Source organism: Schistocerca gregaria, unplaced genomic scaffold (assembly GCF_023897955.1).
Source record: "Schistocerca gregaria isolate iqSchGreg1 unplaced genomic scaffold, iqSchGreg1.2 ptg000455l, whole genome shotgun sequence".
Classification (NCBI taxonomy): Eukaryota; Metazoa; Arthropoda; class Insecta; order Orthoptera; family Acrididae; genus Schistocerca; species Schistocerca gregaria.
This window is the reverse complement of record NW_026061874.1, coordinates 1,040,522-1,184,700: the sequence shown is the minus strand read 5'-3', so window position 1 is coordinate 1,184,700 and position 144,179 is coordinate 1,040,522.

Sequence of the window (144,179 nt, the reverse complement as noted above, 5' to 3'; positions counted from 1 at the left end):
CCAATATGTCCTGTAATGTTACAACGTGTAATGGATTTTTTTTCTTGTTTTGGTGGACAGCCCCACCTCTCGAAATATTCGACACTTTGCACTACAGGTTGAAAGAAGAGTGACGAACATAAGATGCCTTCAATATTTATTAACGTTGTGGGTGGTTCTCTTGATTTATGCTAACTTTTTTCCACCCTACGTGTAGATCTGGTTTTGTTCCCTGCATATAAAATTATATGCAAGCGTTTCTATCGCACCAGAAAGGTTGGAGGAGGTTTGATGTAAGATCTATTCGTGGTTTCTCCCTTATCGAAATCGTTTCCCAAAAGAATACAAGCTACATCGTTAGCCTCGTGGCTATTGAGGTTGATCCTCAAAAAAACGTAGTACTAATAGTTCAACCCAGAACGGTTTAGGTAGCCTTTACGGTAGTTGGGTGTAGCTGTGTGGTTGGTATCCGAACAGACATCCGAAGTAGTGTGGCGGTAATGCTTGAATCTGTCCGAAGAACAGTTCCAGCTTTATAAATGTAGCCAGAAGTGTATCGTGACTAATGGAGTTGATCATTAAGACCGATTAAAGTATTTTCCTAATATATTTTGTTGCCCTTATTTTATAAAATCATTCGGTGGCTTTCTAAGAGGTACTTTGTGTTAGGAGTACGAAACGTAAATAAAATTACATTTTCACACGTTTTACTTGAGGCAGAATTAGGTAATAAAGCCAGTCGATACCTTTCGTATAGTGGAACGACGTAGTTGCTTACTGGGTGAGTATTTTTCAAGAGATCCTCTCACACAGACTGGTAATTTACACTGTTTTTAAGAGACACTCCGAGTGCGCCGTATCAGTCACTCTTTAACCTGTTACGTAAGGCGATTCGTTCCTGCTGTTATCTTTTGCGTTAATTCAGTCCCGCAACCAATAACCGTGCATTCGGGCGGTAATCAGTTATCGGTGCGTTATTGTAGTCTAAAAACTGAATCCGTTATAGTAACTCTTTTGTTTACTCACTCGGGGTCCCACCGTTTTGTACACAACTGAGGTGAGAAGTAGTTGTGACGTTCTCTACGGCGACATCAAAAACCCATTCTGAGGTGGTGTCGTCGAAAGCGTAAACCGAAGCAATCCGCCTGGATTCGAATACATCTTTCGAAAGCGAGTACAAAAGAATATTATCACAGGACTTTACAAACAGGTTTTTCAGAAATTCCTACCAGTTCACTTACTTAAATTATTTAATATTGCAACGCGTTTCGAGCTATCACCTCTTTATCAGGCAAAATATGACAAAACAAAAAACATTCAAACAGAATGGGCATAGACCTTAATGCAATTATTTTTTTAGTCTTGTCGTTGTTGTGGCTTTCCTGCAGAGAAAGTCAAATACAAGCCGTATGAGAGCGCGTTTACTTCGTTTTCTTGTCTGTAGATGAATACTGGAGCACTCCGTTCATCAGAAAAGGCTGCCGTCTTGTGGCCACTGTGGCTTTAAATTGTAAGCACACCACGTAGCTCACCCGGAAAACATGAATAACTGATCTGGCTACTTCAGTATTATGGGCTTAATTTGTATTATTAGTTCACTTTTCTCGGACATGAGCAGACATCCACCAGTAGCAAATAATGTGACCGTGGCTTCCAAGTTAAGGTTCTTCGGTTAATCACAAGGCGTCTACTTCGGTAATAATCTTGCTGGCATTTCGATGATCTTTCTTGGGATTTCTTCATGATTCATTACATTCTTGCACGTGCTACCTTTTTATAGTTTTATGCACAGTGAGATATAATATTTAGCGATTTTAAAAAGCGAGTAAATCAAGTTGCGTCGGATAGAGGTGGAGGGGAAAGCTTCAGTTACGTTTGACGCGAAATAGCATTTAGTCATAATGGAGCGTACACTGTCAAAGCATTTTATCAAAACGGTAGTTCGTACCAGCTAGCACGTCGTGCAATCCGCAACCACTTCAGCGTTAATCGAAATCGGCCGGTGCACCTGCCTGGGCGATTAAAAAGTGGCTGGGGAACATTGAGGAGACGGCGCCAACGGGGAAACCAAAAACTGTGCACTCGCCTGAAAAACATCGAACGTGTACGCCAAATGAAACGCGTATAGCACGTGTGCCTTGACACGACACTACAGCGCGACACGCACGTGCCGCACGAGTCGCGCGGCTGCAGTGCATATTGCGACACGTACACCGTACTTAGCACGCGCCGACTGGCGACGCTCTGCAATGACAGAACCGAAGCGCGCGCACCTTCTTATCTTTCTCTAATAATTTACAGAAACTATTCACTGAAAATATTTGATTTTTTTCCGTACTTGTAGCTTTATGTGTGAACGTCTTGGCCAAGTGCCCATCATCTCGCTAATTGTCATGCTTACTGGGATCTACACATTTTAGTAAGTCACTACGCAAAACTCAAAAAGTTTGCAATGAAAAATAGGGGGCGCTATGATTTAGCGTTTGGTGCGTATTACACCATATGTTTATGAGTATGAAATTCAGCTAACATATTAAATTTTTGTTTAGACTTAGGAGGAGGTCTCCATCTGTCTTCGATTTCGAGAAAATGGATCCCATGTAGAGCATTCACTCCCAATCTTACGCCACGGGAATGAAATATTCCTTCATCACTGGTATTTCCTAAACCGCTCGAGACATGGAAACAAGATTTTGGTTAATAATGATACAAGGAAGAGAGTACTTTGCCACGCCGGCCGGTGTGGCCAAGTGGTTCTAGGCGCTTCAGTCTGGAACCGCGCGGCCGCTACGATCGCAGGTTCGAATCCTGCCTCGGGCATGGATGTGTGTCATGCCCCTAGGTTAGTTAGGTTTAAGTAGTTCTAAGTTCTATGGGACTGATGACCTCAGATTTTAAGTCCCATAGTGTTCAGAGCCATTTGAACCATACTTTGCCACGTCGTAAACACACTGAGCTTTCTTATCTATCACGGTATATCAGTAGTTACACTTCCCTATTTATTTATTTTTTTTCATTCCACTGTCTAATTTTTTTAGAGTTATCGACAGCTAGTGAGACAAGAGTGTCCTAATATGAAAGTAAACATGAAATTTCTTCTCTTATGTTGCCACAAACCGTCACAATGAGTTTTTTGATAAGATATTCGGCTCTCTGGTCGCCAGTTACTTGTTTAATGAGACAGATTTCTAAAACAGTGTGTCACAATAACTGCTGCAAAAATGAGTTTATGCAAATCATATTGTGTTTTGGCAAAAGAAGTGCTCTCAAACCCTTCAACAAGAGAAGTGTGGCCGTTACTCGCAAATGGTATTGCATCTTCGAATGAGACGAGGTTAACAACTCACACGAAAATAAATCGCTAATTCTGTTGGAATTTTTGTTGAATCTCACAACCCATTTTATTTTTAACACCGAGCGACTGAAATGGAAACTTACCAAAGAGTTTTATTCCTTTCCTTCATCTGAGCAATAGCAAAGTAATGAAGAGCGTGGTCTTCAGGCGGGATACCACGCACACTACTGATGGCGGTTCCTCACCAACGCCTTGCCAAACTGACAGTCCGTGGTTCGCGAATAAAATAGTTGTTACTGAGAAAAGTAAACAACTGATACGTGGCACAACACAATGGCCAGTGTATCGTCAGCAGCTGGGAATAAATCGCGCGACAGGAATGCGGAAGCCAGAAAGTATGCTTTGTGAGAGGAAGAGTTCACATCGTTCCGAAAACATTGTCACCATTACATTTCTACATATCACCACACTCTTTCAGGATATTCCTACTTTTATAATAGTACCGACCACTAATTCCTTTGTGTAGCCTGTTGTGTAATTAGTTTATTAATGCTGATAGCGTGTATGCAACCACTGAAATACTTTTCCTCGTCACGACGAGCCGATTAAAACATCGTTATTTACGAGGGCTTCTCGACTATTTCGGGCTTGCAATGGAAATGTCACGTCCACATGTACGAAGTATAACGTCTCTTATTAGACCCATATCCACATGATGATATGAACTACTTAAGTTTTACTATCTCGGACGCTTTTTACCAGGAGCGCAAAGGGGTCATACCTGTGGAAATTATGCCTTCCCGACTTTTTGTAATGGATCGCAGAGATACTTCAGCATAAGAGGCAGCAAGTAGGTAACCTTGTTTTACTTTCCTGTCTTGCTTCTAGATGACACGATTTTATAATATTCCTTACTTCCTTATTCACTACCCTCACGGTAAATCGTCTGTCCCTTCTTACGTTATGAAAAAATTGTGGAGGCAGACGATATACTTTCAGTGGCTAATGGCTCACCGGTTATTGAACTGTGCATTGGGTTTTTTGACAAAGAATAAACAAAACAAAAGAACTGTACATATGTATGTAAATGAAAACTATTACGTGCTAACGAAAATGGACGGAGCGCTTAAACAGCGAAAAAAAGAACACTGCTCAGTGATAGAAAACTTCAGTTTACATTACAGGCCGTACTCTTCGGATGGACAATACTTCCACTGCCCGTATGCGCCATGCCGAAGTGAGTATATGGCAGAACTGCCCTCCCGCTCCCCGCCTCACACATCCGTCAGTACCCGCGTGACGCGCGGCGCGAGAAACTGCGCCGCTACCACAAAGCCGCGCGACCTGGCGCAGGCGCGTGTCGCGTCCCAGTCGCGTCGCGTCGCAGTTTCCGCGGTCCCATTTGAACCTGTGAAGTTGCAAAAACGCGCGCTAAACTTGGGATTTCAAAGAGAACGGTAGGAAGGATTTAACCCCAGGATTTGCACTTTCACCCCTACAAAATCTAAACGGTACAGGTCCTTAAGGGAATAGATTATGTGATCCGCAGCCGCTTCTGATTAAAAGTTTTGGTCATGATTATTCGGGACCAGGACATTGTAAACCGTTTGTGGATGAGGGATGAAGCTCACTTCCGTCTCTCCAGTTATGTGAACAAGCAGAACTTTCGATTTTGCAGTGACGTTAATACTAGAGAACTGCATCAGCAACCACTGCACTGGGCAAAAGTTACTGTGTGGTTCGTAATGTCTTCAATTAGGGATCATAAGGCCAAACTATTTTTAAGTTGTAACAGTGACTTCGCAGAGATACGCTAGTAAGCATGAATATAGTCAGTCGTTTGTTTCCAAAGATATGGCCTCCCGAAATGGGTACATTGCATGGCCCTCTCGTTCACTGGACGACACATGTTTGTGACTTTTTCTTTGGGGTTATCTGAAGCGGAAAGTTTAGCAAGATAACCCACCTCGAACAACTGAAGCCCTGAAAGAGTGGATGCGACAGGAAGTGTGATGAGCCAGTACAAGGTCTGGCTGGAGGAATGCGTGCTTCTAAGCGGACGCCATAATAAGACAGTTTTCTTGAAAAAGTAACTGAGGAGGAGGAGGAGGACATTAGTGTTTAACGTCCCGTCGACAACGAGGTCATTAGAGACGGAGCGCCAGCTCGGGTGAGGGAAGGATGGAGAAGGAAATCGGCCGTGCCCTTCAAAGGAACCATCCCGACATTTGCCTGAAGCGATTTAGGGAAATCACGGAAAACCTAAATCTGGACGGCCGGAGACGGGATTGAACCGTCGTCCTCCCGAATGCGAGTCCAGTGTGCTAACCACTGCGCCACCTCGCTCGGTGAAAAAGTAACTGACGTTTTACTGTTACAGAAAATAATTTTTCGTATATTTTAAGATTATGAAATAGAAAAAGTGTCTTTATTTAACAGCTTTTCAAAAATCGCTCTTTATTATGCCTCACCCTGTAGTTGAAACTCTCTTCTTCATTTAGCTCATGAGGCCCTCAGCTTTAAAAGAATTTATTGTGTCGTAAACACAGTACTATTTCTATATGCTATACGAGCTTATTTTAGGAAAGACACACGGGAAATATGTAGTGGTAAATGCGAAAAACAAATACAGAACTAGTTCTCTCATAACTGTTATGACTACTCTTATTTTTTATTTGGGGGACTTACGAAATCTGAATATTTTCGTAGTCTCCATGAAATAGCTGTGTTAATCTTAGATAACGGTAGGTGTGATTAACGTCTCTGACTGGTGGTGTGGAACTGTCTCAAGTGAAGGACAGAAGGAATTGGGTTATTCAGATACACACAGTAGACGATTGTAACTGCACTGTTTACGTGGAAAGAACCCACACATATTACAAAAAATTGATGTATGTACATATGTGGCACATCTCCCCCTAGACCACTGGACTGATATGGACCAAAGTTTGTGCACATACCACTTACTGACAGGTAACAATCATAATTCAGGAGGTGCGGCATCATAAACGATGAGATGCATGAAAATCAGCCGCACCATGCCTGATGTTGAAATTTGCTTCTGTACTACTAACTCTATTCGTAACAAATTTCGCAGACATTCGCAGCGAAAGGCACATACAAAACTATATCATGATGCCACACATGATTCGGGAGATCCGACGTCATGAACACCAAGATGTGTGAAGAACTGCCGGAGTGTGCCTAATGTTTATATTTATCCTTGCTGCTCACTCTGTTAGCAACATATTTTGCTGACGGTATCGACATACGCCGCTGAATGCGCCTACATGAATGCATCGTTGTAGGACTCTTTACTGCCGAGCCACTCGTGCAGTCGAGTGAAGTGACTCCAGGCAGCGCTTTTGGCAGCTTTCAACTATGAGGCGCAAACGGTTGTAGGCCTCGCCACAGAGGCGTGCAGATACTCGAAGCAGCTGTGCCAAGCGCATCATCCCACGCCGAGCCTACTGGCAGGTGTGCGTGCAAGGTTCCTCGTTGTGGAAAACTAGCAAAGTGAACACCCCGACCGACAGTGCCGGCTGTCAGCTAGTGTACAATAAAAACATTATGACAGGTGACAGACTTACGTCATTCAACAGTCTCTGGTCAATGAATTAGTTCTTTCTTATGATCTTAATGAATTATTGTCAATGTAAACAACGAGACACCAACAGAGATAGTGATAAATGGTTCAAATGGCTCTGAGTACTATGGGACTTAACATCTGAGGTCATCAGTCCCATAGACCTAGGGTAGTTAGGTTTAAGTAGTTCTAAGGTCAGCACACACATCCATGCCCGAGACAGGATTCGAACCTGCGACCGTAGCAGCAGCGCGGTTCCGGACTGAAGCGCCTAGAAACGATCGGCCACAACGGCCGGCGAAAGCGATAAATGAGGTAGTAGTGAAAGATACTGGCTTATTAACATGGCTTGCTTCAAATTTTCAAAAAATGTAACTGATTCGAATATTTGACTAACGTAAAGCCTACCAAAATCGTCTGTATAGTTACGTTCATAGTCTGCACATAACTTTGCGGTGCACGGCCGTAGCCCCTGATAACAAAGTGCGAGTGCACCGCCCTCGTGGATAACATTGCGCCCCCTAGAGTGTGCAGCTGGAACACTGATAGAGGCAGAACATTCCCATTCGTCTGGTGCGCTCTCAAGTGTCATTGATACCTTCTCTGATAATGATCTCTTACCTTCGCCATCAAAATGGCCTACCTCACTGGGAACGCATTTCCGGCCATATGTCCGCATGACCTTTTTTGCTCCTTTTGCTGCGGAAGCTGTGATCTCTGTATCTTGAAACAATACAAACCAAGGGAAAATCGAAATTACTATCTCTCGCCAATAAATAAACGATCTCTATAATCATACAAGACGAGCGAATTGTGTTAAGTAACTGATCGTTCATTTTGGCCGCTGTGCACAACGAAAATACCGTCTCCTTGCGATGAACAGCTTACGAATAGAAGAGGTTATAGTTATTATTTGCGGGTCGTCTTGCTTCTCAAAAACTGGAGGGCAGTAAGTGATCTTGAAATTCGGCGACGTTCCTGGGTGCATTACGTGCTCCCACTTCTGGCCATATGAGGATACGATGAGAATTCTCCATATAATCGTTCCGATGCTCACATGTTATGTTTTGGAGAGGCATACCGTTGGTTGGGCAAATTGATCATGGTACACTCGCAGGTCAGCGGCATTGTGACACTGCATTCGTTTCCCATGCGTATCTTTTAAGGCTGTATGCGACCCTCACTGTACTTTTAAGGACGACAATGCGTGATCGCATCGAAAGCACTGGTGTAGGAGGTCTTTGAATGAGTGGATGTTCGGCAAACTTAAACCCCGTGGGCCACGTCGTTATGCATTGGGGATGCATACCGCAGCTCGCCTACATGTTCCACCTACCATCCAGAGTTCTCAGTCAAACTTGTTGAGGAATGGAACGCTCTACCACATTTCCTTACCAACCTCGTGCCCAGCTTGGGAGCTGGTTACAGAGCACGCATAGCTGTGTTTGGTGATCAGATGCTTTATGGAGAACACGTTCTGCCTTTTGCAATGTGACTACTGTCTTTGAACAAAAACGTCAGTTATGTTCGTATCATTGCATGTTTCTTTGTTACCATCTGTACCATGCAGCAACAATTATTTCTATTTTGCTTGACAGTGACACAACATGTGAAAGTTACTCTGGCCCGGAGTTTCGCAAAGCACTATAATCGAAAACGAAAAAGGTCTGACGGGGTCTATTGGGGTGAAGTGAGACCACGGGAGCTGATTCCATACCACTGTGGCGGCTCCTTTATTGTATGAAGGACTGAATTTAGTTGAAAGTACTTGATCTTCATTTGTCGAGTATATGCTGAAGATTAAATTTAATCGCATGTGAACCGGTACTTTCAGAGACTAAAATTAAGAGCTCCTGAAAACGCTGTTTACTATTCCAAAGAAATGTGATTGGGATCCTATAATACGAAACTGACTACAACTGTATGTAAGCAATATCGGTTTCTGCTGCTCCGGCTATGACAATATGAGAATAAGGGGGGGGGGGGGGGGGGGGGGCATAGGATAGTGTACCTACAAGCACATCTTCTTTCTTGGTCGGTGTTTCAGTTAGTCACCGATTTTAGAACTATATGAAGCAACGCGTACTAGAGGACGCGGTAAGTAGTTCCTGGCATTTTCGACTGCTGCTGTTGTGGGGCCTGAGGTTTTGTTTTCTGCAGGGTTTGCAAATATAACGAGTTATACATATTTAGTGTTGTGTAATATATTAAAGATATTTGGAGGATACTGTCTGTTCTATGGTTAAAGAATTTTGTGGTGAATAAAATATTGTTAAATTTTGACTAGTTACATAACGTGTGGATGAATAAGTTATAGTTCGTGAGTCACAAACCATCTCGTACCTTCAAACGGAAGACCTTGCACCATGGAGTATATGAGATTTGCAAAAGAAGTAAGTTTATGTAATGTATTAACGAAGTTACCTGTCTCGAAAAGGGAAATTTGTGATAGCTGCAACAGCTTCTATTTCAGATCGTTGTTAACTTCTAACTGGTTTTTGATAAACGATTGATTTCGCTTGCTGATTATTCTTGTGTAGTAGAGTAATAACGTAAGACATTTCTCATAGAGAAATAGACTACTGACAAAATTTTTTCTCGATTGCAGCGATTTGAACTGATATTTGTACATAGGAACATGACCATGTTGTATCTTGGAACAGTCTCTCATTTGTCAAAAATCTTACTTTTCCGGAGTAATTGTAATTTCAGAAAGAAAGTGCACCACTCCTAAAGTGAATGCTGTCATTTCAAAATAGAATAACAAAATGGAGTAAAGGTCTTTTAAAGTGTGAAAGTCTGAAGTGTGTTCCACGGTAAAACACTTTTCGCTAATAATTGTCAAAACTAAGAACAGACACAAAACGCTGTCCAAGCATATAAACGATCGATAGTCGAACAAAAAATCTGAATGCCAGGTGTTCGGACAGACTTCTAGGACTTGTAGAAGGGAGACAGGAAAGAATATTTTGAGTACAAACCCATGCCCAGGAATGTACCGTTTCAGTTCTACAATGGTTTCAACTTCGATTTTTAACTCATCCACTTCTGTTTGAGGGATTAAATTACGCATAAGGCAATACAAAACAATTCGAAATGAAACATAACGGAACACCTGTTTATCACTTAAGCACATTTGTTTGTGTTAAGACTCCTCGCCCTGTCCATCTGTCACCATATCGTTTGTTCAGATGTCTGCGAACTGCACGATACAAGCGAGTTGGTGCATCATCATGCTTAAACCACATTTCCTGATGGGCAATCAGTGGCACAACTTTCAAGAACGGCCCCAATATCTTTTGTAGAAACATAAGATATGCAAGACCAGTTAGAGTGGAAGGAGGTACGGCCCAGTTACACGACAGTCTGGAATGCCTGCCAACAAACAAATATCCAACAGGCACCGAAGCCTCGGAATGTGCTTAGCATGAGGGTTTTTGGCTGCCAGACATGGCTGTTTAGCGAATTCAGAACACAGTCCCTCCCCAGTGAACTCACATTTATCTGTGAACAGGAGTAGTTGGGTAAGGAAAGGATCAGCACATTTTGTTAGCGCAGGTTGCCTACATCAGGAGCAAGCATACATTCAGTGGAAAACCTATTGGTCTCTTTTGATTGACAAGTCCTTAACTTACTATTTTGCTAAGTGGATTATGACCATCTGAGGATAATCCGTCATTCCAAGAAACCCTCCACACTCCTCCCTTCCCTCTCCTTCTCCCCACTTCTCCTCCTTTTCCACCACCCCTCTGGAAATTGTCTCGCAATGCAAGCACACTTATGATATGGACCCATTTGACTAATTAATTAAATCGACCAATTAATTAACCTCTCCCTATTTGGGACACCCCCAGCAGTTCCCCTCCCCTCCCCTCCCCCTCCAGGAATTTGTCTAGAAAAAGACCCAATTGATTGGCTAGCAGGTGGAAAATTGATTGCAGTGTATGGAATATTGTTTAACCCTTTATTTGGCAGTGTTGCTTTCAAGCAACATCACATTTACCTTGGCCTTATGGGACAACAAACTCTTCCCAGTGCATTTTACTGGCATTACTGCCTCCAGGCAACATTCCTTTACACACTGCCAACGCCAGTTTTTGTAATAGCTTAAGGTTTTCCACACGAGATAGCAGTTTGTGCAGTGGTGTTACAGAGATCTCCTCGTGTGAGCAACAGAGGTGTCTTATTTTGGTTCTAAAAGAGTGGATTTAAATAGATTGAAGAAAAACTGCTAAGATTACTGGCAAGATATACCCAGAGGTAAGTTTACAGCAGAAATATTTCAATCTTTGTTTGGAAATACGTAAGTAGTATAAAACTTTTATGTTGCCTGTGAGCAACATTGCCTATAGTTGGGACATGTGCCATTAGTATATTACACATGTTTACGGTGTGACAGAGAAGATATTTTTATTTTTAGGGGCTTTTTAGCAATGGATCCCAGAATATTTTATGGAATCGAAAAAGCGAGAGGAATAGTAGTTCCACTAGAAAACCCGGCTTTGTCTGATCTAAGTGAATCTGATGACACTGAACACGAAGCTTTGGCAGGCTGTAGTGATTCCAGAGCGTCAATCTCAGTTCCATAACCAAGTTATACCAGACACTGATTCTGATTTAGGAAGTGAAATCTCAGAAGCTGAACATGTGCAAGGACCTTCTGCAGTGAATCCTTCTAGTGCAAGTGGCAGTCAAGTGAAAAAGTAAATTACAAAAGCAGTCACTTACATGTGGGTGAAGGAAGATACAACTGCTAGGGCAGAAAGTCTCTCTCCTGTGTTTTCTGATGAAGGCAATACACCACTGGGTTATTTCAGAAGATTCTTTGATTCAGAACTAATTGACAAAATTGTGCATGAAACGAACTTAAACTCTGACCAACGAACTACACGTCAGTAAACAGCAATATAAATTAAATAGAACAATTTTTCGGTGTTCTGATATACATGGGTCTTGTTTCTATGTCTTAGTAGACTGACTATTGGTCTCAGTCAATGAACTGTGAAAAATTCACCAGCATTTTCAGTTTGAAGCGCTTTCAGAAACTCCGCCGATACATGCATTTTACGAGCAATGAGAATGCTGTGAACTGTTCTGAAAGACTTTTGAAAATAAGACCTGTTCTTGAGTCAATTGTATAGAACTGCCGTGAGCAGAAACAAGAGTTGGCATTTTCTACAGATGAGAAGATGGTTGCATATAAAGGTACAAGAGCAGGTAATTTGCGCCAATATATTCAAATAAGCCACACAAGTGGCGTTTTAAGATTTTTGTTCGTGCTGGTGTGTCTAGAGTTGTCTATGATTTTCTTCCCTATACTGGCAAGGGGATGATAACTGATCTTGCTGATGACGTGAAAATAATGGAATTGGAATACTTTTATTTTGACAATTTATTTTGCAGCCTTGAACTTAAAACATACTTAAAAAACATCAAAACATTGAGTCCATGGGCATCATAAGGAAGAACTGAATAAAGAACTGTCCTCTACATGACGAGAAGCGGTTACTGAATGACGAGTCAGCTATGACTACAGGAAGGACAGTCACTCCGACCTCATTTTAGTAAGGTGGGCAGGCTATAAAATCGTGACACTTGCAAGCTCGTTTTTTGGTGTCCAACCACTCTCAAAAGGAAAACGATGGGACAGCAATCAAAAAAGAATTGATGTGCCCTGTCCCAGTAATGTACGTCAGTACAACAAGCACATGGGAGGAGTTGATCTTGCTGGTATGCTGATAGAGCTCTACAGAGTACCAATGAAAACTAGGCGATGGTACATGAGATGGTTTAGATTTATTCTAGATCTGAGTGTTTTAAATGCTTGCCTGCATTTTTCGAAGAGAATCTCTGGACAAAAAGACCTCATCAAAGTCATTTAGGGCAGATACTGCCAATGGTTTGATATTTTCAGGTAAAAGTAAAGTAGGAAGACCTTCAACAGACAAACCACCACCATAAAAGAAGAGGAGGAAGGCAACAGCTCCGACTGTTACACAAGATGTCCGATTTGATAATATGGAGCATTGGCCTGTATACGGTCCCAAAGGTCGTTGTCGTTATTGTCCGTCTGAATATTCTACAGTCATGTGTTCCAATTGCAATCTAGTATTGTACTTCGATCCAAAGAGGAACTGTTTCCAAAAATTCCATTGCAAGAAGAACAAGAAGGGAAAATGAAACAGTTCCATTACACAGCAGGAATGCATAAATGTGTTTATAAATTAAATTATTCACGTACGGCAAACATTTTGCTTCAGGTTATCGGCAAACTCCTTTTTCCTATAATATGTATAAGTGTGATCTACTGCTGGCAATGTTGCTTGTAAGCAACGTTTCATAATTTTCATAATTTTTGTCAAAAATTTCTAAGACTGACTGAATTGTATTTCTTTAAGTATAATAAATAGATATAAGCACTTAATTTCTTTTTATTTTCACCATTTGCCAAATAAAGAGTTAAAAAGTTTCTCATACACAAGACAATGTGTGAAAGATTCTTTATTTAAACAATTAAAGGGATACAAGGCAGTGTATATCATATAGTTCATTTATTTACTTTAAATATTTAAATACACAAAATTCCATTCCCTACAAATTCTTTGAGGGTGAGAAGATACTTGGTATATTAAACAACTTCGAAATTTTTTTTTTTAGCCCACACTCCCAAACACTTCACTGGGCTTGTCATTCCACGTATTACTATATGTGGAGGCCACGCTACCCCTGCTCAGGTCCGTGACTGGCCACTATGAGAGCAGACGTTGCAGTAATCCCCAAACAAAAGAGCTTCTGATGGTGGCTGTCCTTTATTATTTGATTGCTGAGAAATTCCTGTTCAAGCACATGCGCTCTCTCTCTTTCCCCTATCACCCTATCTCTCCCTCCACCCCCCCCTCCTCACAACCGGTCATGTCCTGTAGTGTAACCCTGCTAGGACTGCATTCACCATTGGCCATGGTCGGATCGAATCACACACAAAGCAGCATTTACCTAGTAAACCCCACCTGTGCATTTCTTAGAGTGAGGTAATATCTCCATCAGATTGATTGTCTAATTAATTAAATCGATGCCCTTCGTGTGGGACAGTTTTCCGTTGCTTTCTATTGGTGGATTACTAGGATTATAATATTTGATGGGATTCGATCCTACAGCTTCCCAATTTCCGAACCCTACTGTTATTTATTCCCGTTGCCTCCTATTGGTGTATACTGATACAGTTAAGTCATTTATAGAAAGTCCATTAAGCTGGAGGTAGCTGAAAATTTCAAATTTCAGCTCAGCTGCATGCTGTGTCCATAGAAAATCTGTGGAGATTTCGGACTGGTATGTGTGCTCGCAATAAAGCAACAACAATAAATTGATTAAACGGGGATTGGATATTGCGATTGGATTTTTAAACCTTTATAGAATTCCTAAATTGGTTCTCTCCACTACATTCGGAAGGAGGAGGAGGAGGAGGAGGAGGAGGAGGAGGAGAAAGGGTGTGTTAGGGGATAGGACAAAGACACAGAAAATACCACAATCCAGGCCGTAGCAGTAGTTGTCATGGCCAGATGTTGGATATCGCTGAAATACATCCTGAATGCACATGCCCAGTGTCCACACGTCACTCGCCAATCTCCTCATGAGCAACCAGCGCCAACGCTCAGAGGTCGGACGGCCGTAGCCAGTTTGGTGGACGCGTGTGTCCGCCAGAGTGCACCACCCTGACGTGGAGGGCGTCTGGAAGTGATTGGAGTGGTAGGAATTAGGATGTTATCAACACGTTCATTGCCAACACTTGGCAGTTATCGATATTGAATGACTCAATTTTCCAAGGGGAATACATGCAACACATGCGATCACAGAGACAGCCCAATGCACACTGTGTATTAGTTTGCTGTTTAGCTATCGAAAGGGCACTGTGGCTGGGACTTACTCCTGTAGCTGTGTGCAATAACCGACTAGCTGGCCTACTGGAACTTCTCGTTGTAACCACCGATTGCCAGAAAAGCCCATTTGTTCTGGCCACATGCCTCCTCTGGCACACGCCTCACATTCGAAACCGCGTCGTCCTAGGAAACCAGCAAAATTTATTTATCGCTGTAATTAGAATTAAATATTACACTTGCAGCCCTAATCTCATAACATTGGACACCGACTCTGGAAATATCCCCCTTATAATTGGGTACAGTTTAACACATAAAATGCTTCATCCTCCTTGGGGGTATTGGTGCATTAGTACAATGGACATCCAGCTCACAAAATAGTTTGATTGGGGTGATCATGTGCCATCACTGTGGATTTTTAGAGTATAAAAGGAGGTGTGATAGGAGCAATCGTACACCTTGCATGTTTATTATTACTGGAGAATCTAGACAATATTGGTTGTTGTTTTGGTCTTCAGTCCTGAGACTGGTCTGATGCAGCTCTCCATGCTACTCTATCCTGTGCAAGCTTCATCATCTGCCGGTACCTACTGCAACCTACATCCTTCTGAATCTGCTTAGTGTATTCATCTCTTGGTCTCCCTCGCCGTTTTTTACCCTCAAAGCTGCCCTCCGATACTAAATTGGTGATCCCTCGGTGTCTCAGAACATGTCCTACCAACCGATCCCTTCTTCTAGTCAAGTTGTGCCACAAGCTCCTCTTCTCCCCAATTCTATTCAATACCTCCTCATTAAGTATGTGATCTACCCATCTAATCTTCAGCACTCTTCTGTAGAACGACATTTCGAAAGCTTCTATTCTCTTCTTGTCTAAGCTATTTATCGTCCATGTTTCACTTCCATACATGGCTACACTCCAATACAAATATTTTCAGAAACCACTTCCTGACATTTAAATCTATACTCGATGTTAACAAAATTTTCTTTTTCACAAACGCTTTCCTTGCCATTGCCATCCTATATTTTATATCCTCTCTACTTCGGCCATCATCAGTTATTTTGCTCCCCAAATAGCAAAACTCCTTTACAACTTTAAGTGTCTCATTTCCTAAACAAAAATCCCTCAGCATCAGCCTCGTTTTGCTTTTGTTGATGTTCATCTTATACCCTCCTTTCAAGACACTGTCCATTTTGTTCAACTGCTATTCCAAGTCCTTTGCTGTCTCTGACGTTCGCCGATGACATTGTAATTCTGTCAGAGTTTTTATTTCTTCTCCATGGATTTTAATACCTACTCCGAACTTTTCTTTTGTTTCCTTCATTGCTTGCTCAATATACAGATTGAATAACAACGGGGACAGGCTACAACCTTGTCTCACTCCCTTCCCAACCACTGCATGCCTTTCATACCCCCCGACTCTTATAACTGCCATCTGCTTTCTGTACAGATTGTAAATAGCCTTTCGCTCCCTGTATTTTACCCCTGCCACCTTCAGAAATTGAAAGATAGTATTACAACCAACATTGTCAAAAGCTTTCTCTAAGTCTACAAATGCTAGAATCGTAGATTTGCCTTTCCTTAATCTTTCTTCTAAGATACGTCTTAGGGTAGGTATTGCCTCACGTGTTCCAACATTACTATGGAATCCAAGGTGATCTTCCCCGAGGTCGGCTTCTATAAGTTTTTCCATTCGTCTGTAAAGAATGCACTTTAGTATTTTACAGCTGTGACTTATTAAACTGATAGGTAATTTTCACATCTGTCCACGCCTGCTTTCTTTGTGATTGGAATTATTATATTCTTCTTGAAGTATGAGGGTATTTCACCTGTCTCATACCAAATGGTAGAATTTTGTCAGAACTGACTCTCCCAAGGCTGTCAGTAGTTCTAATGGAATCTTGTCTACTCCCGGGGCCTTGTTTCGACTCAGGTCTTTCAGTGCTCTGTCAATCTCTACACGCAGTATCATATCTCCTATTTCATCTTCACCTACATCCTCTTCGATTTCGATAATATTATATATATATAATAATATCACCTACATCACATTAAACTGATAGAGCTACCCATTCTTCTTCTGCTGTGTTTCTTTCCCCCATTAATGCCAATTGTTCCCTTATGCTCTCCTTCAAACTCGGTACAACCTCTGGTTCTTTCAGCTTATCCAGATCCCATGTCCTTAAATTCCCACCTTTTTGCAGTTTCTTCAGTATTAATCTACAGGTCATAACCAATAGATTATGGCCAGTGTCCACATCTGCCCCTGGAAATCCACTACAATTAAAAACTTGATTCCTTAATCTCTGTCTTACCATTAAATAATCTATCTGATACCTTTTAGTATCTCCAGGATTCTTCCATGTATACAACCTTCTTTTATGATTCTTCAACCAAGTGTTAGCTATGATTAAGTTATGCTCTGTGCAAAATTCTACCAGACGGCTTCCTCTTTCATTTCTTAGCCCCAATCCATATTCACCCACTATGTTTCCTTCTCTCCCTTTTCCTACTGACGAATTCCAGTCACCAATGACTATTACATTTTCGTCTCCCTTCACTACCTGAGTAATTTCTTTTATCTCATCATACATTTCATCAATTTCTTCATCATCTGCAAAGCTAGTTGGCATATAAATTATACTACTCTAGTAGGCATGGGCTTTCTGTCTATCTTGGCCACAATAATGCGTTCACTATGCTGGTTGTAGTAGCTTACCCGCACTCCTATTTTTTTATTCATTATTAAACCTACTCCTGCATTACCGCTATTTGATTTTGTATTTATAGCCCTATATTCACCTGACCAAAAATCTTGTTCCTCCTGCACAGAACTTCACTAATTCCCACTATATCTAACTTTAACCTATCCATTTCCCTTTTTAAATTTTTTAACCTACCTTCCCGATTAAAGGATCTAACATTCCACGCTCCGATCCGTAGAACGCCAGTTTTCTTTCTCCTAATAATGACGTCCTCCTGAGTAGTCCCCGCCTGGAGATACAAATGGCGGACTATTTTACCTCCAGAATATTTTACCCAAGAGGACGCCATTATCATTTAATCATACAGTAAAGCTGCATGTCCTCAGGAAAAATTACGGCTGTAGTTTCCCCTTGCTTTCAGCCTTTCCCAGTACCAGCACAACAAGGCCGTTTTGGTTAATGTTGCAAGGCCAGATCAATCAATCATCCAGACTGTTGCCCCTGCAACTACTGAAAAGGCTGCTGCCCCTCTTCAGGAACCACATGTTTGTCTGGCCTCTCAACAGATACCCCTCCGTTCTATCTACAAACCTTGCCACAGCGACCCCATTCCAGTAATCCAGCAAGATCTCCAGTCACTACTCAAATCCTTATGCCCACCTCAGAGCCTCTCCCTGGAGTCCATGCCTCTGCTCAACTCTCTCACTCCACTAATAAATCCTACCTTCTACATGATTCCTAAAGTCCATAAACCTAATCACCCAAGACGCCCCATTGTGGCCGGTTACTGAGAGAATTGCTGCTCTCATAGACCAACCCCTACAATCTATTACCCCTAACATACCTTCCTATTTAAAAGGCACCAACGATTTCCTCCAGCCACCCAGAGTGGCCGAGCGGTTCTAAGCACTACAGTCTGAAACCGCGCGACCGCTATGGTTGAAGGTCCGAATCTTGCATCGGGCATGGATATGTGTGATGTCCTTAGGTTAGTTAGGTTTAAGTAGTTCTAAATTCTGGGGGACTTATGACCTCAGAAGTTAAGTCCCGTAGTGCTCAGAGGCATTTGAACAATTTCCTTCACTGACTCTCCACAGTTCCTGACTCTTTACCACAAAGTGCCATGCTTCTCACTATTGGTGCCACCTCGCTGTACACTAATGTTCCTAATGCCCATAGCCTTCCTGCTATTGAACACTCCCTTTCCCAAAGATTGACAGATTCCAAACCAACAACCTATTCACCATGACAAGTTTATCCTCACACACAATTTCTTCTGCTTTGAAGGCATTACCCACAAACAAATCCAGGGTATGGCTATGGGCACCCTCATAGCACCATCTAATGCCAACCTATTCATGGGCCATATAAACGAACCCTTCCTAAAAACAGAGAATCCTAAACCCCACTCCTGGTTCAGATTCAGTGATTACATCTTTGCTATCTGGAGTGAGGATAAGGATACCCAATCCACATTCCTCCAGAACTACAACTACTTCTCCCCCATTTGCTTCACAAGGTCCTACCCAACCCAACAATCTACCTTCCTAGATGTTGACCTCCACCTCAAATGTGGTTACATCAGTACCTCCGTCCATATCAAACCTACTAACCACCAGCAATACCTCCACTTCAACAATTGCCATCCATTCCATACCAAGAAGTCCCTTCCGTATAGCCTATCCCCACTTGGTCACCGCATCTGCAGTGATGAGCAGCCCCAATCTAACTACCTCACTGAAGCCTTCACTGACCATAATTATCCTCCCAACCTTGTATAATAACAAATCTTGCATGCCTTATCTATTCAGTCTCCCATCACCTCCCAAAATCCCACTGTCTGACCACAGACAACCATGCCCCTCATAACTCAGCATCACCCAGGACTGGAGAAACTGAATTACACTCTATGCCAGGGTTTTGATTACCTCTTGTCGTGGCCTGAAATGAGATGTATCCAGACCACTATCCTTCCCATGCCTCACATGGTATTCTGTCATCCACCGAACCTACATAATGTACCCATCCTTACACAACCCCTGCTCCCAATCCCTTACCTCATGGTTCATACCTCTGTAACACACCTACATCCATACATTCTCCTGCCACCACCTACTCCAGGTCAGGCACCATCACCACTAATCCCATCAAAGGCAGGCCTACCTGTGAAACTAGTCATGTGCTTTACAAGCTAAGTTGCTACCACTGTGCTGCATTCTATGTAGGAATGAGAACCAACAAGCTGTCTGTCCACACAAATGGTCACCAACAAACTGCAACCAAGAAACAAGTGGACCACCCTGTTGCTGAACATGCTGCCAAACATGATATATCAATGACTGCTTCACAGTGTGTGCTATATAGATCCTTCCCACCAACACCAGCTTTTCTGAATTGTGCAGGTGGGAACTTTCCCTGCAATACATCCGATATTCCCATAACCCTCCTGGTCTCAACCTTCATTAGTCACTGTTCTCATCCATCCCACACATTCCCTGCACCCGTTCCAGCACTATGCAGCCATTATTCCACCACCACACCCAGTCTTTTTATTTCCCTCCGTTTCTGCTACTTCTGCCACCCTCCCCACCTCTCCCCTGCCTGTGGTCTAACCTGCAGCACTTTACTCTAAATCACTTCCCCCCTCCCTCCCTGCCCCAGTATCCTCCATACCCCCACCCAGTTGCCACTCCCATCATGCAATGTTGCTGTGTGTGTGTGTGGGTGTGTGTGTGTGTGTGTGTGTGTGTGTGTGTGTGTGTGTGTGTGTGTGTGAATTGTGAGAGTCGTTGTTGTGTGTATCAGCGACACAGCATCTCCACTAGATAGTGAGTAGCAGCTTTCTTTCTCGTAATATTGTTAATTCTATCCAGGATTTTCCATTATTTGAATATATATTATACTAATTCATGAACGAGATAGATGAGCACTTAAAATAAAGGGCCAAAGGGCCAAAATGAACTCCCTTGGCCTCTTTCAAAACAGAAAGAGCATATATTATTCAAAAAATTTCATGTAGAATGCCCAAGTACAAGTAGACCCTAATATAAGTAAATCTATATTTTTATTTGAATTCTCCTGACAAAGTACCTGATCTGACTATTGTTGTAAGCATACCTGTATTCATTCCATCTATGCTGCGATCAAATGGTTAATTTTCCATACTTGTGTGTGAAGTGTAAATATTCCATTGTACAATTTCCCTGTATAAAACTGATGTGCTCAATACTATGTGGAAAATGATTCAAAATCAGTAGCCAATAATTAATTAAATAAAAAAAGTCCATTTGCAGTGTATATGTACAAATTGAGAAAGCTCATTTTTCTTAGTAAAGCCACAAAGACAAGTTTTATGAAATTACACAAGTTTTTTTGTACTCAAGTTGATCAGATACACTAATTACATACAGCAGCAGCGTTTTTTCATCATAATGGTCCAGCTAGGCATTGGGGATATGGTATTCTTTGAGAAGGTACTCCACTATTTTCCATTTTTAGACCACCTACAATGCTCAAATATTTCAATATGTGTAAAGCCCTAAAAACCATTAACAATACCCTTTAACATAACCGAAGGCCAGATAGAAGGTCAACTGTTTCAGGAATTACAAGAAATGGAAAGAATAGAATCCCATTAGTTGTCAACTGCTGGACACTGGGGGTTCTAGATAGTTATTTCCATAGCGGTACAAAAATATTTTGCTCACTCCAGTAACTATTCTCTCCGGAAATGTCACTGGGTTACCTGTAGTGGTAGCGTGTTAAGTGTCAGAGAATGAAACTTAAAGAGAATAATAACAGCTAGAGAAAAATAGCAACCTCTGACAGTTATTTCCATTGTCACTCCAATTGCTTTATTTGTACTAACTGCCCAAACTAATGACGCAAGGGAACTCTAGTACATGTACAATGCCTTTAAGTTTGCTCCTATCAGCAACCACTCTGACATTAACTTTATTTAGTTTTTGTGCTGAAAGTAGCGAGAGCGCACAAAATAACACATAGTTGTATTAATAGATGGCGCATAGTCTCTGTTATTTCCATGACATGTAGAACCTCTTCCAGTTGACATATCCCTCTCTATCATAGCCAGATCTCAGATTAATTGACGTGAAAGCATAGTATGATCTTCTGTAAACAGGTGGCGCAAAGCACTGTTATTTAAGTAACTGCTAGTATCAGATGAGCCCTTATCACAGTAACTGCTACTTCTCAATAACCAGTTATTTCTATCAGTTACGTTATTTTCTTGTCACCTCTAATGTACACCATTACGCCAGGAGATACTGATTTACTGAATACTGGGGAAAACATCTGCAGTAAAATTCATTTTTACAGCCTTATATACACTCCTGGAAATGGAAAAAAGAACACATTGACACCGATGTGTCAGACCAACCATACTTGCTCCGGACACGCCCCAACATCGTCCATCGTGCCTCCAGTGGTGTCGCGACAGGCGTGAATGGTGGGACGAATGGAGACGTGTCGTCTTCAGCGATGAGAGTCGCTTTTGCCTTGGTGTCAATGATGGTCGTATGCGTGTTTGGCGCCGTGCAGGTGAGCGCCACAATCAGGACTGCATACGACCGAGGCACACAGGGCCAACACCCGGCATCATGGTGTGGGGAGCGATCTCTTACACTGGCTGTACACCTCTGATGATCGTCGAGGGGACACTGAATAGTGCACGGTACATCCAAACCGTCAGCGAACCCATCGTTCTACCATTCATAGACCGGCAAGGGAACTTGCTGTTCCAACAGGACAAAGCACGTCCGCATGTATCCCGTGCCACCCAATGTACTCTAGAAGGTGTAAGTCAACTACCCTGGCCAGCAAGATCTCCGGATCTGTCCCCCATTGAGCATGTTTGGGACTGGATGAAGCGTCGTCTCACGCGGTTGCACGTCCAGCACGAACGCTGGTCCAACTGAGGTGCCAGATGGAAATGGCATGGCAAGCCGTTCCACAGGACTACATCCAGCATCTCTACGATTGTCTCCATGGGAGAATAGCAGCCTGCATTGATGTGAAAGGTGGATATACACTGTACTAGTGCCGACATTGTGCATGCTCTGTTGCCTGTGTCTATGTGCCTGTTTTTCTGTCAGTGTGATCATGTGATGTATCTGACCCCAGGAATGAGTCAATAAAGTTTCCCCTTCCTGGGACAATGAATTCATGGTGTTCTTATTTCAATTTCCAGGAGTGTATATATCAAGATAGACGACAAACAATGTCATATAGTTATTAGCCATATCAAGCGAGAACAAATTCCCTCTCGGTCATACCACTACACTTCATAACTGTATCAAGAAGAAGATTCCGTAAGCTAAACGGCAGCAGATGTCCAGGGCTGTTAAAATGACAATTTTTGCTGGACCCAGGTTGTATAATCTGAGTTGACAAGTAGCATAAATAATAGTTGAAGGAGACCAAAAGAGTGTTACAATACAGTACAAACATGGACAAAGACCACAGTATGGAGATAGCTACACATTGTATAAAAGTCTCATTCACAGTGATTATTAATTTTATAAAAATCGTTCATGCACTTGCAGCTTGTTTCATATTTCACTGTACACATATGGACCAAAAATTCACACAATTCAGAGCAATGATCAGTTAATGACTTCAGATTTCTAAAGTCAAGGCTATGTTTTTTACTTGTGGTGGCAGGCTGTTCTGTATCTTGGTTAAATGGTGCCATTGTTCATTGTTTGGACATGGAGTTTCCTATCTAATACAAAGTGTGTTGAAATGACGATAATGTAATAATAATCCTTTGAGTTATTTTCTCTTTGCCTTTTTATGTGTTTTTTCTGTGTTTCTTCGCTCTGTTTATATTTTGTCTTCATTGTTGTCCCATGGTTGTAATTGTAAATTGTGTGAAGTAACGAGTTGAAATTACTTATCCTAAATAACTGTTATTTTCTTAGCAACTGGTCATGGACCCAGGTGCCAGGTGTTGCAGTACAACAAATAAAGGTGGAAAAAATTAATCCAGTACCTAATTTAGAGTCATGGCTCAAGAAGAAGAGGAATACAAGGTACTGTTGTTTAATGGGAAGAACTTTAGCAACTGAAAATTTAGGACTGAAATACTTCTATATGAGCTGGAAGTGAGTTTTGTGTGAAAGAGATACATGGACATGGCTGAGACAGCTGAATAGTGTGCATGGAAGAAAACTCTTCTGGGAGAGATTGGCAAAACCGATAAGAAGTGTAAGTCTCAAGTAATCCAAAGAATTTCACAAAGTTGCTTGGAGTAGGCCTACACCAAAAATAAGAAATACATTAATTCAAACATTTGAGCTGAAAGGTTATGGCTTTTATTAAGAACGACCTTTAAAGATTAATGCAAATGACAATAACTCTTGAAATTAATTTTTTGGAGTTTCGTAAGTTAATGGGTAATTTGAAGGATCGGATGATAATATTGGAGGAACTGATATAGTATGAGGTTTCTTACAAACAATTCCACCAGAATCCGAAGTAGTTGTTACTGCTCTGAATACCTTCTCAAGTGAGGAATTGGAACCGAATTTCTTAAAGGGTAGATTACTAGACAAAGAAGCAAAACTTAGTAAATCTAAAGGTAACAACTGGACAGTAAATGAATTGCCATCGTCGACAGCATCTGACAGCAAGGTAAAAGGATGTATTCAGAGACAACCAAGTCTCAAGCTATGTATGATGCAGTTAAAGCTTTGTCTAAAAATAAGATTTTAGTTGATATTGTGGATGCTAGGAGTTGTCATTTTTTACTTTGTAATTCACTGTTGCTATATGGGTTCACATATTGTCATTTTGTTATATAGAGATAATGAGTGGAGGTTCGGACACTAGAAAATGGAGTGCCTAGTGGAGAAATCTATACATTTCTTATGTATTCTTCTATTACAGTTCAATAGGAATGACAGCTACGGAGGCAGTCAGAAACATTCACGCCACATGTGGGAGGGGGATAATTCCATGAGACAGATCATGGCAAGAATGCAGTTTTCTTGTTTTAAGAAGGATCATTTTGACATTAGTGATTCAGCACATTCAGGAAGACAGTCAAAGTTTCATAAAGATTGTTTAAACACATTAACCCACAATAATCAATGTCAGTAAACTCGAGAACTGGCAAATGTTATTAACTGTGATCATTCTACCATTGTGCGACATTTGCATGCAATGGAGAAGGTTGCAAAAAGGTACCACATGCTCTAAGCCGAAAACACATAAATCAGCAGGTGGATGTATGTGCTTTTCTCATTGTTAGTGATCAGTTTGCTTGAAAGCAACGTTGACCATTCCTAACTTGTACCGTTATAGCCTTATAGGTGACAAGAAATGGTGTCTTTATCCTAAGATCATAAGGAAAAGAAAAGAATGGTTGCCCCCAAACAAAGCGGCAACTCCCCATATAAAAGCCTGCATGCATCCATAATATTATGCATCTAGTTGAACAGTGATGGTGTGGTGTAGTACAGATTGCTTCTCTGAGATGTAACCATCACTGATGATATTTATTGTCAGTAACTGAGACATCTTATGGACGCAATTCGAGGACAACGACCAGGCAGACTGCGAAAAGTGATGCTACTCCACGATAACGCCCGCGCCCATTCTGTGAGACTGACCAAAAACTTTATACTAGAATTGGATTGGGAGGTCATTCTGCACTCACCTTATTCAACTGATCTTGCACCCTCAGTTTTTCCTGCTCCCTATCGAACAAACTTCAAGCTAAGCTTTGCCGGATGCAAAAGGTGCTCCTACCATGGCTAGACGAGTTCTTCACCTCAAAACCACTCGATGTCTACAGTCATGGAATCAAAAAGTTATTTCAGCATTGATAGACTGTTGTAAATAGTGAAGGAGAATATATTATGGATGAGTAGGGTGTGTATGTGTATCTGTTGTGTTTATCAAACGTACAGAAAAATGCAACAAACTTATGTAACAACCCAATATATGTGTTACAGACGTGGGAAACAATGCCATTATTGAGGAAAAATACAATGTTAGATTGCCACAAAAGCATAGAGGTATAGTTCTGCAAATTTAGCTAAATCTCTCCAAAAAATAAACAGAAATGAAAATAATTTTTCTTTCTCAGCTGTTACTGGAAGTTTTCCAGGTGGCAAAGTGGATTGGTTTCTAGATTTGAGGGTAACAGGATATTTAGTTAATTAATCTGTTCTTTGATGGATGTGAACAAACTGGTGAATCAAATAAGAATAAAGTTTGGAGAAATTTATGTTGAAAGCATAGTTTGTGGACTAGAATTTCAAATTAAAACTAAAAGGTGCTCTTCTAGTGTCAGGTTCACTAAATAATTAATTGTAAGTGCATAAACTATTATTGGCTGGATGATGCTTGTTTTTAAAAATTCAGCAGGTTCAATTCAAAAGGGTGATAGCTATAGCTGCTGCTCACAGAAATGATTCAATTGTGTATATACACACACTAACAAGGGGAGTGCGAGGGTTGGGAAATGAAGTTAAGAGTGGGATGGCATGTGTTGGCAGCACTACCCCATAGAGTTACAATGCCCCAGCCATACGGCCAGATGGCTAGCCACTCACGAGAAAAACACTCCGAAACTTTCAGTCCTACAGTATATAATACCCATGTGTCAGCTCACTGAACTGTATGGCACAGTGGTCGATACAATATTGGTAACAATTCTTGCTTCGTATTTCCAAAGTATGTATTTGCTGAAAATCAGGAGATTTAAAAGTGACAACGGTCATGAGTATATTTGCAAAGTCATTTACGAAATGGAGTGGCAGAGCGACTAAATCATCCTGTCATTGAGAAGTCTCATTGCACAATTCTTGGACGCGAAGTTTGAAAGCAATTTTAGTCAAAAGTTACTGGCAGATACTTTTATCATTAACCGTAGTTATACTTCAGTTTTAGATGCAGAAATTCTAGAAATGCTATCGGATGGAAGAAAGCCAAATTTAACAAATATGACTTTGGGTGTGTTGCATAGTGGCACATTCCGAGGAAAGTATTGAAAAGGAACTAGCCCATTAAAATGAAACTGTCTAATTAGCCACAGAATATAGTGCGCCAAGCAACACAAAGTTGTATTTGGGAGAGATGTAATATTTGAAAAAGATAAGTTTCTATTTGAAGATGAAAGCAATTATGATTGGATCTTGAAGAAGACCATTCAAGTGAACAATGTAATTCAGAACATTCTTCAGTTTCCTCAAAGTTATTTCTGTTTTGAAGTCCTTGATTTTGTGCAAACTGTTGAAGGGAACTCAAGGCCCACAATGTCAGAAGAAGTGGAAGCCAGCAGAAACTTTGCGGAAAAGCAATAGAATAACAAGAAAATTATGTTTTTCAAGGATTATCCAGTGTTTCCCTTGAATGCAAAAACATTCGTGGGAAAACTTACCTCAGAAGTCTGAAGACGTTCAGGTTAGGCATCATGAAGAAGAAGTAGAAGAAGAATGGAAAAAAAGCAATAATGGAAAAACTGGGCTCTCAGTCATCTAATGGAACTTTGACTTATGCACCACTTACAGCAAATAAAAGTATCACTGACAGTAAGAGGATGTTCAAAGTAAAAATAGACACGTCTGGAAATATTGAAAGAGATATGACTATACTCCACTTGCTCAATTCACAACACTAAGAATGCTCCTTAGTGTGGTGAAGGAACATAATTCATTTATGGAACAAACAGATTTACAAAATTGATTCCTGCATTGAGACCTGGTGTAAAGATTAAGAAAAGTCTTGTATGCAAACTAAAAAAAAACTTTTGACAGTTTTAGAAGGAAATCATGTTTCGAACACCCAAAATTGGCAGATGTCTCTATGTTGAAATCATTGATGATCATTATACTCAATTTGCTTCCATAAGTAGATAATATTCCAGCTGGATGTAATAGTAAAAAAAAAAAGTCACCTACATTAAGAACTAGTTAAAATGTCGAATGTGAGAACTTGGAGAACCAAAATCATTCCTCAGAATAAATATGCAGAGCAACAGTGGCAAAATGTTTCTTTGTCACTATGTTCATCTTGAATACTTATTGAAAAGATTCAACATGGAAGACTGTAAGCACTGAGAACATCGATGGAAGTCAAATCCAGTGGAGATGTGTGTGGTCAAATGGATGAATTTAAACCAGATGGACAATTACTGTGTTTTTCAATGTATATAATGACAGCTATGACCAGACGAAGTGCATCACTTAACTATTTTAGTAGACAGAAAAATTAACCAACAGAATTAGAGTAGAAATTTTTGAAATGAATTCCTTGATATATTAAAGGAAAACTTGATGTTGGCCTGTGTTACAAAAAGGAAATTTTAAATGCTATTACTGCTATGTTGATTCTGACTATGTTATGTTGTAGATCTTCTGTCTTCTTCACTTTCTTATAGTTTTTTGTTTGAAAATACTGTTTCTGGTGACAAGGAGACAGATGAGTTTCACTAGGAAATAGAAGCAGAATATCCAGCTTCGGCGACAGCTATGACAGACACCCCATGGCTTAAGCATCTTCTTGAAGAATCTGTCAATTACGGAAGTGGGAACATAGATGACTGAAGCATTTGGATGTGAAATCCGTTCTACACAAGAGCTATACAACAAAGGCCATCTGAATGTTCAATACATTAGCTCCGAGGAACAAATGGCCCATATTTTACCAAAAGTAGCTAAGAGTGCACGTTTCAATGGACTGTGTTAAAAGCTGGGGATAGTGAATTTTATGAGCAATTTAGGAAATTATTAAATTGATTGGGGGGGGGGGGGGGGGGTGTTGAAGTAATGACAATTTAATAATTATACTTTTCTAACTTCCAGCATTCTGGAAGGCATTGTAATGCCTAAGGAATTTTGGAGTAAATTCTAGAGACCCTCGTATTTCCACCGTCTTGAACACACGTTATTTTAGAGATGAGTAGAACTGTGTCTACTGCACCACAGTTATGTGTGTGTGCAGGACGGACGTGTATGGGACGGATGATCGGCGTGGGCAGGTAGGCGCCTATAGTTACACATCCAGCTCAAGGAATAAACGCGCCGTACTCCATGCGACATGAAACATTACTGTGTGAACATTTGAATGTTGTTGAAAGAAGAGAAGGGACAATTACGAATGTAAGAGAAAGAATCAATAAGTAAGGTCTAGAGAGTTGTCTTGTTAAACTTTGTGAGATTTGTAGACTGTATTTATGGAAAAATGAATGTGATAGTTTTCATACAACTAAAACATTTTTTGTAAGCTTGTAACCTTCCGGTCTGTCAGAAACTGTTGTGTGTGATGAAAATACAGTGAGATTGAGTTTTAAAATAACTCCGTACACTCAAGAATATTTTAAAGTATAAAAAATTTCCTCCATGTAGCATCCTATATTCAGAGAAGAAGACGTGCAGGACATCACAGCTGGCTATCCTGAAAAGATGATCGGCGAAGCAACTCCAAGTAAGTTTGATAGCCAAGAGGGAGTGTGAGTCTTGCACACCAGTACCACACTGACACCCTTAATCACCGGAAACCACCAGAGCATGTCAGAAAAAACAGTATGGTTTACCAAATTATGCAATAAATTGCAGAGAACTGTCAAAGTGGAAATATTAATTTGTTTTACTTCATTACTATGCAATAATTAATGCAGAGTAATGTCGGAGGCAGCCACTTCCAGATACGTTGGAAATGTGAGATGGTCTATGGACAGCTGATTCTAAGTGAGAAATGACAACCATGGCAGACAAAGCCCTGAATTCAAATTTGTGTCCTAAGCTAACCACAACCCCATGATGTGAAATACATCAAAGAGAATAGCAATCAACAATCTGTGCAGATTTAAAAATCGCACTTGCTTTGTTTATGGTGGTTAAAGCTAACCTCTACGAAGCAACTCGAGACGGACACACACACATTAACAATTATTTCCACATTATAGGTGACACAGGCAGATTCCAGGAGAAAAAAGAATGACAGAAAGAAAAATAAGGGTAAATAAAACAAACAATAATATCAAAAATTACATGTAAACGAATTAATTGAATAAAAATAATAATCAAATTCTTTTGATCGGATTTATAAATTGAAAAAAAGTTTCATTTGTCGTTTTTTGATCCAACAACCTTCTACATCATGTTTATATGATAACCATTGCGCTAGGCCCCAACACAGGTATGTAGCTGGTGCATTAGTTTGTATACTTTTTCTACAGTTTTAATAAACATAACAGAGACTTCAGCGTACAATAATATATCATCCTTCAGTGCTTACGAAGGACAGCAAACATTGGGGAAATTTTCGATTCTGCGAAATAGAAATGGCATGGTTTTCTGGTGAAGAATTCATTGAGTCATGTTCAGAACACTTTTTTAATCTGAAAGGGAAGTTCCATGAAAGTTATTTGATAGAGAGTGGAAAAGGCTCAAATCTGAGGCACAAGATCAGGTGAATAAGGTGGGTGTGACATGACTTCCCAACCCAACTTTTGCTAGACTGACAAAAAAATACTGTACGGAATGCAGGCAGGCTCTTTCATGGATCAGTATTGCTTCACTTGGACTTCCTGGTTGCTGTTCTTAGACTGTATAAGCAAGACATCTTTTCTGCTGACAGAAAATGTCAGCAATGACCGTTACATCTTGCGGAAGCAATTCATAATACACCCCACCATCGTCGTTCCACTAGATGCATAACATTATCTTTTGTGAAAGCATGCAGATTTTTCTATGGGATGTTGCTCCTTTGTTTGGCCCCAACCAATCCTTTCTTTTCCTTATGTTAGAATACAGACACAATTGTTCATCACCAGGATAGTGCTGCACTAGTGTCAATCTAGTCAAGGGAAAGGGAAATTTTTTCGAAATTCAATGAAGGCGCTGTTGGGGGATAAAATCTGGGGCCGCTGGCAGAGTGCCATAACGGACGACAGCCAGCAGGCCAGGCAAGGTAAACATGGCACCTGCCGGCGCAGAGCTGCGACAGCGGTATTGCATGCACGATTTGTTTTGAGTGGAGCAACAACAAGGTAGGAAATTGCAGCGTTGCTCTTAGTTAGTGGATATATGAGGTGGGGCACTAGGCCAGAGCCAGGAGAGGATATTTGTAAATGGCTCACCTGTAGGAATTTATCCCTACAATTGTTCCTGTCTCTCTCTGACACTATGTCAGAAGCAAGGGAGAAACCAATATAAATAGACGGGCAAGTTTAGCTTGACAGGGTCTGCCAGGTCAGTGGAACGTCGGGACAGACCTGTGCTGCTCTATGCTTATAGTGGCCAGTCTGGCAGCAAAATTATAAGCATTCTGTATAAATTTGTACTTTGTTTCTATGTTGTTGCTCGGGCTATATTCTGCATCGGGGGACACAACGCCAGGGGAGGGTGGAATGGCATCCTTCCACTTGGAAATAGCATAGTCTGCCTGATAAACGGCAGTGAGAGAGGTCTGCAGCAGGTCCAGGAGGGACTCAGTTCCACTCTAGTGTAGTTGCCAAGTTTGCTTCCCACCTGGCATACTGGGTCCGGGCGAGGCGTACCCTAAGGGTAGCAGAGCAGCGCTACGACAGCGCCAGAGATGGCAGTGGGTGTTGCCATCCGGCAAGCACCATTAGCGGAAAATTTCAGCACAGAATCCAGGTGCGCGTGGGTTTGAGTCAGGTCACTAGTTGGGAGCAGCGGTGGCCTGAGGGCCACGGGTCACCAGTACATCCACCTTCATCCCTTGGTCAGACAGAGCAGGCCTAATGGGGCAGAGAAAGTCACAAGGCGCTATGCATCGCTGGGTGGTGACCGGGAGAGTGGCGGCCAAGTTCCGTTGGCAGGCAGCCTTGATAACAACAGCAGTGGCATCGGCATACCAGGAGTCTGCTGAGCCGGCTGGACTTGCAGGACATCGTGCGGGCAGCACGCTGACACTACGCTTCACCATCAAATACTGTAAATTAGCTGAATAAAGCAATGTTACTGAATACTGCTTTATCACTCTGCACTGTCTCTCAAAATTCTTGAACTTGCTCAGCCTCCTGACGAAATACGGTGTGGTGGGTCCCAGCTTCAGGTCTGCCATGTGGAGTCCCGGGTTTGACCCCTAACCCTGCAACAATTGTAATGTTCAGTATTTCATGAGCCACTTGATGATGAGCAAATAGAGATAGATATGGCCACCAACTGATTTTTGCGATTTTCACTTCGGACATGCAGTACTCATACACCTCATTTTGTAACCTTTCTGTTTCATGCAAAATTTGCACAGTGGTGGAATGCAACATGCAAAACGAAAATGCTATTAACTTGTGTGTGAACCTTATACGTGTCAAAGTGTATGAAAAAGCTGATAGTTATACATATGTTACATAATTGGGCATAAAGTGTTTGACACACAATAAATAAAGGTTTTGAGTTTGATAATTTAATGTTTTTTTTCAATTGGGATTAACAAAAAGATAGTTGTGTTCTCAGTGGAAAGTGAAAAGCTGCTGTATCACATATATACCTAGTATATGACAAAGTAGTTGAGAGGAAAAGTAACAAATTAAAGGAAACTTCTGTATTCTCAGTACTACTTCATGATTTCAAAATGAGTGGTGCACAACTCTATTGATAAGAACAAACTGGATAACAACATTTCCATGTGTAACAGCAAATGAGGTCTTAATGAACAGTCTGTAGTTAATCTTAAGTTTGTATCAGAGAAAGCACATTATTAAATGTTAATATAACATAGATGGAAGGTATGACTCTGTGAAAGGCACAGTAAGAGTGACAGAATGGAAAGTAGTAGGAAACCCATGTATCAAGTAAAACTTAAATATGCTATGTAGACACTTTTGACACAGAAAGAGATATAGTTTCAATTTTTAAGTTCAGTGAACCCCATTTTATGTATGGAAGTGAGGGGGACATAGACGGACCCATAGGAGGGATGGTGTTACCTGGGGTCAGGTGGATACATAGAGGAAATTACCTATATTATTTTTGTATGGAGGTATAAAAGAAGGGACAATATCATCTCAAAAATAATATATGTACACAGTGTCTGTCCTAAAATTGAGTTGTAAATGTTGGTGCTACAAATATTTTAAGCTGCAATGTGATGTTGTGTCACAATAATGACATAGTCTCCAAAATAGTCAAAAGTAAAGAGACTTAGCTGGAAAATGACAAGTCAACCTGTACAGAGACACCATTTAATATTTGTCACAAATCAGATTTGAAGTAACGTAGTGCAGTAGAGAGCCCAGAATCAGCATGTGACTCCCTATGGTAAAGAACAGTTAAACTATTTCCACCAAAACATGGTTATAAACTATGTCCTTACGAATTAATTACATACTATTACACTTAACTGGAAATGTTATAAGTGTGATCAAACTTAACAAGAACTTGAAATGCATGTATTATCTCTCACGCCGAGGAACGACATTCGTAATTGTTAAAAACATATTTTTAGTAATCAGTAAGTGTGGGCCAACCAACCGTGTGTGCCCTTTGTCGTGTATGTATAGATTTGTGAAAAGTGGAGTTAACTAATTAAGATCAGCAAGGCACAGCAGTGTTTGTGCTTCCACCCTGCTGTGGAGGTCCACCTGTGGGTTGAAGTCATGGCTTGGCAGTGTCTTTGAACTCGAGGAGAAAATGGACACTGGCGACCATGATCCAGAAACTTTTCTGTCACAGAAAGATTGAATGAGAGCTCCTGTTATGAGCCTGGCCACACCTACATACATATTCCACCAGCAGCTGTAGTGTGCATGTACCCTGTACCACTGCTAGTCATTCCCTTTCCTCTTCCACTCGCATAAAGAGTGAGGTAGAAATGAATATCTATATGCGTCTGTGTAAGCCCCAGTATCTTATAGCTTATCTTTATAATTCATATGCAAAATGTATGCTGCTGGCAGTAGAATCATTCTGCATTCGGCTTTAGATGCCAGTTCTCTAAATTTCTCTATACAGTGTTCCTCAAAAAGAATATTGCTTTCTCTCCAGGGATTCCCATACGAGTTCCCAAAGCATCTATGTACAACTTACATGTCATTTGAAAATACCGTTAACACATCCTTCTCTCTCTCTCTCTGTCTCTCTCTCTCTCTCTCTCTCTCTCTCTCTCTCTCTCTCTCTCTCTCTGTCTCTCACACACACACACACACACACACACACACACACACACACACACACACACACACACACACACACAACCATAAATGTTGTCTAAATCATCTTGTATCACAGCATCATCTGCAAACAACCGCACATTATTCCCCACCCTGCTTGCCAAATCATTATGTTTACAGAAAACACTTCCCTAGGGGCATTCCTGACAATACCATTGTTTCCGTTGAACACTCGTCTCATTAGAGGAGTTTGTTAAGAGTGGTTACATTACTTTATCATGAGTCTGAGTAGATATGTGCTTTCTTAAGGACCTCAATCATCTGCTAACAGAAATAAAATTACATGGCCAGAAGTATTGGAACTGCACAGCAGGTCCACTGCATCAAGAAATTACAAAGTGCAGCAGCAAATTTAAAGATCTATTCACAGCAAATGAGAGACAAGAGTGTTACTATGGAATGGTGGGTTTCCTACGGATTTCTATGAATACTACTACAGGTTGTTGAATGGAGATGTGGATCGTGTGCTGCCTAAACCAGACATAAGTACAGAGAGATGACAAACCAAAGATTCTGTGTGAGAGCTCCCACAGTTGTTTCTATAGGTATTTTGAAGCAATAAATTGCAACGGGCACCAGTATATTTGATTTACCTGTTGCACCAATCTGAAAAATCCAATAAATATTTCTCACTGTGGAACAATGAATGGTAAATGGTTATCAATCTCATACCCTAATATTTGTGTTTTGGAACAGATGAGACAGTATGCCATGCACTTGTGACCACCCACTTTCTGGGAGGGCACGGTGAAAGCATCATTAAGAATGGGAGGTTAAACCCTAGTACACCTTTCTGTTTACATAATTAGGCCTTCACAGTTTTCCTGTCGATGGCATGGAATAAACTGCAAGTTCCTCTTTTTCAGTTTGCAAAAGCCACAAGATTTTACATACCACTTAAAATTTTGAAAATGGTGCCTTAACATGATAACGAGTCACTCCCTAAACGAATGTGATAATTAACGTACCCTAAATATGAGTGTAAATTTATTTACCACAACAGGGCTTATTTATTGCGTCCGAGTGTTACTTAGGAGTAACAATTGTTTCTACACAATCAGAACAAGATTATGAAATTTTTAGATATGTTTTTCAGATTTACTTGCCCCTTAAGGTTTTAGGGAGATATCAATCTTTCAACAGCTTCTCTGTTATTGACAGGACCTGCCTGTTGAACCGCACACTGTCATCCTCTGTATGTAAAAAACTGTCACAGTGTTACTGGCAGAGCTAACTCTCTTAACTGAGTATGGAAGAAGCTACCAAATGCTCAAGCTATCTGTGCACCCTCATGTGGGAATAGGAGAAAATTATCCCATTATGCTGTCACAAAAGAAATTTTGATTATTGGAAAATTCTGTTCTAATGTAGTGTATAACCACTCAGATACAACCATTTCAGTGTTGTATATTTGATAACAGCACTTGCCACCATTATCTTTCTTCCCAATTCCAAATTTTATGGACAAAAACGTTGCAAGAGTTTGTTTTACATCTTGAGGTTGCTTCCTGACTACCACATCAAATTAATAAACACTGCCAGAGATGAAATAAGTTATATGTGAGATATCCTGAGGGAGATGAATTAAAATACCTATACATGTCAAACATATTTTTATTTCTTTCTGGATGAAGGCATAGCCGCTTACACTATAATTCAACAACATTGTTAACATCCACTTTCCGCAGCTGGCAATAAAGATATAAAAATAGATGATGTATATAAATCAAGAATCTGCTTTTATAAGAGATCAGTAACAAAATAATGGTAAGTGGCCATAAAAGTGTAAATCAGCATCAACATATTACAATGACTTACAAAAAACACTGCGAGTGACAGTAGGGGATAACTTTAATAATGTATTTCAGGATAGTTAGTAATATTCTTTAATGTTCAGAACATACTAACAGTGAAACATCATACTAAACTTAAATAACATATTAAACACAAACAACTTTCTTTTTTTTACAATTATAGCTTTGAAAACTAAATTACAAACAAGTGTTAGGCAATGCTATACATAAATTCGAGATAAAAATGGCAATAGTGACAAGGATTCAGATGAGGCATTAAAGAAATGATACACTGGTGTATTTAACATCCAAATGAATACAGAATTCCATCAAATGAACAATTCAATCATATCATTTAATTTTACTTTATTGTTGCAGCAACATATGTGCACACGAAAAATTTATTGAATAAAGCAGAAATTTGTATTAAGCAGTCTTGCTTCAGGTGGTAATGCAGTCATCATTGCACTGATTAACAATCAACTCATCTAACAGAATAAATAAATAATTACAAATTTACTGTCCAGTGAATAGACTATTATAAGTGTTGTTCATGTCATCAATGTCGTTATCATCGCCATTAATACTGTTCACTGTGCTGTGTGTTATTTATGTAATGTTATAACTTAACTGGGTCAAAGAGCACTTCGTGACACATTCGATGCTGTAGAATTAAATACTCTGAAACCCCTGATGGATGTTCTCAAAAAGAAGTACATGCCACATATGCACAGCCTTTATTGCCACTACTTTAGAGGCAGTCTTGGATAAGGTAGTGGTAAGCTGTCAAGTTACAGTTCACAGTGCCGCAAACGTATGTCGGCTACCCATGTCTTGTGTTGCATAAGAAGGGCTTTGATGCACATACAGATTCATATCCATATAAAATTTGAGAACTGTTGTTCATGGGTGGAGTGAGGATGGGTCTGTGTAGGACCAATTTTCTCTTGGAAAGGAAACTGAAGCCTCTTCACAAGTGTCATGTTACCCACTGCACCTGCAAAGGGAGGTACAAAGAACAGGGTGTGGTAGACAGTGTGATAGCAGTACAGATTGATCCAGGAGTCTAAGAAATATGGAATGTCCAGTACAGCTAGGAACAGATCGTAATCCTGGTGGCTGCACACCTATCAAGAGAAATTCTTGCACCCCAGAGATGGTCATCCACTCAAGAATGTTTTCATCTCCACGCCAGTCCCATTGTAGCACTAGTCCCATCGTCAAATCAGCCCCATCGTAGCACTAGTTATGCTGTTACATCCAGAAACATCATAGAAATGACGTTTCTGATTATCACAGAATGTCATTAGCTCTGATAGTATTGTTAACATGCGAATACAGAGCTCATTTGTTTTACACAAAAGTAGTATTGTTTTGACTTCTCCCATATGATGCATACAAATATAAAGTAACCAAGCAAAACTGAAGCTAACACAGCTAACATTTACAGCATTAAGTATCAGGTACCAGCAAGGCATCTTTACACTTAAAAATGCATGCAGAAATCAGTGTACAGTAAGAAAGGAAAGAATGTCTTTAAGCATTAATCTGAATGTTACTAAGTTTACATTTAATTTTGTATATGTTAAGATAATTGAGCATAAAATATTTTAATTATTATCATAAATTATAACTGTCTGTTTGGAATTGTGTTGACTCAAACTTAAGTTTCCTAGCGAACAATAAACATTTACATACATAATGTATAAACAGGTTACTATATAACATGAATAAAAGTACTTACGTAACTAGAAACATTCTAGATTAAGGAATAATCATTATGTCAACATGACAAATTACTATCAAGCAGTTACAACATTTACAAGCAGCGCAATGGCAGATTTCTATAGTGATGTTTGCTACATACAGAATGTAAACATCAAAGGTAATTATAAGTTTAAGGTAGAAGATCAATTTTCAACATTTGGTAAATACAACTTCAGTTATAGCTGAGCAGTCTAAATATGCACATAGTGCAAACTTCACATCATCCTCTGTAAGTCATTCATTTTACATTATTGTTTGCACAACATACTTATATGTAGCATCTCTGTCCCAAATAATCCCACCACAAACCTCATAGTTTGGGCAATTACATAATATCAGACTGAATAACAATATTTTTGGCTTATACAGAACAAAGCAGTTATCTCACAAACAGCTGTATTCACATGATCTGAGTAAATATCAGTTTTGTCCGACACATGTTTCAAGATAAACAAAACAACAGCCAGTATTTTCTACAATGGAATAAAACTGCACCATAATTTTTTTGAATGCATTAAAACCCTAATATTAAAAAAAATGAAGCATACCTCTCAAATAGTTAATACTAAAAAGTCCATGATTATTTATGTAACATCAAGCAGGCATTGAAAAAATTATTATTATTTAACTAGAAATAATGTGAAATTCTGCACCCAGTGTCTGTGATGGATAATTTCCATCCTTCATCCAATTTTGTCATCTTAACTTTGTGGTGAGCTGATGACTCTGCTTTTTCAAATGGGCTAAAGAGACAACACAAAGAATACAAGGGGATGCTAAAAGTATTGTCAAGGTACTTAAAACAGCTGAAAGGCAGTGCCCAAACTACAAATATTCGCTCACCCAGTGTGTAGTTATGCGACACAAACTGTATTTTTTTTTTACATAAATTGTAAACTTGTTTGGCAATGTGTATAAAAAATTGTACAAAACACTTCAAAATTAACAGCAGATCATCATCATCTACAACTGTAAAAGATGTTATTGCTGTATGTATGGATTAGTTAATTAAAAAACTGTTTCCTCTTTCAATTAACATGACATATGTAATATTTCATAAATATTCTATGGTTGAATAAAGTAACTTACTAATATTTTCTGCACAATTTCGACTTTAAGCCCATAGATGCACACTAAATGCGGCAACATAACATAGTACATAAAACCAAAACCATTGGGCTGGGTCTCTAAAACTGAGGAGTACACAGTACTGATTGTGACAATTGCATCAGATTTTATCTTGGCCTGACTGGCAGCAACTTCAAGATATAATAAGTACAAGGATGCTTTTAGACTGAAAACATTTAACTACATCTGCAACTGCCACTCACATGGCTCAATATAGATACAGCATTTCAAACACTAAAGATAATCTACAAACAAAATATACAACTAACTTATGGAGGAAAATGGGTATCTTAAAATAACTAGAAATATGCATTCACACCTTCAATTCATCTCAGCAAATTCTAAATGAGCAACTACAGCTGGCTAACAAACAATCCTGAAAATGTTCATTGCACTTTTCACACAAATTAAACATGATTGGTCTGTGTTAGGACTCTGAACAAGGGTATCCTTATTCCACTAGCTGCCCAACTTAACATCCATTGAAGAATATTGTCAGGGACCAAAATCAAAACACATGCCATTGCTTCTCGAGAGTAGCCTGATAAATCTTCTTGTTAATTTCTCCTATGACATGCTACAATTAGAGTTCCTCACTTGTAAGAAGTGCACTTTTCTGGACAAAGCATTTTTCTGTTATTTAGATTTGTATCGTCCACACATTCTTTACTTAACATACAGTAGATGAGATGTTTCCTTGTTGAGAAATGAGTGATATCGTTGGTCAGTGGATAGACTTTTCACTGTAAGCAAAATCATTACATGTGAAGTACTTGTCAAAGGCTGCAACTGATGAAAAATACTGTGAAGTGTATGCACAACACAGTGGATTGTTTAGAATAAGTGCATTGTCTATAATTCTTAATTCTTCGTGTGTCATGCTGAAAATGCTTAAGGACCAAAGAAAGCCTAAATGATACCGACAAAACAAATCGAGGGTATGTAAGTATTTCATTTTATATTTTATCAAATACACGTATATTAGCACATTGTTGCAATTACTTAAAAAAAAGTAAGTAAATAAAATAAAAACCTGTAGACAGACATAATAGCTTGAGACTGGTAATGGCATTTAAATAAATACTTTTAGAAGTACTCATGGTTGGTTGCATTCTTAATCAACATTTGTTCACAGCTGATGAGTTCAGAAAGATCCAGAATGGATAATAGACCATTAAAATTATATGCTAAGCTGACAACAGCCAATGATTCAACATTACATATTTATAAAAGCATTTCAACCCTCAGAGAAATTTTGAAGTGAAATTATCTATAAAACATGATAAACTGAACTGTACATTTAACTATGTGGGCCCGAATAGTATGGAAACAAATGTGTACCCAGTAACTCAGATCCATAAGGGAATGCATCACATATCCTGTGACTATCTACATACTGCAAATAATAATGGTGTACAGGCATTTTTCCATATTATAAAAAGTTTTTACATCTATTTATCATGTTTTATGTTATTAAATTACAGGAAAATTGAAAATAACTCTGTGGGCAGCTACTGACAGGTTATGTATACAGAGATGCATGCTGAACTGATTACAAAAAATGCAATATTAAATACTTGTTATTGTATGCAGGCCTGCAAGGGACTGCAAGTGCTTTATGTGGATCAAATCAGTTTCATATAAGCATCATTTCATTATACTGGAAGAAAAAAACATTGGGACAGTGGAAGTTTTATAAAACTAAACGAAACAAACCAGGACCAGAAATGAGAAAAATCAGTAAAAAGTAGTAAATAGTGTTATGATGATGAAACTTTCCAAATTATTACTAATGTTAACAGTTTAATTCCATTACCCACAGACATTCTTGAATTCATTCACAAATTACTGTAACTATTGTCACTGATAAGCTTATTAAGCAAACGACTTCATTGACATGAACGTTCATAAATATCCTGAAGCTTATTAGCAAGAAAAACAGATATAAAAGACTGAAGGTGACACTGTCAAAATCGTGCAACAGTAAAGAACTGACTTATTTGTAACTACAGATTCTTTAATTTTTTGTATTTTCATTAAATACGCCACCAGCTTGTTCCCCTATCCAGGCGTTTTGCTATTTCATACTTCAAATATCTGTATCTGTGCTTACAAACATATCAATTCTTTACCATTGGATCGTTTTGACAACTTCACTTTCAGTTCTTTATATCAATTTTTCCCATGGATAATAAGTTTCAGGGCTTCTCAAAATTCATGCAGGTTCAAGATCCGTGCCAACATAGTTGAGGGCAAAAGCTAGTGGATATTAAGAGAAGAATTGGAATGCTCAAGCCTTCAGAAATAAGAGTAAATTATTTACAGACAGACACCTTAGTATACAAAGAAGAAGGACAGTGACTTGGATCATTTTAAATTATAGTTGCCAGGAGTGGACTTTGTAGAAACAGGAAAAAATATACAGAAGCATTAGGAATGTGAAGTTGCAGAAAATCTGCTACAACATCCTGGGCCGGAAGAAGATATTTTTCCCATTTGGTTGCAGTTGCTGCTCACTGTTAACCCATTGTGATACAGATTTTCTGGACACACAACTTGGTGTTTTTTCAGGCTTTTCACTTTAAATGTGTTTTTGTGAAACTTTTACATTTAATTACGTCTCTAATAGTTTTACGTCTCTATATCAGGCTGATTTTCTTTCAGCCCAAGATGTTCATAAACACTGCCCGGCTAAGAAATTGAAATTTGCAGAAATAAAAGAAATGCCATGGGTTCAGACGGTATGTGATGTTACTTTAGTGATTACAAAATTGAGTCAGATTTACAAAGAACTTGGCAGTATGATCTCACTTATCAATATGACATGCACCCAATTGCCCTTCTTGCATACACTTGTTTGGTTGGAAGGGTGTCATAAGGCCACTAGATTCCTTCCTCGGGCAAGCTGGCCTCAAACTGTTGTAATGGTCCACAATATTCTGGATACTGACATTGGGGCAGAGTTTATGTCCAAGCTCGTGCCACATATGCTCTGCAGGGAACATATCTAAGGATTTTGCTGACTATGGGAGCAGCTAATACCATGCATACAATTGATACATACACATGCCACTATGTGGATGAGCACTGTTGTGTTGGAAATAACATCATGATACTGTCATACAAGATGTAACACGATGATTATCGACATCTGAAAGATTGTTGTTCCGTCACAGTTCCCTCAATCACTATCAACTGCAACCTACATTCATAACCATTTGCTGAGCATACTGTGCCTTTCCAAATCACTGGAAGAATGGAATGTCCCCCAAGCTGCCGCCACACGTGCTGACAGTGGTCATCGGGGATAGTGCAGAACCGTGATTCAACACTGAACACAATGTGACACCTCTCATCAGTAGTCTACCCGATGGTGCTCACACCTCTTGTATACCCTCCACCATCAACACTAGTGGCCTTTCTACTTTCGCTGAGAACCGCTGCTGTAATTGTGTACATGCCCGCTAATAGTTTGTACTTGTACAAAGTTACACTGTTATGGGTGCTTTATTTCCTTTTTCCAGACACTGCATATGAGGTGTGATCAAAAAGTTACAGGAATTTAATTCTGTCGGCTGTATACATTTTTGTTCTTTTCTTATTATTACACGTGTTCCTGATGTACCGTACATATATTTACATCTATTTTCAGTATTTAGTTCATTGTTGACAGTGGAAAAGGAGGTCTTTGTTTTTGAGTGCTCAGAGAATTTTTACTTTCAAAAAAGATGGATCAAAGATTCTCCATTAAATTTTGTTTAAAAATGGAACAAAGTGCAGTATCGCATTGGAAACATCGAGTGTGGCTTTTGGCGACTCTACTACGAGTACAAGACTTTACAAGTGGTACAAATGTTTCAAAGATGGTTGAGAAGATGTTGAAAATGACTACTGCAATTACTGACGACAATGTGGTAGGAGCGAAGTAAATTGTGGTAACCACAACCATCAGCAGGAATGGCTGGGGTTGCAGATCGGAGCCGCCAGGCAGGGAAGACACCAGCGGTGGAGCACGCACCACAAGGTAAACACAGGACAAGTCGGACGACAGACCAACGACACCTGACAACAACCAACCGCTACCGACTATAGGCGACACAAGGAGGAAGAGATAAACAACAGAGGCTTGTGGAAACCAAACACCAAACGTAAATCCACTCAGAACCAGAGCCAGGCTATTGTCAACAACGAGCAACGACCAGAATGCACTACCACCGAGATAGAAACAAAACCCAGAGCGAGTACCAGACTGGCTGGACTAGGGCAGAGCGGGTCCCTATTACGAAACCGGAGAGAGCAGCTATTGGCCACTGTCTGCACGTGGCTTTCACTGTGACATAGATTAAGGCTTCCTGAATGAAAATGAGGAGAGATTTAATTAGGTGAAAAATGAATTAGTTACTTACATTATATCCTTTATTTCTCATCAACTGAGTTTGCACATGTTCCCCATGTGCTAAATATAATGCATAAATATGAATTATGTTCACTGGAAGCTCAGATGTAACTAAAGAAGATCTACGTAGTTAGTGTGTGTGTGTGTGTGTGTGTGTGTGTGTGTGTGTGTGTGTGTGTGTGTGTGTGTGTGTGTGTGAAGTTTGATTTCAACTTGCAATGGTACAGAATATAAAATACAATGGCCAGGTTGCCCTGCCTTACCACACAGACATAGGACACTCATTTACAGAAGGAAATGGCTTTCACTCAAATCATTTTTCAATGTCGGCCACTGTGGAAGACATGTTCTACAACAAACACATTGTTAATGATATGCAGAAAAACCTGCATATTCATTCCAGTGGCAGGAAAATGTATCTCCTGGAGCAGATAGATATACATTTATAAATGAAAAATAACAAAATGTATACCACCTGAAAAAGAATGGTTTACCAGTCACACCTGATTCTACTGACTCTTTTAGACCTTTTGTAAAGTTACAGAATTTTTAATACAGCAGTTTACCACAATAGCATTGTCTGTGTTTTCACGTCGACTAAAGATCTTATTCTTTGCCAAACCCACAACGCTTCTCAACTCTCAACTGCTTCAATCCTGTATATGAACATGAGGAATTAGAGCACAGCAGAAAGGCCTTTTGAAGTACATTACTTGACACGCATTTCCTCAGACAGGTCCGATAATAATTTAAGTTAAATAGTGACAACAGTTGGAGACTGTGGCTGAAATTCACTACATTCTAGTTCAATCCCAAGGAAACATGTATGCCAGATTAGTGCTGTTTCCTCTAAATACACGAGCTACAGCAAAAAACTTTGTCGATGACTAATATTCAGTGTTTTATCAAGAATGAAAACACATGATACGTGAAGGATAGAAAATACTGCGAAGCTACTCACACCATGCGCATTAAATCACCTCCTACTCCTCCTTTCACAAGGTACACTTCAGGAGACAAGCACACATTTACACAACATAGGCTTTCACAGCGACTGTTCACATTAGTCAAAACTTCTGGACTGGCTTGTGGGAGGACGGCACAGTCGATGAATAAAATTATTTCTGACATTTCATCTCCGACTGAGGTAGACATCTTAGGATTGGTTGGTTTTTGGGGGTTAAAGAGACCAGACTGCTACGGTCATTGGTCCCTTTTTCTAATACTAAAAACACCCACAGAGAATAAGAACAATCAACAAACGAGAGGACAGATGACACAGAACGAGAGAAACTGAGACAAAGACCAGACAAGACGAACTAAAATCACACGGAGAGTGACGGTGGGTTGCCGACCATAGAAACAGAAAAGGAAAAGCCAACCACCGAGAAACACATTAAAAAAAGCAGACTAAAATCGTAGCCCATAGGCCAGAATCAACACAAAAACACACACAAAAACACACACATTTACATTAAGCGATAAAATCCCCCTGCCCGAATAAAATGCAAAACTAAGTCCGCTATGGAACAGTCATAAGTTAAAAGCGCAGAGAGCATTTCAGCCATCGCAAAAGTCTGCCTGAGCACACTTAAAAGGGCGCACTCCAACAGAATATGGACCACTGTCAAGGAAGCCCCACAACGACAAAGAGGTGGATCCTCACGACACAGGAAATAACTATGCATCAGTCAGGTGTGGCCAATGCGGAGATGACAAAGGATGACTGAGTCCCTGCGGTGGCACGCATGGATGACCAGCACACAGTCATCGTCTCCTTGTTATGACGGAGTTTGTTTGGCATGGGCAGGTTGCGCCAATCACTGTCCCATAAATCTAAAACTTTTTGGCATAATAGTGCCCGCAAATCAATCTCCGGGAGGCTAATCTCCAGAGATGCTTTACTGGTGGCCTCTTTCGCCAGGCAGTCAACAGTTTCATTGCAAGCTATCCCAACATAGCCTGGGTTCCAAACAAAGACAACAGATCCGCCGCAACGGGCAAGATTATGCAGGGACAACTGGATAGCCATCACCAGACGAGAATGAGGGAAACACTTGTCGAGAGCTGGTAAACCGCTCAGGTAATAGCCACAGATAATGAAGGACTCACCTGAGCAGGAGCGGAGATACTCTAGAGCTCGAAAGATGGTGACCACGTCAGCAGTGTAAAAGCTGCAGCCAGCCGGAAATGAAAGATGTTCACAATGGTCCCCTAGAGTTAGGGCATAACCAACACGACCAGCAACCATCGAACCGACAGTGTAGACAATGCCAGAGCCGTGATACGTGGGTAAGATGGAATAAAAGTGGTGGCGCAAGACCTCCGGAGGGACTGAGTCCTTCGGGCACTGTGCCAATTACAGCCGAAGGCAAGGGCGAGGCACACACCAAGGCAGCATACACTATGTGGTATAATTAGTACACAGACACAATCAATACATTTCATCCATTACCTGAAGTGAAGTATTTCTGAGGAAACCTGCAGAAAGCTCCTCCCTCAATGGCATCACTTTGTTGGTATGATTAGTACACAGACACAAACATAACATTTCTTTTATGGAGTTTGTTTGTTGGAATGGTTACTACAAAGCAAAAATCATTGCATTTCATTCATTACCCTATGTATGGTTACTACAATCATTACATTTCATCCATTACCTGATGTGACATATTTCTGAGGGAAGCTACATAAAGCTCCTCCCTCATTTCGTTTGTTTGTTGGTATGGTTCCTACAAACCCAGAATCATGGCATTTCATCTATCACCCTATGTGAAATATTTCTGAGAAAAGCTACAGAAAGGTAGTCCCTCATTTGCGTTTGTTTTTTGGTATGGTTACTACAAAGCCAGAATCATCGCATTTCATCTATAACCCTATGTGATGTATTTCAGAGAGAAGGTGCAGAATGCTCCTCCCTCACTTTCATCTGATCGTTGGTATGATTAGTACACTACCCTACGTGAAGTATTTCTGAGAGAAGGTGCAGAAAGCTCCTCCATCACTTTCATCTGATTGTTGGTATGATTAGTACACAGACACAATCATTACATTTCATCCATTACCTGATGTGATTTATTTCTGAGGGAAGCTGCAGAAAGCTAATCCCTCAATTGAATCCCATTGTTGGTATGATTAGTACAGAGACAAAATCATTACATTTCTTTTATGGACTTTGTTTGTTGGTAGGGTTACTACAAAGCCAGAATCATCGCATTTCATCTATTACCCTATGTGAAGTATTTCTGAGGAGAGCTACAGAAAGCTCCTCCCACATTTGCATTTGTTTGTTGGTATGGTTACCACAAAACCAGAATCATTGCATTTCATCAATTACCCTATGTAATGTATTTCATGGAAAAGCTGCAGAAAGCTCTTCCCTCACTTGCATCTGTTTATGGTATGATTAGTACACAAACACAAACACTACATTTAATCCATTACCGGATGTGAAGTATTTCTGAGGGAAGCTGCAGAAAGCTCTTCCCTCACTTACATCTGTTTGTTGTTATTTTCAGTACACAGACACAATCACTGCATTTCATCCATTACCTGATGTGAAGTATTTCTGAGGGGGGCTACAGGAAGCTCCTACCTCAGTTGTGTTTGTTTGTTGGTATTATTACTACAAATCCAGGATCATCGCATTTCATCTGTTACCCTTTGTGATGTATTTCTGAGAAAAGCTACAGAAGGCTCAAGCGTCACTTGCGTTTGTTTGTTGGTATGGTTACTACAAAGCCAGAATCATTGCATATCATCCATTACCCTATGTGATGTATTTCAGCCAATGAAAGCTCCTTAATCACTTGCCTCTGTTTGTTGGAATGATTAGTACACAGACACAATCAGTACATTTCACCCATTGCCTGATGTGAAATATTTCAAAGGGAAGCTATGGAAAGCTCCTCCATGATTTGCGTTTTTTGGTTGGTGGGCTTACTACGATGCCAGAATCAACGCATTTCATCTATTACCCTATGTGATTTATTTCTGAGAATAGCTAGAGAAAGCTCCTGCATTGTATGTGTTTGTTTGTTGCTATGGTTACTACAAAGCCAGAATCATTGCATTTCAACCATTGCGATATGTGGTGTATTTCAGCGAGGAGCAGCAGAAAGCTCCTCCCTCACTTGCATCTGTTTGTTGGTATTCTTACTACAAAACCAGAATCATTGTATTTCATTTATTACTCTATGTGATGTATTTCAGGGAGGAGTAGCAGAAAGCTCTTCCCTCACTTGCATCTGTTTGTTGCTATTATTAGTACACATACACAAACATTAAATTTCATTTACTAGATGATGTGAAGTATTTCTCAGGGATGCTCTGGAAGCAGCTCCCTTATTTGCATTTGTTTGTTGGTATGGTTACTACAAAGCCAGAATTATACCATTTCATTTATTACCAAATGTGATGTACTTCAGAGAGAACTTGCAGAAAGCTCCTCCTTCACTTGCATCTGTTTGTTGTATGATTAGTACACAGATACAAACAATACATTTCATTTATTACACGATGTGAATTATTTCTGAGGGATGCTACAGAAAGCTCCTCACTAATTTGCATTTGTTTGTTGGTATGGTTACTACAAAGCCAGAATCATCGCACTTCATTTATTAACCTATGTGAAGTATTTCTGAGAATAGCTACAGAAAGCTCCTCCCTCAATTGCATTTGTTTGTTGCTATGGTTACTACAAAGCCAGAATCATCGCATTTCATCTATTACCGTATCTGAGGTATTTCAGAGAGGAGCAGCAGAAATTTCCTCCCTCACTTGCTCTGTATGTTGGTATGATTAGTACCCAGGCACAATCATTACATTTCATCCATTACCTGATGTGAAGTATTTCTGAGGGAAGGTACAGAAAGCTCCTCCCTCATTTGCGTTTGTTTGTTGGTATGGTTATTGTGAAGCCAGAAACATTGTGTTTCATCCATTATCCTATGTGGTGTATCTCAGAGAGAAGCTGCAGAAAGCTCATCCCTCACTTGCAACTGTTTGTTGTTGTGATTAGTACACAGACACAATCATTACACTTCATCCATTACTTGATGTGAAATATATCTGAGGGAAGCTACAGAAAGCACCTCCCTCATTTGCGTTTGTTTTTTTTGTATGATTACTACAAAGCCAGAATCATCGCATTTCGTCCATTACCCCATGTGATGTATATCAGAGAGAAGCTGCAGTATGCTCTTTCCTCACTTGCATCCGTTTATGGCAATATTAGTACACAGACACAATCATTACATTTCATCCATTACCGGATGTGAAGTATTTCTGGGGGAAGGTACAGAAAGCTCCTCCCTCATTTGTATTTGTTTGTTGCTATGGTTACTACAAAGCCAGCATCATCGCATTTCATCTATTACCCTATCTGAGGTATTTCAGAGAGGAGCAGCAGAAATTTCCTCCCTCACTTGCTCTGTATGTTGGTATGATTAGTACACAGGCACAATCATTACATTTCATCCATTACCTGATGTGAAGTATTTCTGAGGGAAGGTACAGAAAGCTCCTCCCTCATTTGCGTTTGTTTGTTGGTATGGTTACTGTGAAGCCAGAAACATTGTGTTTCATCCATTATCCTATGTGGTGTATCTCAGAGAGAAGCTGCAGAAAGCTCGTCCCTCACTTACAACTGTTTGTTGTTGTGATTAGTACACAGACACAATCATTACACTTCATCCATTACTTGATGTGAAATATATCTGAGGGAAGCTACAGAAAGCACCTCCCTCATTTGCGTTTGTTTTTTGGTATGATTACTACAAAGCCAGAATCATCGCATTTCGTCCATTACCCCATGTGATGTCTATCAGAGAGAAGCTGCAGTATGCTCTTTCTCACTTGCATCTGTTTATGGCAATATTAGTACACAGACACAATCATTACATTTCATCCATTACCGGATGTGAAGTATTTGTGGGGGAAGCTAAAAAAGCTCCTCCGTCATTTGCGTTTGTTTGTTGGTGGGGTTACTACAAAGCCAGAATCATCGTATTTCTCATCTATTACCCTATGTCATGTATTTCAGAGGAAAGCTCCTGAAAGCTCCTTTCTCACTTGCAACAGTTCGTTGGAATGATTACTACAGAAAGCACCTCCCTCATTTGTGTTTGTTTGTTGGTATGATTAGTACACAGACACAATCATTACATTTCATTTATTACATGATGTGAAATATTACTGAAGGCTGCTACTGAAAGCTTCTCCCTAATTTTCATTTCTTTGTTTGTATGATCACTACAAAGTTAGAATCATCACATTTCATCTATTACCCTATGTCAAATATTTCTGAGAATAGCTATAGAAAGTTCATCCCTCATTTGCATTTGTTTCTTCGTATGGTTATTACAAATCTAGAATCTTCGCAATTCATTTATTACCCTATGCGATGTATTTCAGAAAAAAAAAACCTGCAGAAAGCTTTTCCCTCACTTGCATCTGTTTAAGGTATGATTAGTACACATACACAATCACTGCATTTCATCCATCACCTGATGTTAAGTATTTCTGAGGGGGGCTAGCAAGGGCTCTTCCCCCATTTGCGTTTTGTTGTTGGTATCGTTACCACAAAGCCAGAATCATCGCATTTCATCTTTTGCCATGTGTGAAGTATTTCTAAAAAGAGCTACAGAAAGCTCAAGCGTCATTTGCGTTTGTTTGTTGGTATTGTTACTACAAAGCCAGAATCATTGCATTTCATCCATTACCCAATGTGATGTATTTCAGAGAGGAGCTGCAGAAAGCTCCTCCCTCACTTGCATCTGTTTATGGTATTCTTACTACAAAACCAGAATCATCGCATTTCATTTATTACTCTATGTGATGTATTTTAGAGAGTAGTTGCAGTAAGCTCCTCCTTCACTTGCATCATTTTGTTGTATGATTAGTACACAGACACAAACATTACATTTCATTCATTACATGGTGTGAAGTATTTCTGAGGGATGCTACAGAAAGCTCCTCCCTAATTTGCAATTGTTTGTTGGTATGGTTACTACGAAGCCAGAATCATTGCATTTCATCTATTACCCTATGTGAAGTATTTCTGAGAATACACAAACATTAAATTTCATTTACTAGATGATGTGAAGTATTTCTCAGGTATGCTCTGAAAGCAGCTCCCTAATTTGCATTTGTTTGTTGGTATAGTTACTACAAAGCCAGAATCATCCCATTTCATTTATTACCCATTGTGATGTATTTCAGAGAGAAGTTGCAGAAAGCTCCTCCTTCACTTGCATCATTTTGTTGTATGATTAGTACACAGACACAAACATTACATTTCATTTATTACATGAAGTGAAGTATTTCTGAGGGATGCTACAGAAAGCTCCTCCCTAATTTGCATTTGTTTGTTGGTATGGTTACTACGAAGCCAGAATCATCGCATTTCATCTATTACCCTATGTGAAGTATTTCTGAGTATAGCTACAGAGAGCTCCTCCGTCATTTGCATTTGTTTGTTGTTAGGCTACTACAAAGCCAGAATCATCGCATTTTACTATTACCCTATGTGAGGTATTCCAGAGAGGAGCAGCAGAAAGCTCCTCCCTCACTTGCTCTGTATGTTGGTATGATTAGTACTGAGACACAATCATTACATTTCATCCATTACCTGATGTGAAGTATTTCTGAGGGAAGCTACAGAAAGCTCCTCCCTCATTTGCGTTTGTTTGTTGGAATGGTTACTACGAAGCCAGAATCATTGCATTTCATCCATTACCCTATGTAATGTAATTCAGAGAGACCATGCAAAAAGCTCCTCCCTCACTTGCATCTGTTTGTTGGAATGATTAATACACAGACACAAACATCACATTTCGACCATTACCTGATGTGAAGTATTTCTCAGGGAAGCTACAGAAAGCTCCTCACTCCTTTGCGATTGTTTGTAGGTATGGTTACTACAATGCCAGAATCATCGCATTTCATGTATTACCTAAAGTGATGTATTTCAGAAAGAAGCTGCAGAAAGGTCCTCCCTCACTTGCATCTGTTTGTTGGAATGATTAATACACAGACACAATCATCACATTTTGTCCATTACCTGATGTGAAGTATTTCTGAGGGAAGCTGCAGAAAGCTCTTCGCTCATAGCATTTGTTTTTGTTGTTCTGGTCAGTACACAGACACAATCATTACATTTCATCCATTACCTGGTGTGAAATATTTCTGAGGGAAGCTACAGGAAGCACAACCCTCATTTGCGTTTCTTTGTTGGTATGGTTACTGCAATGCCAGAATCATCGCATTTCATCTATTACCTAATGTGATGTATTTCAGAAAGAAGCTGCAGAAAGGTCCTCCGTCACTTGCATCTGTTTGTTGGAATGATTAATACACAGACACAATCATCACATTTCGTCCATTACCTGATGTGAAGTATTTCTGACGGAAGCTACAGAAAGATCTTCCCTCATTTGCATTTGTTTATTGAAATGGTTACTATAAAGAAAGAATTATCGCATTTCATCTATTACCCTATGTGAAGTATTTCTGAGAATAGCTACAGAAAGCTACTCATTCATTTGCATTTGTTTTTGGAATGGTTACTACAAAGCCAGAATCATTGCATTTCATCTATTACCCCATGTGATGTATTTCAGAGAGAAGTTGCAGATAACTCACCCCTCATTTGCAACTGTTTGTTGGAATGATTAGTACACAGCCAAAATCATTACATTTCATTTATTACATGATGTGAAGTAATTATGAGGGTAGCTACAGAAAGCTCCCCCCTCATTTGTGTTTGTTTGTTTTATGGTTACTACAAACCCAGATTCAAAGCATTTCGTCCATTACCAAATGTGATGTATTTTAGAGAGGAGCTGCAGAATCCTCATCCCTCACTTGCAGCTGTTTGTTGTTATGATTAGTATACAGACACAATCATAACATTTCATCCATTACCTGATGTAAAATTTTTCTGAGGGAAGATACAGAAAGCTCCTCCCCCATTTGCGTTTGTTTGTTGGTATGTTTAACTCAAAAACAGAATCATTGCGTTTCATCTATTACCCTATGTGATGTATCTCAAATAAAAGCTGCAGAAAGCTTTTCCCTCACTTGCATCTATTTATAGTATGATTAGTACACAGACACAATCATTACATTTCATTTATTACATGATGTGAAATATTACTGAAGGCTGCTACTGAAAGCTTCTCCCTAATTTTCATTTCTTTGTTTGTATGATCACTACAAAGATAGAATCATCACATTTCATCTATTACCCTATGTCAAATATTTCAGAGAATAGCTATAGAAAACTCATCCCTCATTTGCATTTGTTTCTTCGTATGGTTATTACAAATCTAGAATCTTCGCAATTCATTTATTACACTATGTTTTGTATTTCAGAAAAAAAAAACCTGCAGAAAGCTTTTCCCTCACTTGCATCTGTTTATGGTATGATTAGTACACATACACAATCAGTGCATTTCATCCATCACCTGATGTTAAGTATTTCTGAGGGGGGCTAGCGAGAGCTCTTCCCTCATTTGCGTTTTGTTGTTGGTATGGTTACCACAAAGCCAGAATCATCGCATTTCATCTTTTGCCATGTGTGAAATATTTCTGAAAAGAGCTACAGAAAGCTCAAGCGTCATTTGCGTTTGTTTGTTGGTATTGTTACTACAAAGCCAGAATCATTACATTTTATCCATTACCCAATGTGATGTATTTCAGACAGAAGCTGCAGAAAGCTCCTCCCTCACTTGCATCTGTTTATGGTATTCTTACTACAAAACCAGAATCACCGCATTTCATTTATTACTTGATGTGATATATTTTAGAGAGAAGTTGCAGTAAGCTCCTCCTTCACTTGCATCATTTTGTTGTATGATTAGTACACAGACACAAACATTATATTTCATTCATTACATGATGTGAAGTATTTCTGAGGGATGCTACAGAAAGCTCCTCCCTAATTTGCAATTGTTTTTTGGTATGGTTACTACATTAGAACTACTGACGGCCTTGGGAGAGCCAGTCATGACAAAACTCTACCAGCTGGTGAGCAAGATGTATGAGACAGGCGAAATACCCTCAGACTTCAAGAAGAATATAATAATTCCAATCCCAAAGAAAGCAGGTGCTGACAGATGTGAAAATTACCGAACTATCAGTTTAATAAGCCACGGCTGCAAAATACTAACGCGAATTCTTTACAGACGAATGGAAAAACTGGTAGATGCAGACCTCGGGGAGGATCAGTTTGGATTCCGTCGAAATGTTGGAACACGTGAGGCAATACTGACCTTACGACTTATCTTAGAAGAAAGATTAAGAAAAGGCATACCTACGTTTCTAGCATTTGTAGACTTAGAGAAAGCTTTTGACAATGTTGACTGGAATACTCTTTTTCAAATTCTAAAGGTGGCAGGGGTAAAATACAGGGAGCGAAAGGCTATTTATAATTTGTACAGAAACCAGATGGCAGTAATAAGAGTCGAGGGGCATGAAAGGGAAGCAGTGTTTGGGAAAGGAGTGAGACAGGGTTGTAGCCTATCCCCGATGTTATTCAATCTGTATATTGAGCAAGCAGTAAAGGAAACAAAAGAAAAATTCGGAGTAGGTATTAAAATTCATGGAGACGAAGTAAAAACTTTGAGGTTCGCCGATGACATTGTAATTCTGTCAGAGGCGGCAAAGGACTTGGAAGAGCAGTTGAACGGAATGAACAGTGTCTTGAAAGGAGGATATAAGATGAACATTAACAAAAGCAAAACGAGGATAATGGAATGTAGTCAAATTAAATCGGGTGATGCTAAGGGAATTAGATTAGGAAATGAGACACTTAAAGTAGTAAAGGAGTTTTGCTATTTAGGAAGTAAAATAACTGATGATGGTCGAAGTAGAGAGGATATAAAATGTAGACTGGCAATGGCAAGGAAAGCGTTTCTGAAGAAGAGAAATTTGTTAACATCGAATATAGATTTATGTATCAGGAAGTCGTTTCTGAAAGTATTTGTTTGGAGTGTAGCCATGTATGGAAGTGAAATATGGACGATAACTAGTTTGGACAAGAAGAGAATAGAAGCTTTCGAAATGTGGTGCTACAGAAGAATACTGAAGATAAGGTGGATAGATCACGTAACTAATGAGGAGGTATTGAATAGGATTGGGGAGAAGAGAAGTTTGTGGCACAACTTGACTAGAAGAAGGGATCGGTTGGTAGGACATGTTTTGAGGCATCAAGGGATCAAAAATTTAGCATTGGAGGGCAGCGAGGAGGGTAAAAATCGTAGAGGGAGAAAGAGAGATGAGTACACTAAGCAGATTCAGAAGGATGTAGGTTGCAGTAGGTACTGGAAGATGAAGCAGCTTGCACAGGATAGAGTAGCATGGAGAGCTGCATCAAACCAGTCTCAGGACTGAAGACAACAACAACAACATGGTTACTACGAAGCCAGAATCATTGCATTTCATCTATTACCCTATGTGAAGTATTTCTGAGAATACACAAACATTAAATTTCATTTACTAGATGATGTGAAGTATTTCTCAGGTATGCTCTGAAAGCAGCTCCCTAATTTGCATTTGTTTGTTGGTATAGTTACCACAAAGCCAGAATCATCCCATTTCATTTATTACCCAATGTGATGTATTTCAGAGAGAAGTTGCAGAAAGCTCCTCCTTCACTTGCATCATTTTGTTGTATGATTAGTACGCAGACACAAACATCACATTTCATTTATTACATGAAGTGAAGTATTTCTGAGGGATGCTACAGAAAGCTCCTCCCTAATTTGCATTTGTTTGTTGGTATGGTTACTACGAAGCCAGAATCATCGCATTTCATCTATTACCCTATGTGAAGTATTTCTGAGTATAGCTACAGAGAGCTCCTCCGTCATTTGCATTTGTGTGTTGCTAGGCTACTACAAAGCCAGAATCATCGCATTTTACATATTACCCTATCTGAGGTATTCCAGAGAGGAGCAGCAGAAAGATCCTCCCTCACTTGCTCTGTATTTTGGTATGATTAGCACTAAGACAAAATCATTACATTTCATCCATTACCTGATGTGAAGTATTTCTGAGGGAAACTACAGAAAGATCCTCCCTCAGATGAGTTTGTTGGCTCGTATGGTTACTACAAACCCAGAAATATCGCTTTTCATCTATTACCCCATGTGATGTTTTCAGAGAGAGACTGCAGGAATCTCAACCCTCACTACCATCTGATTGTTGGTAAAATTAGTACACAGACACAATCATTACATTTCATCCATTGCCTGATAGGAAGTATTTCTGACGGAAGCTACAGAAAGATCCTCCCTCATTTGCGTTTGTTTATTTAAATGTTTACTATAAAGAAAGAATTATCGCATTTCATCTATTACCCTATGTGAAGTATTTCTGAGAATAGCTACAGAAAGCTACTCATTCATTTGCGTTTGTTTTTGGTATGGTTACTACAAAGCCAGAATCATTGCATTTCATCTATTACCCCATGTGATGTATTTCAGAGAAAAGCTGCAGATAACACACCCCTCATTTGCATCTGTTTGTTGGAATGATTAGTACACAGCCAAAATCATTACATTTCATTTATTACATGATGTGAAGTAATTATGAGGGAAGCTACAGAAAGCTCCCCATCATTTGTGTTTGTTAGTTTTATGGTTACTACAAACCCAGATTCAAAGCATTTCGTCCATTACCCTATGTGATGTATTTTAGAGAGGAGCTGCAGAATCCTCATCCCTCACTTGCAGCTGTTTGTTGTTATGATTAGTATACAGACACAATCATAACATTTCATCCATTACGTGATGTAAAATATTTCTGAGGGAAGCTACAGAAAGCTCCTCCCCCATTTGCGTATGTTTGTTGGTATGTTTAACTCAAAACCAGAATCATTGCATTTCATCTATTACCCTATGTGACGTATTTCAAATTAAAGCTTAAGAAAGCTCTTAGCTCGCTTGCATCTGTTTGTTGGAATGATTAAAACACACACACAATCATCACATTTCGTCCATTACTTGATGTGAAGTATTTCTCAGGGAAGCTACAGAAAGCTCCTCACACCTTATGCGATTGTTTGAAGGTATGGTTACTACAATGCCAGAATCATCGCATTTCGTCTATTACCTAATGTGATGTATTTCAGAAAGAAGCTGCAGAAAGCTCCTCCTTCACTTGCATCTGTTTGTTGGACTGATTAATACACAGACACAATCATCACATTTCGTCCATTACCTGATGTGAAGTATTTGTGAGTGAAGCTACAATAAAATCCTCCCTCATTTGCGTATGTTGGTTTTTTATGGTTACTACAAAGCCAGTATCATTGCATTTCCTCTATTACCCTATGTTTTGTATTTCAGAGAAAAGCTGCTGAAAGCTCACCCCTCATTTGCTTCTGTTTATGGTACGATTACTACACAGACAAAATCATTGCATTTCATCCATTAGCTGATGTGAAGTATTTCTCAGGGAAGCTGCAGAAAGCTCTTCCCACACTTGCATCTGTTTGTTGTTTAGATTAGTACACAGACACAATCATTACATTTCATCCATTACCTGATGTAAAATATTTCTCAGGGGACCTACAGAAAGCTCCTCTCTCAGTTGCGTTAGTTTGTTGATATGGTTACTACAAATATAGTGTCATCGCATTTCATCTATTACCCTATGTGAAATATTTCTAAATAAAGCTACAGGAGGCTCAAGTGTCATTTGCATTTGTTTGTTGGTATGGTTACTACAAAGCCAGAATCATCACATTTCATCTATTACCCCATGAGATGTATTTCTGAGAATAGCTGCAGAAAGCTACTCCCTCATTTGCTTTAGTTTTTTGCCATGGTTATTACAAAGCCAGAATCATCGCAATTCATCTATTACTTTATGTGATGTATTTCAGCATGGAGCTGCAGAAAGCTCCACCCTCACTTGCATCTGTTTTGTTATAATGATTAATACACACACACACTCATTACATATCATCCATTACCTGATGTGAACTACTTCTGAGGGAAGCTGCAGAGAGCTCTTCCCTCACTTGCATCTGTTTATGGTATGATTAGTACACAGACATAATCATTATTTTTCATCCATTACCGGATGTGAAGTATTTATGAGGAAAGCTGCAGAAAGCTCATCCATCACCTACATCTGTCTCTTGTTATGATTAGTACACAGACACAATCATTTCATTTCATCCATTACCTGACGTGAAGTATTTCTGAGGGGGGCTACAGCAAGCTTCTCAATCACTTGCGTTTGTTTGTTGGTTTTATAACTACAAAGCGAGAAACATCGCATTTCATCTATTACTCTATGTGAAGTATTCCTGACAAAAGCTACAGAAGGCTCAAGTGTCATTTGCGTTTGTTTGTTTTTATGGTTACTACAAAACCAGAATAATCGCATTTCATCTATTAACCTATGTGATGTATTTCAGAGAGAAGCTGCAGAAAGCTACTCCCTCACTTGCATCTGTTTGTTGGTATTCTTACTACAAAACCAGAATCATCGCATTTCATTGATTACTCTATGTGATATATTTCAGAGAGAAGTTGTGGAAAGCTCTTCCCTCACTTGCATCTGTTCGTTGGTATTATTAGTACACATACACTAACATTACATTTCATTTATTACATGATGTGAAGTACTTCTGAGGGATGCTACAGAAAGCTCCTCCCTAATTTGCATTTGTTTGTTGCTATGGTTTTTACAAAGCCAGAATCATCGCATTTCATCTATTACCCTATGTGAAGTATTTCATAGAGGAGCAGCAGAAAGCTCCTCCCACACTTGCTCTGTATGTTGGTATGATTAGTACAAAGACACAATCATTACATTTTGTCCATTACCTGATGTGAAGTATTTCTGAGGGAAGCCACAGAAAGCACATCCCTCATTTGCATTTGTTTGTTGGAAAGGTTACTATAAGGCCAGAATCATTTGTTTCATCTATTACCCTATGTGAAGTATTTCTGAGAATAGTACAGAAAGCAACACCCTTATTTCCGTTTAGTTCATTGGTATGGTTACTACAAAGCCAGAATCATCGCATTTCATCTATTACCCTGTGCGATATATTTCAGAGAATAGCTGCAGAAAGTTCATCCCTCATTTGCATCTGTTTATGGTATGATTAGTACACAGACACAATCATTACATTTCATCCATTACCGGGTGTAAAGTATTTCTGAGGGAAGCAGGAGAAAGCTCTTCCCACACTTGCATCTGTTTGTTGTTATCATTAGTACACAGACACAATCATTACATTGCATCCATTACCTGTTGTGAAGTATTTCTGAGTTGAGCTACAGTAAGCACCTCTCTCAGTTGTGTTTGTTTGTTGGTTTATTTACTACCAAGCCAGAATCATCACATTTCATCTATTAACCTATGTGAAATATTTCTAAAAAAATCTACAGAAGGCTCCTCCCTCATTTGCGTTTGTTTGTTAGAATGGATATTACAAAGCCAGAATCATTGCATTTCATCCATTATCCTATGTGATGTATCTCAGAGAGAAACTGCAGAAAGCTCGTGCCTCACTTGCTCATTTTTTTGTTATGATTAGTACACAGACACAATCATTATATTTCATCCATTACCTGATGTGAAATATTTCAGAGGGAGGCTACATTTGTTGGTATGGTTACTACAAAGCCAAAATTATCGCATTGCATCTATTACCTCATCTGATGAATTTCTGAGAATAGCTACAGAAAGCTCCTCCCCCATTTGCTTTAGTTTGTTGGTATGGTTATTACAAAGCCAGAATCATCGCAATTCATCTACTACTTTATGTGATGTATTTCAGAAAGGATCTGCAGAAAGCTCCTCCCTGACTTGCATCTGTTTGTTATAATGATTAATACACACACACACTCATTACATTACATCCATTACCTGATGTGAAGTATTTCTGCGGGAAGCTGCATAAAGCTCTTCGCTCACTTGCATCTGTTTGTTGTTGTTATCAGTACACAGACACAACCATAACATTTCATCCATTACCTGATGTGAAGTATTTCTGAGAGAAATGTGTTTGTTTGTTGGTATGGTTCCTACAAATCCAGAATCTACGCATTTCGTCTATTACCCTATTTGAAGTATTTCTAAAAAATGCTACAGAAAGCTTAAGTGTCATTTGCATTTAGTTTGTTGGTATGGTTACTACAAAGCCAGAATCATCGCATTTCATCTATTACCATATGTGAAGTATGTCTGAGAATAGCTACAGAAAGCTCCTCCATCTTATGTGTTTGCTTGTTGGTATGGTTACTGCAAAGCCAGAATCATTGCATTTCATTTATTACCCTATGTGAAGTATTTCTAAAGAAAGAATACAGAAAGCTGAAGTGTCATTTGCGTTTAGTTTGTTCGTATGGTTACTACAAAGCCAGAATCATTGCATTTTATCTATTAACCTATGTGAGGTATTTCAGAGAGGAGCAGCACAAAGCTCCTCCCTCACTTGCTCTGTATGTTGATATGATTAGTACTAAGACACAATCATTACCTTTCATCCATTACCTGATGTGAAGTATTTCTGAGGGAAGCTACAGAAAGCTCCTCCCTCATTTGCGTTTGTTTGTTGGAATGGTTACTACAAAACCAGAATCATCGCATTTCATCTATTACCTAATGTGATGTATTTCAGAAAGAAGCTGCAGAAAGCTCCTCCCACACTTGCATCTGTTTTTTGGAATGATTAATACACAGACACAATCATTACATTTCATCTATTATCTGATGTGAAGTATTTCTGAGGGAAACTACAGAAAGATCCTCCCTCAGATGCGTATGTTTGCTGGTATGGTTACTACAAAGCCACAATTATCGCATTTTATCTATAAGCCCATGTGATGTATTTCAGAGAGAGACTGCAGAAATCTCCCCCCTCACTTCCATCTGACTGTTGGTACCATTAGTACACAGACACAATCATTACATTTCGTCCATTACCTGATGTGAAGTATTTCTGAGGGAAGCTACAGAAAGCTCCTCCCTCATTTGCGTTTGTTTGTTGGAATGGTTACTACGAAGCCAGAATCATTGCATTTCATCCATTACCTTATGTAATGTACCTCAAGGAGAACCTGCAGAAAGCTCCTCCCACACTTGCATCTGTTTGTTGGAATCATTAATACACAGACACAATCATCACATTTCGTCCATTACCTGATGTGAAATATTTCTGAAGGAAGCTATAGAAAGCTCCTCACTCATTTGAGTTTGTTGGTTGGTATGGTTACTACAAAGCCAGAATCATTGCATTTCATCCATTACCCTATGTGAGGTATTTCAGAGATACGCGGGAGAAAGCTCTTCCCTCACTTGCATCTGTTTATTGTATGATTAGTACACAGACACCATCATTTCTTTTCATCCATTACCGGATGTGGAATATTTCTGAGGGAAGCTGCAGAAAGCTCTTATCTCACTTACACATGTTTTTCGTTATGAATAGTACACAGACACAATCACTGCATTTCATCCATTACCTGATGTGAAGTATTTCCGAGGGGGGCTACAGAAAGCTCCTCCCTCATTTGCATTTTTTTTTGGTAAGGTTACTACAAAACCAGAAACATCGCATTTCGTCTATTACCATATGTGAAGTATTTCTAAAAAATGCTACAGAAAGCTTAAGTGTCATTTGCATTTAGTTTGTTGGTATGGTTACTACAAAGCCAGAATCATCGCATTTCATCTATTACCATATGTGAAGTATTTCTGAGGATAGCTACAGAAAGCTCCTCCATCATATGTGTTTGCTTGTTGGTATGGTTTCTACAAAGCCAGAATCATTGCATTTCATTTATTACCCTATTAGAAGTATTTCTAAAGAAGCTACAGAAAGCTCAAGTGTCATTTGCGTTTAGTTTGTTGGTATGGTTACTACAAAGCCAGAATCATCGTATTTCATCTATCATCCCATGTGATGTATTTCTGAGAATAGCTACAGAAAACTCCTACCTCATTTGCGTTAGTTTGTTGATATGGTTATTACAAAGCCAGAATCGTTGCATTTCATCTATTACACTATAAGAAGTATTTCTGAGAATAGACACAAAATGCTCCTCCCTCATTTGCGTTAGTTTGTTGGGCTGGTTATTACAAAGCCAGAATCATCTGATTTCATTTTTTACCCTATGTGATGTATTTCACATTGAAGCACCAGAAAGCTCCTCAGTCATTTGCATCTGTTTGTTGGTATGATTAGTACACCGACACAATCATTACATTTCATCCATTACCTGATGTAAAATATTTCTGAAGGAAGCTATAGAAAGCTCCTACCTCATTTGCGTTTGTTAGTTGGTACGGTTACTACAAAGCCAGAATCATTGCATTTCATCCATTACCCTATGTGATGTATTTCAGAGAAAAGCTGCAGAAAGCTCCTGCCTCACTTGCATCTGTTCATTGGTATCCTTACTACAAAACCAGAATCATTGAATTTCATTTATTACTCTTTGTGGTGTACTTCAGGGAGAAGTTGCAGAAAGCTCTTCCCTCACTTGCATGTGTTTGATGGTATTATTAGTACACATACACAAACATTAAATTTCATGTACTAGATGATGTGAAGTATTTCTCAAATATCGTTTGAAAGCAGCTCCGTAATTTGCATTTGTTTGTTGGTAAGGTTACTACAAAGCCAGAATCATCCCATTTCATTTATTACCCAATGTGATGTATTTCAGAGAGAAGTGGCAGAAAGCTCCTACTTCACTTGCATCTGTTTGTTGTATGATTAGTTCACAGACACAAACATTACATTTCATTTATTACATGATGTGAAGTATTTCTGAGGGATGCTACAGAAAGCTCCTCCCTAATTTGCATTTGTTTGTTGGTATGGTTACTACGAAGCCAGAATCATCGCATTTCATCTATTACCCTATGTGAAGTATTTCTGAGTATAGCTACAGAAAACTCCCCGTCATTTGCATGTGTTTATTGCTATGGCTACTACAATGCCAGAATCATTGCATTTTATCTATTACCCTATGTGAGGTATTTCAGAGAGGAGCAGCAGAAAGCTCCTCCCTCACTTGCTCTGTATGTTGATATGATTTGTACTAAGACACAATCATTACATTTCGTCCATTACTTGATGTGAAGTATTTCTGAGGGAAACTACAGAAAGCTCCTCCCTCATTTGCGTTTGTTTGTTGGAATGGTTATTACGAAGTCAGAATCATTGCATTTCATCCATTACCCTATGTAATGTACTTCAGAGAGAACCTGCAGAAAGCTCCTCCCTCACTTGCATCTGTTTGTTGGAATCATTAATACACAGACACAATCATCACATTTCGTCCATTACCTGATTGAAGTATTTCTCAGGGAAGCTACAGAAAGCTCCTCACTCCTTTGCATTTGTTTGTAGGTATGGTTACTACAATGGCAGAATCATCGCATTTCATCTATTACCTAATGTGATGTCTTTCAGAAGGAAGCTGGAGAAAGCTCCTCCCTCACTTGCATCTGTTTGTTGGAATGATTAATACACAGACACAATCATCACATTTCGTCCATTACCTGATGTGAAGTATTTCTCAGGGAAGCTACAGAAAGCTTCTCACTCCTTTGCGTTTGTTTGTAGGTATGGTTACTACAATGCCAGAATCATCGCACATCGTCTATTACCTAATGTGATGTATTTCAGAAAGAAGCTGCAGAAAGCTCTTCCCTCACTTGCATCTGTTTGTTGGAATGATTGATACACAGACACAATCATCACATTTCGCCCATTACCTGATGTGAAGTATTTCTGAGGGAAGCTGCAGAAAGCTCTTCGCTCATTGCATTTGTTTGTTGTTCTGATCAGTACACAGACACTATCATGACATTTCATCCATTACCTGATGGGAAGCATTTCTGAGTGAGGCTACAATAAAATCCTCCCTCAGTTGCGTTTGTTGGTTGGTATGGTTATTACAAAGCCAGAATCATTGCAATTCATCTATTACCCCATGTGATGTATTTCAGAGAAAATCTGCAGAAAGCTCATCCCTCATTTGCATCTGTTTGTTGGAATGATTAGTACACAGCCAAAATAATTACATTTCATTTATTACTTGATGTGCAGCAATTCTGAGGGAAGCTACAGAAAGCTCCCCCCTCATTTGCGTTTGTTTGTATTATGGTTACTACAAACCCAGATTCAAAGCATTTCCTCCATTACACTATGTGATGTATTTGAGAGAGAAGCTGCAGAATCCTCATTCCTCACTTGCACCTGTTTGTTGTTATGATTAGTATACAGACACAATCATAACATTTCATCCATTACCTGATGTGAAATATTTCTGAGGGAAGCTACAGAAAGCTCCACTCCCATTTGCGTTTGTTTGTTGGTATGTTTAACTCAAAACCAGAATCATTGCATTTCATCTATTACCCTATGTGATGTATTTCAAATAAAAGCTGCAGAAAGCTCTTCCCTCACTTGCATCTGTTTGTTGGAATGATTCATACACAGACACAATCATCACATTTCGTCCATTACCTGATGTGAAGTATTTCTCAGGGAAGCTACAGAAAGCTTCTCACTCCTTTGCGTTTGTTTGTAGGTATGGTTACTACAATGCCAGAATCATCGCACTTCGTCTATTACCTAATGTGATGTATTTCAGAAAGAAGCTGCAGAAAGCTCTTCCCTCACTTGCATCTGTTTGTTGGAATGATTGATACACAGACACAATCATCACATTTCGCCCATTACCTGATGTGAAGTATTTCTGAGGGAAGCTGCAGAAAGCTCTTCGCTCATTGCATTTGTTTGTTGTTCTGATCAGTACACAGACACTATCATGACATTTCATCCATTACCTGATGGGAAGCATTTCTGAGTGAGGCTACAATAAAATCCTCCCTCAGTTGCGTTTGTTGGTTGGTATGGTTACTACAAAGCCAGAATCATTGCAATTCATCTATTACCCCATGTGATGTATTTCAGAGAAAATCTGCAGAAAGCTCATCCCTCATTTGCATCTGTTTGTTGGAATTATTAGTACACAGCCAAAATAATTACATTTCATTTATTACTTGATGTGCAGTAATTCTGAGGGAAGCTACAGAAAGCTCCCCCCTCATTTGCGTTTGTTTGTATTATGGTTACTACAAACCCAGATTCAAAGCATTTCCTCCATTACACTATGTGATGTATTTGAGAGAGAAGCTGCAGAATCCTCATTCCCCACTTGCACCTGTTTGTTGTTATGATTAGTATACAGACACAATCATAACATTTCATCCATTACCTGATGTGAAATATTTCTGAGGGAAGCTACAGAAAGCTCCACTCCCATTTGCGTTTGTTTGTTGGTATGTTTAACTCAAAACCAGAATCATTGCATTTCATCTATTACCCTATGTGATGTATTTCAAATAAAAGCTGCAGAAAGCTCTTCCCTCACTTGCATCTGTTTGTTGGAATGATTAATACACAGACACAATCATCACATTTCGTCCATTACCTGATGTGAAGTATTTCTCAGGGAAGCTACAGAAAGCTTCTCACTCCTTTGCGTTTGTTTGTAGGTATGGTTACTACAATGCCAGAATCATCGCACTTCGTCTATTACCTAATGTGATGTATTTCAGAAAGAAGCTGCAGAAAGCTCTTCCCTCACTTGCATCTGTTTGTTGGAATGATTGATACACAGACACAATCATCACATTTCGCCCATTACCTGATGTGAAGTATTTCTGAGGGAAGCTGCAGAAAGCTCTTCGCTCATTGCATTTGTTTGTTGTTCTGATCAGTACACAGACACTATCATGACATTTCATCCATTACCTGATGGGAAGCATTTCTGAGTGAGGCTACAATAAAATCCTCCCTCAGTTGAGTTTGTTGGTTGGTATGGTTACTACAAAGCCAGAATCATCGCATTTCATCTATTACCCTATGTGATGTATTTCAGAGAAAAGCTGCAGAAAGCTCATCCTTCATTTGCTTCTGTTTATGGTATGATTAGTACACAGACACAATCATTGCATTTCATCCATTAACTGATGTGAAATATTTCTGAGGGAAGCTGCAGAAAGCTCATCCCTCACCTACATCTGTCTCTTGTTATGATTAGTACACAGACACAATCACTTCATTTCATCCATTACCTGATGTGAAGTATTTCTGAGGGGGGCTACAGCAAGCTCCTCAATCATTTGCGTTTGTTGGTTGGTATTATTACTACAAAGCCAGAATCATCGCATTTCATCTATTACCCTATGTGAAGTATTCCTGAGAGAAGCTATAGGAGGCTCAAGTGTCTTTTGCGTTTGTTTGTTTTTATGGTTACTACAAAACCAGAATCATCGCATTTCATTTATTACTCTATGTGATATATTTCATAGAGAAGTTGTGGAAAGCTCTTCCCTCACTTGCATCTGTTTGTTGGTATTATTAGTACACATACACAAACATTAAATTTCATTTACTAGATGATGTGAAGTATTTCTGAGTGATGCTACAGAAAGCTGCTCCCTAATTTGCATTTGTTAGTTGGTATGGTTACTTCAAAGCCAGAATCATTGCATTTTATCTATTACCCTAAGTGAGGTATTTCATAGAGGAGCAGCAGATAGCTCCTCCCTCACTTGCTCTGTATGTTGGTATGATTAGTACAAAGACACAATCATTACATTATGTCCATTACCTGATATGGAGTATTTCTGAGGGAAGCTACAGAAAGCTCCTCCCTCTATGGTGTGCATTTGTTGGTAAGATTACTACTAAGCCAGAATCATTGCATTTCAACTATTACCCTATTTGATGTATTTCAGAGAGAAGCTGTAGAAAGCTCATCCCTCACTTGCATCTGTTTATTGTTATGATTGGTACAAGGAGACAATCATTACACTTCATTCACTACCTAATGTGAAGAATTTCTGAGGGAAGCTACAGAAAGCTCCCCCCTCATTTGGATTTTGTTTGTTGGTATGGTTACTACAAAGCCAGAAACATCGGATTTCATCTACTACCTTATGTGAAGTATTTCTGAGACAAGCTGCAGAACGCTTCTCCCTCACTTGCATCTGTTTTTTGGTAAGATTACTATACAGACACTATGGTTACATTTCATCCCTTACCTGACGTGAAATATTTCTGTGGGATGCTACAGAAAGCTCCACCTGCAATTGTGTTTGTTTGTTGGTATGGATACTAGAAGCCCAGAATCATCGCATTTCATCTATTACCCTATGTGATGTATTTCTGAGAGAAGCTGCAGAAAGATCCTCCCTCACTTGCATCTGTTGTTGGTATGGTTAGGACACAGACACAATTATTACACTTCATCCATTACCTGATGTAAAGTATTTATGAGACAAGCTACAGAAAGCTCATCCCTCATTTGCGTTTGTTTGCTGGTATGGTTACTTCAAAGCCAGAATAACCGCATTTTATCTACTACTCTATGTGAAGTTTTTGTGAGGGAAGCTGCAGATCGCTCCTCCATCACTTGTATCTGATAGTTGGTAAGATTAGTGCTCACACTCATTCAATACCTTTCATCAATTACCTAATGTGAATTATTTCTGAGGGTAGCTAGAGAAAGCTCCTCCCTCATTTGTGTTTGTTTGTTGGTATGGTTACTACAAACCCAGAATCATCCCATTTCATATATTACCCTATGTGAAGTATCTCTGATAGAAGCTGCAGAAAGTTCCTCCCTCACTTGCATTTTTTTCGTATGATTAGTACACAAACACAATCATTACATCTCATCCATAACCTGATGTGTAGTATTTCTGAGGGAAGCTACAGCAAACTCATCCCCCATTTGAGTTTGTTTGTTGGTATGGTTACTACAAAGCCAGAATCATCGCATTTCATCTGTTACCTTAAGTGAAGTATTTCTGAGAGAAGTTGTTGGAAGATCCTCCCTAACTTGCATCTCTTTTTTGGTTTGATTGTTACACAGAAAAGATAATTACACTTCATCCATTAACTGATGAGAGGTATTTATTATAGAAGCCACTGAAAGCCTCTCCCTGATTTTAATTACTTTGTTGGTATGGTTATTACAAAGCCAAAATCATCGGATTTCATTTTTTACCCTATGTGGTGTATTTCAGATAGAAGCTACAGAAAGCTACTCCCTCACTTCCATCTGTTTGTTGGTATGATTAGTAGACGGTGACAATCATTATATTTAATCCATCACCTGATGTGAAGGATTTCTGAGGGAAGCTGCTGAAAGCTGCTCCCTCACTTGCGTCTCTTTGTTGGTATGGTTAGTACAAAGCCAGAATATTATCATTACATCCATTACCCTATGGATGTGTTTCAGAGAGAAGCTGCAGAAAGCTCCTCCCACACTTGCATCTGTTTGTTGCTATGATTAGTACACAGACACAATCATTTCATTTCATCCATTACTTGATGTGAAGTTTTTATGGGAGAAGCCACAGAAAGCTCCTCCCTCACTTGCGTCTCTTTGTTGGTATGGTTAGTACAAAGCCAGAATAATCGCATTTCTTCTATTACCCTATTTGAAGTATTTCTGAGAGATGTTGCAGAAAGCTCCTCCCTCACTTGTATTTGTTTGTTGGTATGATTAGTACACAGACCCAATCATGACATTTCAGCATTTACCTGATGTGAAGTATTTATGAGAGGAGCCACAGAAGGCTCCTCCCTCATTTGCGTCTAATTGTTGGTATGATTACTACACAGACAGAATCATCACGTTTCATGCATTACCCTATGTGAAATATTTCTGAGAGAAGCTACAGAAAGTTCCTCCCTCCTTTGCATGTCTTTGTTGGTATGGTTACTATGAAGCCAGAAACATCGCACTTCACCCTTTACCCTATATGCAGTATTTCTGAGAGAAGCTGAAGAAAGCTTTTCACTCATTTGCTTCTCTTTGTTGGTATGGTTACTACAAAGCCAGAATCATCGCGTTTCCTCCATTACCCTATGTGAAGTATTTCTGAGAGATGTTGCAGTAAGCTCCTCCCTCATAGGCATATCTTTGTTGGTAAGGTTATTACGAACTCGGAATCATCGCATTTCGTCCATTACACTGTTGTTGTTGTGGTTGTTGTTGTGGTCTTCCGTCCTGAGACTGGTTTGATGCACCTCTCCCTGCTACTCTATCATGTGCAAGATTCTTCATCTCCCAGTACCTACTGCAACCTAGATCCTTCTGAGTCTGCTTGGTGTATTCATCTCTTGGCCTCCCTCTACGATTCTTACCCTCCACACTGGCCTCCAATACTAAATTGGCGATCTCTTGATGCCTCAGAACATGTCCTACCAACCGATTCCTTCTTCTGGTCAAGTTGTGCCAGTCACCAACTTTCTCTTCCGAATGCGAAAATATTTTGCTGAGCCCAACCTACATAGGTAGGAATGATCATCAAAATAAAATAAGAGAAATCAGAGCTCGAACAGAAAGGTTTAGGTGTTAATTTTTCCCGCTCGCTGTTCGGGAGTGGAATAGTAGAGAGATAGTATGATTGTGGTTCGATGAACCCTCTGCCAAGCACTTATATGTGAATTGCAGAGTAGTCATGTAGACGTAGATGTAGATGTAGGAGGCATTGATTGTAAATTGCCACTAGCATACTTCATATACGACCAGAATATCTTGGATTTGTTTGCCAGGTTTCGAGACAAAGTTTCGTCGTGGAAACTGTTATAGGCATCTCGCATTGAACTCTGGCTATCCTTTAGAGAAGCCCGGAATTTAGCGCAATCTTAGGGATTTTGCGTCTGTTTAAATTTGGCATGTTTGTTTCGTTGTTTCTGCAACAGTGTTCTAACCCGTTTTGTGTACCACGGAGGATCAGCTCCGCCGTTTCTTAGTTTATTTCGTATAAATCTCTCAATTGCTGCCGATACTATTTTTTGAATGCAAACGACTTCTGGTCTACACTTATATTATTAATTTGGAATGAGTCTCTCAGGAAGGCGTCAAGTGAATTTTTATCAGCATTTTTGAATAGGTATACTTTTTGTTTGTTTTTCGAGGATTTCGGGATTACAATATACAGTCTCACTACGACAACCCTGTGTTCACTAATCCCTATAACGGTTTTGATGCTCGTTATTAACTCAGTATTATTTGTCATTTGCACTTTCTTTAGTTTCAGTAAAAACCTAAATTTGGGAAATTTGTGGTAAGCTCCTATGGGACCAAACAGCTGAGACCATCGGTCCCTAACTTAAACTGACTTACATTACGGACAAAACACACACCCGTGGCCCGAGGAAGGACTCGAACCTCCGAGGGGAGCCGTGCGAACCGTGGCAAGGCGCCCAAGACAAATCGGCTACCGCGTGCGGCTCTCTCTACCTGCATTATTCCGTGAAATATTGACTTTTGAAATAATACGGACTTTAGCATATCCCTGCACAATATCAACAGCAAGGCTTCCAAGACACTTCCCTGGGGCACAATCTAAGTTACTTTGATATTTAATGATGACTCTTCATCCAAGATTACAAGCTACATTCTCCTTATCAAATATCCTCAACTGACGCAAATTTTCATTGATACCTCATAGTGCCTTACTTTTGATAATAGTATAGCCGTGGTACTGAATCAAATACTTTTCGAAAATCGAAAAATACTGCATTTATCTGCCTTCGTCCATTACTTTTAGCAGTCATCTGATAAAATAGCGAGTTGGGTTTCACGTGATCATTGTTTTCGGAAATCATACAGGTTGCCATGGGGAGGTCATTCTGTCAGAGATACCTCGTTATTTTTTAAATTTAGAATATATTCGAAGATTCTATAACAAATCGATATCAAGGATACCGGGTACGATCTGTGATTTCTTCCAACTACAGGGCAGGGCTTTTGTTCGTGCGATGGGCGATGGATTATAGTTAACAGAACTGCTAACGCAGCTGCAAATACAATGCACCGTGTTAAGGGATCGGTCGAGCCATGGAGCTTCATTCAATTTGAGAGATTTCAGCTGTTCTCAATTTTCGATGATCTATTGGAATTTGCCGGACGCAATGGCCGAATGGTTCTAGGCGCTTCAGTCCGGGAATGGGCTGCTGCTACTGTCGCAGGTCCGAATCCTGCCTCGGGCATGGATGTGTGTGATGTCCTCAGGTTAGTTAGGCTTATGTAGTTCCAGGTCTAGGGGACTGATGACTTCAGATGTTAAGTCCTATAGGGCTCAGAGCAATTTGAACCATCTGTTGAAACTGATTAAAGGTAAACACATTATATGAGCAGAAGCGTTCTCTTCAGCAAATGCTTTGCAAAAAACAGATGACAGTCCTTTTTGAACAGCAATCTGTTGTAGACTAATTATTATTGGTTTTCCCATATTAAGGATACTGCAAATAATTAAACATTATTTTCACCATATTTATAACGCATCTTCCTAGTCATTCTGGGAGTATGGATATACGTTATAACACACATAAAAACTATAGGCCATGAAAGAATAATGCGAATGAGACGAAAATCCGTCGATGTGTAGTACATGTACAGAACAATGTGGATGATTTATCCAACACAAAGTGCTTCAGAAATCGAGCAAGTAAGTAACGCGTTGATCCACATCTGGTGCTTATTCAGGTATTTATTCGATTCGGCATTATTAAGTACAGTTATTGGATGTTCTCCTGAGGTATATCGTGCCAAAATTCTGTCGAACTGACGCGTTAGATCGGCGAAATCTCGACGAAAGATCCATACCCAAAGACTGGAAAGTTGCACAGGTCACACCAATATTCAAGAAAGGTAGTAGGATAACATTATGAATTACCTCGAAGAAAACGACCTATTGACACACAGTGAACATGGATTTAGTGAAGATCGTTCTTATGTAACATGTGAAGTGTTGACTGCTATTGACAAGTGATTTCAAATCGATTCCGTATTTCTGGATATCCAGAAGGCTTTTGACACTGTACCACATGAGCGGCTTTTAGTGAAATTGCGTGCTTTGGAACATCGTCTCAGTTTTGTGACTGGATTTGTGATTCGCTGTCAGAGAAGTCACAGTTCGTAGCAATCGACGGAAAGCCATTGAGTAAAACAGAAGTGACTTCTGGCGTTCCAAAGGTAGTGTTATAGGCCCTTTTCTGTTCCTTATATTTATAAACGATTTGGAAGACAATCTGAGTAGCTGTCATAGATTGTTTGCAGATGACGCTGTCGTTTATCGACTAGTAAAGTCGTGAGAACAGCAAAACAAATTACAACACGATTTAGAAAATATGTATACTGCGAAAATTGTCAATTGACCCTAAATAACGAAAAGCGTGAGGTCATCCATTTGAGTGCTAAAAGGAATCAGTTAAACTTCGGTTACACGATAAATCAGTCAAATATGAAGGCCGTAGATTCAACTAAATGCCTAGGAATTACAATTACGAACAACCAAAAATTGGAAGGAACACAAAGAAAATGTTGTGGGGACGGCTAACCAAAGACTCCGTTTTATTGGTAGGACACATAGAAAATGTAACAGATCTACTAACGAGACTGACTACACTACGTTTGTCCGTCCTCTTTTAGAATACTGCTGCGTGGTGTGGGTTCCTTACCAGATACGACTGACTGAGTACATCGAAAAAGTTCAAAGAAGGGCAGCACGTATTGTATTATCGCGAAATATGGGAGAGAGTGCCACAGAAATGATACAGGATTTGGGCTGGACATCATTAAAAGAAAGCCGTTTTTCGTTCCGACGGAATCTTGTCATGAAATTCACCAACCTTCCCCTCCGAATGCGAAAATATATTGTTGACACTGACTACACAGGGAGAAACGATCACCATGATAAGGGAAAGCAGAGCTCGTACGAAAAGATAAGGGTGTTCGTTGTTTCCGCGAGGTTTATGAGTTTCGAATAATAGAGGATTGTGAAGGTGGTTCTATGATCCCTCTGCCAGGCACTTAAATGTAATTTGCAGAGTATCCATGCAGATGAGGTGCTGCCCATAATGCTCCGAACGTTCTCAGTTGGAGAGAGACCAGGCGATCTTGCCGGCCGAGGTATGGTTTGGCAAGGACGAAGACAAGCAGTAGAAACTCTCGCCGTGTGCTGACAGGCATTGTCTTTCTGAAGTGTCAGACCAGAATGGCTTCTCATGAAGAAAAAAAAAAAAAAAAAAAAAAAAAAACAGCACGTGCAATGTCTTGGACTGCTGTGCTGTAAGGGTGTCGCGGCTGACAACCAAAGAGGCCTTACTGTGAAAAGTTATGGCACCCCGGAGCATGACTCCTGGTTGTCGGGTCGTATGGTGGTATACCACCACTGTCCATGAGGTTTCCACAAACGCCTTCGGCCTGGAATCTCATTGGCTGGGGTAGAGCTGTCTTCATTCTTGAGTCCGGCATCGAACTGAGCGAAAGTGCGTCTGGAGGCGCCCTGGACAGCAGTGGGATACCTACTTGACTCTTCCAAATTGGACTGTAGAGTGTAACGTGGTTACCGGTTCCAGGGCCTGCTCAGAATCGACGTTTAACGTGATCCAGTAACAAGTTTTTGAGGTAATATTATTTTGTTTCCATCGGGATGCTTACTATCGCTGAGCACCCATGCCGCTCACCATTGGAATGCTTGATTTCGTTGAGTATCCATGACAGGTGAGCCTGTCATTATCACCTTGTGGGCATTTTAACTTATTAGAGTGGTAGTGGTTTGTGTTCCGCGTAGCGGCCAGCGTGAGATTTACAGCGGTTGGGCGGAAACGCACATCTAAATCGGTCAAGGGAGGCGACCGAAGTGAAGCATTCAGCTTCAAATGGTTCAAATGGCTCTGAGCACTATGGGACTTAACATCTGAGGTCATCAGTGCCCTACAACTCAGAACTCAGGATTGGAACCTGCGACAGTAGCGATCGCGCGGTTCCAGATTGAAGCGCCTAGAACCGCTCGGCCACAACGCCCGGCGATGCATTCACGTGGTTTCTGAGAGAACTAAGTGTTCTACATCCCACAGTACACTGAGGTATCTGCCAACCACAATCACTCACCTCTGGCCACCACAGTACTGATGAAACACGTTGAAGACTCTATCACCACTAAATTGCATCATAAGTGATACAATCACAGCCACCCCGTAGGAAACAGAAAACTACGTTACCATACAAGTAGCTTATTTGCTAGAAATGTCTTTTATTTGCCCCGTACACATTTACAACACACTCAAGCAATGTCTGAAGATCAGTATGTACCTTTTGAACAGAAAGGTTTTCATTTACATCGTAAATACTTTGTGTCTTAAATGCAAAAACAGGCACAGTGGATATTCGTCGATTACAGCGCCATCTACCGCGATTGGGAAACAAGAAACAATGGTTTGGGTAGGCCGTAGGAATGTTTCCTTTTAATTTTCTTTTCTTTCTTTTACTTACACACTTTCCTGCATGACGGACTGCCACCGACTCCTTGTTATGTTCGTAGCTATCGCTTGGTCTCACGCTGTTAGTAAGATAGTAAGGGACTTCTGTCTTGGTGCGTGACAGTGGATAAGTGTGGCGAACAGAAATTCGCGAAATACTGAGCAACAAATACTCTTAGGAAGAGCTACATACTCTGTGATTTACGAACTTTACCGTACATATGAAAATGCGTTTATTGTTTCATTTGACAGACGCCATACGATGCTTGCCCAGTTTCATTATTCAAACTTTAATAAATATATCAGTTTTTAATGTTCCAGTGCGTTTTCGTTAATTGCAGTTTGCCGACAATCAACAGAGTCACAAAGAAAAAAAATCCAGATATACTACGAGGTAAAACCACTCGTAACAAACAAATGAGTAACCGAACGATTCTCTACAGTGATCTCGCATAAGCATTTCGCTTTTTCTTCATATGTATAATGCTTTTCACGATTTTGCGCGTTTCCGTCAGTAACTGCAAATATAGTCTGTAAGAAAATATTATGAAAACAATATATTACATATATGCAATGAAAAGTACATGCCTAATGACATAAGGCAGCTTCCTCGCATTTCGAGCTTCATTTAAATAGTATTATTTTAAGAGAGTATTACTGCTGTTAAATATGTCGCGTAACGCAACGTTAATGCCAGTATGGATGCAACAGGGAGAGGATTGTATAAGCGAGTATATTAAGTAATGCGGTAAAGTTCAAAGGTAATAGAGAATATAGCCTTTTCTGAGAGAACTAAGTGTTCTACATCCCACAGTACACTGAGGTATCTGCCAACCACAATCACTCACCTCAGGCCACCACAGTACTGATGAAACACGTTGAAGACTCTATCACCACTAAATTGCATCATAAGTGATACAATCAAAAAACTTTTACATATATGGCAATGCTCCTAAGTCATATACACTGAAGAGCCAAAGAAACTGGGACACCTCCCTAACATCTTGTAAAGCCCCCGTGAGTACACGGAAGTACCGCAACTCGACGTGGCATGGCTCGACTAATGTCTGAGGTTAGAATTACATTAACACCTTCAGCTGCTGATGGGCTTTGATATATATAAACGAGCACAGGTGAAAATGTGTGCCCCGACCGGGACTCGAACCCGGGATCTCCTGCTTACATGAAGGACGCTCTATCCCGGTCGGGCACACATTTTCACCAGTCCCCGTTGCTATACGTCAACGCCCGTCAGCAGCTCAAGGTATTAATACAATCGTAATTTCGTTCTAGACGGCCTCAGGTCAGCAATTGTGTCCGTTCTTTTGGACGAGAGTCGTCCGACCATGCAACATATTTCCAGTCACCAATAGTCCAATATCGGTGTTGAAGGGCCTAGTGCAGGCGTAAAGCTTTGTGTCGTGCAGTTATCAAGGATACACGAGTGGGCTTTCAGCTCCGAAAGCCCATATCGATGATGTTTCGTTAAATGATTCGGACGCAGCGATGTGGGAGACTTGATATTTTACCGGATTCCTGATATTCACGGTTCACTACACATACATCCTCACTTCGTCGCTACTTTGGAGATGCTGTGTCCCATAGCTCGTGCGCCTACTATAACATCACGTTCAAACTCACTTAAATCTTGATAACCTGTCATTGTAGCAGTAGTAATGGATCTAACAACTGAGCGTGTCACCTGTTCTCTTATATTACCGTTGCCGACCGCAGCGCCGTATTCAGCCTGTATTTGAATACGCATGCCTATACCAGTCTGTTTGGCGCTTCAGTGCATATTATTTAGTATTACCGAAGAGTATTTATTGCTCCATATTTCGCGGATTTTGCCTACTTCACTCAGCCACTACCACGTACCGCGACCAAACTAACATGGTAACTGCATTCATAATATCCTTAATGAGATATACGTCTGTGTGCATCTCATATCTAGACCGCTACGCATGGGTGTTCTCATGCCACACATTCTGACTCGGGCAACGATCTGGATGAGAAAAACTGGCGATACCTGCAAGAAAATGACCCAGGTTCCGAGCCAGAACCACAATTCCACAACGAGGCAGCTTTCATCGCATAACCTGGTGGCTGGGATTTGTTGCAGCTGCGGTGTTCATTCCTTCGTATGGGCCATCACTGTGGAGTAACACTTGTAAGCAGCAACAATCTGATGTAATGAAAGTTTACTTTATTACTGGCGCTTCCTGGCAGATTAAAACTGTGTGCCGGACCGAGACTCGAACTCGGGATATTTGCCTCACGGCGTTCTCTGCCGTCTGAGCTACCCAAGCACGACTCACGACCCGTCCTCACAGCTTCAATTGTACCTTCCTAAATTCACCGAAGCTCTTCTGCGAGCGTTGCAGAACTGGCTCTCCTGGAAGAAAGGATTTTGTAGAGACATGGCTTAGCCACAGCCTGGTGGATATTTCCAGATTGATATTGGGTACTTTATTACTGTTTAATTAAACAGCTTCATTAAACAACGAAAAAGTAACTCACATTATATGAGCTGAATCACTAAGATTAAACTGCGTAATAACAGCAGCGCCGTCATTCACTAATGAACATGAAAAATATCAGTTCTGCAGAAGTATGTAAAGATTCTTACGAAAATTCCAATAGAGTTGCAGATTCTCAAGATAAGAAGGCTACACACAGCCCGCTACACTGGCCATACTAATGTAAAAGTTGATTCCTTATTTCCCTCGCAAAGTCCAAAACATCCCCACCACGCCTGAGGTTTTGCGGACCTCCTACCACGCCGTGCGTCAGCGCCGGCACGGAGACCTGTCTCTGAACTAACAGAGCGCTCCATTAATTCGGGCTGAAACACGCCACCACTCTCCAGGACAGGTGCAAGACCCACCCGTGGCTGGCGATAAGTCGCACGGAGACGTGGTGTGGATGTTTTACCAAATAGGCGCGCCTCCACTGACGGAACAGTTTCTGTCAACCTGCAGACTACAGGGCCCCTCATCATACAAGATACTTCCAGTCAGCGTTTGGTGTTAGGAAGCCTTCCAAATTTCGTATATACTCTACACTCGACACTCAAAATTATGTTTGAGAACATTTTTCATATTATCCCCACTATTTGTAGTTAAAGAAAGAAAATGATTACAGTGCTTCAAAAAGTAATATTTGCAGTAAACTGAAAAACGTATTGATTTAATTTTACATATTTTAAAAGAAGAAATGTTGAATTTTCTCGCGCAGAGTACGAGAGACTGGCGCGGCTATTTGCGCACTGTTTTGACAGACAGGTGGAGCTGAGCTAGATAGGAGCTGGCGTGTATAGCTGGCTGTCTAACGAGCAGGCGATAACCGTGATACTGGCGGAATGTGTGCGCCACTTAGAAAGCGAGTGTCGTAATGACTGCAAGTCTAGTATACAGGCACGTTAATGCAAGTGCTTTTTCCAAGGGAGGGTGGTCTTCTCTGGCCCTCGCGACGTGTGACGGTGCCTCACGCCGCAAATTCTGAGATCGCAAGCTATTAGGATGGTGCATAAGATCGCAGCGTTTTCTTCTGTATATTAATATTGTTATAGGTTTTGGATTTTACAAGGAGTGTTATACGTCATTGGTCCCTTACCTGCATTTGTCGTAGATCCCTCGCCCAGCGCGAAGTTCCAAGCGACTGGAAAAAAAGCGCAGATGACTCCAGTATATAGAGAGGTAAAGAAACGGACCCGTAAAATTAGAGACCAATATCCCAAACTTCTGATTGCTGCAGACTCCCTGTACACATTCTCAGTTCGATTATAATAGACTTACGTGAGGCTAAGCAACATACGTCGACGAATCAACATGGCTTTAGGAAGCATCGTAAGTGCGAAACTCAGCTTGCCCTTTCCTCACGTGACATACTGAGAACTATGTACGAAGGGCAACAGGCAGATTCCATATTTCTAGATTTCCGGAAAGAATTTGACATCGTGCCCCATTGCAGATTGTTAAAGAAACTACGAGTATATCGTATAAGTTCACAGATATGTGAATGGCTCGAAAACTTCTTGAAAAATAGTACGCAGTATGTTGTCCTCGATGGTGAGGGTTCATCAGAGACAACGAAATGTGATAGAACGGCTGTTGTTCTTTATACAGGGCGAGGCCATCTAAATGTTCAATACATTAGCTCCGAGGAACAAATGGCAGTTTACTGAAATGTCCAGTCCTAGTTGCTTTTGGTAAAATATGTCAAAAGCTGGGGATAGTGAATTTTACGGGTAATTAAGGAAAGTATTAAATTGATGGGGGTGTTGAAGTAATGACAATTTAATAATTATACTTTGCTAACTTCCAGCATTCTGAAAGGCATTGTAGTGTCTCGAGAATTTCGGGGTAAATTCTAGAGACCCTCGTATTTCCACCGTCTTGAACACGGGTTATTTTAGAGACGAGTGTGGTATAGTAGAATGTATCTACTGCACCACAATTATGTGTGTGCAGGACGGACATGTATGGGACGGATGATAGGCGCGTGCAGGTAGTCGCCGATCCTGGCTAACAAGGGGAAGGCCTCAGACACGGCCAACCGATTCAGCTCAAATTTGGCAGGTTGCTTGTGTAGAACCTAAAATGAAATACTCCAAGATCTTTTGGGTCAACACCCCCGCGATTTTGAGAAAATCAACCCTAAAGTTTTTGACGAGCAACGGACTCAGAATTAGAGCGATCGATAGATAATTGTAAATAGAGCATTTTTCATCATCAGGTATGGGGTCCGCAAACGCAAACTTTTCCAAAAATTGAGGAAAGAAACTTTTACAATTGTCGCTCCTGTACCCACATGGTAAACGCTTTTCGCCGACAGCGGCGATAGCGGAACAGCTAAGGTAACTAACTGGCTGGGAATCGGAGAACCCTAGCGGATGTTATTATTTTCGTTTGTATTTTTCCATATCTCAATTGATAGGGATAGTATGGTTAATAAGGTAAGTAAATTAATAAAGAATGATAATAATAAAGTAGGCAAACTAATGACCCCAACGCCGTTGGTTAGTAAAGTATTAAACTTTTAAGGCTTGTCACATGACCACAACTACGACTAACAAGGGGAGGCCGCCAATTGTGAAATTCAGATTCGATCCCTACTGCGCATAATAAAAGCTCATGGCCAGAGGTGTAATGTGGCAAAGCACCAAGATGCACTTCTCAGCCGTTGTCGAGAAAATCGACAGTTAAAAGAAACCGTTGCGGTGAAATACTCTCTACGATTGATAGTTTTCTACAGCGTCGTGGATCAGCGGTAAACGCTCGGGTTCGTAATCCGAAGGTGGCCGGATCGAACAGCCGGCACGGTAGCTTAGCGCGTTCGGTCAGTGTGTTAGCTGCCGTCTGTAATAAAAAAACTGAGTTAATAGATCAACGACTAACTGAAACGGGTGTCTTGCGATGTCTGCCCCGAGCAGATACAATGAACAAAAATGAAATAAAAAAAATAAACAAAATAAAAAAATCAATGGAACGCCTAACCAACTAATTAGCAGCATAAGCAGTGCAGGGTATATGAAGCGTGTCGGGAGAGGCGGAAAAATAAAAAAAAAAAAAATCTCGCGCCATGCAACATTTTTTATTATTAGTGTTTTGTAATTCATATATGAATTGCTTACACATGTTGGTGAAGGCGGATCGCTGTCCAATTGTACCGCCTCAATTTTTCCGTTTGTTTAACAGGGTGTACCAAAGCTCTCACGTCCGCACTGATTTTCGACGATGTTATAAGTTGCGCTAGGGACCGCACCTACCTTCTTTCGAAGTTAGCAGGCAACTACGCTCTTATGCGGCGGCTCGTTTCGGCCCATTCAACATCTGTCCTTCGAGTGTAACGAGCGAGTAACGGAGTTTATATTTCATACCTGCCACAGCAAATTTGTGTACGTGGGGTTTGTATTCTAATTCGAACGTTTGATTTACGCTATACGTATTCGTTTCGGAATATCGTTTCTACGTCTTCCGTTAACTATACTTGGTTAACATTATGAAGACAATTAATAACATTAATGAAATACAACTTTGTTTGCGGAAAACATAATGATGTTTGAAGTTGCCAGTTTTTCCACGACAAACGACTTTCAACAACTTATTATATGCATAATTGTTGCAACTGATTGCTGGGAATTATATATATATTGTGTGTATGTACAAACATTTGAATTACAAAAAACAAATACTAAAAAAAAATGGTTGCATGGCGCGTGATTCGAACCGGCGAACTTCGGAATTACGAACCCGAACCCGAGAGCTTACCGCTGCGCCACAACGCTGTAGAAAACTATCAATCGTAGTGAGTATTTCACGCCGGTTTCTTTTAACTGTCGATTTTCTCGACAGCGGCTGAGAAGTACTTCTTGGTGCTTTCCCACACAGCACCTCTGGCTATGAGCTTTTATTATGCGCAGTATGAATTGAATCTGAATTTCACAATTGGCGGCCTCCCCTTGTAAGAGTGCTTCGAATTCCTCACGAGGGATCACAGACAGCCAACCGCGCGACGCTTGTTTACAGCGAGGCACGGGGCAGAATGCACGCGGGGAGAGTTATGTTGTCCCGGTTGCCTCTTCGTCATATCATAGTTGTGAATCTGGAAGAGAGAAGGTGTCCAGCACGAGCCTTATAGACGTAAATCGGAAAGAGTTGTTTTCCGTCATTAGGCTGCCGTGATCCTGGCGGATACAGTAGTGATTTTTCCATCATTAATGTGCCGAATGAAATAAGTTTCGTGAATGAATACAGTGTTATTCTGTAAGTAACATATGACGAGTGTTGTATGTAGTTTGTAGAAATTAGCTCGTCTGTTTATGCCGTAGTAACTAGTTATTATTTGTTGTCATATCTTTCAGGTGCATAATCTGAGTAACGGAGGATGTACACCCTTCGACTAGCGTTGTAATATATAGTTGGGAGCCTGTCACAGACGATGGCAAGCGGGAAGTTACCGTCACTGTGTTTTGGTTTGCAAAATACAGATGCATTATCAACGCACTACCGGAAGCAGCCAGGTCTGTTTCTCGGCGTTCCAGTTTGATAAGAACGGCTATGGTCGAGAGATTTTTGGTGGTGACGAACGAAATGACTTTTCTTGATACTGAGGTAGTATACCATGAAGACGAAGCAGAAGGTGATTCAGTGGAAGATATCCCGACTACTGAATCCCTAAATTGTCATAACACTTCAGAAATCTCCACTTCTCTGGGAATATGTGCTTCATCCGTTCCCGATGAGTATCACGAACCGGTTACTAAACGACTTAACTACAGCTCTATACCCCTTGAAGTAAAAGTTAAGGCGGTAGCGCTAGCCAGGAATCATCCAAATTTGAACTTACAAACACTGCAAAAGAATGGAGCAACAACAGCCCTGGAGCAGAAGAAGGACTTGAAATTGTGGGAAAGTGATATCGTTAAAGGAGGGACAAGATACGACAAATACCAGGCGATAAATATGTGGACTTACGACCGATTTGTCGAATCTTGTTGACGTAACGAGAATGTAACAGCGACAATACTTCAGGAGTGGGCTGCAGGTGCAGCGCTTCAATATACGGCCAACAAGGATTCTACGTCTGCTGCATCATTATCTTGGGCAAAAAATTTCAGATCGGGGTATAAAATTCGTCAACGGTGAGTCACTAAATACGTCTCTCATAAGGAGGTACAAAATATAGAAGATATACAGAAAGTGGGAGCTCTTTTCAACAGGCAAACGGCGTCACTTATGACCGGTTTTAATAGTGATTACGTGATCAACACCGGTCATACAGGATGCGAGTATTGGGTGAACATTCGACGCACGTTATCGCATAAGGGAGAAAAACGAATCCTTGTCGCAGTTGGCAGTAAAAACCTACTAACACATTCGTACACGGCGCAACATGCCACTACAGCCTCTGGAAAACGGTTACGTAAGGTTTTCCTATGTTTACAAGAAACGAATGTTACATTTGGTCCTCAGGTTATAGAAGAGGTCAACCGTTTAACCGACTCGTTGAAAAATGTTTACATTACCTTCTCCAAACTGACGAATGCGATTTACAGAACATTTCTTGAGAATGTTTTAAAACCATACGTTCCCTATACCAAGTTTTTTCTAGTAGTGGATTCCTGGAGTGGACAAAGTAATGCTATATTATATGACACAATGATTATAAATGGCGAGGGTCAGCCGACGTGCACGGTAAAAGTAATACCGCCCAACTGTACACCTGTGTACCAGCCGTGTGATGTTGATTTCTATCGCCAGGTTAAAAACTTTATTTCCAGGCTTCAGGATTGCAGTGTGCTTCTGGAAACCCAGCGGGAATTGGACAACCGCACGGATACAATAACTATTTACAACATAATTCATATCCAACTTTCAGCATCGATTTTTCACGCAATGATATCGTATGCGTGGTACGCATCAAAATTAATTCCCGAAAAAGACATTTTTAAATGTAAACCAAGTTTGTTTTCCGCCTACTCTTGGGAAGGAACAGTGTAGCTTTCGAAAGATTGCATTCATTAGATGTTCTTGGTGCCGTGAGTATATTTGTTTCAAATTTTTATGTGACAAGTACCACCCATCTAGTTGTTCGACGAAAAATGAGGACACGTAACAGTGACTGGAAGAGCCATTCTAAAGTGACCTGGAGTAACATTTTAGATGTTTACTACCCCAAGAAGTTTCAGAAATTTATTTACCTACCTTATTTTTATCGTTCCTTATAGATTTACTTACCTTATTAACCCTCCTATTCCTATCAATTGAGATATGGAAAAGTACAAAGGAAAATAATAACATCCACTGGGTTTCCTCGCGATTCGAACCCGGGTTCTCAGATTCCCAGCCAATTACCTTGGCTGTTGCGCTTTCAGTGCTGTCGGCAAAAACCGTTTAAAAAGTTGGAACAGAAGCGACAGTTGTAAAACTTTCTTTCCTCGATTTCTGGAATAGTATGCGTTTTCGGATACCATAGCTGATGATGAAAAATGCTCTATTTACAGTTATCTATCGATCCCGCCAATTTTGAGTCGATTGCTCTTCATAACTTTTAGGGGTGATTTTTTCAATAACGCGGTGGTGTTGACCTAAAATATCTTAGATTCCTCCGTTTTAAGTTGTACACAAGCGACCTGCCAAATTTGAGCCGAATCGGTTGGCCATGTCTGAGGCCTTCCATTTGTAAGGAGTTACACGTCCAGCTCAAGGAACAAACGCGCCGTCTCAGTGCGATGTCAAACATTATTTGTGAATATTTGAATGTTGTTGAAAGAGAAGAAGGAACAATTACTTATTCATTCTTTCTCTTACTTTTGTAAGGTCCAGACGGTTGTCTTGTTAAATTTTGTGAGATTTGTAGACTGTATTTATGGAAAAATGAATGTGATAGTTTCTGACGGACCAGAAGGTTCCGAGCTTGCGAAAAATGTTTTGTTGTTGTTGTTGTTGTGGTCTTCAGTCCTGAGATTGGTTTGCTGCAGCTCTCCATGCTACTCTGTCCTGTGCAAGCTTCTTCATCTCCCAGATCCTACTGAAACCTACATCCTTCTGAATCTGCTTAGTGTATTCACCTCTTGGTCTCCCTCTACGATTTTTACCCTCCACGCTGTCCTCCAATGCTAAATTTGTGATCCCTTGATGCCTCAAAACATGTCCTACCAACGGATCCCTTCTTCTAGTCAAGTTGTGCTACAAATTGCTCTTTTCCCCAATTCTATTCAATACCTCCTCATTAGGTACGTAATCTATCCACCTTATTTTTAGCATTCTTCTGTAGCACCACATTTCGAAAGATTCTATTCTATTCTTGTCCAAACTATTTATCATACATGTTTCACTTCCATACATGACTACACTCCATACTTTCAGAAACGATTTCCTGATACATAAATCTATACTCAATGTTAACAAATTTCTCTTCTTCAGAAATGGTTACCTTGCCATTGCCAGTCTACATTTTATATCCGCTCTACTTCGAACATCATCTGTTATTTTACTTCCTAAATAGCAAAACTCCTTTACTACTTTAAGCGTCTCATTTCCTAATCTAATTCCCTCAGCATCACCCGATTTAATTTGACTACATTCCATTATCCTCGTTTTGCTTTTGTTGATGTTCATCTTATATCCTCCTTTCAAGACACTGTCCATTCCGTTCAACTGCTCTTCCAGGTCCTTTGCTGTCTCTGACAGAATTACAATGTCATCGGCGAACCTCAAAGTTTTTACTTCTTCTCCATGAATTTTAATACCTACTCCGAATTTTTCTTTTGTTTCCTTTACTGCTTGCTCAATATACAGATTAAATAACATCGGGGAGAGGCTACAACCCTGTCTCACTCCTTTCCCAACCACTGCTTCCCTTTCATGCCCCTCGACTCTTATGACTGCCATCTAGTTTCTGTACAAATTGTAAATAGCCTCTCGCTCTCTGTATTTTATCCCTGCCACCTTCAGAATTTGAAAGAGAGTATTCCAGTCAACATTGTCAAAAGCTTTCTCCAAGTCTACAAATGCTAGAAACGTAGGTTTGCCTTTTCTTAATCTTTCTTCTAAGATAAGTCATAAGGTCAGTACTGCCTCACGTGTTCCAACATTTCTACGGAATCCAAACTGATCCTCCCTGAAGTCCGCATTTACCAGTTTTTCCATTCGTCTGTAAAGAATGCGCGTTAGTATTTTGCAGCTGTGACTTATTAAACTGATAGTTAGGTAATTTTCACATCTGTCAGCACCTGCTTTCTTTGGGATTGGAATTATTGTATTCTTTATTTAGTCTGAGGTTATTACGCCTGTCTCATACATCTTGCTCACCAGCTGGTAGAGTTTTGTCATGACTGGCTCTACCAAGGCTGTCAGTAGTTCTAATGGAATGTTGTCTACTCCTGGGGCCTTGTTTCGACTCAGGTCTTTCAGTGCTCTGTCAAATTCTTCAAGCAGTATCTTATCTCCCATTTCATCTTCATCTACATCCTCTTCCATTTCCATAATATTGTCCTCAAGTATATCGCCGTTGTATAGACCCTCTATATACTCCTTCCATCTTTCTGCCTTTCCTTCTTTGCTTAAAACTGGGTTTCCATCTGAGCTCTTGATCTTCATACAAGTGGTTCTCTTTTCTCCAAAGGTCTCTTTAATTTTCCTGTAGGCAATATCTATCTTACCCCTAGCGAGATAAGCCTCTACATCCTTACATTTGCCCTCTAGCCATCCCTGCTTAGCCATTTTCACTTCCTGTCAATCTCATTTTTGAGACCTTTTGTATTCCTTTTTGCCTCCGTCATTTACTGCATTTTTATCAATTAAATTCAATATTTCTTCTGTTACCCAAGGATTTCCAGCAGCTCTCGTCATTTTACTTACTTTATCCTCTGCTGCCTTCAATACTACATCCCTCAGAGCTACCCATTCTTCTTTTGCTGTGTTTCTTTCCCCCATTCCTGCCAATTGTTCCCTTATGCTCTCCTTCAAACTCGGTACAACCTATGGTTCTTTCAGCTTATCCAGATCCCATGTCCTTAAATTCCCACCTTCTTGCAGTTTCTTCAGTTTTAATCTACAGGTCATAACCAATAGTTTATGGCCAGTGTCCACATCTGCCCCTGGAAATCTACTACAATTAAAAACTTGATTCCTTAATCTCTGTCTTACCATTAAATAATCTATCTGATACCTTTTAGTATCTCCAGGATTCTTCCATGTATACAACCTTCTTTTATGATTCTTCAACCAAGTGTTAGCTATGATTAAGTTATGCTCTGTGCAAAATTCTACCAGACAGCTTCCTCTTTCATTTCTTAGCCCCAATCCATATTCACCCACTATGTTTCCTTCTCTCCCTTTTCCTACCGACGAATTCCAGTCACCAATGACTATTACATTTTCGTCTCCCTTCACTACCTGAATAATTTCTTTTATCTCATCATACATTTCATCAATTTCTTCATCATCTGCAAAGCTAGTTGGCATATAAATTATACTACTCTAGTAGGCATGGGCTTTGTGTCTATCTTGGCCACAATAATGCGTTCACTATGCTGGTTGTAGTAGCTTACCCGCACTCCTATTTTTTTATTCATTATTAAACCTACTCCTGCATTACCGCTATTTGATTTTGTATTTATAGCCCTATATTCACCTGACCAAAAATCTTGTTCCTCCTGCACAGAACTTCACTAATTCCCACTATATCTAACTTTAACCTATCCATTTCCCTTTTTAAATTTTCTAACCTACCTGCCCGATTGAGGGATCTAACTTTCCATGCTCCGATCCGTTTTCTTTCTCCTAATAATGACGTCCTCCTGAGTAGTCCCCGCCTGGAGATACAAATGGCGGGCTATTTTACCTCCAGAATATTTTACCCAAGAGGACGCCATTATCATTTAATCATACAGTAAAGCTGCATGTCCTCAGGAGAAATTACGGCTGTAATTTCCCCTTGCATTCAGCCTTTCCCAGTACCAGCACAACAAGGCCGTTTTGGTTAATGTTGCAAGGCCAGATCAGTCAATCATCCAGACTGTTGCCCCTGCAACTACTGAAAAAGCTGCTGCCCCTCTTCAGGAACCACATGTTTGTCTGGCCTCTCAACAGATACCCCTCGTTGTGGTTGCACCTACGGTACGGCCATCTGTATCGCTGAGGCACGCAAGCCTCCCCATCAACGGCAAGGTCCATGGTTCATGAGGGGAAAAATGTTTTAGTTGTATGAAAAGTGTTATGTGTGATAAAAATACAGTGAGATTGAGTTCAAAATATTCTCGAGTGTACGGAGTTATTTTAAAAGTATAAAACGTTTCCTCCAAAGTAGCATCTTATCTTGGGAGAAGAAGTTGTGCAGGACATCACAGCTGGCTATCCTGAAAAGAAGATCGGAGAAGCAACTCCAAGTAAGTTCGATAGCCAAGAGGGAGTGTGAGTCTTGCACACCAGTACCACACTGACACCCTTAATCACCGGAAACTGCCAGAGCATGGCATAAACAGTTGCCTCACTATCTTTCCCCAAATCCCTCAACATGCATTCTAACCTTACATCTGCAGAAATGGGCTGCAGTCCACCACATAAGAACTGATCCTGACCTTCTAATCCTACCTGTGGACAAAGGCTCCACCACTGTTGTTTTTAACTGCAAGGATTACCTGGCAGTAGGACTCTTCTGGCTGTCAGATACTTCTATCTACAAACCTTGCCACAGCGACCCCATTCCAGTAATCCAGCAAGATCTCCATTCACTACTCAAATCCTTATGCCCACCTCAGACCCTCTCCCTGGGGTCCATGCCTCGGCTCACCTCTCTCACTCCACTAATAAATCCTACCTTCTACATGATTCCTAAAGTCCATAAACCTAATCACCCAAGACGCCCCATTGTGGCCAGTTACTGAGAGAATTGCTGCTCTCATAGACCAACCCCTACAATCTATTACCCCTAACATACCTTCCTATTTAAAAGATACCAACCATTTCCTCCAGACAGCCAGAGTGGCCGAGTGGTTCTAAGCACTACAGTCTGAAACCGCGCGACCGCTATAGTTGAAGGTCTGAATCTTGCCTCGGGCATGGATATGTGTGATGTCGTTAGGTTAGTTAGGTTTAAGTAGTTCTAAATTCTGGGGGACTTATGACCTCAGAAGTTAAGTCCTGTAGTGCTCAGAGGCATTTGAACAATTTCCTTCACTGACTCTCCACAATTCCTGACTCTTTACCACAAAGTGCCATGCTTGTCACTATTGGTGCCACCTCCCTGTACATTAATGTTCCTAATGCCCATAGCCTTCCTGTTATTGAACACTCCCTTTCCCAAAGATTGACAGATTCAAAACCACCAATCTAGTCACCATGACAAGTTTATCCTCACACACAATTTCTTCTGCTTTGGAGGCATTACCCACAAACAAATTCAGGGTAGGGCTATGGGCACCCACCAACACCAGCTTTTCTGAATTGTGCAGGTGAGAACTTTCCCTGCAATACATCCGATATTTCTATAACCCTCCTGGTCTCAACCTTCATTAGTCACTGTTCTCATCCATCCCACACCTTCCCTGCACCCGTTCCAGCACTATGCAGCCATTATTCCTCCACCACACCCAGTCTTTTTATTTCCCTCCATTTCTGCTACTTCTGCTCCCCTCCCCACCTCTCCCCTGCCCATGGTCTAACCTGCAGCACTTTACTCTACATCACTACCCACCCTCCCTCCCTGCCCCAGTATCCTCCATACCCCCACCCAGTTGCCACTCCCATCATGCAATGTTGCTATGTGTATGTGTCTGTGTGTGTGTGTGTGTGTGTGAATTGTGAGAGTCGTTGTTGTGTGTATCAGCGACACAGCATCTCTGCTAGATAGTGAGTAGCAGCTTTCTTTCTCGTAATATTGTTACATTCTATCCTGGATTTTCCATTATTTGAATATGTATTATACTAATTCATGACCGAGATAGATGAGCACTTAAAATAAAGGGCCAAAGGGCCAAAATGAACTCCCTTGGCCTCTTTCAAAACAGAAAGAGCATATATTATTCAAAAAATTTCATGTAGAATGCCCAAGTACAAGAAGACCCTAATATAAGTAAATCTATATTTTTATTTGAATGCTCCTGACAAAGTACCTGATCTGACTATTGTTGTAAGCATACCTGTATTCATTCCATCTATGCTGCGATCAAATGGTTAATTTTCCATACTTGTGTGTGAAGTGTAAATATTCCATTGTACAATTTCCCTGTATAAAACTGATGTGCTCAATACTATGTGGAAAATGATTCAAAATCAGTAGCCAATAAACAATTAAATAAAAAAAGTCCATTTGCAGTGTATATGTACAAATTGAGAAAGCTCATTTTTCTTAGTAAAGCCACAAAGACAAGTTTTATGAAATTACACAAGTTTTTTGTACTCAAGTTGATAAGATACACTAATTACATACAGCACCAGCGTTTTTTCATCATAATGGTGCCGCTAGGCATTGGGGCTATGGTGTTCTTTGAGAAGGTACTCCACTATTTTCCATTTTTAGATCACCTACAATGCTCAAATATTTCAATATGTGTAAAACCCTAAAAACTATTAACAATACCCTCTAACACAACCAAAGGCCAGATAGAAGGTCAACTGTTACAGGAACTACAAGAAATGGAAAGAACAGAATCCCATTAGTTGTCAACTGCTGGACACTGGGGGTTCTAGATAGTTATTTCCATAGCGGTACAAAAATATTTTGCTCACTCCAGTAACTATTCTCTCCGGAAATGTCACTGGGTTACCTGTAGTGGTAGCGTGTTAAGTGTCAGAGAATGAAACTTAGAGAGAATAATAACAGCTAGAGAAAAATAACAACCTCTGACAGTTATTTCCATTGTCGCTCCAATTGCTTTATTTGTACTAACTGCCCAAACTAATGACCCAAGGGAACTCTAGTACATGTACAATACCTTTAAGTTTGCTCCTATCAGCAACCACTCTGACATTAACTTTATTTAATTTTTGTGCTGAAAGTAGTGAGAGCGCACAAAATAACACATAGTTGTATCAATAGATGGCGCATAGTCTCTGTTATTTCCATGACATGTAGAACCTCTTCCAGATGATATATCCCTCTCTATCATAGCCAGATCTCAGATTAGTTGACGTGAAAGCATAGTATGATCTTCTGTAAACAGGTGGCGGCAAACACTGTTATTTAAGTAACTGCTAGTATCAGATGAGCCCTTATCACAGTAACTGCTACTTCTCAATAATCAGTTACTTCTATCAGTTATGTTGTTTTCTTGTCACCTCTAATGTACACCATTACGCCAGGAGATACTGATTTACTGAATACTGGGGAAAACATCTGCAGTAAAATTCATTTTTACAGCCTTATATACACTCCTGGAAATGGAAAAAAGAACACATTGACACTGATGTGTCAGGCCAACCATACTTGCTCCGGACACGCCCCAACATCGTGCATTGTACCTCCAGTGGTGTCGCGACAGGCGTGAATGGAGGGACGAATGGAGACGTGTCATCTTCAGCGATGAGAGTCGCTTCTGCCTTGGTGCCAATGATGGTCGTATGTGTGTTTGGCGCCGTGCAGGTGAGCGCCACAATCAGGACTGCATACGACCGAGGCACACAGGGCCAACACCCGGCATCATGGTGTGGGGAGCGATCTCTTACACTGGCTGTACACCTCTGGTGATCGTCGAGGGGACACTGAATAGTGCACGGTACATCCATACCGTCATCGAACCCATCATTCTACCATTCCTAGGGAACTTGCTGTTCCAACAGGAGAATGCACGTCCGCATGTATCCCGTGCCACCCAACATGCTCTAGAAGGTGTAAGTCAACTACCCTGGCCAGCAAGATCTCCGGATCTGTCCCCCATTGAGCATGTTTGGCACTGGATGAAGCGTCATCTCACGCGGTTGCACGTCCTGCACGAACGCTGGTTCAACTGAGGCGCCAGGTGGAAATGGCATGGCAAGCCGTTCCACAGGACTACATCCAGCATCTCTACGATTGTCTCCATGGGAGAATAGCAGCCTGCATTGATGTGAAAGGTGGATATACACTGTACTAGTGCCGACATTGTGCATGCTCTGTAGCCTGTGTCTATGTGCCTGTGGTTCTGTCAGTGTGACCATGTGATGTATCCGACCCCAGGAATGAGTCAATAAAGTTTCCCCTTCCTGAGACAATGAATTCATGGTGTTCTTATTTCAATTTCCAGGAGTGTATATATCAAGATAGACGACAAACAATGTCATATAGTTATTAGCCATATCAAGCGAGAACAAATTCCCTCTCGGTCATGCCACTACACTTCATAACTGTATCAAGAAGAAGATTCCGTAACCTAAACGGCAGCAGATGTCCAGGGCTGTTAAAATGACAATTTTTGCTGGACCCAGGTTGTATAATCTGAGTTGACAAGTAGCATAAATAATAGTTGAAGGAGACCAAAAGAGTGTTACAATACAGTACAAACATGGACAAAGACAACAGTATGGAGATAGCTACACATTGTATAAAAGTCTCATTCACAGTGAGTATTAATTTTATAAAAATTATTCATGCACTTGCAGCTTGTTTGATATTTCACTGTACACATATGGACCAAAAATTCACACAATTCAGAGCAATGATCAGTTAATGATTTCAGATTTCTAAAATCAAGGCTATGTTTTTTACTTGTGGTGGCAGGCTGTTCTGTATCTTGGTTAAATGGTGCCATTGTTCATTGTTTGGACATGGAGTTTCCTATCTAATACAAAGTGTGTTGAAATGATGATAATGTAATAATAATCCTTTGAGTTATTTTCTCTTTGTCTTTTTTATGTGTTTTTTCTGTGTTTCTTCGCTCTGTTTGTATTTTGTCTTCATTGTTGTCCCGTGGTTGTAATTGTAAATTGTGTGAAGTAACGAGTTGAAATTATTTATCCTAAATAAGTGTTATTTTCTTAGCAAGTGGTCATGGACCCAGGTGCCAGGTGTTACAGTACAACAAATAAAGGTGGAAAAAATTAATCCAGTACCTAATTTAGAGTCATGGCTCAAGAAGAGGAGGAATACAAGGTACTGTTGTTTAATGGGAAGAACTTTAGCAACTGAAAATTTAGGACTGAAATACTTCTATGTGAGCTGGAAGTGAGTTTTGTCTGAAAGAGATACATGGACATGGCTGAGACAGCTGAATGGCAAAACCGATAAGAAGTGTAAGTCTCAAGTAATCCAAAGAATTTCACAAAGTTGCTTGGAGTAGGCCTACACCAAAAATAAGAAATACATTAATTCAAACATTTGAGCTGAAAGGTACGGCTTTTATTAAGAACGGCCTTTAAAGTTTACTGCAAACGACAATAACTCTTGAAATTAATTTTTTGGAGTTTCGTAAGTTAATGGGTAATTTGAAGGATCGGATGATAATATTGCAGGAACTGATATAGTATGCGGTTACTTACAAACAATTCCACCAGAATCCTAAGTAGTTGTTACTGCTCTGAATACCTTCTCAAGTGAGGAATTGGAACCGGATTTCTTAAAGGGTAGATTACTAGACAAAGAAGCAAAACTTAATAATTCTAAAGGTAACAACTGGACAGTAAATGAATTGCCATCGTCGACAGCATCTGACAGAAAGGTAAAATGATGTATTCAGAGACAACCAAGTCTCAAGCTATGTATGATGCAGCCAAAGCTTTGTCTAAAAATAAGATTTTGGTTGATACTGTGGATGCTAGGAGTTGTCATTTTTTACTTTGTATTTCACTGTTGCTATATGAGTTCACATATTGTCATTTTGAAGTATAGAGATAATGAGTGGAGGTTTGGACACTAGAAAATGGAGTGCCTAGTGGAGAAATCTAAACATTTCTGATGTATTCTTCTATTACAGTTCAATAGGAATGACAGCTACGGAGGCAGTCAGTAACATTCACGCCACATGTGGGAGGGGGATAATTCCATGAGACAGATCATGGCAAGAATGCGGTTTTCTCGTTTTAAGAAGGATCATTTTGACATAAGTGATTCAGCACATTCAGGAAGACAGTCGAAGTTTCATAAAGATTGTTTAAACACATTAACCCACAATAATCAATGTCAGCAAACTCGAGAACTGGCAAATGTTATTAACTGTGATCATTCTACCATTGTGCGACATTTGCATGCAATGGAGAAGTTTGAAAAAAGTTACCACATGCTCTAAGCCGAAAACACATAAATCAGCAGGTGAATGTATGTGCTTTTCTCATTGTTCGTGATTAATTTGCTTGAAAGCAACGTTGACCATTCCTAACTTGTATCGTTATAGCCTTATAGGTGACAAGAAATGGTGTCTTTATCCTAAGATCATAAGGAAAAGAAAAGAATGGTTGCCCCCAAACAAAGCAGCAACTCCCCATATAAAAGCCTGCATGCATCCATAATATTATGCATCTAGTTGAACAGTGATGGTGTGGTGTAGTACAGATTGCTTCCCTGAGATGTAACCATCACTGATGATATTTATTGTCAGTAACTGAGACATCTTGTGGACGCAATTTGAGGACAACGACCAGGCAGACTGCGAAAAGTGATGCTACTCCACGATAACGCCCGCGCCCATTCTGCTAGACTGACCAAAAACTTTATACTAGAGTTGGGTTGGGAGGTCATTCTGCACTCACCTTATTCAACTGATCTTGCACCCTCAGTTTTTCCTGCTCCCTATCGAACAAACTTCAAGCTAAGCTTTGCCGGATGCAAAAGGTTCTCCTACCATGGCTCGGCGAGTTCTTCACCTCAAAACCACTCGATGTCTACAGTCATGGAATCAAAAAGTTATCTCAGCATTGACAGACTGTTGTAAATAGTGAAGGAGAATAATTATGGATGAGTAGGGTGTGTATGTGTATCTGTTGTGTTTTTCAAACGTACAGAAAAACGCAACAAACTTATGTATCAACCCAATATATGTGTTACAGACGTGGGAAACAATGCCATTATTGGGGAAAAATACAATGTTAGATTGCCACAAACGCATAGAAGTATAGTTCTGCAAATTTAGCTAAATCTCTCCAAAAAATAAACAGAAATGAAGGTAACTTTTCTTTCTCAGCTGTTACTGGAAATTTTCCAGGTGGCAAAGTGGATTGGTTTCTAGATTTGAGGGTAACAGGATATCTAGTTAATTAATCTGTTCTTTGATGGATGTGAACAAACTGGTGAATCAAATAAGAATAAAGGTTGGAGAAATTTATGTTGAAAGCATAGTTTGTGGACTGGAATTTCAAATTAAAACTAAAAGGTGCTCTTCTAGTGTCAGGTTCACTAAATAATTAATTGTCAGTGCATAAACTATAAATGGCCTAAGGATGCTTGTTTTTAAAAATTCAGCGGGTTCAATTCAAAAGTGTGATAGCTATAGCTGCAGCTCACAGAAATGATTCAATTGTGTATATACACACACTAACAAGGGGAGTGCGAGGGTTGGGAAATGAAGTTAAGAGTGGGATGGCATGTGTTGGCAGCACTACCCCATAGAGTTACAACGCCCCAGCCATACGGCCAGATGGCTAGCCACTCACGAGAAAAACACTCCGAAACTTTCAGTCCTACAGTATATAATACCCATGTGTCTGCTCACTGAACTGTATGGCACAGTGGTCGATACAATATTGGTAACAATTCTTGCTTCGTATTTCCAAAGTATGTATTTGCTGAAAATCAGTAGATTTAAAAGTGACAACGGTCATGAGTATATTTGCAAAGTCAATTACGAAATGGAGTGGCAGAGCGACTAAATCATACTGTCATTGAAAAGGCTCATTGCACAATTTTTGGACGCGAAGTTTGAAAGCAATTTTAGTCAAAAGTTACTGGCAGATACTTTTATCATTAACCATAGTTATACTTCAGTTTTAGATGCAGAAATTCTAGAAATGCTATCGGATGGAAGAAAGCCAAATTTGAACAAATATGACTTTGGGTGTGTTGTATAGTGGCACATTCCAAGGAAAGTATTGAAAAGGAACTATCCCATTAAAATGTTTCGTGACTGGAAACTGTCTAATTAGCCACAGAATATGGTGTGCCAAGCAACACAAGGTTGTATTTGGGAGAGATGTAATTTTTGTAAAAGATATGTTTCTATTTGAAGGTGAAAGCAGTGATGATTGAATCTTGAAGAAGACCATTCAAGTGAACAATGTAATTCAGAACATTCTTCAGTTTCCTCAAAGTTAGTTCTGTTTTGAAGTCCTTCATTTTGTGCAAACTGTTGAAAGTAACTCAAGGCCCACGATGTCAGAAGAAGTGGAAGCGAGCAGAAACTTTGTGGAAAAGCAATAGAATAACAAGAAAATTTAGATTTTTCAAGGATTATGCAGTGTTTCCCTTGAATGCAAAAACATTCGTGGGAAAACTTACCTCAGAAGTCTGAAGACGTTCAGGTAAGGCATCATGAAGGAGATGTAGGAGAAGAATGGAAAAAAAAAATTAAGGAAAAATTGGACTCTCAGTCATCTAATGGAACTTTGACTTATGAACCACTTACAGCAAATAAAAGTATCACTGACAGTAAGAGGATGTTCAAAGTAAAAATAGACATGTCTGGAAATATTGAAAGAGATATGACTATACTCCACTTGCTCAATTCACAACACTAAGAATGCTCCTTTGTGTGGTGAAGGAACATAATTCATTTATGGAACAAACAGATGTACAAAATTGATTCCTGCATTGAGACCTGGTGTAAAGATTAAGAAAAGGCTTGTATGCAAACTAAAAAAAAAAAAAAAAAAAACTTTTGACAGTTTTATGAAGGAAATCATGTTTCGACAACCCAAAATTGGCAGATGTCTCTATGTTGAAAGCATTGATGATCATTATACTCAATTTGCTTCCATATGTAGATAATATTCCAGCTGGATGTAATAGTAAAAAAAAAGTCACCTACATTAAGAACTAGTTAAAATGTCGAATGTGAGAACTCGGAGAACCAAAATCATTCCTCAGAATAAATATGCAGAGCAACAGTGGCAAAATGTTTCTTTGTCACTATGTTCATCTTGAATACTTATTGAAAAGATTCAACATGGAAGACTGTAAACACTGAGAACATCGATGGAAGTCAAATGCAGTGGAGATGCTTGTGGTCAAATGGATGAATTTAAACCAGATGGACAATTACTGTGTTTTTCAATGTATATAATGACAGCTATGACCAGACGAAGTGCATCACTTAACTATTTTAGTAGACAGCAAAATAAACCAACAGAATTAGAGTAGAAATTTTTGAAATGAATTCTTTGATATATTAAAGGAACACTTGATGTTGGCCTGTGATACAAAAAGGAAATTTTAAATGCTATTACTGCTATGTTGATACTGACTGTGTTATGTTGTAGAGCTTCTGTCTTCTTCACTTTCTTATAGTTTTTTGTTTGAAAATACTGTTTCTTGTGACAAGGAGACGGATGAGTTTCACTATGAAATAGAAGCAGAATATCCAGCTTCGTCGACAGCTATGACAGACAGACCATGGCTTAAGCATCTTTTTGAAGAATCTGTCAATTACGGAAGTGGGAACATAGATGACTGAAGCATGTGGATGTGAAATCCTTTCTATGCAAGAGCTATACAACAAAGGCCATCTGAATGTTCAATACATTAGCTCCGAGGAACAAATGGCCCATATTTTACCAAAAGTAGCTAAGAGTGCACGTTTCAATAGACTGTGTTAAAAGCTGGGGATAGTGAATTTTATGGGCAATTTAGGAAATTATTAAATTGATTGGGGGGGGGGGGGGGTGTTGAAGTAATGACAATTTAATAATTATACTTTTCTAACTTCCAGCATTCTGGAAGGCATTGTAATGTCTAAGGAATTTCGGAGTAAATTCTAGAGACCCTCGTATTTCCACCATCTTGAACACGCGTTATTTTAGAGATGAGTAGATCTGTGTCTACTACACCACAGTTATGTGTGTGCAGGACAGACGTGTATGGGACGGATGATCGGCATGGGCAGGTAGTCGGAATAAACGCGCCGTACTCCATGCGACATAAAACATTACTGTGTGAACATTTGAATGTTGTTGAAAGAAGAGAAGGGACAATTACGAATGTAAGAGAAAGAATCAATAAGTAAGGTCTAGACAGTTGTCTTGTTAAACTTTGTGAGATTTGTAGACTGTATTTATGGAAAAATTAATGTGATAGTTTTCATACAACTAAAACATATTTTGTAAGCTTGGAACCTTCCGGTCTGTCAGAAACTGTTGTGTGTGATGAAAATACAGTGAGATTGAGTTTTAAAATAACTCTGTACACTCGAGAATATTTTAAAGTATAAAAAATTTCCTCCATGTAGCATCCTATATTCAGAGAAGAAGTCGTGCAGGACATCACAGCTGGCTATCCTGAAAAGATGATCGGCGAAGCAACTCCAAGTAAGTTTGATAGCCAAGAGGGAGTGTGAGTCTTGCACACCAGTACCACACTGACACCCTTAATCACCGGAAACCACCAGAGCATGTCAGAAAAAACACTATGGTTTACCAAATTATGCAATAAATTGCAGAGAACTGTCAAAGTAGAAATATTAATTGGTTTTACTTCATTACTATGCACCAATTAATGCAGAGTAATGTCGGAGGCAGCCACTGCCAGGTACGTTGGAAATGTGAGATGGTCTATGGACAGCTGATTCCAAGTGAGAAAGGACAACCATGGCAGACAAAGCCCTGAATTCAAATTTGTGTCCTAAGCTAACCACAACCCCATGATGTGAAATGCATCAGAGAGAATAGCAATCAACAATCTGTGCAGATTTAAAAATCGCACTTGCTTTGTTTATGGTGGTTAAAGCTAACCTCTATGAAGCAACTCGAGACGGACACACACACATTAACAATTATTTCCACATTATAGGTGACACAGGCAGATTCCAGGAGAAAAAAAAATGACAGAAAGAAAAATAAGGGTAAATAAAACAAACAATAATATCAAAAATTACATGTAAACAAATTAATTGAATAAAAATAATAATCACATTCTTTTGATCGGATTTATAAATTGTAAAAAAGTTTCATTTGTCGTTTTTTGATCCAACAACCTTCTACATCATGTTTATATGATAACCATTGCGCTAGGCCCCAACACAGGTATGTAGCTGGTGCATTAGTTTGTATACTTTTTCTATAGATTTAATAAACATAACAGAGACTTCAGCGTACAATAATATATCATCCTTCAGTGCTTACAATGGACAGCAAACATTGGGGAAATTTTCAATCCTGCGAAATGTAAATGGCATGGTTTTCTGGGGAAGAATTCATTGAGTCATCTTCAGAACACTTTCTTAATCCGAAAGGGAAGTTCCATGAAAGTTATTTGATAGAGAGTGGAAAAGGCTCAAATCTGAGGCACAAGATCAGGTGAATAAGGTGGGTGTGACATGACTTCCCAACCCAACTTTTGCTAGACTGACAAAAAAATACTGTACGGAATGCAGGCAGGCTCTCTCATGGATCAATATTGCTTCACGTGGACTTCCTGGTTGCTGTTCTTAGACTGTATATGCAAGACATCTTTTCTGTTGACAGAAAATGTCAGCAATGACGGTTACATCTTGCGGAAGCAATTCATAATACACCCCACCATCGTCGTCCCACTAGATGCATAACATTATCTTTTGTGAAAGCATGCAGATTTTTGAATGGGATGTTGCTCCTTTGTTTGGCCTCAACCAATCCTTTCCTTTCCTTATGTTAGAATACAGACACAATTTTTCATCACCAGGATAGTGCTGCACTAGTGTCAATCTAGTCAAGGGAAAGGGAAATTTTTTCGAAATTCAATGAAGGCGCTGTTGGGGGATGAAATCTGGGGCCGCTGGCAGAGTGGCATATTGGACGACAGCCAGCAGGCCAGGCAAGGTAAACATGGCACCTGCCGGTGCAGAGCTGTGACAGCGGTATTGCATGCATGATTTGTTTTGAATGGAGCAACAACAAGGTAGGAAACTGCAGCGTTGCTCTTAGTTAGTGGATATATTAGGTGGGGCACTAGGCCAGAGCCAGGAGTGGATATTTGTAAATGGCTGACCTGTAAAAACTTATCCTACACTTGTTAGTGTCTCTCTCTGACACTATGTCAGAAGCAAGGGAGAAACCAATATAAATAGACGGGCAAGTTTAGCTTGACAGGGTCTGCCAGGTCAATGGAACGTCGGGACAGACCTGTGCTGCTCTATGCTTATAGTGGCCAGTCTGGCAGCAATATTATAAGCATTCTGTATAAATTTGTACTTTGTTTCTATGTTGTTGCTCGGGCTATATTCTGCATCGGGGGACACAACGCCAGGGGAGTGTGGAATGGCTTCCTTCCACTTGGAGATAGCACGGTCTGCCTGAAAATTGGCAGTGAGAGAGGTCTGCAGCAGGTCCAGGAGGGACTCAGTTCCACTCTAGTGTAGTGGCCAAGTTTGCTTCCCACCTGGCATACTGTGACTGGGCGAGGCGTACCCTGAGGGTAGCAGAGCAGCGCTACGACAGCGCCAGAGATGGCAGTGGGTGTTGCCATCCGGCAAGCACCATTAGCGGAAAATTTCAGCACAGAATCCAGGTGCGCGTGGGTTTGAATCAGGTCATGTGTTGGGAGCAGCGGTGGCCTGAGGGCCACGGGTGACCAGTACATCCACCTTCATCCCTTGGTCAGGCAGAGCAGGCCTAATGGGGCGGAGTAAGTCGCAAGGCGCTACTCATCGCTGGGTGGTGACCGGGAGAGCGGCGGCCAAGTTCCGTTGGCAGGCAGCCTTGATAACAACAGCAGTGGCATCGGCATACCAGGAGTCTGCTGAGCCGGCTGGACTTGCAGGACATCGGGCGGGCAGCACGCTGACACTACGCTTCACCATCAAATACTGTAAATCAGCTGAATAAAGCAATGTTACTGAATACTGCTGTATCACTCTGCACTGCCTCTCAAAATTCTTGAACTTGCTCGGCCTCCTGATGAAATACGGTGTGATGGGTCCCAGCTTCTGGTCTGCCATGTGGAGTCCCGGGTTTGACCCCTAACCCCACCACAATTGTAATGTTCAGTATTTCATGAGCCGCTTGATGATGAGCAAATAGAGATAGATATGGCCACCAACTGATTTTTGCGATTTTCACTTCGGACATGCGGTACTCATACACCTCATTTTGTAACCTTTCTGTTGCATGCAAAATTTGCACAGTGGTGGAATGATCATGATCATCAATGACCCAGATCTTGAATACACTGGCATGCATCACTGTGGATTAATCTTTCCATGATCTTCAGGAAGGCCTTCGCATTTTTATGAACTTAGTGGGTCACTAATGTGAAAATGGTCCTCCTTTAAATGAGAAAACCATATTCTTGCTGTGCTCTGATGAATAGCATTATCCCCACATATGGTGCAGATGTTTCTGGCTGCCTTCACTGCTGTCACCCCTCTACTGAACTCAAGAAGAAAATGTTCAGGTTATTCCATTTGGCACTCCACTTTCTAGCGTCCACAGCTCCACTCACTATCTCCAAATGGAAAAATGTAAACTGAGATAGCAACAGTGAACCACAAATTAAAATGGCAATTGATAAAGAAACCCGTAGCAACATGCGAAACGAAAATGCTATTAACTTGTGTGTGAACCTTATACGTGTCAAAGTGTATGAAAAAGCTGATAGTTATACATATGTTACATAATTGGGCATAAGGTGTTTGACACACAATAAATAAAGGTTTTGAGTTTGATAATTTAATGTTTTTTTCAATTGGGATTAACAAAAAGATAGATGTGTTCTCAGTGGAAAGTGAAAAGCTGCTGTATCACATATATACCTAGTATATGACAAAGTAGTTGAGAGGAAAAGTAACAAATTAAAGGAAACTTCTGTATTCTCAGTACTACTTCATGATTTCAAAATGAGTGGTGCACAACTCTATTGATAAGAACAAACTGGATAACAACATTTCCGTGTGTAACAGCAAATGAGGTCTTAATGAACAGTCTGTAGTTAATCTTAAGTTTGTATCAGAGAAAGCACATTATTATATGTTAATATAACATGGAGGGAAGGTATGACTCTGTGAAAGGCACAGTAAGAGTGACAGAATGGAAAGTAGTAGGAAACCCATGTATCAAGTAAAACTTAAATATGCTATGTAGACACTTTTGACACAGAAAGAGATATAGTTTCAATTTTTAAGTTCAGTGAACCCCATTTTATGTATGGAAGTGAGGGGGACATAGACGGACCCATAGGAGGGATGGTGTTACCTGGGGTCAGGTGGATACATAGAGGAAATTACCTATACTATTTTTGTATGGAGGTATAAAAGAAGGGACAATATCATCTCAAAAATAATATATGTACACAGTGTCTGTCCAAAAATTGAGTTGTAAATGTTGGTGCTACAAATATCTTAAGCTGCAATGTGATGTTGTGTCACAATAATGACATAGTCTCCAAAATAGTCAAAAGTAAAGAGACTTAGCTGGAAAATGACAAGTCAACCTGTACAGAGACACCATTTAATATTTGTCACAAATCAGATTTGAAGTAACGTAGTGCAGTACAGAGCCCAGCATCATCATGTGACTCCCTATGGTAAAGAACAGTTAAACTATTTCCACCAAAACATGGTTATAAACTATGTCCTTACGAATTAATTACATACTATTACACTTAACTGGAAATGTTATAAGTGTGATCAATCTTAACAAGAACTTGAAATGCATGTATTATCTCTCACGCCGAGGAACGACATTCGTAATTGTTAAAAACATATTTTAAGTAATCAGTAAGTGTGGGCCAACCAACCGTGTGTGCCATTTGTCGTGTATGTATAGATTTGTGAAAAGTGGAGTTAACTAATTAAGATCAGCAAGGCACAGCAGTGTTTGTGCTTCCACCCTGCTGTGGAGGTCCACCTGTGGGTTGAAGTCATGGCTTGGCAGTGTCTTTGAACTCGAGGAGAAAATGGACACTGGCGACAATGATCCTGAAACTTTTCTGTCACAGCCAGATTGAATGAGAGCTCCTGTTATGAGCCTGGCCACACCTACATACATATTCCACCAGAAGCTGTAGTGTGCGTGTACCCTGTACCACTACTAGTCATTCCCTTTCCTCTTCCACTCGCATAAAGAGTGAGGGAGAAATGAATATCTATATGCGTCTGTGTAAGCCCCAGTATCTTATAGCTTATCTTTACAATTCATATGCAAAATGTATGCTGCTGGCAGTAGAATCATTCTGCAATCGGCTTTAGATGCCAGTTCTCTAAATTTCTCTATACAGTGTTCCTTAAAGAGAATATTGCTTTCTCTCCAGGGATTCCCATACAAGTTCCCAAAGCATCTATGTACAACTTACATGTCATTTGAAAATACCGTTAACACATCCTTCTCTCTCTCTCTCTCTCTCTCTCTCTCTCTCTCTCTCTCTCTCTCTCTCTCTGTCTGTCTCTCTCTCTCTCTCTCTCTCTCTCTCTCTCTCTCTCTCTCTCTCTCTCTCTCTCTCTCTCTCTCTCTCTCACACACACACACACACACACACACACACACACACACACACACACACTCACACACACAACCATAAATGTTGTCTAAATCATCTTGTACCACAGCATCATCTGCAAACAACCGCAGATTATTCCCCACCCTGCCTGCCAAATCATTATGTTTACAGAAAACACTTCCCTAGGGGCAATCCTGAGAATACCATTGTTTCAGTTGAACACTCGTCTCATTAGAGGAGTTTGTTAAGAGTGGTTAAATTACTTTATCATGAGTCTGAGTAGATATGTGCTTTCTTACGGTCCTCAATCATCAGCAAACAGAAATAAAATTACATGGCGAGAAGTATTGGTACTGCACAGCAGCTCCACTGCATCAAGAAAGTACAAAGTGCAGCAGCAAATTTAAAGATCTATTCACAGCAAATGAGAGACAAGAGTGTTACTATGGAACGGTGGGTTTCCTATGGATTTCCGTGAATACTACTACAGGTTGTTGAATGGAGATGTGGAACGTGCGCTGCCTAAACCAGACATAAGTACAGAGAGATGACAAACCAAAGATTCTGTGTGAGAGCTCCCACAGTTGTTTCTATAGGTATTTTGAAGCAATAAATTTCAACGGGCACCAGTATATTTGATTTACCTGTTGCACCAATCTGAAAAATCCAATAAATATTTCTCACTGTGGAACAATGAATGGTAAATGGTTATCAATCTCATACTCTAATATTTGTGTTTTGGAACAGATGAGACAGTATGCCATGCACTTGTGACCACCCACTTTCTGGGAGAGCACGGTGAAAGCATCATTAAGAATGGGACGTTAAACCCTAGTATACATTTCTGTTTACATCATTAGGCCTTCACAGTTTTCCTGTTGATGGCATGGAATAAACTGCAAGTTCCTCTTTTTCAGTTTGCAAAAGCCACAAGATTTTACATACCACTTAAAATTTAGAAAATGGTGCCTTAACATGATAAAGAGTCACTCCCTAAACGAATGTGATAATTAGCGTACCCTAAATACGAGTGTAAATTTACTTACCACAACAGGGCTTATTTATTGCGTCCGAGTGTTACTTAGGAGTAACAATTGTTTCTACACAATCAGAACAAGATTATGAAATTTTTAGAAATGTTTTTCAGATTTACTTGCCCCTTAAGGTTTTAGGGAGAAATCAAGCTTTTAACAGCTTCTCTGTTATTGACAGGACCTGCCTGTTGAACCGCACACTGTCATCCTCTGTATGTAAAAAACTGTCACAGTGTTACTGGCAGAGCTAACTCTCTTAACTGAGTATGGAAGAAGCTCCCAAATGCTCAAGCTATCTGTGCACCCTCATGTGGGAATAGAAGAAAATTATCCCATAATGCTGTCACAAAAGAAATTTTGATTATTGGAAAATTCTGTTCTAATGTAGTGTATAACCACTCAGATACAACCATCTCAGTGTTGTGTATTTGATAACAGCACTTGCCACTATTATCTTTCTTCCCAATTCCAAATTTTATGGACAAAAATGTTGCAAGAGTTTGTTTTACATCTTGAGGTTGCTTCCTGACTACCACATCAAATTAATAAACACTGCCAGAGATGAAATAAGTTATATGTGAGATATCCTTAGGGAGATGAATTAAAATACCTATACACGTCAAACATATTTTTATTTCTTTCTGGATGAAGGCATAGCCGCTTACACTATAATCCAACAACATTGTTAACATCCACTTTCCGCAACAGGCAATAAAGATATAAAAATAGATGATGTATATAAATCAAGAATTTGCTTTTATAAGAGATCAGTAACAAAATAATGGTAAGTGGCCATAAAATTGTAAATCAGCATCAACATATTACAATGACTTACAAAAAACACTGCGAGTGACAGTAGGGGATAACTTTAATAATGTATTTCAGGATAGTTAGTAATATTCTTTAATGTTCAGAACATACTAACAGTGAAACAACATACTAAACTTAAACAACATATTAAACACAAACAACTTTTTTTTTTTTACAATTATAACTTTGAAAACTAAATTACAAACAAGTGTTAGGCAATGCTATACATAAATTCGAGATAAAAATGGCTATACTGACAAGGATTCAGAAGAGGCATTAAAGAAATGATACACTGGTGTATTTAGCATCCAAATGAATACAGAATTCCTTCAAATGAACAATTCAATCATATCATTTAATTTTACTTTATTGTTGCAGCAACATATGTGCACACCAAAAATTTAATGAATAAAGCAGAAATTTGTATTAAGCAGTCTTGCTTCAGGTGGTAATGCAGTCATCATTGCACTGATTAACAATCAACTCATCTAACAGAATAAATAAATAATTACAAATTTACTGTCCAGTGAATAGACTATTATAATTGTTGTTCATGTCATCGACATCGTTATCATCGCCATTAATACTGTTCACTGTGCTGTGTGTTATTTATATAATGTTATAACTTAACTGGGTCAAAGAGCACTTTGTGACACATTTGATGCTGTAGAATTAAATACTCTGAAACCCTTGATGGATGTTCTCAAAAAGAAGTACATGCCACATATGCACAGCCTTTATTGCCACTACTTTAGAGGCAGTCTTGGATAAGGTAGTGGTAAGCTGTCAAGTTACAGTTCACAGTGCCGCAAACGTATGTTGGCTACCCATGTCTTGTGCTGCATAAGAAGGGCTTTGATGCACATACAGATTCATATCCATATAAAATTTGAGAACTGTTGTTCATGGGTGGAGTGAGGATGGGTCTGTGTAGGACCAATTTTCTCTTGGAAAGGAAACTGAAGCCTCTTCACAAGTGACATGTTACCCACTGCACCTGCAAAGGGAGGTACAAAGAACAGGGTGTGGTAGACAGCGTGATAGCAGTACAGATTGATCCAGGAGTCTAAGAAATATGGAATGTCCAGTACAGCTAGGAACAGAGTGTAATCCTGGTGGCTGCACACCTATCAAGAGAAATTCTTGCACCCCAGAGATGGTCATCCACTCAAGAATGTTTTCATCTCCACGCCAGTCCCATTGTAGCACTAGTCCCATCGTCAAATCAGCCCCATCGTAGCACTAGTTATGCTGTTACATCCAGAAACATCATAGAAATGACGTTTCTGATTATCACAGAATGTCATTAGCTCTGATAGTATTGTTAACATGCGAATACAGAGCTCATTTGTTTTACACAAAAGTAGTATTGTTTTGACTTCTCCTATATGATGCATACAAATATAAAGTAACCAAGCAAAACTGAAGCTAACACAGCTAACATTTACAGCATTAAGTATCAGGTACCAGCAAGGCATCTTTACACTTAAAAATGCCTGCAGAAATCAGTGTACAGTATGAAAGGAAAGAATGTCTTTAAACATTAATCTGAATGTTACTAAGTTTACATTTAATTTTGAATATTTTAAGATAATTGTGCATCAACTATTTTAATTATTATCATAAATTATAACTGTCTGTTTGGAATTGTGTTGACCCAAACTTAAGTTTCCTAGCGAACAATAAACATTTACATACATAATGTATAAACAGGTTACTATATAACATGAATAAAAGTACTTACGTAACTAGAAACATTCTAGATTAAGGAATAATCATTATGTCAACATGACAAATTACTATCAAGCAGTTACAACTTTTACAAGCAGCATAATGGCAGATTTCTATAGTGATGTTTGCTACATACAGAATGTAAACATCAAAGGTAATTATAAGTTTAAGGTAGAAGATCAATTTTCAACATTTGGTAAATACAACTTCAGTTATAGCTGAGCAGTCTAAATATGCACATAGTGCAAACTTCACATCATCCTCTGTAAGTCATTCATTTTACATTATTGTTTGCACAACATACTAATATGTAGCATCTCTGTCCCAAATAATCCCACCACAAACCTCATAGTTTGGGCAATTACATAATATCAGACTGAATAACAATATTTTTGGCTTATACAGAACAAAGCAGTTATCTCACAAACAGCTGTATTCACATGATCTGAGTAAATGTCAGTTTTGTCCGACTCATGTTTCAAGATAAACAAAACAACAGCCAGTATTTTCTACAAAGGAATAAAACTGCACCATAAATTTTTTGAATGCATTAAAACCCTAATATTAAAAAAAATGAAGCATACCTCTCAAATAGTTAATACTAAAAAGTCCATGATTATTTATGTAACATCAAGCAGGCATTGAAAAAATTATTATTATTTAATTAAAAATAATGTGAAATTCTGCACCCAGGGTCTGTGATGGATAATTTCCATACTTCATCCAATTTTGTCATCTTAACATTGTGGTGAGCTGATGACTCTGCTTTTTCAAATGGGCTAAAGAGACAACACAAAGAATACAAGGGGATGCTAAAAGTATTGTCAAGGTACTTAAGACAGCTGAAATGCAGTGCCCAAACTACAAATATTTGCTCACCCAGTGTGTATTTATCCGACACAAACTGTATTTTTTTTTTTTTACGTAAATTGTAAACTTGTTTGGCAGTGTGTATAAAAAATTGTACAAAACACTTCAAAATTAACAGCAGATCATCATCATCTACAACTGTAAAAGATGTTATTGCTGTATGTATGGATTAGTTAATTAAAATACTGTTTCCTCTTTCAATTAACATGACATATGTAATATTTCATAAACATTCTATGGTTGAATAAAGTAACTTACTAATTCTGCACAATTTCGACTTTAAGCCCATAGATGTACACCAAATGCTGCAACATAACATAGTACATAAAACCAAAACCATTGGGCTGGATCTCTAAAAACTGAGGAGTACACAGTACTGATTGTGACAATTGCATCAGATTTTATCTTGGTCTGACTGGCAGCAACTTCAAGATATCTTAAATAAAAGGATGCTTTTAGACTAAAAACATTTAACTACATCTGCAACTGCCACTCACATGGCTCAATATAGATACAGCGTTTCAAACACTAAAGATAATCTACAAACAAAATATACAACTAACTTATGGAGGAAAATGGGTATCTTAAAATAACTAGAAATATGCATTCACACCTTCAATTCATCTCAGTAAATTCTAAATGAGCAACTACAGCTGGCTAACAAACAATCCTGAAAATGTTCATTGCACTTTTCACACAAATTAAACATGATTGGTCTGTGTTAGGACTCTGAACAAGGGTATCCTTATTCCACTAGCTGCCCAACTTAACATCCATTGAAGAATATTGTCAGGGACCAAAATCAAAACACATGCCATTGCTTCTCGAGAGTAGCCTGATAAATCTTCTTGTTAATTTCTCCTATGACATGCTACAATTAGAGTTCCTCACTTGTAAGAAGTGCACTTTTCTGGACAAAGCATTTTTCTGTTATTTAGATTTGTATCGTCCACACATTCTTTACTTAACATACAGTAGATGAGACGTTTCCTTGTTGAGAAATGAGTGATATCGTTGGTCAGTGGATAGACTTTTCACTGTAAGCAAAATCATTACATGTGAAGTACTTGTCAAAGGCTGCAACTGATGAAAAATACTGTGAAGTGTGTGCACAACATAGTGGATTGTTTAGAAGAAGTGCATTGTCTATAATTCTTAACTCTTCGTGTGTCATGCTGAAAATGCTTAAGGACCAAAGAAAGCCTAAATGATACCGACAAAACAAATCGAGGGTATGTAAGTATTTCATTTTATATTTTATCAAATACACGTATATTAGCACATTGTTGCAATTACTTTAAAAAAAGTAAGTAAATAAAATAAAAACCTGTAGACAGACATAATAGCTTGAGACTGGTAATGGCATTTAAATAAATACTTTTAGAAGTGCTCATGGTTGGTTGCATTTTTAATCAACATTTGTTCACAGCTGATGAGTTCAGAAAGATCCAGAATGGATAATAGACCATTAAAATTATATGCTAAGCTGACAACAGCCAATGATTCAACATTACATATTTATAAAAGCATTTCAACCCTCAGAGAAATTTTGAAGTGAAATTATCTATAAAACATGATAAACTGAACTGTACATTTAACTATGTGGGCCCGAATAGTATGGAAACAAATGTGTACCCAGTAACTCAGATCCATAAGGGAATGCATCACATATCCTGTGACTATCTACATACTGCAAATAATAATGGTGTACAGGCATTTTTCCATATTATAAAAAGTTTTTACATCTATTTATCATGTTTTATGTTATTAAATTACAGGAAAATTGAAAATAACTCTGTGGGCAGCTACTGACAGGTTATGTATACAGAGATGCATGCTGAACTGATTACAAAAAATGCAATATTAAATACTTTTTATTGTATGCAGGCCTGCAAGGGACTGCAAGTGCTTTATGTGGATCAACTCAGTTTCATATAAGCATCATTTCATTATACTGGAAGAAAAAAACATCGGGACAGTGGAAGTTTTATAAAACTTAACGAAACAAACCAGGACCAGAAATGAGAAAAATCAGTAAAAAGTAGTAAATAGTGTTATGATGATGAAACTTTCCAAAATATTACTAATGTTAACAGTTTAATTCCATTACCCACAGACATTCTTGAATTCATTCACAAATTACTGTAACTATTGTCACTGATAAGCTTATTAAGCAAACGACTTCATTGACATGAATGTTCATAAATATCCTGAAGCTTATTAGCAAGAAAAACAGATATAAAAGACTGAAGGTGACACTGTCAAAAGGGTGCAACAGTAAAGAACTGACTTATTTGTAACTACAGATTCTTTAATTTTTTGTATTTTCATTAAATACGCCATCAGCTTGTTCCCCTATCCAGGCGTTTTGCTATTTCATACTTCAAATATCTGTATCTGTGCTTACAAACATATCAATTCTTTACCATTGGATCGTTTTGACAACTTCACTTTCAGTTCTTTATATCAATTTTTCCCATGGATAATAAGTTTCAGGGCTACTCAAAATTCATGCAGGTTCAAGATCCGTGCCAACATAGTTGAGGGCAAAAGCTAGTAGATATTAAGAGAAGAATTGGAATGCCCAAGCCTTCAGAAATATGAGTAAATTATTTACAGACAGACACCTTAGTATACAAAGAGGAAGGACAGTGACTTGGATCATTTTAAATTATAGTTGCCAGGAATGGACTTTGTAGAAACAGGAAAAAATATACAGAAGCATTAGGAATGTGAAGTTGCAGAAAATCTGCTACAACATCCTGGGTCGGAAGAAGATATTTTTCCCATTTGGTTGCAGTTGCTGCTCACTGTTAACCCATTGTGATACAGATTTTCTGGACACACAACTTGGTGTTTTTTCAGGCTTTTTCACTTTAAATGTGTTTTTAGTGACACTTTTACATTTAATTACGTCTCTAATAGTTTTACGTCTCTATATCATGCTGATTTTCTTTCAGCCCAAGATGTTCATAAACACTGCCCGGCTAAGAAATTGAAATTCACAGAAAGAAAAGAAATGCCATGGGTTCAGTCGGTATGTGATGTTACTTTAGTGATTACAAAATTGAGTCAGATTTACAAAGAACTTGGCAGTATGAGCTCACTTATCAATATGACATGCACCCAATTGCCCTTCTTGCATACACTTGTTTGTTTGGGAGGGTGTCGTAAGGCCACTAGATTCCTTCCTCGGGCAAGCTGGCCTCAAACTGTTGTAATGGTCCACAATATTCTGGATACTGACACTGGGGCAGAGTTTACGTCCAAGCTCGTGCCACATATGCTCTGCAGGGAACATATCTAAGGATTTTGCTGACTATGGGAGCAGCTAATACCATGCATACAATTGATACATACACATGTCACTATGTGGATGAGCACTGTTGTGTTGGAAATAACATCACGATACTGTCATACAAGATGTAACACGAGGATTATCGACATCTGAATGATTGTTGTTCCATCACAGTTCCCTCAATCACTATCAACTGCAACCTACATTCATAACCATTTGCTGGCCATACTGTGCCTTTCCAAAACATTGGAAGAATGGAATGTCCCCCAAGCTGCCGCCACACGTGCTGACAGTGGTCATCGGGGATAGTGCAGAACCGTGATTCAACACTGAACACAATGTGACACCTCTCATCAGTAGTCTACCCGATGGTGCTCACACCTCTTGTATACCCTCCACCATCAACACTAGTGGCCTTTCTACTTTTGCTGAGAACCACTGCTCTAATTGTTTACATGCCCGCTAATAGTTTGTACTTGTACAAAGTTACACTGTTATGGGTGCTTTATTTCCTTTTTCCAGACACTGCATACGAGGTGTGATCAAAAAGTTACAGGAATTTAATTCTGTCGGCTGTATACATTTTTGTTCTTTTCTTATTAGTACACGTGTTCCTGATGTACCGTACATATATTTACATCTATTTTCAGTATTTAGTTCATTGTTGACAGTGGAAAAGGAGGTCTTTGTTTTTGAGTGCTCAGAGAATTTTTACTTTCGAAAAAGATGGATCAAAGATTCTCCATTAAATTTTGTTTAAAAATGGAACAAAGTGCAGTATCGCATTGGAAACATCGAATGTGGCTTTTGGCGACTCTACTACGAGTACAAGAGTTTACAAGTGGTACAAATGTTTCAAAGATGGTTGAGAAGATGTTGAAAATGACTACTGCAATTACTGACGACAATGTGGTAGGAGCGAAGTAAATTGTGGTAACCACAACCAACAGCAGGAATGGCTTGGGCTGTGGATAGGAGCCGCCAGGCAGGGAAGACGCCAGCGGTGGAGCACGCACCACAAGGTAAACACAGGACAAGTCGGACGACAGACCAATGACACCTGACAACAACCAACCGCTACCAACTATAGGCGACACAAGGAGGAAGAGATAAACAACAGAGGCTTGTGGACACCAAACACCAAACGTAAATCCACTCGGAACCAGAGGCAGGCAAATGTCAGCAACGAGCAACAATCAGAATGCACTACAACCGAGATAGAAACAAAACCCAGAGCGAGTGCCAGACTGGCTGGACTAGGGCAGAGCGGGTCCCTATTACGAAACCGGAGAGAGCGGCTATTGGCCACTGTCTGCATGTGGCTTTCACTGTGACATAGATTAAGGCTTTCTGCCTGAAAGTGAGGAGAGATTTAATTAGGTGAAAAATGAATTAGTTACTTACATTATATCCTTTATTTCTCATCAACTGAGTTTGCACATGTTCCCCGTGTGCTAAATATAATGCATAAATATGAATTATGTTCACTGGAAGCTCAGATGTAACTAAAGAGGATCTACGTAGTTAGTGTGTGTGTGTGTGTCTGTCTGTGTGTGTGTGTGTGTGTGTGTGTGTGTGTGTGTGTGTGTGAAGCTTGATTTCAACTTGCAATGGTACAGATAGGTTTTTGATGAAATACTCACGCATCATCGGAGAGGCACCAATGAGGGTGATGAACCAACACGCGATCTAGTGTTCACTCAAATCATTTTTCAATGTCGGCCACTGTGGAAGACATGTTCTACAACAAACACATTATTAATGATATGCAGAAAAACCTGCATATTCATTCCAGTGGCAGGAAAATGTATCTCCTGGAGCGGATAGATATACATTTATAAATGAAAAATAACAAAATGTATACCACCAGAAAAAGAATGGTTTACCAGTCACACCTGATTCTACTGACTCTTTTAGACCTTTTGTAAAGTTACAGAATTTTTAATACTGCAGTTTACCACAATAGCATTGTCTGTGTTTTCACGTCGACTAAAGATCTTATTCTTTCCCAAACCCATAACGATTCTCAACTCTCAACTGCTTCAATCCTGTATATGAACATGAGGAATTAGAGCACAGCAGAAAGGCCTTTTGAAGTACATTACTTGACACACATTTCCTCAGACAGGTCCTATAATAATTTAAGTTAAATAGTGACAAAAGTTGGAGACTGTGGCTGAAATTCACGACATTCTAGTTCAATCCCAAGGAAACATGTACGCCAGGTTAGTGCTGTTTCCTCTAAATACACGAGCTACAACAAATACTTTCTCGATGACTAATATTCAGTGTTTTATCAAGAATGAAAACACATGTTACATGAAAGATAGAAAATATTGCAAAGCTACTCACACCACGAGCATTAAATCACCTCCTACTCCTCCTTTCACAAGGTACACTTCAGGAGACAAGCACACATTTACACAACATAGGCTTTCACAGCGACTGTTCACATTAGTCAAAACTTCTGGACTGGCTTGTGGGAGGACGGCACAGTCGATGAATAAAATTATTTCTGACATTTCATCTCCGACTGAGGTAGACATCTTAGGATTGGTTGGTTTTTGGGGGTTAAAGAGACCAGACTGCTACGATCATTGGTCCCTTTTTCTAATACTAAAAACACCCACAGAGAATAATAACAATCAACAAACGAGAGGACAGATGACACAGAATGAGAGAAACTGAGACAAAGACAAGACAAGAAGAACTAAAATCATACGGAGAGTGATGGTGGGTGGCCGACCATAGAAACAGAAAAGGAAAAGCCAACCACCGAGAAACACATTAAAAAAAGCAGACTAAAATTGTAGCCAATAGGCCAGAATCAACACAAAAACACACACATTTACATTAAGCAATAAAATCCCCCTGCCCGAATAAAATGCAAAACTAAGTCTGCTATGGAACAGTCATAAGTTAAAAGCGCAGAGAGCATTTCAGCCATCGCAAAAGTCTGCCTGAGTACAGTTAAAAGGGCGCACTCCAACCGAATATGGACCACTGTCAAGGAAGCCCCACAACGACAAAGAGGTGGATCCTCACGACACAGGAAATAACTATGCATCAGTCAGGTGTGGCCAATGCGGAGACGACAAAGGATGACTGAGTCCCTGCGATGGCTCGCATGGATGACCACCACACAGTCATCGTCTCCTTGTTATGACGGAGTTTGTTTTTCATGGGCAGGTTGCGCCAATCACTGTAACATAAATCTAAAACTTTTTGGCGTAATATTGCCCGCAAATCAGTCTCCGGGAGGCTAATCTCCAGAGATGCTTTACTGGTGGCCTCTTTCGCCAGGCAGTCAACAGTTTCATTGCAAGCTATCTCAACATAGCCTGGGTTCCAAACAAAGACAACAGATCCGCCGCAACGGGCAAGATTATGCAGGGACAACTGGATAGCCATCACCAGATGAGAATGAGGGAAACACTGGTCGAGAGCTGGTAAACCGCTCAGGTAATCGCCACAGATAATGAAGGACTCACCTGAGCAGGAGCGGAGATACTCTAGAGCTCGAAAGATGGTGACCACGTCAGCAGTGTAAAAACTGCAGCCAGCCGGTAATGAAACTTGTTCACAATGGTCCACTAGAGTTAGGGCATAACCGACATGACCAGCAACCATCAAACCAACAGTGTAGACAATGCCAGAGCCGTGATACGTGGCTAAGATGGAATAAAAGTGGTGGCGCAAGGCCTCCTCAATGGCATCACTTTGTTAGTATGATTAGTACACAAACACAATCATTACATTTCTTTTATGGAGTTTGTTTGTTGGAATGGTTACTACAAAGCCAAAATCATTGCATTTCATTCATTACCCTATGTATGGTTACTACAATCATTACATTTCATCCATTACCTGATGTGACATATTTCTGAGGGAAGAATCATGGCATTTCATCTATCACCCTATGTGAAATATTTCTGAGAAAAGCTACAGAAAGGTCCTCCCTCATTTGCGTTTGTTTTTTGGTATGGTTACTACAAAGCCAGAATCATCGCATTTCATCTATAACCCTATGTGATGTATTTAGGAGAGAAGGTGCAGAATGCTAAAGACTGATAGTTGGTATGATTAGTACGCAACCCTACGTGAAGTATTTCTGAGAGAAGGTGCAGAAAGCTCCTCCATCACTTTCTTCTGATTGTTGGTATGATTAGTACACAGACACAATCATTGCATTTCATCCATTACCTGATGTGAAGTATTTCTGACGGGAAGCTACAGCAAGCTCCTCCCTCATTTGCGTTTGATTGTTGGTATAGTTACTACAAAGCCAGAATCATCGCATTTCATATATTACCCTATGTGAAATATTACTCAGAAAAGCTACAGTAAGCTCCTCCCTCATTTGTGTTTGTTTGTTGGTATGGTTACTACAAAGATAAAATAATTGCATTTCACCTATTGTCCTATATGAAGTATTTCTGAGAGATGCTGCAAAACCCTCCTCCCTCACTTGCATCTGTTTGTTGGAATAATTAGTACACAGACACAATCCTTATATTTCATCCATTCCCTGATGTGAAGTATTTCTGAGGGAAGCTACAGAAAGCTCCTCCCTCATTTGCGTTTGTTTGTTGTTATGGTTACTAGAAAGCCAGAATCATCGCATTTCATCTATTACAATATGTTATTTATTTCAGAGAGAAGCTGCAGAAAGCTCTTCATTCACATACATCTGTTTGTTGGTATGATTAGTACGTATACACAAACATTGCATTTCATCCACTACCTGATGTGAAGTATTTCTGAGGGAAGCTAATGAAAGCTCCTCCCTCATTTGCGTTTGATTGTTGGTATGGATACTACAAAGATAGAATCATTGGATTTCATCTATTACCCTATGTGAAATATTTCTCAGAAAAGCTACAGAAAGCTCCTCCCTCATTTGTGTTTGTTTGTTGGTATGGTTACTACAAAGCACGAATAATTGCATTTCATCTATTCTCCTATATGAAGTATTTCAGAGAGAAGCTGCAGAAAGCTACTCCCTCACATGCATCTGATTGTTTGTATGATTAGTACACAGACACAATCATTACATTTTATCCATTACCAGATGTGAAATATATCGGAGGGAAGCTACAGAAAGCACCTCCCTCAATTGTGTTTGTTTGTTGGTCTGGTTATTACAAAGCCAGAATTAACGCATCTCATCTATTACCCTATGTGAAGTATTTCTGAGAATAGCTACAGAAGGCTCAAGCGTCACTTGCGTTTGTTTGTTGGTATGGTTACTACAAAGCCAGAATCATTGCATTTCATCCATTACCCTATGTATTTCAGCCGAGGAAAGCTCCTTAATCACTTGCATCTGTCTGTTGGAATGATTAGTACACAGACACAATCAGTAGATTTCACCCTTTGCTTGATGTGAAATAGTTCAAACGGAAGCTACTGAAAGCTCCTCCATGACTTGCGTTAAGTTTGTTGGTGGGGTTACTACAATGCCAGAATCAACGCATTTCATCTATTACCCTATGCGATTTATTTCTGAGAATAGCTACAGAAAGCTCCTGTCTTATATGCGTTTGTTTGTTGCTACCGTTACTACAAAGCCAGAATCATTGCATTTCATCCATTGGGATATGTGATGTATTTCAGCGAGGAGCAGCAGAAAGCTCCTCCCTCACTTGCATTTGTTTGTTGGTATTCTTACTACAAAACCAGAATCATTGCATTTCATTTATTACTCTATGTGATGTATTTCAGGGAGAAGTTGCAGAAAACTCTTCCCTCACTTGCATCTGTTTGTTGCTATTATTAGTACACATACACAAACATTAAATTTCATTTACTAGATGATGTGAAGTATGTCTCAGGGATGCTCTCTAAGCAGCTCCCTTATTTGCATTTGTTTGTTGGTATGGTTACTACAAAGCCAGAATCATCGCATTTCATCTATTACCATATATGAGGTATTTCAGAGAGGAGCAGCAGAAAGCTCCTAACTCACTTGCTCTGTATGTTGGTATGATTAGTACAGGGACACAATCGTTACATTTTATCCATTATCTGATGTGAGGAATTTCTGAGGGAAGCTACAGAAAAGCTCCTCCCTCATTTGCGTTTGTTTGTTGGTACGGTTACTGCGAAGCCAGAAACATTGTGTTTCATCCATTATCCTATGTGATGTATCTCAGAGAGAAGCTGCAGAGGGCTCGTCCCTCACTTGCAACTGTTTGTTGTTGTGATTAATACACAGACACAATCATTACACTTCATCCATTACTTGATTTGAAATATATCTGAGGGAATCTGCAGAAAGCATCTCCCTCGTTTGCGTTTGTTTGTTGGTATGATTACTACAGAGCCAGAAACATCGCATTTAGTCCATTACCCCATGTGATGTATATCAGAGAGAAGCTGCAGTATGCTCTTCCCTCACTTGCATATGTTTATGGCAATATTAGTACACAGACAAAATCATTTCATTTCATCCATTACTGGATGTGAAGTATTTCTGAGGGATGCTGTAAAAGCTCCTCGTAATTTTCGTTTGTTTGTTGGTGGGGTTACTACAAAGCCTGAATCATCGTATTTCATCTATTACCCTATGTGATGTATTTCAGAGGGAAGCTGCAGTAAGCTACTTTCTAACTTGCATCGGTTCGTTGGAATGATTACTGCAGAAAGCACCTCCCTCATTTGCGTTTGATTGTTGGTATGGTTACTACGAAGCCAGAACCATCACATTTCATCTATTACCCAATGTGAAGTATTTCTCAAAAAAACTGCAGAAAACTCCTCCCTCATTTGTGTTTCTTTGTTGGTATGGTTACTACAAAGTCAGAATCATTGCATTTCATCTATTACCCCATTTGATGTATTTCAGAGAAAAGCTGCAGAAAGCTCATCCCTCATTTGCTTCTGTTTATGGTATGATTAGTACACAGACACAATCATTGCATTCCATCCATTACCTGATGTGAAATATTTCTGAGGGAAACTACAGAAAGCACAACCCTCATTTGCGTTTCATTGTTGGTATGGTTACTACAGAGCCAGAATCATCGCATTTAATCTATTAACCTATGTGATGAATTTCAGAGAAAAGCTGCAGAAAGCTCATTACTCATTTGCATCTGTTTATGGTATGATGAGTACACAGACACAATCATTACATTTCATCCATTACCTGATGTGAAATATTTCTCAGGGGAGCTACAGAAAGCTCCTCTCTCAGTTGCGTTTGTTTGTTGGTAAGGTTACTACAAATATAGTGTCATCGCATTTCATCTATTACCCTATGTGAAATATTTCTAAATAAAACTAAAGGAAGCTCAAGTGTCCTTTGTGTTTGTTTGTTGGTATGGTTACTACAAAGCCAGAATCATCGCAATTCATATATTACTTTATGTGATGTATTTCAGCATGGAGCTGCAGAAACTTCCACCCTCACTTGCATCTGTTTGTTATAATTATTAATACACACACGCACTCATTACATAACATCCATTACCTGATGTGAAGTATTTCTGAGGGAAGCTGCAGAAAACTCTTCCCTCACTTGCATCTGTTTATGGTATGATTAGTACACAGACACAATCATTACTTTTCATCCATTACTGGATGTGAAGTATTTATGAGGGAAGCTGCAGAAAGCTCATCCCTCACCTACATCTGTTTGTTGTTATGATTAGTACACAGACACAATCATTTCATTTCATCCATTACCTGATGTGAAGTATTTCTGAGGGGGGCTACAGCAAGCTCCTCAATCATTTGCGTTTGTTTGTTGGTATTATTACTACAAAGCCAGAATCATCGCATTTCATCTATCACACTATGTGAAGTATTCCTGAGAAAAGCTACAGAAGGCTCAAGTGTCATTTGCGTTTGTTTGTTTTTATGGTTACTACAAAACCAGAATCATCGCATTTCATCCATTATCCTATGTGATGTATCTCAGAGAGAAGCTGAAGAAAGCTCGTGCCTCACTTGCTCCTTTTTTGTTATGATTAGTACACAGACACAATCACTAAATTTCATCCATTACCTGTTGTGAAATATTTCAGAGGGAGGCTACAGAAAGCACAACCCTCATTTGGGTTTCATTTGTTGGTATGGTTACTACAAAGCCAAAATCATCGCATTTCATCTATTACCCCATGTGATGAATTTCTGAGAATAGCTACAGAAAGCTCCCCCCTTATTTGCTTTAGTTTGTTGGTACGGTTATTACAAAGCCAGAATCATCACAATTCATCTATTACTTTATGTGATGTATTTCAGAAAGGATCTGCAGAAAGCTCCTCCCTCACTTGCATTTGTTTGTTATAATGATTAATACACACACACACTCATTACATTACATCCATTACCTGATGTGAAGTATTTCTGCGGGAAGCTGCAGAAAGCACTTCCCTGCGACCTCACAAAGGCATTCGATTCCGTAAACCACGCATTGCTTGTTTACAAACTTGAAAAGTATGGCATTGGCGGCAGTGCCCTACAATGGCTTAAATCCTACTTATCCAACAGAAAGCAAAGAGTTAGCATTTCTTCAAATGGCGCATATTATTTTTCTGACTGGAAAAAAATTACTCAGGGTGTTCCACAAGGCTCCATATTACGCCCAGTCCTATTTCTCTTTTATGTTAATGACTTACCATTAAATATCAGCTCCCCATCAGTTCTGTTCGCAGATGATACTTCTGTCTTAGTTGAAGATCAGGATTCAGAAAAAATTCTCAAATCTGTGATCAGTACCCTCAGTACCTTAGAAACTTGGTTTCAGCTAAATGGGCTGAATCTAAACATATCTAAGACTCACGTGATGCAGTTCAAAACCAAACAGTCAAAATGTGAGCAAATTAAGATTGTACACAAAAACCAAGTTATAGAAGAAGTTGACTCAGTCAAATTCTTAGGTCTAAAAGTAGATGAAAATTTGAGGTGGCAGGCACACATTGAATACCTTGCAAACAAATTGAGCAGCTTTGCATTTGCAATGCAAATATTATCAACTGCAACGGACATTGACACGCGGAAAGTAGCATATAGAAGCTACTTTGAATCCATTATTAGGTATGGTATTGTTTTTTGGGGTAACTCGACAAACATAGTGCGGATACTAAAAATACAGAAAAAAATCATACGAAATATGTGCACTGCCAATCACAAAGAACCATGTCGACCATTATTTAGGAAACTCAAAATATTAACTCTGCCATCCTTATACATATATGAGATTATTATATTTTTGTACTCCAGATGCGAATTATTTGAGGGAAACCATTTTGTCCATTCACATGATACCAGAAACAAAGAAAATTTTATGCTCCCCACCCACCGCCTCAGACTGTTTGCCCAGGGACCTCAATACATGGGAATGAAAATTTTTAATAAATTAAAAGGGAACAAGTTGATGCAGATGAATTTAGGTTCACTTAAAAGAAAGCTATATGAGGTACTGACAATGAAGTGTTATTACTCAGTGGATGAATTCATGCAGGACAATCTGGAAATTTGAGCTGGGTACAATGTGTTACATGTTCCAAGAAATATCCTTATAGTGTTGTTATTTATTATAGTGCTATCATTAATTAATGTAAAAATCATTGTAATTGTTTTATAAATTTTTGACATGTCTCCTGTACGCAAACCAAATGGATTGCAAATGTACGTCATGAGATGAATAAAACACAATTCACAATTCACAATTCACCCTCACTTGCATCTGTTTGTTGTTCTTATCAGTACACAGACACAACCATAACATTTCATCCATTACCTGATGTGAGGTATTTCTGAGGGAATTTACAGAAAGATCTTACCACAGTTGCATTTGTTGGTTGGTATGGTTACTACAACGCCAGAATCTTTGAATATCATCTATTACTCCATGCGATGTATTTCAGAAAGAGACTGCAGAAATTTTCTCCCTCACTTGCATCTGATTGTTGGTACGATTAGTACACAGACACAATCATTACATTTCATGCATTACCTGATATGAAGTATTTATGAGTGAAATGTGTTTGTTTGTTGGTATGGTTACTACAAATCCAGAATCATCGCATTTCATCTATTACCCTATGTGAAGTATTTCTAAAAAATGCTACAGAAAGCTCAAGTGTCATTTGCGTTTAGTTTGTTGGTATGGTTACTACAAAGCCAGAATCGTTGCATTTCATCTATTACCCTATGTGAAGAATTTCTGAGAATAGATACAAAATGCTCATCCCTCATTTGCCTTAGTTTGTTGGGCTGGTTATTACAAAGCCAGAATCATCTTATTTCATATTTTACCCTATGTGATGTATTTCAGATAGAAGCTGCAGAAAGCTCCTCCCTCATTTGCATCTGTTTGTTGGTATGATTAGTACACCGACACAATCATTACATTTCATCCATTACCTGTTGTGAAATATTTCTGAAGGAAGCTATAGAAAGCTCCTCACTCATTTGCGTTTGTTAGTTGGTATGGTTACTACAAAGCCAGAATCATTGCATTTCACCCATTACCCTCTGTGAGGTATTTCAGAGAGAAGCAGCAGAAAGCTCCTCCCTCACTTGTATCTGTTTGTTGGTATGATTAGTACACAGACACAATGATTACATTTCATCCATTACCTGATGTCAAATAATTCTGAGGGAAGCTACAGAAAACTCCACCCTCATTTGCATTTGTTTGTTAGTATGGCTACTTTAAATCCAGAATCATCACATTTCATCTATTACCCAATGTTAAGTATTTCTAAAGAAATCTACAGAAAGCTCCTCCCTCATTTTCGTTTGTTTGATGGTATAGTTACTACAAATCCAGAATCATTGCATTTCATCCATTACCCTATGTGATTTATTTCAGCTGATGAAAGCTCCTTCCTCACTTGTATCTGTTTGTTGGAATGATTAGTACACAGACACAATCATTACATTTCACCCATTACCTGATGTGAAGTATTTCTGAGGGAAGCTACAGAAAGCTCCTCCGTCATTTGCGTTTGTTTGTTGGTGTGGTTACTACAAAGCCAGAATCATCACATTTCATCTATTACCCTATGTGATGTATTTCAGAGGGAAGCTGCAGAAAGCTCCTCCCTCACTTGCATCTGTTTGTTGGAATGATTACTACACAGACACAATCATTACATTTCATCCATTACCTGATGTGAAATATTTCTGCGGGAAGCTGCAGAAAGCTTATAACACTATTGTCTGCTGCTGCTGAACCATAACCTTAAAGCAGGTTGTGAAGTAAAACAATATTATTAAAGCAATTATGGTAAATGCAACAGAGCAGTGTTACCCTCTGGGAGGAATTTTGTTGTGTTGACCGTGTTGTACCTAACGGAAGTGGCTTATCGGAAATGAAAGTCAGAATTACGGAAATATTTGAACAGTAATAAACAAAATTTTGCCTATCTGCACTGTTTAACAGGTAAAGAAAACGGTCGCCAGCCTAAGTAGGCAAGAGAATGATTAACATTCTCGTTCAAGAAAATAGTTATTAGTAACTTGAATGGATAAACACAACCTATACATTGTCACATGCGAGAGCAGTATACTCTTGACACATTCATGTGGGTACGGTAAGATTGAAACTAACAGTTAAAGCAGCACAAACTATTTGCAAAATTATAACAGATACTGAAACACACTATTACTTTCAGGGCTTACACAAACTGAATGGTCTTTATAACATTATTACCACTAACTGCAGAATCATTAATTGGATATAGGTTAAGTCTCTCTCAGTTCAGTGCGTTACTATTTAAAATGAAAGTTAATTTGAATCCACTTACAGGTTGCTCCTCACTATCATTTGATTAAAGAAATTAAGGTTTTCCTAATTAGTGGTCTTTCTGTTACTTGTTACCAAGCATTAACCCAATATACAAACTGTGGATCCTGTTATATTATTAATAAGCACTTCTAAAACACAGGAGAGACATACACTTAGCAGACTTGAGTATATAATGTTCCACACTGCAGTTTTCCACTTTTACTACATTGACACACAAAATTAACATATATGTAAGATACTGACTCACCTTCTGTGATTTACAACAGGTGGTAATGAGAACATTTACGAAGCAAAACTTTATAAGCCTCAGCCTCACGAACTTTTTAATTTGAAGTTGGCAACAATGCATTAATAAGCAGTATTATTAGGAAAATTACTTTCATTAACTTTCTTTTTCTATGTTCAAGAGGCATTAATTAGCAAAAACACTGGTCTTTAATGTTCTTTCAGTAGGGACACTTGGAAATCTCTTTACTTCAAACGGAGAGGAACCTGATAGGTGTTATGGTAAGGAGAAAAATCAAGGTAGGTACATAAACTCAGTTATAAATTACCTTATATTTGAGCACACTAACACATCCATTTAGCTGATCCATCACTGTACATCATTATAGTACTCGATTACAGTGATTGCGCAATGTAGTGGCGACTGCATGTCAGTAGGTGGAATTGCGGGTAGAATTGCTGGACTCTGTCATTTCTTGGTGGCGATGATAGATACAAATTCCAGAATAGTTCCAGCTACTTATCCATTACCTGATGTGAAGTATTTCTGAGGGAAGCTACAGAAAGTTGCACCATCACTTACGTTTGTTTGTTAGTATTGTTACTACAAAGCCAGAATAATCGCACTTCATCTATTACCCTTAGTGAAGTATTTCTAAGAATAGCTACAGAAAGCTTCTCCCTCATTTGCGTTAGTTTGTTGGGATGGTTGTTACAAAGCCAAATTCATCGTATTTCATATTTTACCCTATGTGGTGTATTTCAGATAGAAGCCTCAGAAAGCTTATCTCTCACTTGCATCTGTTTGTTGGTATGATTGGTACACCATCACAATCATTATATTTAATCCATCACCTGATGTGAAGTATTTCTGAGGGAAGCTACAGAAAGCTCCTCAATCATTTGCGTATGTTTGTTGGTATGGTTACTACAAAGCCAGAATCATCAGAATTCATCTATTATCCAATGTAATGTATTTCAGAGAGAAGCTCAGAAAGCTCCTCCCTCACTTGCATATGGTTGTTTTTATGATTAGTACAGAGACACAGTCATTACATTTCATCCATTACCTGATGTGATGTATTTCTGAGGTAAGCTACAGAAAGCTCCTCCCTCATTTGCGTTTGGTTGTTGGTATGGTTACTACAAAGCCAGAATCATTGCATTTCATCTATTACCCTATGTGATGTATTTCAGAGAGAAGCTGCAGAAAGCTCCACCCTCCCTTTAATCTGATTGTTGGTATGGTTAGTACAAAGCCAGAATCATAGCATTTCACCTATTAAACTATGTGAAATATTTCTGAGGAAATCAACAGAAAGCTCCTCCCTCATTTGCGTTTGTTTGTTGGTATGGTTACTACAAAGCCAGAATCATCGCAATTCATCCTATACGTATATGAAGTATTTGTGAGAGAAGCTACAGAAAGCTCCTCACTCATGTGCATCTGTTTGTTGGTATGATTAGTACTCAGACACAATCACTACATTTCATCCATTACCTGATGTGGAGTATTTCTGAGGGATGCTACAGAAAGCTTGCCCATCATTTATGTTTGTTTGTTGGTATGGTTACTACAAAGCCAGAATCAACGCATTTCATCTATTGCACTATGTGAAATATTTTCAAGAAAAGCTACAGAAAGCTCCTACCTCATTTGGTTTTGTTTTTTGGTATGGTTACTACAAAGCAAGAAACATCGTATTTCACATTTTACCATATGTGATGTATTTCAGACAGATGCTGCAGTAAGCTACTCCCTCACTTGCATTTGTTTGTTGGTATGATTAGTACACAGACACAACAATTATATTTCATTTATTACATGATGTGAAGTATTTCTGAGAGAAGCTACTGAATGCTCCTCCGTCATTTGCGTTTGTTTGTTGGTATGGTTACTACAAAACCAGATTCATTGCATTTCATAAACTACCCTTTGTGATGTATTTCAGAGTGAAGCTGCAGAAAGCTTCTCCTTCACTTGCAACTGTTTGTTGGTATGATTAGTACACAGACACAATCATTACATTTCATCCATTTCCAGATGTGAGGTATATCTGGGGGAAGCTAAAGAAAGCTCCTTCCTCAATTGCATTTGATTGTTGGTATGTTTTCTACCAAGTAAGAATCATTGCGTTTCACACAATACCCTACGTGATGTGTTTCACAGAGAAGCTCCAGAAACCTCTTCCCTAATTTGCATCAGTTTGTTGGTATGATTAGTACACAGACACCATCATTACATTCCATCCATTACCTGATGTGGAGTATTTCTGAGGGAAGATGTAGAAAGCTCCTCACTCACTTGCATCTGTTGGCTGGTACGGTCACTACAAGCCAGAAACATCGCGTTTCATCTATTACACAATGTGAAGAATTTCTGAGAGAAACTACAAAAAGCTCCTCCATCACTTGCGTTTGTTTGTTTGTATGGTTACTACAAAGCCAGTATCATCGCAGTTCATCTATTACATTATGTGATGTATTTCAGAGAGAAGCTGCAGTTACTTCACCCTCACTTTCATCTGTTTGTTGATATGATTAGAATACAGACTCAATCATTACATATCACACATCACCTGATGTGAAATATTTCTGATGGAAGCTACAGAACGTTCCACCCTCTTTTGTGTTTGTTTGTTCTTAAGGTTACTACAAAGCCAGAATCATAGCATTTCATTTTTCACCAATGTGAAGTATTTCTGAGAGAAGCCGCAGAAAGCTCGTCCCTCACTTACATCTGTTTGTTGGTATGTTTAGTACACACACACAATCAATACATTTCATTTATTGCATGATGTGAAGTATTTCTGAGGGAAGTTACAGAAAGCTCCTCAATCATTTGCATATGTTTGTTGGTATGGTTACTACAAAGCCAGATTCATCGCAATTCATCTATTACCCTGTGTGAACTATTTCTGAGAATAGCTACAGAAAGCTCCTCCCACATTTGCCTTAGGTTATTGGTATGGTTATTACAAAGGCAGAATCATCGGATTTCATTTTTTACCCTTAATGATGCACTTCAGAGAGAAGCTGCAGAAAGCTCCTCCCTCACATGCATTTGTTTGTTGGTATGATTATCACACAGACACAATCATTACATTTCATCCATTAGCTGATGTTGAGTTCTTCTGAGGGATGCTACAGAAAGCTCGCCCCTCATTTACGTTTGTTTGTTGGTATGGTTACTACAAAGCCAGAATCAACACATTTCATCTATTGGACTTCGAGAAATATTTTTGACAAAAGCTACAGAAAGCTTTCTACCACATTTGTGTTTGTTTTTTTGTATGGTTACTAGAAAGCAAGAGTCATCGTATTTCATATTTTACCCAATGCGATTTATTTATGACAGATGCTGCAGAAAGCTACAACCTAACTTGCATCTGTTTGTTGGTATGATTAGTACACAGACACAATCATTACATTTCATTCATTACCTTATGTGAAGTATTTCTGAGACAAGCTACAGAAAGCTCCCACCTCATTTTGGTTTGATTGTTGGTATGGTTAATACAAAGCCAGAATAATTGCATTTCATCCATTACTCTTTGTGATGTATTTAAGACAGAGGCTGCTGGAAGATCCTCCCTCATTTGCGTTTGATTGTTGGTATGGTTACTACAAAGCCAGAATCATTGCAATTCATCCATTACCCTCTGTGATGTATTTCAGAGAGAAGCTGCAGAAAGCTCATCCCTCACTTGCATCTGTTTGTTGGTATCATTGGTACACAGACACAATCATTACATTTCATTCATTACCTAATGTGAAGTATTTCTGAGATAAGCTACAGAAAGCTCCCCCCTCATCTGGATTTTGTTTGTCGGTATGGTTACTACCATGCCAGAAACATAGCATTTCATCTACTACCCTATGTGAAGTATTTCTGAGAAAAGCTGCAGGACGCTCCTCCCTCACTTGCATCTGTTTGTTGGTAAGATTACTATACAGACACTGTGGTTACATTTCATCCCTTACCTGATGTGAAATATTTCTGTGGGATGCTACAGAAAGCTCCACCTGCACTTGTGTTTGTTTGTTGGTATGGATACTATAAGCCCAGAATCATCGCATTTCATCTATTACCCTATGTGATGTATTTCTGAGAGAAGTTACAGAAAGATCCTCCCTCACTTGCATCTGTTGTTGGTATGATTAGGACACAGACACAATTATTACATTTCATCCATTACCTGATGTAAAGTATTTGTGAGGGGAGCTACAGAAAGCTCCTCCCTCATTTGTGTGTGTTTGTTGGTATGGTTACTTCAAATCCAGAATCATCGCATTTCATTTTTACCCTATGTGAAGTATCTCAGTGAGAAGCTGCAGAAAGTTCCACCCTCACTTGCATATGTTTGTTGGTATGATTAGTACACAGACACAATCATTACATTTCATTCATTACCCGATGTGAATTATTTGTGACGGAAGCTACAGAAGCTCCTCCTTCATTTGTGTTTGTTTGTTGGTAAGGTTACTACAAAGCCGGAATCCTTGCATTTCATCTATTACCCTATGTGAAGTATTGCTGAGAAAAGGTACAGAAAGCTCCCACCTCATTTTGGTTTGATTGTTGATATGGTTACTACAAAGCCACAATAATTGCATTTCATCCATTACCCTTTGTGATGTATTTCAGACAGAGGATGCAGGATTCTCCTAGCTCATTTGCTTTTGATTGTTGGTATGGTCACTACAAAGCCAGAATCATTGCATTTCATCCATTACCGTGTGTGATGTTTTACATAGAAAAGGTACAGAAAACGCCTCCTTCACTTGCATCTGTTTGTTGGTATGATAACTACACAGACACAATCATTACATTTCATCCATTACCTGATGTGAAGTATTTCTGAGGGAAGCTACAGAAAGCTCATCCCTCATTTGTGTTTGTTTGTTGGTATGGTTACTACAAACCCAGAATCATTAAATTTCATTCATTACCCTATGCGAAGTATTTATGAGAGAATCTGCAGAAAGCTAATCACTCACCTGCTTCTTCTTTGTGGTATGATTAGTACACAGACACAATCATTACATTTCATCCATTGCTAATGTGAAGTATTTAAGAGAGAAGCCACCGAAAGCTACTCCCCCGTTTGCGTCACTTTGTTGTTATCGTTATTACAAAGCCAGAATCTTTGCATTTCTTCCACTACACTACGTGAAGTACTTCTGAGAGAAGCTGCAGAACACTCCTCCATCACTTGCATCTGTTTCTTGGTAAGATTAATACACAGTTACAATCATTAGATTTCATCCATTACCTGATGTGAAACATTTCTGAGGGAAGCTGGAGAAAGCTCCTCCCTCATTTGCGTTTGTTTGCTGGTATGGTTACTTCAAAGCCAGAATAACCGCATTTTATCTAATACTCTATGTGAAGTTTTTTGTTGGGAAGCTGCAGATCGCTGCTCCATCACTTGTATCTGATTGTTGGTAATATTAGTTCTCAGACTCATTTAATACCTTTCATCAATTACCTAATGTGAACTATTTCTGAGGGTAGCTAGAGAAAGCTCCACCCTCATATGTGTTTTTCTCTTTGTATGGTTACTACAAACCCAGAATCATCCCATTTCATCTATTACCCTATGTGAAGTATTTCTGATAGAAGCTGCAGAAAGCTCCTCCCTCACTTGCATTTTAGTACACAGACACAATCATTACATCTCATCCATAACTTGATGTGTAGTATTTCTGAGGGAAGCTACAGTCCCCCATTTGAGTTTGTTTGTTGAATGGTTACTACAAAGCCAGAATCATCGCATTTCATTTTTATCCTATGTGAAGTATCTCAGAGAGAAGCTGCAGAAAGTTCCTCCCTCACTTGCATATGTGTGTTGGTATGATTAGTACACAGATACAATCATTACATTTCATCCATTACCTGATATGGAGTATTTCTGAGGGAGGCTACAGAAAGCTCCTCCCTCATTGACGTGCATTTGTTGGTAAGTTTACTACTAAGCCAGAATCATTGCATTTCATCTATTACCCTATTTGATGTATTTCAGAGAGAAGATGCAGAAAGCTCTTCCCTCTCTTGCATCTGTTTGTTGGTATGATTAGTACACAGACACAATTATTACATTTCACCCATTACCTGATATGGAGTATTTCTGAGGGAAGCTACAGAAAGCACCTCCCACATTGTCGTGCATTGGTTGGTAAGTTTACTACTAAGCCAGAATCATTGCATTTCATCTATTACCCTATTTGATGTATTTCAGAGAAAAGCTGCAGAAAGCTCATCCCTCACTTGCATCTGTTTGTTGGTATGATTAGTACACAGACACTATGGTTACTTTTCATCCCTTACCTGATGTGAAATATTTCTGTGGGATGCTACAGGAAGCTCCACCCGCACTTGTGTTTGTTTGTTGGTATGGTTACTATAAGCCCAGAATCATCCCATTTCATCTATTACCCTATGTGAAGTATTTCTGATAGAAGCTGCAGAAAGCTCCTCCCTCACTTGCATCTTTTATTGGTATAATTAGTACACAGACACAATCATTACACTTCATCCATTACCTGGTGTGAAGTATTTCTGATGGAAGCTTCAGAAAGCTCCTCCCTCATTTGCGTTTGATTGTTAGTATGTTTACTACAAAGCCAGAATCATCGCATTTCACCTATTACCCTATGTGAAGTATTTCTGAGTATAGCTACAGAAAGCTCCTCCCTCATTTGCATTAGTTTGTTGGTATGGTTATTACAAAGCCAAAATCATCGGATTTCATTTTTTACCCTATGTGGTGTATTTCAGATAAAAGCTACAGAAAGCTCCTCCCTCACTTGCGTCTCTTTGTTGGTATGGTTAGTACAAAGGCAGAATATTCGCATTCCATCTATTACCCTATTTGAACTATATCTGAGAGATGTTGCGGAAAGCTCCTCCCTCTCTTGTATCTGTTTGTTGGTATGATTAGTACACAGACCCAATCATGACTTTTCATCTTTTACCTGATGTGAAGTATTTATGAGAGGAGCCGCAGAAGGCTCCTCCCTCATTTGTGTCTCTTTGTTGGTAAGCTTACTCTAAAGCCAGAATAATCATTTTCATCCATTACCCTATGTTAAGTATTTCAGAGGGAAGCTGCAGAAAGCTCCTCCCTCATAGGCATCTATCTGTTGTTAGGGTTCCTACATAGCCAGAATCATCGTATTTCATCCATACCCCATGTGAAGCATTTCTGAGAGAAGCTACAGACAGCTCCATGTTCATTTGTGTCTCTTTGTTGGAAGGTTTACTACAGACCGCGAATCATCACATTTCATCCATTATACTATGTGAAGTATTTCAAAGAGAAGCTGGAGAAAGCTGCCCCCTCATAGGCGTCTGTTTGTTGGTATGATTACTATGCAGATAGAATGATCACATTTCATCCATTACCTGATATGAAGTTTATCAGAGAAGCTACAGAAAACTCTTCCCTCATATCCGTTTCTTTGATTGGTTACTAGAAAGCCAGAATCATCACATTTTATCCATTACTGTATGTGATGTATTTCTGAGAAGAGCTTTAGAAAGCTCCTCACTCAGAGGCGTCTCTATGTTGATAACATTACTACAAAGCCAGAATCATCACATTTAGAAAGCTTGCATCCTCTTCTTGTTCAAACTAGTTATCGTCCATGTTTCACTTCCATACATAGCTGCACTCCATACAAATACTTTCAGAAATGACTTCCTGTCACTTAAATCTATACTCGATGTTAACAAATTTATCTTCTTCAGAAATGCCTTCCTTACCATTGCCAGTCTACATATTATATCCTCTCTACTTTGACCATCATCAGTTATTTTGCTTCCCAAATAGCAAAACTCATTTACTACTTTAAGTGTCTCATTTCTAATCTAATTGCCTCAGCATCACCCAACTTAATTCGAGTACATTCCCTCATCCTCATTTTGCTTTTGTTGATATTCATCTTATATACTCGTTTCAAGACACTCTCCATTCTATTCAACTGCTCTTCCAAGTCCTTTGCTGTCTCTGACAGAATTACAATGTCATCGGCAAACCTCAAAGTTTTTATTTCTTCCTCATGGATTTTAATACCTACTCAGAATTTTTATTTTGTTTCCTTTACTGCCTGCTTAATATACAGATTGAATAACATCAGTTAGAGGCTACAACCCTGTCTCACTCCCTTCCCAACCACTGCTTCCCTTTTATGCCCCTCGACTCTTATAACTGCCATCTGGTTTCTGTACAAATCGCAAATAACCTTTCGCTCCCTGTATTTTACCCCTGCCACCTTTAGAATTTGAAAGAGAGTATTCCAGTCAACATTGTCAAAAGCTTTCTCTAAGTCTACAAATTCTAGGAACATAGGTTTGCCTTTCCTTAATCTTTCTTCTAAGATAAGTCGTAAGGTCAGTATTGCCTCATGTGTTCCAGTATTTCTACAGAATCCAAACTGATCATCCCTGGGGTCAGCTTCTACTAGTTTTTCCATTCGTCTGTAAAGAAATCGTGTTAGTATTTTGCCGCTGTCGCTTATTAAAGTGATTGTTCGGTAATTTTCACATCTGTCAGCACCTGGTTTCTTTGGGATTGGAATTATTATATTCTTCTTGAAGTCTGAGGGTATTTCGCCTGTTTCATACATCTTGCTCACCAGATGATAAGAGTTTTGTCAGGACTGGCTCTCCCAAGTCTGTCAGTAGTTCCAGTGGAATGTTGTCTACTCTGGTGGCCTTGGTTCAACTCAGGTCTTTCAGTGCTCTGTCAAACTCTTCACGCAGTATCGTATCTCCCATTTCATCTTCATCTACATCCTCTTCCTTTTCCATATTATTGTCCTCAATTGCATCACCCTTGTATAGACCCTCTATATACTCATTCTACCTTTCTGCTTTCCCTTCCTTGCTTAGAACTGGGTTTCCATCTGAGCTCTTGATGTTCATACAAGTCGTTCTCTTATCTCCAAAAGTCTCTTTAATTTTCCTGTAGGCAATATCTATCTTACCCCTAGTGAGATAAGCTTCTACATCCTTACATTTGTCCTCTAGCCATCCCTGCTTAGCCATTTTGTACTTCCTGTCGATCTGATTGTTGAGACGTTTGATTTCCATTTTGCCTGCTTCAGTTATTGCATTTTTATATTTTCTCCTTGCATCAATTAAATTCAATATTTCTTCTGTCACCCAAGGATTTCTAGCAGCCCTCGTATTTTTACCTACTTGATCCTCTGCTGCCTTCACTACTTAATCTCTCAAAGCTAGCCATTCTTCATCTACTGTATTTCTTTCCCCCACTCCTGTCAATTGTTCCCTTATGCTCTCCTTGAAACTCTGTACAAACTCTGGTTCTTTCAGTTTATCCAGGTCCCATCTCCATAAATTCGCACGTTGTTGCAGTTTCTTCAGTTTTAATCTACAGGTCATAACCAATAGATTGTGGTCAGAGTCCACCTCTGCCCCTGGAAATGTCTTACAATTTAAAACTTGATTCCTAAATCTCTGTCTTACCATTATATAATCTATCTGATACCTTTTAGTATCTCCAGGGTTCTTCCATGTATACAACCTTCTTTCATGATTCTTAAACCAAGTGTTAGCTATGATTAAGTTGAAGTCTGTGCAAAATTCTACCAAGCGGCTTCCTCTTTCATTTCTTAGCCCCAATCCATATCCACCTACTATGTTTCGTTCTCTCCCTTTTCCTACACTCGAATTCCAGTCACCCATGACTATTAAATTTTCACCTCTCTTCACTATCTGAATAATTTCTTTTATCTCATCATACATTTCTTCAATTTAGTCATCATCTGCAGAGCTAGTTGGCCTATAAACTTGTACTACTGTAGTAGGTGTCGGATTCGTATCTATCTTGGCCACAATAATGCTATCACTATGCAGTTTGTAGTAGCTTACCCACATTTATATTTTCCTACTCATTATTAAACCTACTCCTGCATTACCTCTATTTGATTTTGTGTTTATAGCCCTGTAGTCACCTGACCAAAAGTCTTGTTCCTCCTGCCACGGAACTTCACCAATTTTCTAACCTACCTGCTAGATTAAGGGATCTGACATTCCATGCTCCGATCCGTAAAACACCAGTTTTCTTTCTCCTGATAACGACATCCTCTTGAGTAGTCCTCGTCTGGAGATCAGAATGGGGGACTATTTTACCTCCGGAATATTTTACCCAAGAGGACCCAATCATCATTTAATCATACAGTAAAGCTGCATGCCCTCAGGAAGTTTCCCCTTGCTTTCAGCCGTTCACAGTACAAGCACAGCAAGGCCGTTTTGGTTATTGTTACAAGGCCAGATCAGTCAATCATCCAGACTGTTGCCCTTGCAGCTACTGAAAAGGCTGCTGCCCCTCTTCAGAAACCACACATTTGTCTGGCCTCTCAACAAATACCCCTTCGTTGTGGTTGCACCTACGGTATGGCTATCTGTATCACAGAGACACGCAAGCCTCCCCACGATTGGGAAGGTCCATTGTTCATGGGGTGTCCATTACACAATGTGAAGTATTTCTGAAAGAAGCTAAAGAAAGCTTTTCCCTCATTTGTGACTGTTTGTTGGTATGATTACTTCAGAGGCCAGAATATTCGCATTTCATCTATTACCCCATGTGAAGTATTTCAGAGAGAAGCTGCAGGAAGCTCTCCCCTCATACGTGTACATTTGTTGGTAACGTTACTACAAAGCCAGGATCATCGCAATTCATCCATTACCTTATGTGAAGTAATTCTGAGAGAAGCTACAGAAAGCCCTTCCCTCATTTGCAATTTTTGTTTGTATGATTACTACACAGACAGCATCATCACATTTCATTTATTACCTGATGTGGTGTACATAAGAGAAGCTACAGAAAGCTCCTCCCTCATTTACATCTGTTTGTTGGTATGATTACTACACAGACAGAATCATCACATTTCATCCACTACCTGATGTGAGGTATTTAAAAGAAGCTACAGAAAGCTCGTCCCTCATTTCTGTTTCTTTGTTGGTATGGTTACTACAAAGCCAGAATCATCACATTTCATCCCTTACCCTATGTGAACTATTTCTGAGAGGAGCTGCAGAAAGCTCCTCCCTCAAAGACGTGTCGTTGTTGGTAAGGTTATTACAAAATCAGAATCATCGCATTTTATCCATTACACTTCGTGAAGTATTTCTGAGAGGAGCTGCAGAATGTGCTTGCCTCATAGGTGTCTCTTTATTGGAGAAGTGACTACAAAGCCAGAATCATCACATTTGGTCCTTTACCCTATGTGAAATTTTTTAAGGGAAGCTACAGAAAGCTCCTCCCTCATTTGCCTCTCTCTGTTCTTCCGGTTACTACAAAGCCAGAATCAATGCATTCCATGCATTACCCTTTGTGAAGCATTTCTGTGAGAAACTGCAGAAGGCTCATCCCCCATTGGCGTCTGTTTGTTGGTATGGTTTCTACAAAGCCAGATTCATCGCATTTCATCCATTACACTATGTGAAGTATTTCTGAGAAGAGCTACAGAAAGCTAATCTCTCATTTGCTTCTCTTTGTTAGTAAGGTTACTACAAAGCCAGAATCATTGCATTTTATCCATTACTTTATGTGAAGTATTTCTGAAAGAAGCTACACGGCATCTAAGTGTGAACCCATGTCTATGGTCCTCTGAGTCTTGTGGATGATTAGCAAGAGCTGGGTTTCACATGGCCGTCTTTTTCAAAACAAATGCTGATTCCTACAGAGTAGGTTTGTAGTCTCCAGAAAACTCATTATACTCTAACATAATTCGTGTTCCAAAGTTCTACAACTAATCAACATTAGAGATATAGGTCTATAGTTCTGCACATCTGTTCCAAGTCCCTTCTTGAAAATGGGGAAGACCATGCCGTTTTCCAATCCTTTGGAATGCTATGCTCTTCTAGAGACCTACGGTACACTGCTACAAGAAGGGGGCTAAGTTCCATCGCGTGCTCTGTGTAAAATCTAACTGGTATCCCTTCAGGTCCTGTGGGCTTTCCTCTTTTGTGTGATTTTAATTTTTTCTCTATCACTCTGTCGTCTATTTTGGTATCTACCCTTTTGTCATCTGTGGTGTCAAGACATTTTGTTTTGATCCACCTATCGCTTTAACGTAAGACCAAAATTTCTTAAATTTTCTGCCAAGTCAGTACATAGAACATTACTTTTGAATTCATTAAGTGCCTCTCACATAGCCCTCCTCACACTACATTTCACTTCGCATAATTTTTGTTTGTCTGCAAGGCTTTGGATATGTTTATGTTTGTTGTGAAGTTCCCTTTGCTTCCGCAGCAGTTTTCTAACTCGGTTGATGTACCATGGTGGCTCTTTTCCATCTCTTACGATCTTGCTTGGCACATACTCATCTAACGCATATTGTACGATGGTTTTGACCTTGTCCACTGATCCTCAACACTATCTGTACTTGAGACAAAACTTTTGTGTTGAGCTGTCAGGTACTCTGTAATCTGCTTTTTGTCAGTTTTGCTAAACAGAAAAATCTTCCTCCCTTTTTTAATTTTTCAATTTATGGCTGAAATCATCGATGCAGTAACTGCTTTATGATTGCTGATTCCCTGTTCTGCATTCACTGTTTCAAATAGTTCAGGTCTTTTTGTCACCAGAAGGTCTAATATGTTATCGCCACGAGTTGGTTCTCTGTTTAACTGCTCAAGGTATTTTTCAGATAAAGTACTTAAAAAAAAATTCACTGGATTCTTTGTCCTTGCCATCCGTTATGAACATTTGAGTCTCCCAGTCTATATCTGGCAAATTAAAATCTCCACCATGAACTATAACATGGTGGAGAAATCTGCTCAAAATATTTTCCAAATTACCCTTCAGGTGCTCAGCGACAACAGCTGCTGAGCCAGGAGGCCTATAGAGACATCCATAGGACTGTTGCTATTCACAATATACATAAATGACCTTGTGGATGACATCGGAAGTTAACTGAGGCTTTTTGCAGATGATGCTGTGGTGTATTGAGAGGTTGCAACAACGGAAAATTGTACTGAAATGCAGGAGGATCTCCAGCGAATTGACGCATGGTGCAGGAAATGGCAATTCAGTCTCAATGTAGACAAGTGTAATGTGCTGTAAATTCACTGAAAGATAGATCCCTTATCATTTATCTACAAAATAGCAGGTCAGCAACTGGAAGCAGTTAATTCCATAAATTATCTGGGAGTACGCAGTAGGAGTGATTTAAAATGGAATGATCATATAAAGTTGATCGTCAGTAAAGCATATGCCAGACTGAGATACGTTGGAAGAATCCTAAGTAAATGCAATTCGAAAACAAAGGAAGTAGGTTACAGTACGCTTGTTCGCCCACTGCTTGAATACTGCTCAGCAGTGTGGGATCCGTACCAGATAGGGTTGATAGAAGAGATAGGGAAGATCCAACGGAGAGCAGCGCACTTCGTTACAGGATGATTTAGTAATCTCGAAAGGGTTACGGAGATGATAGACAATCTCCAGTGGAAGACTCTGCAGGAGAGACGCTCAGTACTCGGTATGGGCTTTTGTTAAAGTTTCGGGAACATACCTTTACCGAAGAGTCAAGCATTATATTGCTACTTCCTACATATACCTCGCAGAGAGACCATGAGTACAAAATCAGGGATTAGAGCAAAAACAGAAGCATACCGACAATACATCTTTCAATGAACTATACGAGACTGGAATAGAAGGGAGAACGGATAGAAGTACTCAGGGTACCCTCCAAAAACACACAGTCAGGTGTCTTGCGGAGTATGGATGTAGATGTAGATGTAGATGTAGATGTAGATGTAGATGTAGAAGCTGCAGAAAGGTCCTCCATCATTTGTGTCTCTTTGTTCGTATGATTACTACAAAGCCAGAATCATTGCATTTGATCCATTACCATATGTGAATTATTTCTGAAAGAAGCTGCAGAAATCCCCTCCTGCAGCAGCATATCTATATTGATATGATTACTACAAAGCAAGAATTATTGCATTTCATCCATTACCCTATGCGAATTATTTCTGAAAGGAGTTCCATACAGCTCCTGCTACATCAGTGTCTTTATGGTCGTATATTTAATACAAAGCTAGAATCATCCCATTTCATTCGTCACGCTATGTGAATTATTTCTGAAAGAAGTTGCAGAAAGCTCCTCCCACAGCAGCGTCTCTCTGTTGGTATGATTACCACAAAGCCAGAATCAACATATTTCATACATTATCCTATGTGAATTATTGCTGAAAGAACATGCAGAAGGCTTCACTCACAGCACCACCTGTTTCTTGTTATGGTTACTACAAAGCTAGGAACATCGCATATCATCCATTACACTATGTGAATAATTTCTGAATGAAGCAGCAGAAAGTTCCTTCTGCAGTAGTGTCTCCTTGCTTGTATGATTCCTACAAAGCCAGAATCAATGCATTTAATCCATTAGCATATGTGATTTATTTTTGAAAGGACCTGCAAAAAGCTCCTCACATAGCAGCGTCTTTTTGTTCATATGATTACTACAAAGCCAGAATCATTCCATTTCATTCATTACCATATGTGTATTATTTCCGAAAAGAGGTGCAGAAATCTCCTTCCACAGTAGTTTCTCTTTTTTCATCAGATTACTATAAAAACCAGAATCATCGAATTTCATCCATTACACTATGTGAATTATTTCTGAAAGGAGCTGCAGAAAAGCTCCTAGCACAGCAGCATCTTTTTGTTGATATGATTACTACAAAGCCACAATCACGCATTTCATCCATTACCCTATGCAAATTATTTCTGAAAGAAGTTGCAGTCCCTCCTCCAGCAGCAGTGTCTATTTGTTGGTATGATTACCACAAAGCCAGAATCATCGCATTTCATCCATTATCCTATGTGAATTATTTCTGAAAGAAGCTGCAGAAGGCTTCTCCCACCTCACCACCTCTCTGTTGTTATGATTACTACAAAGCTAGAATCATCCTATTTCATCTATTACCCTAAGTGAATTATTTCTGAACAATGCTGCTGAAATCTCCTCCTGCAGCAGCATCTCTTTGTTGCTATGATTACTACAATGCCAGAATCATCGCATTTCATCCATTACCCTATGTGAATCATTTCTCAAAGAAGTTACAGAAAGCGTCTCCCACAGCTGCATCTTTTTCTCCGTATGATTATTACAAAGCCAGAATCATCCAATTTCATCCATTACTGTATGTGGTTATTTTCTAAAAGAAGCTGCAGAAAGCTCCTCCCGCAGCAGCATCTCTTTTTTGGTATCATTACAACAAAGCCATAACCGTCACACTACATCCATAACCGTATCTGATCTATTTCTAAAAGAAGTTGCAGAAAGCTCCTCAGGCAGCAGTGTCACATTGTTCATATGATTACTGCAAAGTGAGAATCATCCCATTTCATCCATCATGCTATGTGAATTATTTCTGAAAGAAGTTGCAGAAATCTCCTCCCACAGCACCGTGTCTTTGTTGGTATGATTACTACGAAGCCAGAATCATCTCATTTCATCCTTAAGACTATATGAATTATTTCTCACAGGCAGTGTCAAAAGAACCTCCCACTGCAGCGTCACATTGTTGGTATGATTACTCCAAAACCAGAATCAAAACATTTCATCCATTACACTACGTGCATTTTCTCTGAAAGAAGCTACAGAAAGCTCCATCCATATTTGCGTTACTTTGTTGGTGTCATTACTACAAGACCAGAATCATCAATTTTCATCTATTACCCTATGTGAATTACTTTTGAAAAAAGCTGCAAAATGTTCCACCCACAATGGCGTCACTCTGTTGGTATGATTAATACAAATCCTCAATTATCACATTTCATCTGTTACCCTATTTGAATTTTTTTCCGGAAAAAGCTGCAGAAAACGCCTCTCACATTTGCGTTGTTTTCTTGGTATGATTACTACAAAGTGAGAATCATTGCATTGCTTTGATTACCCTATGTGAATTATTTCTGAAAGGAGCTGCAGAAAGGTCCTGCCGCAATTGTGTCACTTTGTTGCTATGATTACAACAATGCCAGAATCATTTCATTTCATCCATTACCCTATGAGAATTATTTCTAAATGATGCTACAAAGAGCTCCTCCCACACTTGCGTCACACTACAAAGCCAGAATCATTACATTTCATCAATTACACCATGCGAATTATTTCTGAAAGAAGCTGCAAAAAGCTCCTCCTACATTCGCATCACTTTGTTGGTATGATTACTACAAAGCCAGAGTCATTGAATTTCATGAATAACCCTATGCGAATTATTTCTGAATGAAGCTGCAGAAAGCTCCTCCCACATTTGCATCACTTTGTTGGTATGATTACTACAAAGCCAGAATCATCGCATTTCATGCATTTCCATATGTGAATTTTTTTTTTTTCAAGAGAATCAGCAGAACGCTCATACCACAGCAGCTTCACATTGTTGGTATGATTACATAAAAGCCAGAATCATTGCATATTATCCATTACACTACCTGAAATATTTCTGAGAGGAGCTGCAGAAAGCTCCACTCACACTACTACACTTTGATCCTACAGTTACTACAAAGACAGAATCATCACATTTCATCCATTGCCCTATGAGTATTATTTCTGAAAGGAACTGCAGGGAGCTCCTACCACACTGCTATCACTTTCATGGCCGCAATTGTGTCACTTTGTTGCTATGATTACAACAAGGCCAGAATCTTCTGATTTCATCCACTACCATAGGTTAATTATTGCTGAAATGAATTGCTTGTAGCTCTGCTCACAGTACTGTAACTTTGTTAGTACAGTTTCTACAAGGCCACATTCATCGATTTTCATCCATAAATCTGTGGAAATTATTTCTGAGAGAAGCTGCAGAAAGATTGTCTCACATTACTATCACATTGTTGGTTCAGTTGTGATCTATTTCTGAAGGAAGCTGCAAAAGCACCTCTCTCAGTACTGTCACATTGTTTGAAATTTTACACAAAGCAATACTACTACTACTACTATGTGATCAGGCCCAGTAGACCACACACATCTACAAGTTACCTCCTCCACTGTATTCTGTCCAATGCTGCTATCTGCCATTCGTCCACATCTATTGACACTTGGATTAAATCTTCATGGGATCCACCACTCCAATGGTTCTTGGGTCTCCCAGGAAGTCTCTTTCCTGTAGGTGTGAAATCCAGGAGCTTCCGAGGCCATCTGTGATCCTCCATCCAAGCTATAATGTCGGCCCACTGCATTTGTTTGGCTTTGAGGGTACCTGCTATGTTGGGCCACTGGTATAGTTCCTCAAGCGCTTCATTGTATCTGATCCTCCATTCCCCAGTATCTGCATCCAGAACTGTACCAAAAATCTTCCGAAGCACTTTTCTCTCAAAAACAAGGAGCTTATGGAAGCCCTGTTTCCGGATACTCCATATCTCACAGCCATATAGAACAAGAGGCTGGATAAAGGTTTTGTACGGTTGAATCTTGAACTGTCTGGAGAGATATTTCTACCAAAGCAGTTGTGCTAGGCTGTGGAAAGATCGGTTTCCTGCTTGTATTCTGGCATTGATCTCTGCATCACATGACGAGTTCACAGTGGAAAGTGCCCCTAGGTATTTGAATTCTTGCACTCTCTTGTAGGAAAGGTCCACAACAAGCAACAAGCATTGCATTTTATCGATAACCCTATGAAGATTATATCTGAAAGAAGCTGACAAAAGCTCCTCTCAAATTACTATCCCTTTGTTGGTATAGTTACAAAAAAGCCACAATCATGGCATTTCATCTTTAACACTATGATAATTATTTCTGGAAGAAGCTCCAGAAAGCTCCTCTCACACTACAATCACTTTCACAGTTAGTTACTACAAAGCCACAGTCGTCTCATTTCAGCCATAACACTATGTGAATTATTTCTGGATGAAGCTGCAGAAAGCTCCTCTCACACTACAATCACTTTCTTGGTGTAGTTACCATAAAGCCAGAATCATCACATTTCATTCATAACACTATGTGAATTATTTCTGAAAGAATCTGCAGTAAGATGCTCTTCCTTAACAATCAATCTGTTCATATAGCTACTACAAAGCAACAATCGTTGCGTTTAATTTGTAACATCATGTGAATTATTTCTGAAAGAAGCCACAGAACGCTCCCCTCAAAATACTATAAACCTTGATGGTGTAGTTACTACAAAGCCACAATTATTGCATTTGATTCATAGCATGCTGTGAAATATTTCTGAAAGAATCTGCAAAAAGTTCCATTCACTCTAGAACCAAAGTGTTGGTATAGTTATTAAAAAGTGACAATCATTGCACTTCACTCATAATGGTATGTGAATTATTTCTGAAAGAAGCTGCAGAAAGCTCACAATACTATCACCTTGTCGGTATAGTAACTACAAAGTCATATCCATCGCATTTTATGCATAAACCTATGTGAATTATTTCTGAAAGACGCTGCACAAAGGTACTCTCACTGTAGAATCATTTTGTTGGTATAGCTACAACAAAACCACATACATGGCATCTCACCCATAACACTATGAGATTTATTTCTTAAAGAAGCTGCAGGAAGATTCCCTCACAATACTATCACTTTGTTGTTATAGTTACTGAAGACATACAAACATTGCATTTAATCCATAACCATATGTGTATTATTTCTGAAAGAAGGTGCAGCAAGCTCCTCTCACTCAAGTATCAATCTGTTGGTATAGCTATTACAAAGCCACAATCATAGCATTTCATCCATAAGCCTATGTGATTTATCCCTGAAAGAAGCCGCAGGAAGCTCCCCTCACAATACCATCACTTTTCCAGTATAATTACTAATGAGCCACAATCATCTCATCTCATTCGTAGTCCTATGTGAATTATTTCCAAAAGAAACTGTAAAAAGCTTTCCGACCAATACCACGAGTTTTGGTACAGTTACTAAAAAGCCACAATCATTGCATTTCATTCATAGTCCTATGTGAATTATTTCTGAAAGGAGCTTCAGAAAACTCCACTCACAATACTATCATCCTGTTGGTATAGTTACTACATAGCCACAACCATCACACTTCATCCAAAACCCTATGTGAATTATTTCTGAAAGAAGCTCCAGCAAGCTCCTCTCACTCTATTACACTGTGTTGGTATGGTTACTACAAAGCAACAGTCATCCCATTTCATCCATAATCCTAAGTGCTTTATGGGACATAAGCTGCATGAAGCCCCCTCACAATACAATCACTTTGTTGGTTTCCTGAATGAGATTTTCACTCTGCAGCGGAGTGTGCATTGATATGAAACTTCCTGGCAGATTAAAACTGTGTGCCCTACCGAGACTCGAACTCAGAAACTTTGCCTTTTGTGGGCAAGTGCTCTACCATCTGAGCTACCATAGTATGACTTACGCCCGGTCCTCACAGCTTTACTTCTGCCAGTATCTCGGCTCCTACCTTCCAAACTTTACAGATTTTCTCCTGTGAATCTTGCAGAATTAGCACTCCTGAAAGAAAGGATATTGCGGAGACATGGCTTAGCCACAGCCTGGGGGATGTTTCCAGAATGAGATTTTCACTCTGCAGTGTAGTGTGCACTGATATGAAACTTTCTAGCAGATTAAAACTGTTCTGGAAACATCCCCCAGGCTGTGGCTAAGCCATATCTCCACAGTATCCTTTCTTTCAGGAGTGCTAGTTCTGCAAGGTTCACAGGAGAGCTTCTGTAAAGTTTGGAAGATAGGAAACGAGATACTGGCAGAAGTAAAGCTGTGAGGACCTGTATCTTCATTAGGGTGATCCCCATATGCATCTGCTTCCCACTTACTTACTGTTTTTAGAGTGTCATATGCCTGTAACGCTACCAGGTGGCATCCGACATCACAGTGGGCAGTGGTCATAATGTTTTGGCTCCTCGGTGTATAGGGGATCTATACAAGGGAGATATAACTGAGGGCAACATCATACAAATAGTAGAAGAGACAGATGAAGGTAACAAGGGAGATATACTGTGAGAAGCATTTGACTGAGCACTGAAGACTCACAGTGAAACAAGGAAACAAGTACCCAGGGGTAGACAACATTCTGTCAAAACTACCGATAGCATTGGGAGAGACAACAATGACAAAATTATTCCATTTGCTGTGCTAGATGTACGAAACAGGTGAAATATCCACAAATTTCACTAAGAATGTATTAATTTCACTTCCAAAGAAATAAGGTGCTGTGAGGTGTGAATATTCCCAAACTGTCAGTTTAGGAATTTGTCGTTGCAGAATACAAACACAAATTCTTATATAAAAGGACCAAAAAGCAGCAGATACTGACTTCATAGAAGATAACTTTGGATTCTGGAGAAATGTAGGACCACATGTGACAATACTGACCCTACAACTTATCTTAGAAGATGCATTCAGGAAAGGCAAACCTATGTTTCTACCATTTGTAGACTTAGAGAAAGCTTTTGACAATGTTGACTGGAATGCTCTTCTTCAAATTATGAAGCAGGGATGAAATACAGGGAGTGAAAGACTATTTAAAATTTTTACAGAACCAGATGGCAGCTATAACAGTTGAGGGGCATGAAAGGGAAGCAGTGGTTGGGGAGCAAGTGACACAGGGTTGTAGCCTATACGTGACGTTATTCGAACTGTATATTTGGCCACCAGTAAAAGAAACAAAAGAAAAGTTCAGAATAGGAATTAAAATACATGGAGAAGAAATAAAAAAACTTTGAGGTTTGCTGACAACATTGTAATTCTGTCAGAGACAGCAAAGGACCTGCAAGAGCAGTTGCACGGAATGGACAGTTCTTGAAAGGAAGATATGATATGAACATAAACAAAAGCAAAAGAAGATAATGGAATGTAGTCAAATTAAATCAGGTGATGTGAGGGAATTAGATTAATGAATGAGACACTTAAAGATGATGATTTTTGCTATTTGGGTAGCAAAATCGCTAATGATGTTCAAGGTAGAGATGATATAAAATCTAGGCAGACAATGGAGAGGAAAGTGTTTCTGAAGAAGAGAAATTTTGGAGCATTGAATATAAACTTAGGTTGTAGAGTAATTGCACTTTATGCAAGACACCTTTGTAGCTTTGTTTTCAGTGAGACATTTTTCAGCACTTTTTTTTGCTATCTTCAGACATGTAGATGTAGATAGTACAGAAAATGCTGAAACAGGTTTGTGTGAAAACACAGCTATGAACATGCCCGAAAAAAAAAGAGAGGGGAAATTTCTCTCTAATTTTCTTAGACACAGAAATAAAGAGAACTGCAATATTCACAACATGGAACTGCAATATTCACAACATGTTTATAGATTTAGGTGTTACAAAGATTTTTCTGGAAACATTTGTATTGATTGTTGTCATATACGAAGTGAAACATGGATCTCAAACAGCTTAGACAGGATGAGAATAGAAGCTTCTGAAATGTGGTGCTACAGATGTATACTGAACATAAGGTGGGTGAATGGACTTGGAGAGAAAAGAAATTTCCTACACAATCTGACTAAAAGAAAGGATTAGCGGACAGGATGCATTCTAAGATGTTAACGGATCACTAGTTTAGCACTGGAGAGAAGTGTGGAGCAGTGGCACCACACCAGTATCGTATATTAAGATCCACATAAGACTTTTGGTAACTTTATTTTCAAAATTCTGATGATGAAGTTCATACTTTATGCAAAGTCTTACGAGTTAATAGGTATACTTTGAAGGAAAGATCACTTTCAAATTAAAGGGCTATTTTTCCTCTTTTCAGTAAACTTTACTATCTTAACAGATATTGAATATAATAGAGGGAAACATTCCACATGGTAAAAATATACATAAAAAACAAAGATGCTGTGACTCACCAAATGATAAAACACTGGTAGACAGACGTTGCTTCATCTATGGGTTGTGAAAGTTTGAAATTTGTGTGTGTGTTTGTGTATTTTTTATTGTGTCTATCTACCATCACTTTCTCATTTTGTAAGTCACAGCAACTTTCTTTGTTATATGCATTAACAGATATTGATAATTGTTAGTTTAACTTTATCCACATTTGTAGTGCCAGTTATGGACATATTGCTGTGAATTTCCAGGATCTGTTGATACACTTTTGATCATCTGATTTTTCTAATTTCTATTGACACCAGTACTAATGAGCAAGAGTCCTGAATTACAAATTACAGATTTTTCAGTAACTACATTTTAATTTGCAAGATGGGTCCCATAATAATAATAATAAGCCCTTGATTTCCAATGCATAGGCATAAATTAGAATTGAACTTTTGAATAGACGCTGCTCATGCAAAGTAACATACTGCTACAAACAAAAAATAATGACAATATCCACAGCCAATAAAACTTGGCCTTCTGGCTCACAGGTTTTGTAAATAATAATAAATTAACATAATTCATTAATACCGTAGAACAAATCTGTTTACGGCCTACATTCACTCCACTTTCTTGAGTCTGCTGTTAATCTTCTTCAGGTATGGCTTCAGTTTAACTTGGCTGCATTCTAGACCACTCTTGGGAACTATTTGTGTTGCCTCTCCATTCATTTAAGTCAGGCTGAGGGAACTTATTTTACAATTATGAGCAATAAATATCATTATGTGTGTATTTCAGTTTTGTTTAGTAATATTTGTGTTTACAACAACCATTCTTTGCCGTGTTTTACTTAACTGTATGTGAAACAACTTTTGATCACTTCATCTGTATTGTGTGCACATTTACTTTCTGAAGAGATAATAAGTATTGTGCTCCACAGATGTCCATACTAAGTACCTGTCTGCATACATCATTAGAAACTGTAAGAGATCTGGTCATCCCCAACAGGATCTTAAAGACATGATTAAAGATTAGTGAGCTCATAATTTTGAACTTATAAAAGAAACTTCTGGCTATCCATTTTAAGTACGGAACTATCAACAGTAATTTCAGGTGCTGATCCTCTGAAACTGTACAGCTTCTGAACGGCTTGTATCACAACTATTGATGTGACATAACACCTACGGTATATTTTCTATTGTCATCTGGAATGAAGATCCCATTCTATCCATTACAGGGTTTAACCTTACTTGAACCATAATCATGATGATGAACATCTCAATAATTTAGTGGGTTCTGAACCTGAAACATGAAATAGTAGAGGACTACAAATACGACAGTGGGAGCTCATCTTCAGTGCTGTGTGAAAGATCATGCACAAAAATCCTTGTGGGATAGTGTTGCTAACAACTATTGTTTTGATTTAGTTAACTTCAGTGCTAGTAAACAGTCACTATTGCTCCATGGATATTAAGACTGAAAATAAGTAAATTTTTTGAAATATGTAGAATCTGATCACAGATGAAAGAAAATAGAAATAATCTTAAATATATGTTCTTGATTATTAGCATTATTTTCAGAGAGAGATAACAGAAATAAGATTGAGC